Raw genomic sequence first — 124983 nt, forward strand, 5'->3', positions numbered from 1 at the left:
TGTCCACTTTGGGGTGGTGCCTGCATATCATGCAGAACCCTCTGTAAACTAGGCCCTAGTCTTCTCTTCCTCTGTCAACTGATCATAGGGAACTCCCCATGAGGCCACTGGTGCAGGCTTGGGGAGAGAAGGCAAGGTGGCAGGAGTGGGGACCATGGGCATATGAGCCACTTCCTTATGTAACTTACTTGTGCCTTCAGGGGGCTTGAGCCTGATCACATATATACCACTTCCATTTGATGATGGAATGCTGCTGTGCACACCCAACTTTATGGCTAGGTGCATCAGAAAGCACCCAGTTCATGATAGGAAGTTCAGGTCGCATGGTGACTTGATGACCCATAGCAAACGTTCAGTTTCTACCAAAGCCCAGTAACATGCCAAGAGTTGTCTCTCAAAGCAAAAGTAGTTATCTGCAGAAGATGGCAGGGCCTTGCTCCAAAATCCTAGAGGCCTCTATTATGATTCACCTACAGGGGCCTGCCCAAGGCTCCAAACAGCATTTTTATCTGCCACTGACACCTCAAGCACCATTGGATCTGCTGGGTCATACGGCCCAAGTGGCAGAGCAGTTTGTACAGCAGCCTGGACCTGTTGCAGAGCTTTCTCCTGTTCTGGACCCCACTCAGGAAGTATAATACACACCAAGAGAATTACATAATCTTATTAATTCACATCAACAGAAACTTGGGATATATGGAAATGGATCTTAAAGGTGTGGGGATCAGGGTGGAAGGAGTATAAAATTGGATCAGATTAAATTTATTGATATGAGTTCAGTAAACAGAGATTCCAGAGTCAATGTTAGTTTGAGGGGCTTGGTAGGAACGGCTTTAACCATTCACTTGGTTGGCTGACCTGTGGATCAAAGTATGGCCTACATGACGTGAAATTGAAATGCCAGAACTTCCATGATATCATGTAAAGCAGGAGTAGGTAAACTTTTTTTTTATAAAGGACCAGATAGCAAATAATTTAGGCTTTAGGGTGAAGAGGCAAAATTGAGGATATTATATAGGTATTCATATGGCAGGTGTATTAGTCAGAGTTCTATAGAGGGACAGAACTAATAGGATAGATATATATAAAGGGGAGTTTATTCAGTGGAATATAGAAACCTATTAGCTAGGCCAGGCATGGTGGCTCACACCTACATGATCACAAGGTCCCCACAATAGGCCATCTGCAAGCTGAGGAGCAAGGAAGCCAGTCTGAGTCCCAAAGCTGAAGAACTTGGAATCCGATGTTTGAGGGCAGGAAGCATCCAGTGTGGGAGAAAGATATAGGCTGCGAGGCTAAGCCAGTCTAGCCTTTTCATGTTTATATCCTGGCCACACTGGCAGCTGTAGATGGCACCCACCAAGACTGAAGGTGGATCTGCCTTTCCCAGTCCACTGACTCAAATGTTAATCTCCTTTGACAACACCCTCACAGACACACCCGGGAACAATACTTTGCATCCTTTAATCCAATCAAGTTGACATTCGGTATTAGCCATCACAACAGGACAGAAATTTCTTGCTTCACCACTCCTGGTTTGCTTGGGATGGGCAATTTTGCGTTCATTTGCCAGTTCAACATAGACATTCCTAGGAGGAAGAGTTGCTGACTCAAGGGGTAAGGGCCTGGCAGTAGGAAGGGCATGCATGCAGCTACCCCATCAGTTTTACTCTGCCCTAGTGACACCCAGGTTCCTGCCTCTCAGAAAGCCTGGTCTTGTGACCCAGGGGACTTTGCTGGAGGTAAGGCGACTTGCTGAGTCACTAGCTCCTGGACTGAGATGCTACAGCTCAGTTCCCGGCAATTATCAACAGTTGAGTCCCCAAGATGCAGGTGGTGATCAGCAGGCCCTAGGCAGCAGCCACTGGCCAGGGAAGCAGACGCAGAGCGGAAGAGGGAACAGAGGCAGAGGGAAACACAATTCTGTCGGGCTCTAGGAGCCTCCACTAGATGGTGGTAGAAATGGATTTGCCCCATCCACTTTAGTTTGCAGGTGTTCATAAGCTCCCAGATAAGTTCTGCACATTAGCAGGAGTGGTTAAGAGTTTGTATCTGGAGTCAGATGGGCTAGATTTAAATCCTGGCTCTGACATCTACTAGCTTTGTGATTTTCACAAGCTGATGATTCTCTCCAAGACTCAGTTTTCTTCTCACATATAGAACGATCTTAAAGGTGTCTATCCCATAAAATTGCTGGGGAAATTAAGCCATATAAAACATGGTGCCTTGCACATGGTAGGCACCAGTGTAAGGTCCCAGTGTAAGGTAGTCATTATTATTATTAGCTTTGATATGTGGGACATATTTAAAAAGTGGTTAAGAGTTTGCTGTTTTAGGGAACTCTAGATGTTGACATGCAATAAGGAATGGGATAAGATAATTAAGTAACAAAAAATAGGTTAAGATGGACCTTTATCCAAATCATCTTATATTATTACTGATAATAAGGGGATAATAGTTGAAACAATTTAAAAGATGTTTCACAGAGATTCCTCAGAGGAGCTAAGAACCAAAACATCAACAATGGAATATAGAAACCTATTAGCTAGGCCGGGCATGGTGGCTCACACCTGTAATCCCAGCACTTTGGGAGGCTGAGGCAGGCGGATCACTTGAGGTCAGAAGTTTGAGACCAACCTGGCCAACATGGTGAAACCCCGTCTCTACCAAAAAATACAAAAATTAACCAGGCATGATGGTGTGTGCCTGTAGTCTCAGCTACTCAGGGAGGCTGAGATGCGAGGATTGCTTGAACCTGGGAGCGGAGGTTGCAGTGAACCAAGGTCTCACCACTGCACTTCAGCCTGGGTGACAGAGTGAGATCCTGTCTCAAACAAACAAACAAACAAACCTATCAGCTAAAAATCCCATTGACATTTACAACTGCCAAGTAAAGAAATATAAGGCCTGGTCAACATAACGCTCTGCTTGGAATTACATCCCATTACCAGAAAAGTCTAAATTACTAATGGTAACACATTAGATGACAGGAACAAAACCTGAGGCTTTCTCTCTCTTCCTGCACTAAGTCCCCCACCACTGGACAGACTCCATTGACCTGGGCCAGGCAGCCACACAAGTGTCTGGAAGGCCCACAGAGCACAGAACACAGGGACGGAAGCCAGAACTTGACTAAGCCTCAACCCCAAACTAGACTGAACCCACTGATGTGTGGGATCACAAACCCAACCCTAGCAAGCAAGCCTCCTTTGTCTCTTACTTGGAGGGGGGATATGATGTGAGATATAATTTGGAAAACTGAGGTTTGCTTCTTTTAAAGCCCTAAGGCTTAAAAATAAACTTAAATCAAGGAATGTCTTGCCTATTCTCCTGCCATCTTAAGTATACCATAAGAAACCCAGCACTTTGGGAGGCTGAGGCGGGCAGATCACCTGAGATCAGAAGTTCGAGACCAGCCTGGCCAACATGGTGAAACCCTGTCACTACTAAAAATACCAAAAATTAGCCAGGCGTAGTAGCGAGCACCTGTAATCCCAGCTACTCAGGAGACTGAGACAGGAGAATCGCTTGAACCGGGCAGGCAGAGGTTGCAGTGAGCTGAGATCGCGCCACTGCACTCCAGCCTGGGCAACAAGAACGAAATTCCATCTCAAATTAAAACAAAACAAAACAAAACAAAAAAACCAAGAAGAAGAAAAGAGAAAAGAAAAGAAAAGAAAAGAAAAGAAAACAAACCTATTCAGCTCCTTTTTGATGTGGATGCATCATCACTTTGAATGTCCATGCCATAAATACAGCAGGCGAGAATGTAAGCCTATTTTCCCTGAAACTAAATGGCTCCAAAATACCATTTGTTCAGACATTCTTTCCTTTGTTTTTGCATACCATTTTACTGTTTCCTCCTTTGCTGATATGCACCAGTTAATATTTTCTGCTTCTTTTAAGCAAACTGGCCAATATCCGTGACTTTTACCCCATCATGTGGCCATATTTCAATAAAATCATGACATCCTATTTATGCCTTTTCATTGTAGATTATTTTCAGGACCACAACAGACCCTGCATCCTGATGCAGAAGGGAAGTTTGATTCCAGTCGCACCCCCATAATCACAGCAGTGTGACAAGTGTTTCAGCTGTTCAGTATTTGCCTTTTTGTTTGGCAAGGTTTGACACAAAAGGGTATTTGGGGTTCTTAAATGTCATTTTTGACTGAGTTGAAATTACATTGTTCCCTACATTCGTTTTCTATTGCTGCTGTAAAAAACTCACACTAAACTTACAGACTTAAAACAACACAAATTTATTATCTTACAGTTTTAGAGGTCAGAAGTCCAAAACAGGTCTCATTGAGCTAAAATCAAAGTGTGGGCAGGGCTGTGTTCCCTCTGGAGGCTCTAGGAAAGAATCCATCTGCTTATCTTTTGCAGCTTCTGGAGGCGCCCACATTTCTTGGCCTGTGGCCCCTTTCCAGCTTCAAAGTCAGCAATGACCAGTCAAGTCTTCCTCCCATCACATCGCTCCGACACTCACTCTTCTGCCTCCTTCTTCCTCATTTAAGGCCCTTGTGATTGCACTGACCTCACCTGGATGACCCAGGCTATGCTCCCCCTTTTAAGGTGAGCTGTCTAGCAACCTAGTTTCATCTCCAGCCTTCATTCCCGTTTGTCATATGAGTTAACATATTCACAGGTTCTTGGGATTAGGACTCAAACATATTTGGGGGACTACTATGCAGCCTACCATAGTCCCCTTTTTATGATAAGCATCTTTTTTTTTTTTTTGAGAGTCTCGGCTCTGTCGCCCAGGCTAGAGTGCAGTGGCGGATCTCACGACTCACTGCAAGCTCCGCCTCCCGGATTTACGCCATTCTCCTGCCTCAGCCTCCCGAGTAGCTGGGACTATAGGCGCCCGCCACCTCGCCCGGCTAGTTTTTTGTATTTTTTAGTAGAGACGGGGTTTCACTGTGTTAGCCAGGATGGTCTCAATCTCCTGACCTCGTGATCCGCCCGTCTTGGCCTCCCAAAGTGCTGGGATTACAGGCTTGAGCCACCGCGCCCAGCCTATGATAAGCATCTTAAAGTGTATTTTAAAAAAAAACAAAACTAGAAAATACTGTGAAGCAGGCCAGGCATGGTGGGTCATGCCTGTAATCCAGGACTCGGGGAGGCCAAGGCAGGAAGATCACTTGAACCCAGGGGTTCAAGACCATCCTGGGCAACATAGGGAGGCCTTGTCTCTACAAATAATTTTCTTTTTAAAGGAAGTGAAGCAAAGTGGAAGGGAACAGTAATTTGACCTGTGTTAGAGCCCAGCTGCACTCATTCTGTGAAATAGTTTTGATTTCCATGAGGTGTATTTGCCAGCCATCTTTCAGAATGAACTTTATAACAATGAGATACCTGTAAACCATTATACAGTAATTTGCTATTTTTATCAGAATGGTGCAGGTTAGGAAACCAGATCGCTTATTTCGAAGTTGTATCAAAAATTCACATAATAGGCCGGGCGCGGTGGCTCAAGCCTGTAATCCCAGCACTTTGGGAGGCCGAGACGGGCGGATCACGAGGTCGGGAGATCGAGACCATCCTGGCTAACACGGTGAAACCCCGTCTCTACTAAAAAAATACAAAAAACTAGCCGGGCGAGGTGGCGGGTGCCTGTAGTCCCAGCTACTCGGGAGGCTGAGGCAGGAGAATGGCGTGAACCCGGGAGGCGGAGCTTGCAGTGAGCTGAGATCCGGCCACTGCACTCCAGCCTGGGCGACAGAGCGAGACTCCGTCTCAAAAAAAAAAAAAAAAAATTCACATAACAAATATTTACATGATGCTCACCAAGTGTCAGGAACTGTCCTAAGAGTTTTGTGTATCATTCCAGTCCTCTCAGAACCTTCAGAGTAAAGGTTTGCTAAGCTCCTTTTATAGATAAGGAAACCAAGGCTTGGACGGCTGCTGCTGCTGCTAATTAGTGTGGTTTTCCTTTAAAGAATCAACAATCAAGGCAAAATAATTTTTTTTAAAAACCCTCTTAGTTATCCCATTTAAATGAAGACCATAAGTCATAATATAACTGAAACACGACTTGAGAGAGTTTGCAATTACATAACCCGGTAAAGTTCGGGGAGCTGTCCCATTGGCAAAAACTATTGGTTGCTTGTCCAACAGCCCATCCTCACTCTCACCTGGCACTTCCCTCCCGGCCACTGGTGGTGTTCTCCTCCTCCTCCCAGGCGCCATGTTCTGATGCTCCTCAAGGGAAGCAGAGGGTGGTTCTTGATTGACTTGAGCCTATCACAGCTATCTCATTCCTGGATTTCTGAGTGATTGTTTGGACAAAGACTTGAATGTGAGTGGAGCAAATAAGATATGAGGGAAGTCTGCAAGAGGGTTTTGGGGAAGAGTTTCCTCACTTTCAAAAGGGAACATGATAGGCACAGTTCCTATAAGTATGTGATGCTGCAGCCATCTTACAACCAAGAGCCAATCACTGAACATGGCAGAGCAGAAAGATCGGGAGAACCAAGGTCCTTGATAGTATCACTGAACTTCTGAGCTAAGCCCAGGACTACCTTTACTCCCAGACTTCTTGTAATGAGAGACAGTAAAAATTCTTATCTTAAGCCAACCTGCAATGGGTTTTCTATTTCTCATGGTAAAAATGATCCTAACTGATACATTATTCAACTTGCCAAAACAAAGTTGTCTCTCAAGCGTAATTCTGAAAATTTTCTGACACAGAACAAAATGTTCTAGAACCAATCATTACTCAGAAAATCGGTCTGTTCTGATACCTGATGCTTCAAAATTAGTTAATACCTAGATCCCAGCAAATTTATTTCAAGTTTAAAAGACTGAAAGCATTCATCATTTGGAGGGAGATGCAGGACTGGATACCCTGTATCCAATGTGGCATCGGCCAATTCTTCCTTCAAACCCAAAGTCCCTGAGGATAGGACAAATGAAAGAGAAAGTGATAGCCGGAACTAAGGTGGAGGGAAGGCACAGAACAGCTCTGCTAAGTGAGGCTGAGGAGGACACTGCATGTTAAAACACTAAACAGAGCCTCTGAAGGGCTTTGTTCATTTTATGTATTCTTTTGCCTACTCAAAGATCACTTTATTATAAAATATTGAATACAAAGAGAAAAAAGAGTTGAGATCTGAGTGCTTATACTAACTCTTCTTTTAAAACCAACAGGGAACAATATTGCTGACAAAAAGAATAGGTTAGCTTAATTTAAAAGTGTATCAATGAGGCGGGGCACGGTGGCTCAGGCCTGTAATCCCAGCACTTTGGGAGGCTGAGGCAGGTGGATCACCTGAGGTCAGGAGTTGGAGACCAGCCTGACCAATATAATGAAACCCTGTCTCTACTGAAAATACAAAAATTAGCCAGATGTGGTGGTGGGCACCTGTAGTCCCAGCTACTCAGGAGGCTAAGACAGGAGAATTGCTTAAACCCGGGAGGTGGAGGTTGCAGTGAGCCGAAATCACACCACTGCACTCCAGACTGGGCGACAGAGTAAGACTCCATCTCAAAAAAAAAAAAAAAGTATATTAGTGAAATGATCCATCCAAAGGAATTCTATAAAGCCCCAAAGTAACAATGTGGGTCTTTACATATTAATATGGAAAAACATGCAAGATATATTAAGTGAAATAAAAGTTGCAGAAGTATCTATAATGTAGGGGCAATAAATGGTTCAGGTTTTCTAGGGACTAACAAGGTTCCTGGGATATGGGACTCTCAGTTTTGAGACCTGAAAAGCCCCATGCAAACAGGGACAAACTGATCAACCTAGACAATGACATTTCACTTCTATAATGGTGACAAATATAGTCTATCAATTAAGATTTTTTTCAGGTGCAAAACACAGAAAACCATGGCTTATTTAACTTAAACAATGAGGATGTTTGCCATCATGCCCTTATAGAAGTCCACATTCAACATGTCAGCTTGGTTCTCTGGCTCACTCCCTCATAGATACAGATGGCTGTCATGGTTCTAAGTGTCCAGTTCAAATAAGGTGACATCCAGCAGAGGAAGAAAGGTCAGAATTGCATTGTGGGCCCTCTGTTAAACCAGCCTTTGGCATAGGAATTAGCTTGGATTTCCTGAACAAGATGGGGTTGTTTCGAAAAGAACAAAGGTAGGTGTTATATAGACAGCCAACAATGTCCTTTATGTATACATTTTTACATATCACATATATATGCATTGAAAAATTCTGCAAGAATATAAATAATGTTAGTAATTACTATGAGAAGGAACTTGTGCTAGTTGAGACATAAATGTTTGTGATTTTTTTTTTACAATAAGCTTGTATTATCTTGGTAAGTAACAGGCATTATTTTTTACATTTAAAAATGAAGCCAACTGGGCATGGTGGCTCATGCCTATAATCCCAGCACTTTGGGAAGCTGAGGCAGGAGGATTGTGTGAGGCCAGGAGTTCAAGACCAGCCTGGGCAATATAGCAAGACCCCTGTCTTACAAAAAAAAATTTTTTTTTTTTTAATTAGCCAGGCATTGTGCTGGTTGCTTATAGCCCTAGCTACTTGGGAGGCTGAGGTTGGGGGAGAGATTGCTTGAGCCCAGGTTCAAGGCTGCAGTGAGCTATGATCTCACCACTGCACTCCAGCCTGGCCTGTGCACAGTAAGATACTTTCTCCTAAAAAAAAAAAAAAAAAAAAAAAAAAACTATCATTTAGAATTGAGTGCAGGAAAGAGGATTAATTTCACTCCAGATGTGGATGAGTGTAGATAGATAGAATAAAAACTGACGGTGGCAGGAAGAGGCCTCCATCTGTAAACCTAAGTCAGTACTGAGGTAAACAAAAACACTCCAAGATGTCATTTTTGTTCTCAGGTCAAATCACACACTGTTGAAACCATATGAGAATGCCAAAACAGTGAAGCGGATACTAAAAAGATTCAGGTGAACAAATTATCATTTTTGTTTTCAGAAGAGTTATCCAGAAAATGTACAATTTTTTACTACTTATCCATTTGGAATTTGGAAATGAAAATTAGTAGCCCTAAGTAGGATACAACAGGTTTGGTACCGAGATATATAAATAGGTTTTTCTTTTCTTTTCTTTTCTTTTCTTTTTTTTTTTTTTTTTTTCTTTTTTTTTTTTTTTTTTTGCCCTGCCAGACTGGCTGGAGTGCAGTGACGCAATCTCAGCTCACTGTGACCTCTGTCTCCTGGGATCAAGTGATTCTCCTGCCTCAGACTCCTGAGTAGCTGGGTCTATAGGCGTGCACCACCACGCCTGGCTAATTTTTGTATTTTTAGTAGAGACGGGGTTTCACCATGTTGGCCAGGCATCTCAAACTCCTCACCTCAAGTGATCCACCTGCCTTGGCCTCCCAAAGTTCTGGGATTACAGGCATTGAGCCACTGCATACAGCCTATAAATAGATTTTAAAATTTAAAGTTAAATTAGATTTTTAAATTTAAGAGACTTATTTAAAGAAATCTTTAAGTAAGTTTTGGGGGGTTTTTTTTGTTTTTTTTGTTTTTTTTTCTGAGACGGAGTCTTGCTCTGTCGCCCAGGCTGGAGTGCAGTGGTGCAATCTCGGCTCACTGCAAGCTGCGCCTCCTGGGTTCACGCCATTCTCCTGCCTCAGCCTGCCAAGTAGGTGAGACTACAGACGCCCGCTCACCAAGCCCAGCTAATTTTTTTTTAGTTTTTAGTAGAGACGGGGTTTCACCGTGTTAGCCAGGATGGTCTCAACCTCCTGAGCTCGTGATCCACCCGCCTCAGCCTCCCAAAGTGCTGGGATTACAGGCTTGAGCCACCGCGCCCGGCCAGTTTTGGGTTTTCTTAATATAAAATACAGCTGTCATTTGGAATAAGTTATTTCTGTGACTTAGGCTGGAGTTTCCTAATCTGTACTCTGAAGAAATTTAATACATGTTCCATGAAAATAACAGATGCCAATGCTAGTTTTTCCTACCAAAATTTATTCTAGAAAAGCACATATATGAAAAATATTGTTATTTTAATTACGTAGTAGTCTGCCTTTACCAGAAAGAGCTGGAACAATCCCTGCAGGACGTTTGCTCTGTACTCCAAGGAAGGAGCAGTGTTTACCAAATGCCTTGTAAGCTGACGGCGGCCGGCCCTGAGAGACACCTACACAGCATTCACTCTCTCTGCCTTCCTTTACAATAGAACCACGATTTTGTTCAAGGCGCCCATGGGACCAGCTACAGGACTTGTTTTTTCTCAGCTCCTTTGCAGCTAGTAGTGGTCACGTAACAGCATTTAGGTCAGTGAGATGTAGGGGGACATCTACCAAGTTGGCTTTCAGAGAAATGTTGTTTTTCTGGTGGATAAGAAGGCACGTTTCGCCTCTTACCCTTGTCCTCCTTCCTCCTGCCTGAGATGCAGACTTGACACTTGGATGTGCAGTAGACAACTAGTGACCATGAGGACAAAAGCCACATGTTAAGGATAGTCACCCAGGGATCCAGATGAAGCTGGGGTCATTGATGACATCATAGAGTTACTGCATCTGCCCTGGATTGCTCACCTCCAAATTTTTTATCATAGGAAAACAAACACCCCTATTTAGGTAAACCATTGGTGTCAGATCCCTGTTACATGCAGCCAAATGCAATTCTAATGTATATGTACCTTGTCACATAATTTTAGCATCTGTTTTAATATCTGTGATACTGAGCAATGCATGTTGAACACTAAACAAATATATGGCACTAACTTGCTCTCCTTAGATCTATGGCTAAAATAAGAAAGCTTTAAATGAAAAGAAGGGTCTTCAGGTGCTAGATGACATTTGAACCAAATGCAAATACAGAATACTTTAAAGTGGAGATGAGCAGTTGAGCTTGAACTTTCTAAAAGGAAAAAAAAAAATCTAGTTGTAAATTGCCCAAAATGAAACAATGAACAGCATTCGAAGTAGCCTAATTTAAGAGGGCACAAATATCACACAGCATACAGCTCGCATCCTTGGTCCCTTGGCTGCAGTGTATCTGGGCAAAGTGGACTTTTCCCAACACACTGCACTGAAAGCATAGATCCAAAGCTGTGCCTCATACACCTCTTGGTCACAATGATGCTGTTTCCAACATGGAGATAAGTGATTTCTAAAAGAAAATATTCAAGAAATATATAAAAGACACAAAGTAGATTAAAAACTCATTTTAAAAGTTTTATAAGAACATGTGAAATAGCAGATGTTCTGATTGAACTTTTTTCCTTAAGGAAATTTATCTAGGTGGCCCTTTTCCTGGCCTTCTTTAATACAAGTTTGCATTATAGCATATGCATATCTGCTGTTCTGTCAATATTGTATTATTTTTAATGTATTCTATGGTCAAGATTAAGTAAGTTTGGGAAACATCATTCTAAACTGATAGAACTCTAGTCTAGACCTAAAAAGAAATTTAAAAACCATAGTCGAAGAATAGGTAGCAGCGTGTCCAAGGAAATCTGATAATTTTTTTTTAATTTTAATTTTTTGGGGCCCTGTGCTTCCCTCCCCTCCCCTCCCCTCCCTTTCCTTTACCTTTCCTTTCCTTCCGTTTCCTTCTAATAGTCTCACTCTGTCACCCAGGCTGTAGTACAGTGGCTTGATCGTGGCTCACTGCAGCCTCAAACTTCTGGGCTCAAGCCATCTTCCCACCTCGACCTACTGAGTAGCTGGGACTATAGGCATGTGCCACCATGCCTGGCTAATTTTTTATTTGTGTAGAGATGAGGTCTCCCTAAGTTGCCCAGGCTGGTCTCAAACTCCTGGGGTGAAACAATCCTCCCACCTCAGCCTCCTAAAGTGCTGGGATTACAGGTGTAAGCCACCACATCCAATCCATGTTAACATTTATAAGGAGACTCTGCTCTTTCTCACTTTTATTTGGCTTTATGTTGTACTTTTTTTTTCATAAAAAAAATCAGATTTTGAAAGTAGGTCATGTCCATGGGAGAAAAATTCAAATAATATAGAAGTATCAAAAGCCCTTCCTTGCTGGACTCTAAATACTGTGAGAGCAAGCATGTGCCTTTCATTCTCCTCAATCTCTCCAGCCCCTAACCCTGCACACAGTAGGGGCTCAAAGTGGCAGCTCCCCACCCGCACCCCTTTCCGCTTCCTGGAGACAACCTGGGTTAACAGGCTAAGGTGTATTGCAGACCTGTGTTATGCAAAGTTTTAAAAATAAACATTTTAATTTTAGATTCGTCTTAGACTTACATAAAATTTATGGCAATAATACAAAGAGCTCTCACATTCCCACACCCACGTTTCCCTATTATTAACATCTTATGTTAGTATGGTACATTTGTCACAATTAATGAACCAATACATTATTATTATTAACTAAAGTCCACACTTTATTCAGACTCCCTTAGTTTTTGCCTAATGTCCTTTTCTGTTCTAGGATCCCCTCCAGGAAGCCGCGCTACATTCGCCATCGTGTCTTCTTAGGCTCCTCTTGGCTGTGACAGTTTCTCAGACTTCCCTTGCTTTTGATGGCCCTGAGAGTTTTGAGGAGTGCTGGTCGTATATTTTGTAGGACGTCCCTCTTTGGGGATTTGTCTGCTGTTTTTCTCATGAATAGACAGGGTGATGGGTTTTGAGGAGAAAAACCGCAGAAGGAAAGTGCCATTCTCATCACATCATTATCATGGTACATATTATCAACATGGTGTCACTGTTGATGCTGATCTTGCCTCCTATGCAGATTTCGCCATTCCTCATTCCTCCTGAATGAAGTCCTTTGCCTTTCATATCAAGGTGGGGATCTTGTTCCAGTTCTGACAGTCAGTCTCCCTAGTTAGCTTGGACACAGGCAGCCTAAACACGGGGATGACTCAAAAGAAAGACATGTGACCTTCACACTGGCCCTGGGCATGGGAGGAGGGTGTGGGGTGGAGAAGAGTCAGGATGACCCGCCCACTTCTGCCACTTGCCAAACTCACAATGGATGCTTGCCAAGGGCCAAGATTGGCTGCCAAGCAGGGACGAATGCCCATTCCTTTTCCTGTTAACTAGCAATGACCTTTCATAGTGCCACTTGGATTTTTATTCCATCTCATCTACACGTGCCTTCTTGCAGATGGTGACTTACTCCCCTGCACTCAGCAACAGCAGCAAGAATCCAGGAAAGCTGCACCAGAGTACAAGAGAAAGGAAAAAAGAAAACAAGAATTTGATCTGAAAAATTCACCAGAAAATGCCTAACCTTCCCCCGTGACACAGCAAGGTTTTGCTTGGATTCTTCTTTGTATTATTCAAACATATAGTAAACAAGAATTCAAATTCTTTTTCCTTAGATGGAAGTAGAGCTTGGAGTGTGTTTTTCTTTATTCTGACACATTAACTAGTTAAAGTAACAAACTAAACCATGCACAACAATAACAAATTTTGTTATATAATTGTTGTTTCAGTTAATGTTCATGAAGCATTTTATAATGTATCAGGAACTGTGCTAATTATTTTGTGCACAACATTCATTTGGTTCTCAGCAACACTATGATGTCGTTACCTCCATTTTACAGAATATAAAGTGAGGCAGAGAAAGGTTAAGTAACTTGCCCAAGATCACAAGGCTCCTAAGTGGCAAAAAAGAGATATACACACGTCAGACTTCCCACTTCACACTGCAGAGCCATTCGAAAAACTGCCATGCCATACTGCTACACCATTCAATAAACCTGTACATCAGACTGATGTATCATTCAACAAACCACAACACCATTCTGCTGCACCATTCAACAAACTTGGCCATACCGCTAAGCCATTCAAAAAACCCCTATATCATACTGCTGTACCATTCGGCAAACCTCTGCACCATACTGTTACATCATTCAACAAAACACTAAACCATACTGCTATGCCAATCACACTACTCCATACTGCTGTCTCATTCAGCAAACCACTACTCTATACTGCCACACCATTCAAAAAACAACTTCACCACTGCTCCACTGTTCAACAGACTTCTATATCATACAGCAGTGTCTACAATGCCCCAGCAAATTGCAAGGTGCTGAGGATAGGAGGGTAAGTGAAACAGCGTCCGGGCAAAAAGGATCTCATTGTTGGTTCAGTTATCCCCAGAAGGGCCAGGGATCCAGAAGTTCTGGCACAACCATGAGCAGACTCAGGGGTGTGGGAGAGTTGGCTGTCTAGAGGAGTCTTCAAGTCAGGATAAAGAACTTCAGCATGTGTTGACTTTGAGACCAAAGGAAATGGCACAGAACATGACCACAATCCGAAATAACCAGTGATATTTAAAGTGTCTAGTAATGAGTTTGGTTCCAACCAATCAGAAAAGACATCCATCCACCAGGATGAAGGACCAGACAATCTTTCAGTGACAGCTATGGACAACGGGGAGGGGCTGAACATTAGTCCTGAGGCAGCCCCCAGAGATGAAGCAGTCAGTGCCCGAGAGGCCTGCATCACCACAGGATTACCTAGGTGCCTTCCCCAGCCCATCATGAGGAGGATGGTTGGGTGGGTTTTCAGCACCCATGGAGTGCTATTGTGTATGGAGAATGCTAGATGTTACTAATGTTTTCATTAATATCAAATTATTGTAAATCTATAAACCTAATTCCTCCCTCCCTCCCTCCCTTCCTTCCTTTCTTTCCCGTTCCCCTCTCCTCCCCTCCCCTTCCCTTCCCTGCCCTCCCCTTCCCTCTCCTCCCCTCCCCTTCCCTCCCCTTCTGACATGGTCTCACTCTGCCACCCAGATTGTAGTGCAGTGGCTTGATCGTGACTCACTGCTGCCTCAAACTCCTGGGCTCAAGCCATCTTCCCCCTGCACTCTAGCCTGGGTGACAGAGCAAGACTGTCTCAAATAAACAAAGAAACAAACAAACAAAACAACCCAAAAGCAAAGAGCTCTTGCTCCTTTTAGTAGAAAATAGAGCCTGAAATCTAATTGCTATTGGGATCCATACCAGATTCTGCCCTATGAGTACAGGTAGAGGCAACATCACTACCGCACCACTTTGCTGACAAAGAAATGTGTATTTTTAAGAGGTTTCTTTGGTCAGTGTCCAGTCAGGAAAACAGAAATCACACTAGGAATTTCCAACAGAAGAGATATAATATAGGTAATTGATTACAATGGTGTTAGGGTATTGGGGGAAAAAAGCAAAAAGAGAATGCTGAGGCAAACCAGAGATTAATTACCGAAGGGAGAAGCTACCACCTCTAGGACTGGGGAGCAAAAGGGCAGTGGTGGTGTTACTAGAAACCAGGACTTCAGAGGACAGGCTCTGCAGGGCTGATGTTCGGACACCTCTCCATACATCTGGTGCTCAGTTTTCCAACGAAGGGTGAAGCTTAGTGTGATCTTGGGCTGCTGAGGAAGGAGTGTGTATAGATTGTTTTGTTTATTCATTCATCTGTCAGCAGACACCTGGATTGCCTCCACTTTTTGGCTATTGTGACTAATGCTGCTATGAACATGTGTGTACATTTCTCTTCTCTTTTATAATCTTTATATAGCTTTTTAACCCCCATTCTACAAGAGTAGTTCTGCGCTATGGGAGACCTAGCATCTTCTTTCATCCTAAAATGAAGTACTTAAGTAAAACAGCCTACCAACCACATAATTTGAAGAAAATCAATATAATAAAATTTGTTTCATCATCAGTGCCCAGGAATGATCATAGAGGGCAATTTAACAAAAGAGCCAGGCCAGGCGTGGTGGCTCATGCTTGTAATCCCATCACTTTGGGAGGCTGAGGCAGGTGGATCACCTGAGGTCAGGAGTTCAAGACCAGCCTGACCAACATGACGAAGCTCCGTCTCTACTAAAAAAATATAAAAATTAGCCGGGTATGGTGGTGAGTGCCTGTAATCCCAGCTACTTGGGAGGCTGAAGCAGGAGAATTGCTTGAACCAGGGAGGCAGAGGTTGCAGTGAGCCAAGATCGTGCCACTGCACTCCAGCCTGAGCGAGACTCTGTCTCAAAAAACAAACAAATAAACAAAAACAGAGCCAGATGCTCCACATTGCACATGGCGGCCACTGTCACAAATGCAGACTGTCCCGGAAGCACTGCATTGGTGACTCATACACCACAAGTAGTGATGCTTTCTGGCATGATTTCCTAAAATAGGTAACTAACACTTAATAAAGTTTCAAACAAAGCATTTTTCAATATGCACAGCAATTGCAATCTTAGAAATTCAGTGCATATTCATATTAAGCAAGAAATATTTGATGTTTCTATATAAAACAGAATCAGATTATTGTCTCGGATAATTTTCAACAGATTATTTCCCTTGTGGATTTCATATAGGACATTGGAAACCCGCGAAGGACACAGAAAGATTTGCTGTGCAGGATGGTCCACTGCATTGCAGGACATCTAACATCCCTGGCCTTCAAACGTTATGACAGCTAAGAGACTCCCCCAGACACTTCCAAAATGTCCTTTAGGAGGCAGTACTGCTCATATTAAGAATCTTCTACAGTAAGTAGTCTCTGCCTATATCAGTTGTCTTCCCATAATAATGCAGTGCAACTGTGGCAGCCATGAGAAAGACCCTGCAGACTAATTAGCCTAATTCACCAATTAGTGTGCTCTGAAATCCACTGCAATCTTTGTGTCAAGGCCATGCCTCCCACAAGCAGCTCCCAGCCAATGGCTGAATGCAGTGGGGATTCAGCTGTTCCTAGGAGGCTCAAAACTCCTCTGACAGCTGGCTTTCACTTGAGGTTCCCCAATAGCTTTGCTACACCTTCCTGCTATTGCAGGACAGTCTAGGACATTTCCATTCAACCTTCCTTCCCTGTTTCCTTCACCCAGGGTCAGACTTGCATTGCCTTCTGACAGCATTCCTAGCCCACAGCTCCCTCTCTATTTTCTTACATAAGAAAGTGCCTAATAAAATCCCTTGTACATTTTATTCTATCTTTTTTTTTTTTTTTTTTTTTTTTGGGAGAGACAAGGTCTCCCTGTGTTGCCCAGGCTGGTCTCGAACTCCTGAGCTCAAGTGATCCTCCAGCCTCAGCCCATCAAAGTGCTGAAATTATAGGCAGGCATGAACCACTGCACCCAGCTGGCATCTGCTTCTTGGAGAACTTGGACCAATACAATTAAAAAAAACAACAAAAAACCATGAAACCTCTGTGGCATATAATAAGTGTCTCTTGCTCATGTTTCAGGAGGTGGGGTGGGGGGCAGGAACTAGACAGCTCTCCTGATCCTGGCTGGGCTTGCTCCCATATCCGCGGGCTAACTGGTTGGTCATTGGTCTGGAATGACCTCTACTATGATAGCTGGAGGACTCAGTCATGCTCCAGGTGACTCTCATCCTCTATCAGGCTAGTCCAGGCTTGGTCTTATGGCAGTGGCACAGGCACAAGAGAAAAGGTCAATGTGTAAGCCCATTTCAAATCTCTGCTTGTCTCAGTCAGCCATATCCACTGGCCAAAGGGAAGCATATAACTGAGCCCAGATTCAGAATTGGAGGGCCCTGAAAAGCAACATGACAAAGGGTCAGGACACAGGGAGAGGTGAAAAATGGGACTATTTTCATAATCTATCACAATATCCACGCATTTGTCTTACAAGTGAAGCACTCTTCTTTCTCAATTTTTAAAAAATTGTAACTGTCCTTACAACTTTCTATAATCACATCATTGTAGAGTCACTTGATAGAGAGGAAGTCTAAACCACTGTGTATTTACCAAAAGACTCAGAATTATTCACATGAGGCTCTCTAAGCAGGAAAAGACTTCCTCTTAGCATTGCACTTAGTTGGAAGGACTTGATTGGCAGGCTTTAAAGACCTAGCTCTAGATCTTATTTTGTTCTTTTCTAAAGCTGACCTCTGTTAATTCAATGCCCTTAAAAATTCTTCTTGATTGAATAATACAGTGGGGAAGGGATTGGCTTGTTGAAATGCAGGTTCCAAGGCCCTGCTCCAGGCTCAGGAATATGCATTTTATCAGCTGCTCTAGTAATTCTTACTCCCCAGTTTTGTATTCATTCTATGAGCCTTGCAGAGTGATTTATTCTTAGTAGGAAACTACATAAACATCTGGTTGTGTTGTTGAATTAAATCCCTAGCCTTAGAACTGCCACCCACAAAACCCAGACACCAACCTAACTGGTGTTCCCATCTTCTAACTTGTCTTCTTTGGTGCTCTTATTTCACCAGACCCTTCCACAAAGAAAGTGTCAGTTATTATATCTTTAGCTAGTCTCTAAAACCATAGAGACAGACACCTTACTTCAGTTTCATTCTGACTTTTACTCCCATTCTGACCAAATTCCTTTTTTAGTATTGACTCAAATTGTTTATCTGAGTCTGCGCCTGACCTTTTGGTTCTAGGGTCATTTCTATGGCCCCTTTTTTCTCTCTCTCTCTCTTTTTTTTTTTTTGGTTGGTAGGGATTATACTGAGGGGAGCCTAGAAAAAGGATTACTGATTACAAAGTCATCAGTACTTTGATGCCAGTATGCCACTGTATACTAAGTTGTTCACCACAGGAGAAAAAGAATTTATTTATTACTTTGGATTTTTTCTTTGCTTGCTCTGTTTGCTAAGTACTCAGATCTATTTGGATAGCAAATATTCTTTTAAAAAAATCACATTGTACTTCCTACAAAGTTGTGTTTTGCTGATATGGAAAGAACCAAACTGGCATTTAACCTTTTTAATATAATTGTTACTTAAACTCTCTGGTATCTCTTAGGAAAAGTAAAAAGTACTCCAGAATCCAAATTTGCCTGTGATGAAGGATACAATTTTCTTTTTTCAGTCCATTCATGGCAGAAAAATAACTCCTGCTTTATGATTTTAATGATGTTCCTGATGACTCTAGTGAAATAGTGTGAAAAATATGTAATGGTCATCAGATGTGAGGATAGAGCTGAGACAACCTTTTTGCTAGCAGAAGCCGGTGTGTGAGTACAATACACTATTTGTGGATACATAAGTATATTGGGAGTGGCAGTCACTTTGACAAGAAAGGAATAAAACTATTGTTATCACTCTGTAAGTAAAAAATCTATAGCCATTCTTTAATGAGGGAAATTGAGTCTCCTTCATGATGGATGATGCAGTCATGGTTTTAAGAACATGACTAAACCATGCCAAAAGAACTTTCTTTTCTTTTATAAATTGTATGTATTTATGGTGTAAGACATGATGTTTTGATATATGTATACATTGTGGAATGGCTAAACTATTTAACACATACATTGCTGCAAAGACTTATTTTTTGCGGTGAGAACTCTTTAAAACTGCTCTCTTAGCAACTTTCAAGTATACAATATATTGTTACTATCTACAGTCACCATCATGTACAATAGATCTCATGAACTTATTCCTCCTATCTAATTGAAATTTTATTTCCTTTGACCAACATATCTCCAATCCCCCCAATCACCAGCCTCTAGTAACTACCTTTCTACTTTCTGTTTCAATGAGTTCTACTTTGTACAATAAATTCCACGTACGAATTAGATTATATGGTTTGTCTTTCTGTGCCTGCCTTAACAAAATATCCTTCAGATTGATCCATGTGGTTGTAAATGGCAGGATTTCTTTCTTTTAAAGGCTGAATAGTATTCCATTGTGTTTATGTACCACATTTTCTTTATCCATTCATCCTGTGATAGACAGTTAGGTTGTTTCCATATCTCAGCTATTGTGAATAGTGCAGCAACGAACACGGGAGTGCAGATATCTCTTCAACATACTGATTTCATATTCTTTGGATATACATCCAGGGATTGCTGTTTTCATTTCTAAGTTTTTGCGGAACTTCCACACTGTTGTCCATAATGGCTATACTAATTTACATTTCCACCAACAGTGTGCAAGTGTTCTCCTTTCTCCACATCCTCTCCAACATTTGTTATCTTTCTTCTTTTTGTTAATGGCCACTCTGATAGGTGTCAGGTGATATCTCATTGTGGTTTTAATTTGCATTTCCCTGATAATTAGTGATGCTGAACATTTTTTATATACTTATTGGCCATTTGTATGCTTTCTTTGGAGATATGTCTATTCAAGTCCTTTGCCCATTTTTTAACCGGGTTATTTGTTTTCTTTCTGTTGAATTGTTTGAGTTCCTCATATATTTTGGATATTAACCCCTTCCTTATCAGATGTCTGGTTTGCAAATATACTCTCCCACTCTGTTGGTTGTCTCTTCTGTTGATTGTTTGCTCTGCAGAGCTTTTTAGTGTGACATAATCCCATTTGTCTGTTTTTCCTTTTGTTGCCTGTGCTTCGGGGTCGTATTTTTAAAAAATCATTTCCCATACCAATGCCATGATGCTTTTCTCATATTTCTCATATTTTCTTCTAGTAGTTTAACAGTTTCAGGTCTTAAATTTAAGTTTTTCATCCATTTTGAGTTGATTTTTGTATATGGTGTGAGATGAGGGTTTTATCCAGTTTTCCCAGCACCATTTATTGAGAGACTGTACAAAGCAAATTTCTAATAGAGTTGTCTAAAGAGACACCAGAGCTAGGGCAAGTAGTGACTTATGTGTGCTGCTCTGGCCCACAAAACATGAGTATTTAAGCAGGAATGTTACTGTGGATTGAAGATGGCTGCAAATTCTTGGTTATTCCCACCATTAAGTGGTGGGGTCTAATTCTCCTCCTTTGAATTTGGGCTGGCCTTAATGATTTGCTTGACTGACAGAATGAGAAAGAAGTAATGTTCTGGGACTTCTGAGGCTAGGTCAGAAGAAGTCTTGCAGCTTCTACCTACGTTTCTTAGACACTCACTTTGGGGGAAGTCAATCACTACATAAGAGATTTGACTTCACCAAGATTGCCATACTGTGAGGAAACCCAAGCTACCCACACTGAGAGAACAAGAGATGGCCAGCTAGCCTCAGCAGATCCAAACCCACTAGCCAAGGTGCCAGTCGCGTGAATGAATGAGACATCTTGGACATTCCAGACTCAATAGTTGCAATGTGGGAAAGAACTGATGATCCTAATAGATAGCCACAACCTAGGCCACAAGCAAACGACCCCAAGTGAGCTGTCCCAGCCATCTCTAGCCATTAAGCCACCCCAGCTTGGGATTTCAGTCATTGTGAAACAGAAATGAGACCTCCTGTTATGCCCCATCTGAATTTCTGGCCTATAAAATCATGAGCATAAAAAATTGGTGGCTGTTTTATGCCACTTCTTTTTGAGTGGTTGTTGTTTTATGCCAGCGTGGTTTAGGCTGGTTTGTTATGCAGCAATAGATAACTGGAACAGATGCTGAAGTTATCATTTATACTCAGTTATTGCTAAAATAATGCAGTATAACACATGACTCCGGAACTCAGTGGGTTTCAATAAGCTTTTATTTTTCTCACACATGGGTCTGTGGGTTGACTGGGGTGTTCTTCTTTAGGCTGTGAGGCAGTTGGGTTTGGTCAGGGCTGCTGGCTAAATTCAGGCACACTCCTGTCTTTGTTCTGGTGCCAGGCTGAAGGGGCAGCATCTACCCAAGGCATGCTGGGTCACATGTATGCAGGAGTCCACACGCATTTGTGTGAAAACATTTTGATGCCTCTGCTTGCAGCAGATCCACTTAGTCCACTAGCCAAGGAGCTAAATGGCAAAGCTCAAAGGCAATGGGGAATGCAAACTCTTATCTAAGTGGGAGAGACAAGGGAAGAAATTTTGGCTGAACAATACGTCAGCCTATCATGGGATCAGATGATGGTAGTAGTAATGCTGTCAGGCTGGATCACTTGTAAGGCGTTGCTATAATTCAGTACTTATGCATCTAGAAACCAGGGAAAACACATATAAGTACTGTGGGGGAAAGGGTCTAACACAGGAATCAACTTTGTTTTTTTGTTTTTTGTACAAAATACCTACAAACATGAGGCATGTAACATTATCAAAAGACCAAAAAATGCAAAAGGAGAGGAAGAAAGAGGGAAAAAGGTGGCACAAAGTGAAACCCTTTCATAGAGAGATATAATAATACCACCAAATGTTGCTGAGGCCAGAAGAGGACACCTATTTCTTGGTTTGCCTCACAAGTAGGCAGAGTGGCTACAGGGCAGTCCTCTGGAGATAAAATGCCCCAAGAGACCAACTCTTTCCTAAGGAGAGTTTTTGCTAATTCAATGACAGATATATGTGGCATAGTATAAGGCACCCCCAAACAGTGCTCTCACACTCCGCACCACACGATAGTTCAGGGAGTTCCCCACTCCTAGTTGAGGGTTAACTGACTATTATTGCAGCTTTGGAGTGCACAGGTACAGCACAAAAAGCTGCAGGCAGCAAGCAGAGTTGGTGCAAAGGGAATTCAGAAAGGCTATGGGAGGAATGTGGTATCTGAACTGGGACTGGATGGAGAGGCAAAACAATGTGGAAGCAGCACACAGTGCCACTTTTGCAGGAGGCATAGAGGGCACAAGGCTAGAGAGCAGGCTGAGGCGAGATCATGGCAGGCCTCGAATGCCAGGATGAGGAACACATTCTTAATTCAGTGGGAGCCACTGAAAGCTTTTGAACAAGAAGTGATATGAAGGAGTTGTCCTCCAATATCATTTTTCTGTGTTTCTTTAGTAACAGAAACTCCAATTTTTTAACTGGTTGCATGCCTGTGTAAAACAAAAATTACATTCCCTAACTTTTCTTGCAACAAGGTATGGTCATTTGACTCAATTCTTATCGATGAAATACAAGAGAAATAATGTGTGTGACTTTCAGGAAGTGTTTTTAAAGGGAGAAGGCATGCACTCATTTCTCCTTTTTTTCTGCTGGGTGAAAGCTGAACTTTATCCTAACATGTATGTTACTCATTAGGAAGATTAGCCTGGGGCAAGGCAAAATAAGGATGGTTGGAACAAGAGGAGCATTGGAGGTGGGAAGACTAATTAGGAGAACATTTCAATAGCCCTGATAAGAAGTGAGGAAATAAGGGCCTGGGGCTGGAGAGCCTGAGGCAGGAGAATGGCGTGAACCCGGGTGGTGGAGCTTGCAGTGAGCCCAGATCGCACCACTGCATTCCAGCTTGGGCGGCAGAGCGAGACTCCGTCTCAAAAAATAAAAAATAAAAAAAATAAAAAGAAGTGAGGAAATAAGAACTGAGCCAGGGTGGTAGCAGTGGGAATAGATGGGATGGGCAGATGTGATAAATATTGTGAAAGGAGTCTCTGTGGGACTTGGCAATTGATTAGATGAGAGAAGGCGCCACAGAGGGAAGAATCAAAGTTCACTTTGAAGTTTCACACAGAGGTGACTGGGTCGTCAATTATGTTTTAACAGAAAGGATGAGCAGACTTGAGAAAGGCAACCATGAGTCTAGTTTTCAACATTTCGAGTTGGGATGACTGCTGGATATTCAGGTGGAGATGTAAAACAGGCAGCTGGAGACTCATTTCTGATGCATTTGAGAGTCTTTTGCATAAACGTGGTAGTCAAAACAAAGGGAAGGGCTGATTGGCAAAACACAGTGTGTGTCTGCAGGAATTACTCTTTCTTCAGTGCACATAGAGAAATGAACTGCATTCTGGAAAGCCAGATACAAATATATGCAGCTCTTCATCTGACATTCCCTCCTCCCCGCCACCACACACACACACACACACACACACACACACACACACACACACAAAATCCCTACAAGTTCTAGCCAATAGCTGGCTGGCTCCAAGCAATAAAATACTGTCTCAAAATTTGGACAGCTCCTTAAAGTTCCTTATGAAGGCATTTTGATTTGCACAAATATGTCACGACATGTTTTAAGATGACTCCTTTTTAGCAAGAAATCTATAGTAAATTGCCTTCCTCCTTAATTGAGGTTAGCCACAATTAAGTCTTCCCTTGCCTGGCACAGTGGGTGGTGCCAGCTACCAAGGAGGATCCCATAAGCCCAGGAATTGGAAAACCAGCCTAGGCAACACAGCGAGACCTTGTCCCAGAAAAAGAAAGGAAAGAAAGGAAAGAAAGGGAAGAAAGGGAAGGAAGGAAGGACGGAAGGAAGGAAGGAAGGAAGAAAAATAAAAAGACTTCACTCACGGAAGTCTTTAAAGAACAATTCACAAGCAGAATAAGAAAATATAAAAATACAATAACTGTGACACAGTAAAAAGACTCAGCAGAAGTTTCCCTTGTAACTCGCGTGGCCAAAGCAGATATCAAATAAAAGACGAAATAAACAGGAAATCCATAGAACATGAACAATGAGGAACCACTCAGGATGGCCAAACCGCCGTCTGGCTGTTTTCGCGCCAGGACTCAGGCCTGGTAATGGAAGAGGTTAAAATCCAGTGGCTTGTGTTTCAGCTTGGGTTACGTGGCAGAAACCAACTGGAAGAGGTGGCGTGAGAGCTCTGTTTCTTCTAGAAGAGTTTTGCGTCTTAAACGCCCATACTGCAGACAGCTGCCAGGCGGGCAACCCAGCCCCAGGCCACACGCCCAGGAGCGCCCCAGTGCGCGGGGTGGCGCGGCCCAGGCGCGCTGGGTTTGGTGGCACCTCGAGCCCCCTTTCTGTCGCGGTACGGCTGCGTTACAGCCCTAATGAACACGTGCGAAGGCTCCCCTCATTCATCCATCCTCCGGTCAATCCTTTGTCTCAGAGCCAGGCCTTGCTGGACACCATGGCGTACTTTACCGCACGAGCCCCTGAGGACCCCTGGAAGAAGGGATTTCCGCAGGAGGGGACGCGGCGGCAGGACTGCCCTGGGCCCCCCCACCGCGCGCGGCCCCCTGGCGGGAGAGGCCGCGAGCTCTGGAGAGGAGCGCGGGCGGCGCGGAGGCGAAAGCACCACCTGGGAGGGAGAAATCCTCCCCTCCCCTCCCACAGTCCTCAGGAGGAGGAACGCCGCTGCGTTCCAAGTTCTCCCGGGCCCTCTAGGCCCCGAGGACTCAGATCCCGGCCGCGGGAGAGGGCCCGGCAGGTGCCAACGAGCCCGGGCGGGCCTTCAGCCCGCACTTCCCCGCGGTCGCCCGGAGCCGGCCTCTGTTAGCCGGGTGAGGAGGCGGCTTTTGGCGCCAGGATTGCCCGGCGCCGCCCGCGCCCCCGGGTGGAGCCTACTGCCCGGCCGCCCCCCGCGGCACCCCCGACCCGGGTGGGGACCAGAGGCTCCCGGCGGCGGCTCCCGGGCTGTGATTGGCCAGCGCCGCAGGGGGCGGGACGGCGGGCGTGAAGTGGGCGGGCTGGGGCCGCTCACGCTCCCGCTCCCGCTCACGCTCCCTCCTCCTTCCCTGTCTGCGTCCTCGCTTGCCGCTCCCGCTTGCATCATCTCCAGCCGGCCGCTGCACCGGGGAGGCTGGGCGCGGCGCGATCCTCTCCGTCCGCGGCTCCAACCCACACTCCGCGCTTCTCCTCGCCTTTCTCGCACCTGTTCCTGCGCCAGGCCGGGAGACCCCCGGGGCGGCTTCCCAGAACCTGCGAAGCACAGCTGGCCGACCTCACCATCGCCGACTCACCATTCATTGGGAGCCCCGTCTTTTGCCAGAGCCCACGTCCCCTGCCACCTCTAGCTCGGAGCGGCGTGCAGCGCCATGGAGAAGAGCAACGAGACCAACGGCTACCTTGACAGCGCCCAGGCGGGGCCTGCGGCCGGGCCCGGAGCTCCGGGGACCGCGGCGGGACGCGCGCGGCGTTGCGCGGGCTTCCTGCGGCGCCAAGCGCTGGTGCTGCTCACCGTGTCCGGGGTGCTGGCGGGCGCGGGCCTGGGCGCGGCGTTGCGCGGGCTCAGCCTGAGCCGCACGCAGGTCACCTACCTGGCTTTCCCCGGCGAGATGCTGCTCCGCATGCTGCGCATGATCATCCTGCCGCTGGTGGTCTGCAGCCTGGTGTCGGGCGCCGCCTCCCTCGATGCCAGCTCCCTCGGGCGTCTGGGCGGCATCGCTGTCGCCTACTTTGGCCTCACCACGCTCAGTGCCTCGGCGCTCGCCGTGGCCTTGGCGTTCATCATCAAACCGGGATCCGGTGCGCAGACCCTTCAGTCCAGCGACTTGGGGCTGGAGGACTCGGGGCCTCCTCCTGTCCCCAAAGAGACGGTGGACTCTTTCCTCGACCTGGCCAGGTAACACTCTCCACCTCGCCCAGGGCCCAGTGGGAGACGCCAGCTCTCGGATGCCCTCCGGTTCATACACACATATGCACATACACTCCTAAGAGTTAATTCTTAGTTGGCTGCTGGTGGCGTTTAACGTTTTAAAAATATCAAAATGACGTCTGGAGTCTTTGCGTGCTGACCACACCTTTGCAAACAGCTGGGGCGCACCGCACAATCGAAAGAGCAGGGCCGCATCTTTGAGCAAGAACCAGTCCCCTCCGTTAAGTGGGCGTGTGTTAGGGAAGAGCCCCACCTGTTCTTTACTCATACTCTCGCGCTGCTCTCCCCGGTAAAAATGTTCCGACCACGCCCCAGTGGCTTCCCCTCATTTTCTCCCACATGGTGCCTAAAAGCTTCTGGGAGCATTGGTTAAGTTTTGCCTGTTGGGTCATCCGGCTTGCAATCTTTGGCCTTCTCTGTTACAGTCCTTGGCTGCGAAGGAAGCTGACAATTTTCTGCAGTTATCAGTGGACCCACAGATAGTAGGACTGAGGTTAGTTGAGTGAGGCGTATTGCCCAGAAATATGCCTCTCCTGAGGGCTTGGGGCTTGGGACAGGTTGCTGTCCACCGCAGTAAAGACCACTGCAGAGTGTTGTGTTTCAAAGGCCTTTCTTTGTGCCAAAGTGTGAGTTCTAGAGGGGAGGGAGAGAAGCATCTTCACTTAGCTTTGCCTGCTTTTTGTAATTCTTAGAAGTTGCATTTTGTCCTTTGAGATGATGTAGTATCCTTTCTGTGACTTATCCAAAACCTTGGTCTCTCCTGGTTTCTCCATTAGCCCGAAGTTCACAAATGGGAAAACTGCAGCCTGGAGGCATTTACTGATCTAACCAGGTTCAGTTGAGTGAGGAATCCAGCTGGCTCCCTCTCCAGGTTTCTGATGATTTTGGATTCTGAGCCTTGGAGTTATTAATATATTTTGTCTTGAGTTATTGAGGCAAAGCTCCTCATTGCTGAGGTTGTGAAAAACAGCAAACCCTGGGCAAAGTGACTTGCCTTTCCACTGTTTCCATTTCTCCTTCTGGAAAATGTGATGGCTGTCTGCACTTAAGAGAGAGATTGTTCATTTAAATCAACAACAAAAATTTAGGACATCTGTATTAAAAAAAGAAAGAAAGAAGACAAAAAAACACTCTCATGAGGGAGACCAACAGTTCTTGACAAAAGGGCAGATAGTGGTGGCCTCTTAGGACTTTAAGTGGATCACAGCTTTTTTTTCTTTTTAGAGTCTGGATCTTGCTCTGTTGCCCAGACTGGAGTGCAGTGTTGGGATCCTAGCTCACTGCATCCCCGAACTCCTAGGCTTCAGCGATCCTCCTGCCGCAGTCTCCAGAGTAGCTGAGATTACAGGTGCACACCACCACACCCAGCTAGTTTAGAGATGGGGTTTCACTATGCTGCCCAGGCTGGTCTAGATCACAGCCTTTGTTCTGTGACTGGCGGCTTGATATTGCAGTCCAGACACTTTAAGTTTGGGAACTAACTTTTAGGTGAGTGCTGAAAGGAAGTCTCCTGAGGTTGAGAGCACCTTTAGCTTATTACCTGCAGGATGTCGGTCAGCTCTCTCAGGGAGGGAAGGCAATTCTGGGGTTAAAGGATTATTCTTTGCAGGGATCTGTGACCCAGGGAGGGAGAATGGATGTTCAGCCCTGCCCTGCTAGTGGTCCCGCACTGGGAGCCTCAATAGGATCTTTTATCTCCAGAAGAGGGGGCAGTGGTGGTAGGGGGGTACCTCATTACCTCCAGCTCCAGAAGGGACTTCTTGTTTCCTGATCATCGTTTTCTAGTTTTAGACCCAAGCCCCTTCAGCTCCTGCTTCTGACATGAATGGTGTACCCAGCATCATAGCTTAGTAGTGTGGGTGCAACTTTTCAATGACTTGGGCCGCACCTGCTTGGAGGGCTAAGAGAGGCTTTGTTGTGGCTTGTTGGGGATAGGTAGTGTTTCACAATTCTTCCAACAGCCAACTGCATCTAATCCAGCAGCTCACGCATAAAGGTAGGACAGGTGGTATATCCTATTTTGCGACTGAGGAAACTGAGACAGAGATTAAGCGATTTGCTCAAGGTCATGGAGTGGCTTACAAAGAAGAGATTAGAAGGACTGTGGGTCTCCTACCCCACAGTGCAGGATTCTCTCTATTTCTCCTAATCCCTCTTCCTCCAAGTCAACATGCCTTAGTAATGTCACCTGCCTAGTCTAGTGCGGCTATCTCGGAAATGCTTTCTCTGGGTCCAGAGAGGAACCTGGTAGGCATATGACTGGGTCAAGACAAATGCCCCTTTCCTCCAGCCAGCATGGAGGCTGAGCTCCTCGGGCGAAGGAAAGTATGTGTGCACCTGCTGAGGTTTGGTCTTAGGCTGAGCAGCTTGTGAAAGGAAACTAAGTCCCAAGCCACCCGGAAATGCTTCCTGAGTCTGGAGAGTCTCTGATGTCAAATCTTAAAAATTGCTTCCTTCAAGGAAACCTCATGGATGTGGATTTCATGTGACTCTGGGCATCTTCTTTGGAAATGCAGTGCCCATTCCTTTCTTCCTAGGGGCACATGAATGAAATGAGACTCTGCCAGTAAACACCTCAGTTATCCAGCAGGCCCTCTCCAGGTAGCTGCTCAGAACTTAAACACCTGGAAGAGTGGGAAAGGCCTCTGATGAGTCAGCATAGCTGCTGCCAAGGCTTTGTGCTAAAGTCCATACCCTTTCCTGATGGTAAAGTGCCCCAAAATTCCCCAGGGTCTCTCTGTCATGATTTCTAATTTGGTTTTTAAAGCTGGAACTACAAGTCAGAAAGAGATGAAGCTAGTAGGTGTTCATTACATGTGTATACATATCTTAAATTCAGGAATGTCATTACTGGATGGTTTGGATCTCCCAGCAACAGCCAAGTCAGGATTATAAAGAACAAATGAATAGAGAATGGGAGAGAAGGCCGCTGAAAGCACTGAGAAGGGATGGCCAACAGTAGCTGGCAGGTGGAAGAATCATAGTCTCTTCCTGAGCAGCCCGGAGTTCTGTGCCTGGGAATCCAGAAGAAAGTAGGACTTTTCAGAACCAAGTGTGTGACTCTGGTGCCTCCTGTGGCTTTCATCCAAAATGCAGCCAGGTTAAGCACCCAAAGAGACAGAAACAGGAAACTAGCCACAGGAACTCTGGTCCCTAACAATGCTTACTGGTTGTGGGATATGTCCATAACTTTTCCATTCCTTGGTTTCCTCATCTTTATCATGGGAATCATGACAGGCCTGCCCGCAGGATTGTTCTGAGGGTTGCCTAAGCCAGGTCGCAGAGTCGAAGCCCGTGGCCTTCTGTTAGAATAGTGCTGGCCCAATACACCTGTGCTCTTGTTATAACTAGAGTGATTGGGTTTTCCAGTTCACCTGAGCTAATGGGATGGCCAGTCTCTTTCCTGGAAATAAAGGAGCTGATGGAAGAAAAGGAATGTTTAGGGGAACTCAAGATGACTGCATGGAAGCTAATGAAGCCTTTTTTTTTTTTTTTGAGGTGTGGAGTCTCGGCTTCACGCCCAGGTTGGAGTGCAGTGGCCGGATCTCAGCTCACTGCAAGCTCCGCCTCCCCGGTTCAGGCTATTCTCTCTGCCTCCCAGCCTCCCGGCTAGAATACAGGCTCACCTCGGGCCTGTTAGTTTTTATTTTTAGTAGAGACGGGGTTTCACCTGTTAGCCAGGATAGTTTCACCCCTGACTCCTGATCCTCCTGCCTCGCCTCCCAAAGAGCTGGATTACAGGCTTGTTTCACCGACCCGTGCCCCCTAATGTAGTTTGTATTGGGAACTACATGGCATCTGGAGTAGAAGTAACAGGCACCACTATGTTTAATTCACCATCAATAGGATCACTATGGAAAATTTGGAAAGTGGAGAAAGTCAAACAAAGTCATGGAAGAGCTCTCTGAAATGGGACAGTCCTTTATCCCACTGATATCCCAAGTTTCTTTCTTTCCCCTGCTCACATGCTTATGATCTCCAGTTCACCTCTGCTGTAAATTGAAGGGATTGAGGCAACTGGTTTCTAACATTCCTTTGGGCTCTAAAGTTTGTAGTTTTCGAATGGAGAACCAGGGCGTAACTGCCAAGGAGGCAGGTAGGGACAGAGCCTAGGCCCAGGGCTCTGGTCTGTGCTGGCAGCCAGAAGAATGGCCGAGGGCCACCATCTTGCAGTAGCATAGTAGGCTGTGGTCGTGTATATAGTAAATACGATTAGGATTTTATCTGTTGCCCAGTTTTCTAGGGTTTTTTTTCTCCGCTCGTGCTAATTTTCTTAATAGCAAACCATGCTCTGAGCCTTTCCCTTCACAGAGGGAGGTGTGCTGGACTTACATCCTTCTCAAGGATGGGTGTGAATAGGTATGGTGCTTCTCAAGCTGCAAAGAACACATTTCTTGAATAGGTGCAAAAAAAAAAAAAAACTATCAGAGACTGAGATTTAATATTAGCCCCCTGTGCTTGCCTTGGCAGCACATATACTAAAACTGGAACAATACAGAGAAGACAAGCATGGCCTCTGTGCAAGGATGACACACAACGAGATGTTCCAACGTGAAGCATTCCATATTTTTTTAATTAAAAAAATGGTAATATTAGCCAGCAAAGTTGAGGAGTGAGTTGTGAACAATTTCTTTTCATTATTGACTGTGGTGGGTTGTTGTAACTATGCCCATGTCTCTCTCTTCTATAGGCAAGATGAAGACTTAGCACATCTAACAAGGATCCAAATTAACTGAGTATGTGAGAGTCAGGGGGCGGGTATAGTGTGGATGCCATAATGTAAAATGTATTTCTTATGGTAGGTCAAAATTAAAAACATGTGTGAAACCTCTAAGATCTACTACTTAAATCTAGAGGCCCAAGTCAGTCCAAACTAGGAGATAATGAATGAACAAGCTTTTCCAGCGCTATCTAGTGACGAAAGGAAAATAATAGCAGCTTGTAATTTTTTTAAAAGAAAGATTTTAACTCTTGACCATTTCTTTTACCACCCAGGAGGACACCTGAATAGTTTAGAGACAGAAAAAAGCATCAGTCTAGGGAGGTGGGTAGTGCTGAAGAGCAGACACTAAAGCCAAACACCTGGATTTGAAGCCCAGCTCGATGACGTACTTGCTGTACATGCACAAGTTGTTTGTCCTCTCTGTGCCTGAGTGTCCTTATCTGTAAAATGAGGCTAATGAGATCTACTATCTAGAATGGTTGTGAGGATTAAATGAGTTAATATATGAGTGCTTTGCTAATATTCTAGTGTGTCCCAGCTTCTCAGGAACAGCTGAGGGCTATTTGATACTGAGCATGAGTGCCGCTCTTAATCTAATTTCCCCCAAAAGTTCCCCACTCCAGGGGTTCAGCCCTACCCTTTCCAGCTGGAATCTAAAACTGGATGGAGGCCTTAAAGAGAGGATAGATTCACACCCCCATCATCAGAGTGCAAGTCCACCAGTCCCAGCCCTTCCTCAGCTCAGCCTTGTAGGGGGTACCAAGATCTGAAGGGGCACATCCCTGTTAGCTGGCTCTGTAACAATAAATACTAGGGATAATAAATATTCATCAGGTGTACATACTGTGCCATATCCTGTTCTGAAGAGTCTTTGAAATTTTAATAGATTTGGTAAAGAATTTTTGAACTTAAATAAAAGGAAATAATTCTGGAACAAAATATGCCCAAGCAAAAGTAAATTGTTTTGCATTCTTTTCATATAGAACAGAGAAATGTATACCACCCTTGACAATAGGATCAGAAGAACAAACAGTATCAGATGTTACAGAAAGAATGTCTTTGAAGTTTTTCACTGTGTGAATTGCATGGGTCTACATAGCACCTCCCACCGTGGTTCTACACTGGCCAGTTCAACCTCATTTCATACTAGTTTTTCTGTTTGTTTTAAGTAATGTATTCAAAGATAGCACTGGAAAAGCTTGTTCATTCATTATCTCATAGTTTAGACTGACTTGGGCCTCTAGATTTTAGATTTAAGTAGTGTATCTTAGAGGTTTCACACATGTTTTTAATTTTGACCTACCATAAGAAATACATTTTATATTATGGCATCCACACTATATCCTCCCCCCAACTCTCACATACTCAAACCAAAACACAGGCTCCACTAAACAATATTTTAAGTGTGATACATGCTGATATTTTTGTCTAATGTATTTCATCTTTTATAAAATACTGGTTAAAGCCAATACATTGTTTTAATGGTCTACTGATATTTGAGAAACTTTGGCCTAATACATATGTAATTCAAGTAGATCTCTCAGGATCAAACAATGGAAAAAGGAAATATTTGCAAACTTGAATAAGATGAGGAGCTCAGTGCTTAGAAGCATCCTAAACCCAGTGAAAGTGGGTGATGTGCGGAGGTGAACACAGGATGACCATTTGGTCCTCCTGACTTCTGGACTCTGGATTTCAGTACTGTACATCTGGGCTATCTAATACAATAGACACTAGCCACATGTGGCTACTTAAAATTACGTCAAGTGTAAATAAAACTTAAAAATCAGTGCCTTGGTAGCACTGGCCACATTTCAAGTGCTCTATAGCCGCAAGGCTGCCATATTGGACTGCACAAATGCAGACATTTCAGTTGGATGGTGCTGGCCTAGATGGAGCAGAAATGGGAGATGCTCAGTGACTGGGCATTGGTGTCTCTATGTGCTAAATGAGGGGATAGAACTGGATCACCTCTAAAATCCCTTCCAGCTCCATGTCTCTGATTTCAAAAGCCCATGAAGCTACTGTGTGAATGTGAGGAGTTGGGAAAGTGCCTGAAGACAGAGCTCTGGGAAGAAAAATTGTTTGCGGGAGAGGCAACTGATCCTGGATTAGAAGAGAGCTCAAGAGTAAGAACCAGAGTTTACTGCAGCATCCATGTCTGAAAGCCAAAGGAGAGAGGGAAAGCAGAGGACAGAGAAACATGTTGCTTTACTCTGGCAGCCTCGTCTCCTTGCCCTTGGTGACAGCAGGAGGGCACTGCTCCTGCTCCTGGTCTGTGGCAAGCAGATGATGAAAGTGAAGGAAGATGCTTTCTATCGTGCTTCAGCTCACTGCCACCAGAAGAGTCCTTCCCAGAGACTGTTATCTGAGAAATGAGCTGTATAATCTAAAAAAAAAGTTCAGCCCACCCATTGAATGTATGTATTTTTTAGTTGGAAAATCTCTATCAGTTATTACCATATTTTTATGTTAAGTTTTTAAACAGTTTCAAGGTATGATTTATATACAATAAATGCACTCACTTTAAATGTACAGTTCCATGAGTTTTAACAAATGGATAACTCATGTGACCACCACCACTATCAAGATACTGAACTTTTCCATCACCTATAACTCTTCTCAGCAATCCCCATTCTCCACCCCTGGCCTCGGGCAACTGACCTGCTTTTTATCACTATAAATTAGTTTGGCTTTTTCTAGAGTTTTATATCAACAGAATTATTCAGTATGTACTCTTCTTTATCAGTCTTGTTTTGCTCAGCACAGAGTTGCTGAGATTATCCATGTTGTTGCGTATATCACTTGGATTCCTTTTATTGCCAAGTGGTATTTCGTTGTATGGATATTTCATAATCTGTGTATCCCTTCATCTGTTGATGGACATTTGGGTTTTTGACTATTATGAATAATGCTGTTATGCATACAGGTCCTTTTTGCAGGCATATGTTTTTATATTTCTTGGGTAAATATCTAGCAGTGGGCCAGGCATGGTGGCTCGCGCCTGTAATCCTAGCACTTTGGGAGGCCAAGGCGGGCAGATCACTTCAGGTCAGGAGTTTGAGACCAGCCTGGTCAACATGGTGAAACCCTGTCTGCATTAAAAATACAAAAATTCACTGGGCGCAGTGGCTCATGCCTGTAATCCCAGCACTTTGGGAGGCCAAGGAGGGCAGATCACGAGATTAGGAGATCGAGACCATCCTGGCTAACACAGTGAAACCCTATCTCTACTAAAAATACAAAAACAAAATTAGCCAGGCATGGTGGTGGGCGCCTTTAGTCCCAGCTACTCAGGAGGCTGAGGCACGAGAATGGTGTGAACCCGGGAGGCAGAGCTTGCAGTGAGCCAAGATCACGCCACTGCACTCCAGCCTGGGAAACAGAGCGAGACTCCATCTCAGAAAAAAAAAAAAAAGATTAGCCAGGCGTGGTGGTGCACACCTGTAGTCCCAACTACTCGGGAGGCTGAGGCCAGAGAATCATTTGAACCCGGGAGGCAGAGGCTGCAGTGAGCTGAGATCTGCCACTGCACTCCAGCCTGGGCAACAGAGTGAGACTCTGTTTCCAAAAAATAAAAAGCAAAAAAAAAAAACTAGGAATGGAATTGGTGAGTCCTATGATAAGTGTCTGTTTAACTTTATCAGAAACTGTCAAAACACATCACATTCTTCTGAGGAACTTGATTTTTGGGGGATAGAAGTTGCTCTTTTGCTTCTGGACCCCTCTGTTCCCATTGGATTTTGTAGACTAGATACTGTAGACAGTCTGAAAACAGGTGGGTGTGCTAGTGGCTGTTAAGTGTAGATGTTCTGGGTTAAGGACAGGGCCCGTTCTGGGTAAGACGGTACTGGGTTATTGCTTGTAAGAAGAGATTGGGCAGGACAGATAGACGGAATTAAACAAACAATGTTGTGCTCTTTAGAAGAGAATGCATTTCAAGGCTGTGGGAAAGGCTGTGCTTGCACCAATTGAGGAAACAGCTAATCCCTGAATGATGTGAGGTATTTGCCGGGGAAATTGTTTCCCATGAGGAAAGTGGAGGGCTTCTAACCCAACTCTTTTCTGAACTTCCTGGTCCTCATGGAGAGAGAACCTTAGAGCAGCTCAGTCTGTCAACAACTGAGGATTGTTGTGTGGTGGATACAGAACAGAGAGACGTTGGCACAGGGCCCCTTGCTGCTTCTGACTAGGGCAGAAAATGGAAATGAGATGCCAAACGTAGCCCCCAAGACTGAAATATGTAAGAAAGTTGCTTTGTAATGGAAATAATAACAAATGTAAGTTGTTATTCATCTATACTCTGAAAACTAGCCAATATAAGTTGCCAGTCTGTTTCTACTTTTTAAAAAGTAAATCTAGCTGTGATAAGAATCAAACTTCTGGTCACAGTTTTGCAACAACTTAATTCAGCTAAAGATTAATTTTTTCTGCTTAAATGCAAGCATGTACTCTGGTATTCTCTAAATATACTAAAAGCAATTCAGGTTCTGTGGACAAGTTTGGGAAATGCTGTGTTGCAGGCTATATATGCTGGCCGTCCTGCGAGAGCACCCTAAGCGTTCTAATGCAGTGATTTTTGCATCTTATTAACTTTATTGGCTGCTTTATTGCTGCATAACAAACTACTACACATTTAACAGCTTAAACAGCTTAAAATCTCACATATTTACTATCCTACAGTTTCTCTGGGGTCAGGAATCTTGGCACAGTTTAGTTGGGTCCTCTGCTTCAGAGTCTCTTACAAGGCTGCAATTAAGGTGTTGGTCAGGGCTAGGTTCTTATCCACAGGTCCACCTGGGCAGAGATTCACCTCTGTGGTCATGTTGTTGTTGGCAGAATTCAGTTCCTTGAAGTTTGGACTGGGAGCCTCATTTGGCTCTTGGCTGCAGACCACCTGCAGTTTCTAGTCTCATGGGCCTTTCCAACATAGCAGCTTGCTTCATCAAAGCATGCAAGCAGAAGACAATAAGAAGAGTCAGCTAGCACAATGGAAGCTACAACCTTATGTAACCAAATCATGGATGGGACATCCCATCACCTTTGCTGCATTTGTTCATTAGAAGCAAGTCATAGGTCCACCCACACTAAAGGGATTACCCAAAGGTGTGAATACCAGGAGGCCATCTTAGACTCTGCCTGCCACAGCTGGGTTGCAGCCAGACCTGCCTACCTCTGAAACCCAATGCACTGCAAATAGTTACCTGGAGATCCGGGTGAGCAACCCAGCTTCTTATAGAAGTAAGAATTAGTGGATAAGTTTGACACAAATTGTTAAGAATGATCCAGAGTCTTTTGCTCTTCTAGACTTACTCTTCTTGCAGGAAGTGAGAACAAATGGACTGTCAGCTGGAATAGAATTTCTTGTATATCAAGACCAGCATCCTACACAGAGCCCTCAGTAAAACTATTTGCATGAACAGATTTTGGGCTCCATCAGGTCGACTGCCCTCCTTTTATAACAAATGTTTATAATATCCTTAATTCTAAGATGAAATCCATAAATAAAATGTCCCTGCCCACATAATTTCAAAATATGAATATGATGTAACTGTAATATACAAAACAAAAGGAAAATAATTATAATAAAACAATGTGTTTCAATATATGCATGCTCTAAGATAAAGTGGTTGAATGCTTGCTCCTGAACGCAGAATCATTGCTAATAAGATAATTCTAAATGCAGACTGTTACTTGACACTGGGTGTGAAATTAAGGACTCAGATTCTACAATTTGCCCTGGTGGTGTGATTTTCCAGGAAGACGAATAACATTTGGAAACATTCTGAACAAAACAAAACAAAAATCATCCCATAATTTGCAAGTCATTACATTTCTGGAAAATTCAGTGTATGTTCAAATTGTGAAAAAAGGAACCTTGTTTTGGAATTAGTTTAGTCTTCAGTAATTATAGATAAGGTTCTTATCTACAGGTATGTCATGAAGGACATGGGAAGGCCTTGAGACAATTCATTATACAGGACTCTACTGCACTGAACAGGACAAATGTGTGGGACCTGGCATTTGTCCCCACACACTCCCCCCAATTCAGGAATGCCTCAATTTTGTAACAACAAAAACGCCCTTGGATTTCACTAGTGGGCAGCACCACTCGACACTGCACACCACTGCAATGGTACCTAACCTCTAGGTGAGAGGAAAGCAATGCAGTTATAGACTTGGTTGCACACAGTTAAGCTCAGATATCAAGGAGTACCATGAGAGAGACGAAAACGAAAATCAGTGGCTTCAAAGTATCTACTGTGGCCCAGCACCTCAGGCACAGTTAGGGTGCTTAAATCAAGCAAAAGATGCAGTGTCAGCTGGGGGTGGAGAGAGAACACCGTGTTAGGGTTTTAGAAGTGGACATCTCAAAGCAGATACTTTGTACACTGAATTTTAAGAATACTGATGAAGCCAGGTACCATGGCTCATGCCTGTAGTCCCAACACTTTGGGGAGGATCACTTGAGCCCAAAAGTTCAAGTCTGCAGTGAGCTGCAATCACACCACTGCACTCCAGCCTGGGCAACAGGGACCTCATCTCTAAAAAGTTGTTTTAAAAGAATACTGACAGAATGCTTTCTTTTCCAACAGAAACCTGTTTCCCTCAAATCTTGTGGTTGCAGCTTTCCGTACGGTAAGGCTTGATACTTTGCTAAAAATATGAAACCTTGTTGGAAGAAATATATAAATTACTGCTATGGAGTTAGGTAAGGTAGAACAGGGAGAGACAGTGGTGTTAACAAAACTTGGTAAGATTGGCCTAAACTTTAATAAATGGGTACCTAGAGTTAAAAAACAACAACAACAAAATAAATAAAGAAAGACTGAACAAACAAAACTTTCCAAAATGTCCCACTGGTTCCAAAATTTTTTTACATCACCTAAGAAATACCCTCAAATCACATTTTGGGGATGTCTTAAGTATTATAGACTTAAAAAAAAATACACTTTTATCTTTTTTTCTGATTATAAAGATAATATGTGCTCATTGCAAAAAAAATTAAAATACAAAGAAGTGTAAGAAAACAAAAATTGGCCGGGTGCGGTGGCTCAAGCCTGTAATCCCAGCACTTTGGGAGGCCGAGATGGGCGGATCACAGGTCAGAGATCGAGACCATCCTGGCTACCAATGCAAAACCCTCGCCTCCTACTAAAATACAAAAACTAGCCGGGCGAGGTATGGGCGCTTCTGTAGTCCCAGCTACTCGAGGCTGAGGCAGGAGAATGGCGTGAACCGAGGCAGAGCGCAGTGAGCTGAGATCCGCCACTGCACCCAGCCTGGGCACAGAGCCAGACTCCGCCTCAAAAAAAAAAAAAAAAAAAAAAAAAAGAAAACAAAAATTATCCACAGACACTGTCTAGAGCTACCCATTCTTTTGGTATACCTCTTTCAGATGTGATGACTCCCCATACACATACATTTTAAAAATAAGCATACCGTCTGGGTGTGGTGGCTCATGCCTGTAATCCCAGCACTTTGGGAGGCCAAGGCGGGCAGATCACTTGAGGTCAGCAGTTCGAGACCAGCCTGGCCAACGTGGTGAAACACCATCTCCATGAAAGACACAAAAATCAGCCAGGTGTGGTGGCATGCGCCTGTAATCTCAGCCACCCAGGAAGCTGAGACAGGAGAATTGCTTGAACCTGGGAGGTGGAGGTTGCAGTGAGCTGAGATCACACCACTGTACTCCAGCCTGGGCAACAGCTAAACGATGCCATCTTGCCTCACGTCCCTGGCTTTCAAGAGTGGAGGCTCAAACCAGATTAGAAACAGAGTGAGACTCTATCTCTAAATCAATTAATTAATTAATTAATTAAAAGCATACATAGTATATACACACACTACACGTGTCGCTTCATAGCCTGCTGTTTTTCTAAGGCAGTATATTGTGAATATTTTCTCATGTCGGTAGCTACCCTTCTGCATGACGCCATGGCTGTAGAGTATTCCGCTGTAAGAGCATAACATAATTCTCCTCTACTGGTCCCCCACTGATGGATGCTCAGGTTGTTTCTGGTTTTCCCCTATTTTTTGGCAATGCTGCAAGTAACATCCCTTTGACCATTCTTTATACAGAGAAGGAATATAAAGGCCTAGATTATATGGTCTAATCTTACAAGCAAACACTTTTCTGTTTCGACTTAAACCTCTCATTTTTGTTTTGTTTTGTTTTTTGATCTGCATATAAGCACAGGAGTGACTTGTATATATAATGTGAGGTAGGAAAAAAATATAGGTGTATGGGACTTTTTTTTAGTACCTGTCACAGAGGAGGTGGGTGGGTTTGTGTGAACACCTCTGCCTTTCTGTAACACTGATAAAGCTGAGAGAAACCAGAGCCCAGCAAAAGCAGGCAGAAAGCAGGCCTTTGAGTTTATACTTCCTAATTGCCTCCTCCTGACAGTTCAGGGATCAGGTGCCCTTCAAAGGAGCCGGGAAGGACTGTCCTAACAGATTCCACTTGTTAGTACATACTGCCACAGGGAGACACCTATGTGCACCATGCAGAAGCATGTGAAATCAACCAGGGGACCAAAGCTAGAGAGACACCTCACTTCTGTTAACTGAGTCCCCCTGAAGACTCAGCTAAACGATGCCATCTTGCCTCACGTCCCTGACTTTCAAGAGTGGAGGCTCAAACCAGATTAGAAACAGACAGTAGAAGCAGTCATGCTCAAATACATTCTAGAACAAAGTGGGGCGTAAATAAATGAATGAAAATAAAATGATACAATGAAAAATGAACTTTGGCATTATGGAGTTAATGCCAAGGTTATTCAAATAATATGACATATAAGGCTAAGGAAATATCAAACTATCAGCATAAAATTGTGCAGCCTTTCTTCTCCAAACCATTGCCCAAAGAACATAAGCAAATTCTCCCTGTTTCCGTGGGACACTAAGCAACCCAGAGATGTCTTGAAGTATCTGCTGGCTTGGTCCTAATGTAGCTTTTGTACAGTTCTCAGAGGCTCTTGTCAGGCCAGCCAAGTAAGGAATGCCCAGGACACTCAGTGTGATTAGTGACAGAAGTAGCGAGAGCACAGCAGTGCCCTTGGTTCCTCTAGGTCAGTCTTCACCTGTGCACTAACAGTGGATTTTTTTTTTCCTCTTGATCACAGTATGCAACCGATTATAAAGTCGTGACCCACAACAGCAGCTCTGGAAATGTAACCCATGAAAAGGTAAAGCTTTTTATAAGGTCACTTGTAAAAATATGTCTAAAGCAAATCTTATTTCTTAATTGAAGGAGCATACAGGATGTGTCTTTTTCCCAGCTGGGCTGAAAACTTTGGGGTTTGAATGGGCTATTTGGAGCAAACAGGTTAGGTTTGCTCCTTTGGTTATTTACCAACACGGCCAAACACCGTGTTGCTCTCAAAGCACTGCAATCCTCAGAGGATCCGTAAAACATTTTGTTTGTTGATTTATTCATTGTTTGTTTGTTTGAAACAGGGTCTCGCTCTGTTGCCCAGGCTGGAGTGCAGTGGTGTGATCATGGCTCACTGCACTGAACTCCTGGCCTCAACTCATTCTTCTGCCTCAGCCTCCCGAGTAGCTGGGACTACAGGCGTGTGCCACCATGCTCAGCTAATTTTTTTTTTTTTTAATGTTTTGTAGAGATGCAGTTTCACCATGTTGTCAAGTCTGGCCTTGAACTCTCCTGGCTTCACATAATCCTCCCACCTTTGCCTCCCAAAGTGCTGGGATTGTAAGTGTGAGCCTGTGCCTGGCCCCAGAAAACATTTTATAAAACCTTTTCTACCATCTGGAAATGTAATTAATGAGTGATTTAAACTACCCCTACACCTATTACATTTTTTAAAAATCAACATAATATAAGGCAGAAATAAAAATAATTTCTAATAAAATGATCCATATTTTACCATGTAAATATACAACTATACTAGAAGACATAATGAAGTTTTCAGATGCTTGCATTACTTAGAATAAATAAATTGAGATTTAAAAGCAGTGAGATAGAAGTCAACTCAATATTGTTGGCACATTTTTTGCTATTTTTCCACATATTTTGAAATACATGCTAAATAAATATTTTTGTATATGTATACAGAATTACCCCAAAAGCAACAGCTACAAGTGCAGACCAACATTATGTCTCACACTAGTGACTTGGATATTATTCTAAAATGGCAAATAACACTTGTTGAAGTTCAGAACAAAATGAATTCTTCCTTCAGTTTACATCCACTTGATATTCTTGGAAAATCCAGTGAATACTAAAACTATGCAGAAAAAATATTTGTGGGTAAAATGGAGTTAATTCTAGCTCTGTGTATTTTTTTTTTTTTTTTTTTTGAGACAGAGTCTCGCTCTGTTGGCTGGAGTGCAGTGGCGCGATCTCAGCTCACTGCAGGCTCCGCCTCCCGGGTTTACGCCATTCTCCTGCCTCAGCCTCCCGAGCAGCTGGGACTACAGGCGCCTGCCACCTCGCCCGGCTAGTTTTTTGTATTTTTTAGTAGAGACGGGCTTTCACCGTGTTAGCCAGGATGGTCTCGATATCCTGACCTCGTGATCAGCCTCCCAAAGTGGCTCAGTGCATTTTAAACAGCTTTTTCTCCCTATATGACTGACTGATAGGATGCTCTGAGGCCTGGGGGATGTAGGAAAGTCTGCATTTTGTTGCCTGAACATTTCAGAACAGTTGGCATTCTTAGTACCCTGCCTACTATTTCCCACTAAGACACCACAATCATTATGACAACCAAAGTGCCCACACACATTCCAAAAGTCCCCTAGTGAATGATATCCCCCTGTTCATAAATGTGCATCCAATCAGTGGTTCTTGATTTTAAAAAATGGAGGTCACTTCCCTCTGTCTGGCCAGAGGACGTGGCTGGAAGTCCAGCTGGGCCCGTTCTGACAGGCCCTGGATTCCACAGCTGGGCTCATTGGGATGTGGGTATCAGCTAGGCCTGCTTTCCAGATAAGTGGCTCACTTCTGCATGCCACCTTCTTGGCACAGACACTTTCCGACGTTATTTCATTTGAGCCTTAGGACAACCTGATCAGGTAGGATTTCATATCCCCACTACAAATTACTTGAAATTATGGTCTTCCAAGGTTGATCAAGGCCATTTTGGCCAGTTTTTAAAAAAAAAAAAAAAACTAATTATTGGCCGAGTGCAGTGCCTTATGCCTATAATCCCAGCACTTTGGGAGGCCAAGAAAGGAGGACTGCTTGAGCCCAGGAGTTCATGACCAGTCTGGGCAACATAGTGAGACCCCATCTCTACAAAAACTAAAAAATAAATAAAAATTAGCCAGGCATGGTGGCACATGTCCATAGTCTCAGCTACTTGGGAGGCCAAGGTAGGAGGATCACTTGACCCTGGGAGGTCGATGCTGCAGTCAGTCACGATTGTGCCACTACACTCCAGCCTGGGCAACAGAGCAAAACCATGTCTAAATAAATAAATAGAAAGAAACTAAGAGTGATAAGTAAATGCTAGAACACTAATTGTCTCTGCAATAACTTTAAGTTTTGGCAAATATGGCTGCTGTGACTTCTCCAGTGGAAATGCTGGTTACCTGTGAGCATCCACCTCAGCTGACATACACTTGCCTCCACTGTAAATTTCACCCAGGCATTTAAGGAGTCAGGCTTTAAGAAAGAGGCTGGGTGCACTTCGGGAGGCCAAGGCAGGCAGATCACCTGAAGTCAGGAGTTCCAGACCAGCCTGGCCAACATGGTGAAACCCCATCTCTACTAAGAATATAAAAATTAGCCAGGCATGGTGGTGGGCACCTGTAATCTCAGCTACTTGGGAGGCTGAGGCAGGAGAATCATTTGAACCCAGGAGGCAGAGTTTGCAGTGAGCTGAGATCGTGCCACTGTACTCCAGCCTGGGCGACAGAGCAAGACTCCGTCTCAAAAAAATAAATAAAAGAAAAAAAGAACGAAAGAAGGAGGAGCAGTGTGTCCTCGCTGGTTCCAGGCTTTCCTAAACCCTGTGGCAAGAACACTGTATAAAGGCATAGCAGGTGTGGGCCTTGTCCCCAAGGATGGGATGTTGGTGACAGAATGAAAAGTCAAGGACCTAGCTAGGCATGGTGACTCACGCTTGTAATGTCAATGACTCAGAAGGCTGAGATGGGAGGATTGCATGAAGCCAGAAATTTGAGACCAGCTTGGGCAACATAGTGGGACCCCGTATCTAAAAATATATATTTTCTATACTAGCCAGGTATGGTGGTGTGAGCCTGTAGTACCAGCTACTTGGGAGGCTGAAGTAGGAGGATCCCTTGAGCCAAGGAGTTTAAGATTACTATACTCTAGACAGCAACAGAGGGAGACTTTGTCTCTAAAAAGAACTAAATCAATCAAGGACCCAGAGGCTCAAGGACACTTGGAAGGGTGCCTCTGACCCGTGGCTCTATCTTCCCTGCCCACTTTGATCCCATGTAATAACTTGCCACAGACACACTCCTCCTAGGCTTTAGTTGAATCATTAATTCATTAAACAGTGATTTACTGGCAACAGCCAGGTGCCCTTCCCAGGTGCTGGACTCCGGTAGTGCTCAATACAATCAAAACCCTGCTCTTACAAAGCTCATGTTCTAGTGGAGGGAATCATGTAATAAATAAGTATATGTCAGCCAGTGATAGGCACCAAGAAGAACATTAAAGCAGGGCAAATAGACAGGAAGAGTGTGTGTGTGTGTGTGTGTGTGTGTGTGTGTGTGTGTGTGTGTGTGGTGATGGGTACTATTTTAGCAGAGTGGTCAGGGAGGTCTTCTGATCGGGTGAGGGAGGAGCTATGGGGTAGATGTGGGGGAAGAGTGATGTAGGCAGCAGGAACAGAATCTGCAAAGGTGCACCAGCGAGACTGCCCGGGATGCAACTCTGGTTGTTTGTAGTCCCCTCGCCCCACCCAATGCTAAGTTTGCCCAGGTGTGTTACAGCCAGCATACCTTGCTCCAAACCCACCTGCCACCAGTCTCCTCTACAGAAAGGGAGTCATTTCATTGGAAAAATTATTGTAATTGTCCTCAAATCTGAGAGTTGGTTCGAAATCTGGAACTGCCTGACCTCAAATGCCACAACTTAGAATTGCAGACCTGCTAAAACCAGCTCTCTTTTTTAATTGTTAAAACAATTTTCTTACTGATGTAAGAAATTAAATAATAAACGTGCATAGTTTGGGAGTACATGTGATAATGTAATACATTCATATAATTTGTAAAGGTCAAATCAGCGTACTTGTGATGTCCATCACCTTAAACATTTGTCCTTTCTTTGTGATAGAAATATTATAATTATTCTAGCTATTTTGAAATGTACAGTAAATTATTGTAAAATATAGTCACCCTACTGAACTATCAAACACTAGGTCTATTTCTTCTATCGACCTGTACATTTGTATCCATTAATCAACTTCTCTTTGTCCCCTTTCCCCCCTACCCTTCCTGGCCTCTAGTAACCACCAATCTACTCTTTGTCTTCATGAGATCCACATTTTTAGCTCCCACATATGAGAACATGTGATATTAAAACCAACTTTCAAATAATAATTGAATTCTCTGGTTTCATTGAATCTTGACCAATTCCAATTAGGACTTGGGACATTATCAAAAAGCGTGAGTTGACAGCCCCAAGGTCAACACCAGGTGTTAGCCATCCAGCTCATAGAATCCTAGTAGGTCAGTAGCAGAACCAGCACTAAATTCCCCAAATCGTCTCTCTCCCCCAGCTTTCAGCTGTACCCACTGCACCCAGCTTCAATAAATCAAGTCCCAGGAGACAGTAGTGATATTCAGAAGTCTTGGCCAGGTGCAGTGGCTCACACCTGTAATAATAACACTTTGGGAGACTGAGTTGGGAGAATCACTTGAACCCAGAAGTTCGAGACTGGTTTGGGCAATACAGGGAGATCCCATCTCTACAAAATCAATAAATAAACCTAGCCTGGCATGGTGGCGCATGCCGTGGTTCCAGCTACTCAGGAGGCTGAGGGAAGAGGATTGCTTAGACCCTGGAGATCAAGGCTGCAGTGAGCCGCGTTTGTGCCACCGCACTTCAGCCTGGATGACCCTGTCTCCAAAAAAATAAATAAAAACAGTCGTCTTATTGTCTGTGGAATTAAAATAACATTTTAAGAGGAAGACACTCCAGATAGTGAGCCTAGAATGATCTCCAAGATATTCCATTAATATAATAATAGTTATTGTTGGTTTTCATTTGCCAGACACAGCCTAAGTACTTTACATACATTAACGTATTTATTCTTCATAGCAGTTTTACATATTAGCTACTGTTACTATCTCCGTTTTATAAATGAGGAACTGAGTCACGAAGAGGTTAAGTAATTTACCTAGGTTAAGTAACTTACCTAGACTCCCACAACTAGGAAGTAGTGAAAGTCAGGCTCCAAAGCCAGTGCTCCCTAATTACTATTACTGCTGCTCCTCTATAAGTGATATCTATCAACATAAACAAAAGCGCCCTATACGGTGAACATTGTCCTCACAATGAAAAGTTGGAAGAAAGGCTGGGCGTGGTGACTCACACCTGTAAACCCAGCACTTTGGAAGGCTGAGGCAGGCAGATCACCTGAGGTCGGGAGTTCGAGACCAGCCTGACCAACATGGAGAAACCCCTTCTCTACTAAAAATACAAAATTAGCTGGGCGTGGTGGCGCATGCCTGTAATCCCAGCTACGGGGGAGGCTGAGGCAGGAGAATCGCTTGAACCCAGGAGGTGGAGGTTGTGGTGAGTCGAGATCGCCCCATTGCACTCCAGCCTGGGAAACAAGACCAAAACTCTGTCAAAAAAGAAAGAAAGAAAGAAAAGTTGGAAGAAAATGAAAAGCTACCCCATCACAATTTTTATGATATATATGAATCCATGGCTTTTGGTACATTTCATGTGAATCACACCAGCCACCTAGGTGTCTCCAGTTATGGAAATTAGAAAAGTATTTAGAAAGAAATTTGTAATGATTTTGAGTACCCATCATTTGCCAGACACTTGGGCTAGGGCCCAGCCTTTGCGCTCAAGCTATAAGAGCTAGGGAACACCAACGATTATTTCATAACGTGTGTTGGTGGGATAAAATGTTTGTCTAATATATGCTTGCAGTAAGGAGATTCAGCATTGCCTGAAAAAATTAAGAATACAGTATGTCTATGCATTTTAAGTCAGTGATTTAGGAAAGAGTATCCTGAAAAAGTTCATGTTGATCATGAAAACCTTCTGTGAAGTTTATCGGTTATGAGGTCACTGTAAGAGCCTCACAACAAAACTCTGGACATTTAGGAGTCAAAGTTACAGTCACTGATTTGTTATCTGAAGGAATTTTTTTTTGCGGGGGCGCCAGTGTCTCGCTCTGTCGCCCAGGCTGGAGTACAATGGCATGATCTCAGCTCACTGCAACCTCTGCCTCCTGGGTTCAAGTGATTCTCCTGCCTCAGCCTCCCAAGTAGCTGGGATTACAGGCACCTGCCACCATGCCCAGCCAATTTTTGTGTTTTTAGCAGAGACAGGGTTTCACCATGTTGGCCAGGCTGGTCTCAAACTCCTGACTTCCGGTGATCCACTGGCCTTGGCCTCCCCAAGTGCTGGGATTACAGGTGTGAGCCGCCGTGCCCAGCCTGAAGGAACTTTTGACTAACCAGCTCTTCTTTCAAAAGCAGCCCTGTGAGGTGGCTGTCCAACCCCTACTTGAATATATCCCCATGACAGGGAGCCCACTACCTTCCACTTTAACCTGTGCCATTTTTGAGCAGCTTTCAGAGTTAACAGCTAGATGAAATTTTTGCTTCTTGGCTTTCTGTGTCCTCAGACTACATCTCCCCTTAAGTTTCCTACCCCTTTATTTGCAGAGTTGCTAACAGTTAAATAAAATATGAGCCTTTTCTCATTCTGGGCACAGTGTTTCAGTCTGGTGGGGACACCAAGCAAATACATCTTTAATTCTCACTCATCTGTTGTAAACTTGTTCTATCCTCTTTGATCCTGCAGATCCCCATAGGCACTGAGATCGAAGGGATGAACATTTTAGGATTGGTCCTGTTTGCTCTGGTGTTAGGAGTGGCCTTAAAGAAACTAGGCTCCGAAGGAGAAGACCTCATCCGTTTCTTCAATTCCCTCAATGAGGCGACGATGGTGCTGGTGTCCTGGATTATGTGGTGAGTGCTGCCCTGCCGTCTACTCTCTCTCTCCTTCCTCCTGCCATCCAGAGAAGAGTCCACCTTGCTGTTCTAGGTGCCTATGTGGGGCCACCTGGCACAATGCTGTGTATGTGGTTGATGCACCACAGGCCAGGTTTGGTACAGAGGATGATAGAAGTGGAGACAGTTTCTCCTCTTGTCCAGGACCTCAGAGAGCCAGGCATGCACCACAGTTACCAGTCATTTCCTCAGTGTCCACACTGACCCCTTGGTGTTTCCATCACCGGGATCTGTTTATAGGTTCCTACCACCAGCCAGTTCATGTGGGTTGCCCATGTCATCTTGTGGGGCAGTGAATTCCATTAGTTTGCTATCTGTTGCGTGAAATAAGGTTCACTTATCTGAAAATGATAGACTTCAAGCTTCAAAGGGACCCTTTACTATGGTAGTTCACAGCATGGAGGACGAGGACAAGTCCATCTTCACCCCATGCATATATAAGTTGGAATGCTCTTCTTTTATGCAGGCTTTTTTTTGAAACAGAGTTTTGCTGTTGTTGCCCAGGCTGGAGTGCAGTGGCACGATCTCGGCTCCCTGCAACCTCCTCCTTCTGGGTTCAGGCGATTCTCCTGCCTCAGCCTCCCGAAAAGCTGGGATTACAGGCATCTGCCACCACACCCAGCTAATTTTTTTTATTTTTAGTAGAGACAGGGTTTCACCACGTTGGCCAAGCTGGTCTCAAACTCCTGACCTCAGGTGATCCACCCGCCTTGGCCTCCCAAAGTGCTGGGATTACAGGTGTGAGCCACTGCGCCTGGCCCTTTTATGTAGGCTTTTAATTTGTAAGTGTTTTTTTGTGTGATATCAATGAAAGCATGATTGTTAAGTAACAATTCTTAGATTGATTCTTGGCTAAAAGGTAAAAATTTGACCAGCTCCCTCAAAGTAACTTCTCAGAAATCACACCAATTCCAGTATCAATCTCTCATAAGCTTTATCCTGCTGTTTTACCCAAACTAGACCTCTGTGGCTTCTACTTAATTTTTTTTTTTTTTTTTTTTTTTTTTTTTGAGACAGAGCCTCTCTCTGTTGCCTAGACTGGAGTGCAGTGATGTGATCTCGGTTCACTGCAACCTCTGCCTCCTGGGTTCAAGTGATTCTCCTGCCTCAGCCTCCCAAGTAGCTGGGATTACAGGCACCCGCCACCAAGCCCGGCTAATTTTTGTATTTTTGGTAGAGACAGGGTTTCACCATGTTGGCCAGGCTGGTCTCTAACTCCTGACCTCAGGCGATCTGCCTGCCTTGGCCTCCCAAAGTGCTGGGATTACAGGCGTGAGCCACTGCACCCAGCTGCTTCTACTTAATTGTTAAGAACTAGTTTCTCCTTCCATGCACAAAGCATTTTCCTTATTTTCAACCCTTAAAGATCCCAGAACTTCTCTCTGTCAGATAGTGCTGGGTGACAGCTGGACTGATTTTAGGAGAAGTTTGAAATGGAATGGGAGGCTACGTTTAGACCCCCTACCAGTGATGTTTCTCTTGTTCAATCTGAAAATTCCAGAGCCTGACTCTATCATTGCCAATGCCATTTTATGTGATTGTTGTTCTAGGGAGAGAACTGACATTTTCAGAAAAGAAAATGTGTTTAGATGTCAAGTTCTTTTCTTGGCTTTTTTTAAGTCTAAAATATTAATATTTTCCAAAGTTTAGACTAAAAAAAAAGAAATTGGGGCAGGCGCAGTGGCTCATGCCTGTAATCCCAGCACTTTGGGAGGCCAAGGCCGGAGTATTGCTTGATCTCAGGAGTTCAAGACCAGCCTGGGCAACAAAGTGAGGCCCTATCTCTACAAAATATAAACAACTAAATTAAAAGTAAAAATAGAAACTGTATTAGTCCGTTCTCACACTGCTATAAAGAAATACCTGAAACTGGGTAATTTATAAAGAAGAGAGGTTTAATTGGCTCACAGTTCCACAGGCTATACAGAAAGTATGGCCGGGGAGGCCTCAGGAAACTTACAAGCATGGCAGAAGGTGAAGGGGAAGCAGGCAGGTCTTCACATGGCCAGAGCAGGAGGAAGAAAGACAGGGGGACGTCGAGGGATTACAATTCGATATCAGATTTGGGTGAGGACACAAATCCAAACCATATCACTGATACTCCTATGTTAGGACATTTGCTTTTTGTTTTGTTTTGTTTGTTTTTGAGATGGAGTTTCACTCTTGTTGCCCAGGCTGCAGTGCAATGGCACAATCTCAGCTCACCGCAACCTCCACCTCCCAGGTTCAAGCAATTCTCCTGCCTCAGCCTCCCAAGTAACTGGGATTATAGGCATGTGCCACCACGCCTGGCTAATGTTGTATTTTTAGTAGACACAGGATTTCTCCATGTTGGTCAGGCTGGTCTCAAACTCCCGACCTCAGGTGATCTGCCCACCTCAGCCTCCCAAAGTGCTAGGATTACAGGCGTGAGCCACCGCACCCGGCCGGACATTTGCTTTGAATCTGGAAACCAATTTAGTCTTTCCTTCAATTTGATGTACCAGTCACATAAGCAGGTATTCAGTAAGGCAGATCCTGCTGAATGTCTAACTGCAGCAAGAGAGCGAGAGACCTGTTGCTCAGAAATGTATATTACACAGAATTGAAGTTTAAAATGCCTTAACTAGTTAAGGGATCTCAACCAAGTGTGGGAGACATTGTCAGTATTACCACTTTCTTCATGAAGTCTTTCCTTTACTAATTACCCACTCCAAAACCCTAGTACCTGTCTACCCTACACTATTCACAGAAATAACTTTCAGATGTATTAAATCCAGAGTCAGCCAACTTTGCAAGCCACATGTTCTCTATTGCAACTACCCAACTCTGCCACTGTAGGAGAGAAGTACCTATTCACAATTCGTAAATGAAAGAGCATGACTATGTTCCAATAAAACTTTATTTACAAAAACTCACACTGCTAACTCCTGGATTAAACTAACCAGGGAGGAAGGAAGAAAAGAACGAAAGAAAGAGAGGAGTCTTCTGAAAATATTAGAAGAAAATATAGAGGCAGGAAAAGTCTTCCTAAACAAGATATAAAAAGTAAAAGCCATAAAAAGCTGCTAAACTTAACCACATCAAAATATAAAAAGTCTGCATGCAAAAGATAATTCAAACAAAGTTAAAAGTCAAGACATTCATTTCTAAAAACTGATATATATATTTGCATACTGTATATATAGAAAAAAAGAGTTCTGATTACTGAAAAAGAAAAATCACTGAATGAACTATCAGAAAATGGACAAAGTATATGAAATATCAGAAAATGGACAAAGTATGTGAAACCTGATGACCAGTAAACGTTTTAAGGGATGCTCAACCTCATTAGAAACAGGGAAATGAAAATTTGGTTTTATCGGGCATTGATAACAGTGAGGGTGAGGTTTCTCAACCATGACACTATTGACATTTTGGGCTGATCAGTCTTTGTGGGAGGCTGTCTCGTGACTGTAGGATGTTTAGCACCACCCTGGCCCCCACCTGCTTGATGCCACTAGCACCATGCCCCGAAAGTTGTGACAACCAAACTGTCTTCCAAACAAAATCATCCCTGCATAAGAACCACTGTTGCAGAGGAAAGATTATTCTGGACTGCTGGTGGGAATGTGATATGGAATAACCACTTTGGAGAACAATAGGGCAGTATCTACTGAAATTTAAAATGTACACATCCCATAACTCAGCAGTTCACTTCTTAGCATCTCTACCTAGAGAACAAAGGCATGTGGGCACCATGAAGCATGTTTGCAGTGTTGTTTGTAATGACAAACCTGGGAACAACTTAAACGTCCACCAACAGGATGATGATGAAGTAACCTATGGTATTTCCATTCTGAAGACAATATTTAAAGACAATGAGGTAAAGGTGGAAACAACCCAAGTGTCCATTAGTGGATGAATGGACAAACAAAGTGAGATATAGACATACAATAGAATATTATTCAGCCTTAGAAAGGAGTACAATTCTAACTCATGCTCCAATGTGGATGAAGTCCGAAGACATCATACTAAGTGGAATAACCCAGACACAAAAGGACAAATACTGTATGATTCTACCTTTGTGTACCTAGAATAGTCAAATTCAGAGAGATAGGAAGTAGAATGGTGATTCTCAGGAGCTGAGAGGAGGGGAAAATAGGCCATTATGTTTAATGATTTCAAAGTTTGGGATGATGGAAAAGTTCTGGATTTGGATAGTGATGATAGTTGCACAAGAATGTGAATGAGCTTCATGCCACTGAACTCTACACTTAAAAATGGTTAAGATGGTAAATTTTATGTTATGTATATTTTACCACAATAAAAAATGAATGGGGTAGATTTCCATGTATTGATATGAAGAGATTTCAAAGATATAATATAGGGTGAAAAAGAAATAAACACACAGATTTAAATACATACCTATGTATCTAATTGCATAGGAGGTAGGAGTGGTTATTTGAGGTGGGTCCTGATTGAGGATGGTACTTAAAGAGGATTTTGGTGTCATCTATGTTTTAATTTTTTTGAAAGGAGAATGTATTCATGTATTACTATCGGTTTTTTAATTAATAATTACTGCTTAGAATATCTCTAGAAAGAAAACTCAAGAAACCAGTGACATTGTCTCCAGGGAGGGGAAATCTGGGTGCTTGGGAGACAGATGAGACGGAGATTTCACTCTATTCACTCTTTTGTATCCCTTGAAATTTGAACTATGTGAAATTATTACCTACACAATTAAAATTTACAAATAAAGTCAGCAGTTAGAAAGTTCTTCCTGAATTTATATTAATTCAAAACAACTGACTTTTGTTCTTTGTAGCTCCCACAGTCCATTCCTTCCCATCCTGCCTTTAAAAAACTCTCACGCTCCAGGCGTGTTCCCAGAGTGTCATTGTTAATGACTTTTTCCCACGGAATCATGTTGTCTAAGCCACAAAGACTTTAAAACTTCACAGAAGTCCTAGCTTTGGCTCAATTTTGTATCACAGCCACTCTGTGAAATAGGTGTTAGTCTTTTGTGTTTCTAAGTTCTCAGAACAAGCCTGAGCAAAGCCAAAAGTCAGGCTCACAATCCTGGAGGCTTTGATCTCGATTTCCTTGCCTTTCCTCCTGGGAATCCCTGTGACTGGTAGCATCCTACTGTATCCAAGGAGAAAGACGTCTGGGTTCTGGTCCTGACTCCGTTACCCTTGGTAAGTGGTCATCCTCATTTTACCCAGTCTCACGGCCTGTAAAATGGGGATGGTATAACCCCGACCATTTCGGTTCCTCGGGGTTATCCCAGGGAGAGATGAAGATGGCCTGGTTGAAAGTCCCTGCTTCTGCATCAGGAAGGGCCTGCATCTCTCACCCCGGCCTTATCCCCTACTGATGAGTACCCTGTGCTTGTGCCCTAGGTACGTACCTGTGGGCATCATGTTCCTTGTTGGAAGCAAGATTGTGGAAATGAAAGACATCATCGTGCTGGTGACCAGCCTGGGGAAATACATCTTCGCATCTATATTGGGCCATGTTATTCACGGAGGAATTGTTCTGCCACTTATTTATTTTGTTTTCACACGAAAAAACCCATTCAGATTCCTCCTGGGCCTCCTCGCCCCATTTGCGACAGCATTTGCTACCTGCTCCAGGTGAGTGGGTTTTGGGTCTTTTCACTGCTCTGAGCCATATCAACATGGAAGCAGGTGAGCCCAGTGGTAGATGCACAGCCAGTGTCTTGATATACTTCAATTCCTGGAAAACTCTAAATCGGTCGTCTGTTATTTATTTATTTATTTTCTTTTTTAAGAGACAATATCTTCCCATGATTGCCCAGGCTGGTCTCAAACTCCTGGGCTCAAGTGATCCTCTCACCTCGGCCTCCCGGGTAGCTGGGATTACAGGCATGCACAGTCACACCGAGCCTCACGTGATTTCTTAAAATGACCAGCCCCACAGCTTTTCTGTATTCCCCTGGGGTGGGTTTTTGTTTCATTTACTATTCTACTGAAGTGACCTCATTCTCTTCTCCCTCTTATGCCTTAGAGGTCAGCAGATCATTAGTTAGCCCAGCTGCCGGTCCCTCACCCTAATTAGGAAGACCTTTGCCTCAGTAAAAGAAGGCAGCCCACCTAACTCAAAATGCATTGCAGGAAAGTTTCTAGAATGGTTCCTGCCCAATTCTCCCTTTCTGGATGTATGAATTAGAAAACGAGTCTTGAGGCACTGTGGTGAGGGATGCATGCTCAGCCCTCTAGGAGACCACAATAGTGTGGGATTATCTAATTTAGCACAAGAGATGCATCCTGTCATTCACTGGAAAACCTTCAAAAAAAACCCCCCTGGGTTTTCTACATATGTAAAAATTTTCAAAGGATGGCAGCACGTCGTTTCATACACACATTTAGTTTTGCCTCTACTGCTCATTTCCTCCCAATCTGGATGGCTATTTATATAACAAGGAAGTGGGAGTAAAAAAAAAAAAAAAAAAAAATTAGGGAAGGAAGTTCCTCTGGCCTAGACAAAAAACCTCTTTCTCAGCTGCACCAACTAACCTCTGCAGAGCCTGCAGAGCCAGCTAGAGGGAGCAGGTGCTGTTCTTATGGTTATCTACTTAGTTATTCTTTCCAAACTCGCCGAGCCATTTCTGGTTTTTGGCCTAAAAGAAAAAAAAAATGATAGTTTACCATTTACTTTTGGGAGGGGAGCACTCAAGAGAGGAGGTGCACATGTAAATAGTTGTTTGTTCTCTTGGGAACATTTTACACCAGGAAGCAATATGCACTTAAGAAACTTGGAACACGTGAATCCAAGGAAATAATAGAACAGGTAAATGAAGGCAGTCATATTTTAAGTATTTCGGGAGTTGCCAAAGCCTCGTGTTGTGACAGAAGTTTTAAAGTGATTCTGTTTTTTCCCTTATTTCATGAGAAGAAAGCCAGAAACGAAGATGGTGCTAATTGTTCTGTTCTGGGGCCTGAGACAAGACACATGTTAGCCTGCCTGGGACTGTTGTCATGTCTGGTGGTTTGTTTTTCCCATTTCTAGCTCAGCGACCCTTCCCTCGATGATGAAGTGCATTGAAGAGAACAATGGTGTGGACAAGAGGATCAGCCGGTTTATTCTCCCCATCGGGGCCACCGTCAACATGGACGGAGCAGCCATCTTCCAGTGTGTGGCCGCGGTGTTCATTGCGCAACTCAACAACGTAGAGCTCAACGCAGGACAGATTTTCACCATTCTGTAAGCTCCTCATTCTTTCCCTGGTCCAAAACTGAAGGTTTTTCTTGTGATTTCCTTTGAAAAACCAATCTCACCACGACTTGGTGTCTCGCTAGTAAAATGAGGACAGTGGGGATTCGTTACTTGAAGAGCGTATGTTGACTCTTAAGGGCATAGCCAGCAGCGCCTATGGAGGGATGGTTTTTAGTTTCCAGTCACATTGCAGCTGCATGGTCTGCATTTCTCTGTGTCCACTCCATGCTCTATGTTAATGGCTGGCCCTGCTCTGCTGTCCCTTAGAGTGACCGCCACAGCATCCAGTGTTGGAGCAGCAGGTGTGCCAGCTGGAGGGGTCCTCACCATTGCCATTATCCTGGAGGCCATTGGGCTGCCTACTCATGACCTGTCTCTGATCCTGGCTGTGGACTGGATTGTGTAAGTAACAAGTCCCAAGAACACCAAAACGAGTCTGCACTGAGTTCCCTGGGAGCTTGACACTGCTGGGCCTGGGGCATGCAGAGAAACTTCAGATACACTCCAGCCTTCTGAAGGAGCCTGCAGTGGAGCTGGCACAGCAAGATTTAGAGCTAGGAAAAATTAAACAATATGAGAGTCACATGCCCGTGAACATCCAGGAATGACCATGAGATGTCATTACCAAGAACTTGCTTATAGCATCCAGTAAAGTAGGGGTCCACAGCTGAGGCCCTCAGTACAGGCCCAGGGGACACGAGGGTCTACGGAGTTGTTGACTGCATAGGAGTAATAAGTCGATGGAGCAGTGATCCTTTGGGAATGATTGTCCCTGGCCAGGAAAATTCCAAGGAGCTATTTCTGTGAGGGGAGAGAGGATGAACCATGCCGATGTGAGTGACCTGGGCTCGGGCTCGGGCTCAGCAGAGGAGGAGGCAGGGACGAAGGTGTGATCCAGACCACATCTCTGGGGCCGCTGTGAAGACACAAAACAGTTTCTGTGCATGGATTCTTTGAGTCACGTGATACCTTTTGCAGGCATGAACAATATCTGTTTTATAGGGAAGGCTGGCTGAGGTACTAAAGTTGAGACAGAAGAGCCTGTGGGTAAGAAAAAGAGCCCTGGAGCCCAGGTGCCTGGATTGAAATCCCAGCTTTGCTATCTATAGTTGTGTAATGTCCACTGTGTATGCTTTGGTCTGCTCATCTGTAAAATGGGAATGATCATAGCAGCCACACCAGGGTTGTGGGGAAGATTGAGCGAGTTAGCACAGGAACGGCACACAGAATAATGAGCATGTGGTAAAACATTCAATTCATGTCAGCAAGGAGAGACACTGCAGAGGTTCGTCACAGGCAGGGCCTGGCACTGGGCTCGTGGACTGGCCTGCTGTAGGGGGGAATGGTAGTTCTTCCAACTTGAAGGAGCTTCTCAGGGCAATGAGAGTGAAATCTGCAAAAGAGACCTGCACTGCCCAGACACCTCATCAGAGGGAACTTTGTGCCTGAGCTGGCCAGCTGGACAGGACCAGAGCTGACAGAAGCCCCCTCTCCTTCCTCACCCAGCCACCTCCTGTGCATGGAGAAGAGGCATCCAAGAGGTGCTTGGCCAGGAACAGGGAAATAGGGCACCAGGCCAGCTGCCCAGCAGAGACCTGAAGTCACACAGCCCGCCAGCCACCCCATCCCCTCTGACTCTGCAGACAGCAGGACCACACTCTGCGGGGAGTCAGCTCCCCAGTGCCCTCAGGGAAGATCACATTTTCCCCTCTCTTCAAAATGTGCACAATACTTCCTCTGAGCTCCAGGGACAGGGGAATGGTATTAGCTAATCTATAGCACAACAAGCTAGCTTCTGAAAAGGACAGTGATATTTTCTCTGAGGTAGTATTTATATTTGCCGATGGGAGCGGAACACATATGAAGATTAACATCCACAGTAAAGCAGCGTTGACATGAGAAAAAGAAGGGAAGCTCCCACAGTGTATTATTCAGTGGAAGAAAAGCTAGACACATAACTGTATCTACACTATTATCCCAATATGTTTGTTTATTTGTTTACTTATTAGAGACACGGTCTTACTGTGTAGTCCAGGCTGAGTGCGATGGTGTCATCATAGCTCACTGAAGCTTTGAACTCCTGGACTCAAGCAATCCCCCCACCTCAGCCTCCTGAGTAGCTAGGATTACAGGCACACACTACCATGCCCAGCTAATTTGTTTATTTTTTGTAGAGACAGGATCTCACTATGTTGCCCAGGCTGGTCTCAAACTCCTGGCCTTAAACAGTCCTCCCACCTCAGCCTCCCAAATTGCTGGGATTACAGGCATGAGCCACTGTATCTGGCTTATGTGTGATTTTTAATGATGGTATCTAATACATATAAAATACATGTATAGAAAGGTGACCGGAAGGAAATAGATTAAAATGTGCACACAGATTCACTCAGTTGTGGACTAGGGGTGAGTGGCTTGTTTGCTTCTTTATGCTCTTTTTTATTCTTTCTATAAAAATAAAAAGTGTTTAAAGAAAATCAGTTTAGAACAAGGTAAAGCCTATGCCTTAGAAGCATGCTCTCCAGGAAGCAACAGGGCCGCTCACAATCATGACTTTCCCTCGGCATCCAGGCTGCCTGTGACAGGACCCGATCCCCCAGCAGTAGATGTAATAGCTGCCTCTTCTTTTCCCGCCAGGGACCGGACCACCACGGTGGTGAATGTGGAAGGGGATGCCCTGGGTGCGGGCATTCTCCACCACCTGAATCAGAAGGCCACGAAGAAAGGCGAGCAGGAACTGACTGAGGTGAAAGTGGAAGCCATCCCCAACTGCAAGTCTGAGGAGGAGACATCGCCCCTGGTGACACACCAGAACCCCGCTGGCCCCGTGGCCAATGCCCCAGAACTGGAATCCAAGGAGTCGGTTCTGTGATGGGGCTGGGCTTTGGGCTTGCCTGCCAGCAGTGATGTCCCACCCTGTTCACCCAGCCGCCAGTCATGGACATAGGGCACTGCCCTTGCCAACTTTTACTCTCCCAAGCAATGCTTTGGCCCAGTTGCTGGCCTGAGGCTTACCTCTCGGCACTGGCATTGGGCTCCCCAGCCGGAACTGGTTACCAAGGACAAGGACACTCTGACATTCGGCTTGATCCACGTCCAGGTGCAACTGTGTGTACACCAGGGATCTGTTTGGAAACAACCCCTTGAGCTGCCAGGCTCAAGAAATCATGGACTCACAGGGTCCTGTGGTTATGCCTGGGAAAAATGTAGATGTATTTCACTGTCCCCGGTCAGCTCTGCATCAGATGTTTTCTGAGCAAACCAAGGGAGTTTATGGTCATCTGTTGCATTGCCTCGAGTTGTAGTCATTGAAAAAATGCTCAAATTCTTAGCCATGGCTGGACTTTGCTGAGCTGGGACTCAGGTGTTTAAAGAGTCTGTGCTATAGCGAGGTGTGGGTAGCTTCTGATCCCTGGGTTCTGGGAGACTGCAGGTGCTCCACAATGTCAAGTTAGAAATACTCCAGGTGGGTGTCAGCACTGTGGGCGTCTCTGGTCCACAGCCTTAGGTAAACAACTTAGATTCTGAGGTCAAAGGGAAAAGGAGAGGGGGCGAAGAGGGGCACAGCTTTCTCTAATCTAATGAGGACAGGACAGGTTTCACACACAATTGTCCCAGTTCTCATCCCAGCCCTGGGGCACTTTTCTGCTTCCTTCTGGAGGCCTGGGCCTCTGACAACACTGTAGCTTTTTCTCCATTCACTCTGATTTGGCAACAGGCCAGAGAGGGGCCTCCTTCACTGGGGAGGTGTGATGTAGTCATCACATTCAGGATGCTTGTTGATTTCTCATCTATTATTTGAATTCAACTGGACACTCTGTAAAATGCTGCACTGCATAGTACACCACCACCCCAGAGAAAACCATGTACTAATTGGAGTGGGGTACCCCCATTTGCAGGTTCCCAGGTCCCCTGGCTTTGGCTGACTTCAAAATATAGATCCCTTTCTTGCCAGTACATCCAAGTTTAAAATTATCAGCAAAATGGTCCATGTTTTTCCAATTATCTGCTGACGCGGTTCTAAGCTAAGTGAGGGGGAAGATCTGAGAGCCTGCTGTTTGTGGCTGTTGACGCATAGTCGTGATGTAACAGGTCCTGGGGCCTCACTTTACCCCATTTGTAAAATGGGGCTAATGTCACCTGCCTCTTACCTACCTCAGAGGGATTTGGTGAGGCAAACTGTTAATCTGTGAAGACGACCATTTCACGTCTTAGATATCAAGTGCTAACCCAGTATGCTCTTCTTTTTTATGTAAGGGACAGCTTTCTCCGTGGAGTCCTTCTGCTGGTCAGGATAGCGTTTCTGAGCAGGGCTTTGTTCTCTATGTGCGTTAGGACTTTTATCATGCCCTCATTCTATGTGTAGTTACTTGATAGCATCAGACACAGCCTCTTCCTAATGTCCTTCAAGTTTTCATGAACTAGCGACCCCACCTTCCACCACGGTTCTGGGCACCTGATTTTTGCTGTGAACCCCAGACCCAGGCACTGTTTCTGCCACCCTGTAACAGGCCATTAACGCTCCCCAGTGTTCAGCCTCCTTCATTCCCTTGTTTTCCCTGTTGCTATGTGTCACCTGGGCCCTACAGCAGGGGCACACGCTTATGGATGTGTGTACCATTGAGATGAGAATGGGCAGATGGAATGGAGACCATCGAGCCACACCCCCTTCTTAAAATTGGGGACATGAGCCTGAGCAGAAGGGGTGAAGAAGAGCCATGGGACACAGAGTTGACCCAGCCAGGGGGAAAACCCAGCTCTCTTTAAACCAGCTAAGCCATTCCAGTCTCCTGTGAAGCCAGGAGGGACCAGGAACCATGCAGAGGAAACTGGAAACTTTTCTCCGCTGGGTAGAGCATGTTGCTGATACTCTTCTGTTTTCAAGGGAAACAATCACATTGTTTGATTCCAAATGGCAAATGAACACTCACTATTTTTCAGGCTTCAGTAAATCTTTTTTCTTCTTTCATATATATATATACACACACACACATATATCTATACACACATATGTGTGTTATGTGTATGTGTTGTATATATGTGTATGTGTATATATAGTTTTAGCTCCAAGCCAAGCAAGTTTGTGTTTGGATAGAGGTGAACTTAACTATTAACTACAAGTTGAACGTCTTTGGTATCTTGATTTTCCCATTTCTAAAGATGAATTTCACAAAGCCATAAAGCGTGAAATTAGAGCTGGACTTAAGACTCACTGGCTGACCATCCTGTGTCGTGGCCTGGCCCTGCAGTAAGAAGCGTGTCTCAGTCTGGAGAAGGGTGCTTTCGAGGAGTGTGCAGGTGGCCCTTCCCCTTGGAGGCGAGAAGAGAGAATGTGCCTTGTATCGTCCTGGTTTTCAGTCCACAGAGTCGGTAGACCAAGGGTTACCTGACTGGGGAAAATCTCACATCTCCTTGTCCGAAAATGTTTCCCCTGCTGTTCTCTTTCTAACATGTTGTCATAAATCTGTTCAGATACTGTTTATCTGACTGTTTTGTATGTGTGACAATTGCCTTAAAACATAGCACAGTCCTCAGAAATGAATACAGTGTTTCCACCGGAATCTGTAGTTCCTTTATTCCCTTCTCGTGTGTTGAAGCGGCACTTGCTGATGGAGGAGCTGTTGCTCTTCTAGGAGATGGGCTTTGGGTGACTAAAGGGATTTGTTTTCCTTGCTCCTTTCATCAGGCACAAGCCCCTGAGGCAGGGCAGGCATGCTCAGGGGGCAGCGCTACTGCTGGAGCTGCTGTCGCTGATCCTTCTGCGGCCACCAGATTGCAACTGGGAAGTGTCAAGCTGCTCAGGGGCTTCCCAGACCACACCAGCAGGGCTCTTGCAAAAAGTGTGTGGTTTTGCTACATACTTCCATAAAGTTATGTCTTGTCAGAACAACTAGGTCAACAAGCCTTAACTGAGCATCTGCCATAAGGCAAGCATCAAGTAGGAACAACAAGAAGAATTTGTCCCAGGCCCTAGGATTCTGGGAAAGTCCTTGAAAGACAGCAGTTGCCCATGCCTCTACTATGGCACCACCACACCTAGCCCATGCTTTTATATAATCTTGTTTTCAATGACACCACATTCCAGCAACATTAGGGAATCTAGACACCTCTTATAATAGGATTATCCTGCAAACAGAGTGGAAGCCTCTGAAGAAACAGATCCCCTCTCTGACCTGAACATTTCCAGCTCTTCATATAATACAGGAACCAGTTTTCATTTCTGGGCAAGCCCCAAAGGATGAGGAGTTCACACCAATCAGGGGCCTGATGGGGCCTGTTAGGAGTAACAATTTGGATTCTTACCCTGAAGTGTGGTTGCCTTGATTCTCTGTTGTGGAGAGTGTTTGGAGGTTGGGATTAGTACCTGGTGAGTCAGTTTTCTGATGTAACCAAACCAAGATGAGCAAATCTACACTCTCAAACCATCTCTTCCCTGGGGATCAGAAGGAGTGCTGATCTGATGAGCCACTTGAACCTGCTCACAGGAACTGTAAATCGTGTCTGAATAGCACAGACAATGTAGCAGGCAGGACCACAGGCTGTCTGGGTTCCACTCCCAGCTCTGCTGTTTGCTTGCTGCACGACCCTGGGCATGATAACCTCTCCATGCCACAGTCTCATATTTAAAATGGGGAGACCGAGTGCAGTGGCTCACACCTGTCATCCCAGCACTTTGGGAGGCCAAGGCAGGAGGACTGATTGAGGCCAAGAGTTTGAGACCAGCCTGGGAAGCAAAACAAGACCCTGTCACTATAAAAATTTTAAAAATTAGCTGCATGCCTATAGTCCCAGCTACTCCACAGGTTGGGGTAGGAGGATCACTTGAACCTGGAGGTCAAAGCTGCAGCGAGCCCATGATCATGCCACTGCAGTCTAGACTGGGTGACAGAGTGAGAGTCTGTTTCAAAAAATACATATTCTTTTTAAAAAGTGTTTTCTTAAAAAAAGAAGAGCCTTAGCTGGGCACATTGGCTCACATCTATAATCCCAGCACTTTGGGAGGCCGAGGTGGGAGGATCACTTGAGGTCAAGAGTTTGAGAGCAGCCTGGCCAACATGATTAAACCCCATCTTTACTAAAAATACAAACATTTAGCCGGGTGGGGTGGCGCGTGCCTGTAATCCCAGCTACTTGGGAGGAGAATCGCTGGAACCCGGGAGGCAGAGGTCTCAAAAAAAAAAAAAAGCCTTTTACCCAAACATGTGTAACTGATGAAGCTCAACATTGTAAGTTAAAGTGTGGTCTGGATCTAGGAAACTGATTCTGTTTACATTGGTGGGGCTGCCTCAGCATGCAGTTCCACCACCATTCATCTATTCTGTGCGAATGGAGCTTGCAGGAGTTGTGCAGTAGGTAGCCTTCATGGCTATAATGTGACAGCCCTGAACTGTGCGGGTGAGTTGCAGTTAAAAGCTTTGACTCTCAACTCAAACATAAAGCACGTTGAATCTGTCTTCCCTATAAATTGTTTCCCTTTTAATAGTTATGGCTAATCAGTTTCAAAGCAATAGGGCTGCAGTCTAGAGGAACTTCCTTAATCAGCTTCATTAGTCATGATTTTTCCATTTGTGGTGTTCCTCTAACAAAGCATCTGTGTTTGTGGCTACGTGCTTTGTAGTATTAATGAACCCTTTCTCTCTCTAGTCCTCAGAGCACCCTGGGTTGGCTAGCTGGATTGCTCACAGACCTTCCTCACCTCCAACCAAGCACCTTTAAGAGGACCAATCTCGTGACAAAAGCATGGCCCTGAGATCTTGTGAGTGGTAGCCCACTCCATTCAGTCCTTCCAGAAACGCAGTACAACAATGGTCAGGCCTGAAAGAGCCCAGATGCCAAAAAGCACAGTGTTATAAACCCAACAAACTGATGTACAGGGGAGAAGTCAGTTTCGTAGTTTCCTTCAGGTGCGGGGAGAGGGGCCTGTGAAGTGCTAGGAATGCTCTATTTCTTGATCTGGATGGATGTTTGCTTTGTGATAATTCATTAGGTTATACACTTATGTGGTTTGTTTATCTTTTTGGGGATGGAGTCTTGCTCTCTCACCCAGGCTGGTGTACAAAGGTGCCACCTCGGTTCAATGCAACCTCCGCCTCTCGGGTTCAAGTAATTCTCCCTGCTCAGCCTCCCAAGGAGCTGGGATTACAGGCTTGCTCCACCACACTCGGCTAATTTTTTGTATTTTTTTAGTATAGACGGGGTTTCACCATGTTGGCCAGGGCTGGTCTTGAACTCCTAACCTCAAGTGATCTGCCTGCCTCGGCCTCCCAAAGTGCTAGGATTACAGGCCATTTATGTTTAATAAGTGTACGCTTTTACTTTTCACAAAGTGAGAAGAAAACACCAGGGGTGTAGGAGGTGGGTGGTAATTAGGGCCCAATGGAAGACCCGGTAGCGGTTACCAGTCACTTTGGATGACCATGTTTTTTCTCAGCTGTCCTGTGACCCATCAGAAATCCCCTCAGCTAACTGCACCTTGGTCATCTAGAGCAATGGTCGGCAAACTATGGCTCACAGGCCAAAGCCAGCCCATTGCCTGTTTCTGTATGGCCCATGGGCAGTGCCCCAGCATATGAGCAGCATGAGCCACAGAGGCCAAGCCTGGGTGTTTCCCTCCACCCCTGTCAGGGCCGACTTGCCCATAAGGCACAGGACTCACAGGGCCTGAGGCCCACAATGCTTTTAGGGGTCCACAAAATTTTCTTTATTATTATTTTTTTTTTCTGAAACAAGGTGTCGCTCTGTCGCCCAGGCTTGAGTGCAGTAGCATGATCACAGCTCACTGTAGCCTCCACCTTCTGGGCTTAAGCGATTGTCCCGCCTCAGCCTCCCAAAGTGCTGGGATTACAGGCGTGAGCCACTGCTCCAGCCCCACAAAAATATTTTCATTTACTTTTAAATCAGAAAAATGTCCCCAGGATATTGGGATGATGTGAACAGGTGGCTTGACGCTCATAGCAGGGACGCATGGGTGATTTTCCTATTATCAATTTTTGGTCTGCAACAAAATGAGGTACTGAAACTCTGGCAAGTCTTTGCTGAGCCCTAGGATAAGCTGGGCTTGTAGGGCTCCCCAGGGGAGCAGCCCCCATTAGCAGAACCTACCCCCACCCCCCACGCCCCTACACACAGAGAAAGTGGGCATAGCAGGGCCTCTTCCTCAATAAAGTGCTAGCTGAGGAGACACTTGTCCAGGAATCCCTGATCTCACCCATTTCCACTTCACTAAAGCACACTGAAAAGCATTAGCCTGATACATACAAGATACCTGATGTATACATATCCATGGAGATTTAAGAAAGAAAGCAACCATCAACTGCTAAAATACTTCCCTGGAAGCTCGACCCTTCTATCAAAACCCAAATCCAGTCTGTCCCTAAGAGTGAGAGTCAAGGACAAGAGCACACCCATTTTTAGTAAATCTATGGTCTGCTGGGAACATGAGTCATTGCCCCTGGGTACCCAGCACCACTTTATAAATATAGAAGATAGTATGAAGTGACAAATGGATGGAGAAGTTTAAAAATCTTTAGAGGACTGAATCGTTATCATTCCTTATTTCTAATGTTTTGTAGTGTTTTCCTTCAGACAAAATTCCCTGTGTTCCCCAGCAGGCCGCATGATGGGAACAGGACCATGAGAGAGTGAGCCAGCTGTGCTCCGGGGCTGACTCGGTAGTAGCCGTGTGTCCTTGGGCCGGCCACTTCCCCTTCCTGGCCTCATTTTCCTCATCTGTGAACTGCGGGGTTGGACTAGATGGTCCCTGAGTTCTAAGTCTTTTCTGCTCCACTGCCTATAGAACGTTAAGGAAAATTGAAAAGGAAGACTTTCCAAGAGGGACAGCAGAACAGGAATAACAGTCCACCATGGTATTTTTCTTGCCTGTGGTTCCCAACCTGGATGCATATTAGACTACTCTGGGAACCCTGAAAAATCCCATGCCCAGGCCATACCCCAAAGCAAATAATCAAAATTTCTGGGGGTGAGACCCAAGCACCAGTGTTTTCAAAGCTGCCCAGGGGTTTCAGCCAAGGCTGAGAACTACCAGGTCAGCAGCAGTGTGGGCAGCCTAGGAATTCTGCATTTAACAAGCTCCTGGCAAATACTTGGGCATGTGGTGTTTGAGAATCACAGACCTAGTACCCTCAGCATCTGTGGGCACCCAGGTTCATGGTCTTTTCTGGAAAACTCCATTCTAGGTAATTCCCCAAAAGCCTCTAACTACAGTGGCCATGGATGACCTCATTTGAGGGGAAATCTGCTCTTGTTTATACCCTGTTGGCCAAGGAGGTGATCTTTCCACAAACAAAACTGAAATGCAGGGCCAGGCATGGTGGCTGATGCCTGTAATCCCAGCACTTTGGGAGGCTGAGGCAGGTGGATCACCTGAGGTCAGAAGTTCAAGACCAGCCTGACCAACATGGTGAAACCCCGTCTCTACAAAAAACACAAAAATTAGCCGGGTGTGGTGGTGCACACCTATAGTCCCAGCTACTCAGGAGGCTGAGACAGGAGAATTGCTTGAACCCAGGAGGCGGAGGTTGCAGTGAGCCAAGATCACACCACTGTACTCCAGCCTGGGCAATAGAACGAGACACTGTCTCAGGAAATAAATAAATAAATACATAAATACATAAATAAAAGTCCTCTACTGGTGTCTTGCAATACAATGTCTCAAAAGCAAAAAACAAAAAAAACTGCAGTGCAATTTCACACTCTGATTGTTGTAACATGGACAATTACAGAATCATCATTTCCATGTTTCACCTTGCTGCTACCTGTGGTTCCATTAAGAATCAAGAATTCTTTTTTTTTTTTTTTTTTTTTTTTGAGATGGAGTCTCGCTCTGTTGCCCAGGCTGGAGTGCAGTGGTTCAATCTCGGTTCACTGTAACCTTCACTTCCCAGGTTCAAGCGATTCTCTTGCCTCAGCCTCCTGAGTAGCTGGGACAACAGGCGTGCACCACCATGCCCAGCTAATTTTTCTATTTTTAGTAGAGACAAGATTTCACCATATTGGCCAGGCTGGTCTCAAACTCCTGACCTCATGATACTCCTGCCTTGGCCTCCCAAAGTACAGGGATTACAGGCATGAGCCACCAAGCCTGGCCAAGAATCAAGAATTCTTTAAGGAGAGACAGTATTTGAATGGGAAGCTGGCCTCCAGCCACAAATGTTACTTACTACAAAAACCTACGAGGTTATCTGAAAGCCTCAGACAATGCCTGTGGAGAGAGGAAGAAAAGCCACATTCACAAGGATAAATAGGGCAGAGTAGAAACCCTATCCACTGGTTCTCAATGTTGAAGGCTCATTAGATTCACTCACGCTAAAAAAAAAAAAAAAAAAAAAAAACACCAGCACTCCACCCACAAAGATTCTGATTAGACTGGTTTGGGTTTGTGCCTGAATACTGGGATTTTCTTTTCTTTTCAAATTTTTATAAAGGGGAAAGTGGCCTGGTATGGTGGCTCACTCCTGTAATCCCAGCACTTTGGGAGGCCAAGGCAGTAGAAGCACTTGAGCCCAGGCATTCAAAACTAGCCTGGGTAACATAGTGAGACTCTGTCGCTACAAAAAATTTTTTAAATTAGCCAGGTGTGGTAGCACATGCCTGTGGTCTCAGCTACTCGGGAGGCTGAGGTGGGATGATCATTTGAATCCAGGAGGTTAAGGCTGCAGTGACCGATATTCATGCTGCTGCACTTCAGCCTAGGAAACAGAGTGAGACCTTGCCTTTAAAAAAAAAAAAAAAAAAAAAAAAAAAAGCCAATACACCACTAGAGTCAGTAAGGTGGGTGGAACCCTGGGGTCCTCCAAACTTCCCTGGCCTTCTCCCCACTTTCTTCTTTATTTTTGTTTTTCTGCCATATATTGGCATTTTTAAAAAAAGAGCCCAGGTCGGGTGCAGTGGCTCACGCCTGTAATCCCAGCACTTTGAGGCTGAGGCGGGCGGATCATCTGAGGTCAGGAGTTCAAGACCAGCCTGGCCAACATGGTGAAGCCTCATCTCTACTAAAGATACAAAAAAAAAAATTAGCCAGGCATGGTGGCACGTGCCTGTAATCCCAGCTACTCGGGAGGCTGAGGTAGGAGAATCGCTTGAACCCTGGAGGCGGAGGTTGCAGTGAGCCGAGATTGCGCCATTGCACTCCAGCCTGGGCAACAGAGAGACTCCGTCTCCAAATAAATAAATAAATAAATAAATAAATAAATAAATATTTTTTAAGAGAGCCTAGGCAATTCTATAATAACACACAACCAAGGCTGCAAACCCTGGACTGGCTGCTTCACGTCCTTTTCTTAGCACAGGTGCTTTCTCTTCCTAGTTAGTGCTATTTACATGAATTATCTCCAGGTGACTTTCAACTTCCCTAAATTCAAACTTCCTGCCATCTGCTCTTTTGCACAATAAAAGTACATATACCACATTGAGTATTGTTCTGTGTAAAGCTGATGGTGCTGTTCACATCAGAAATTGCAGCACTGAAGAACAAAGTTCACGCAGATGTTTACAACATGCATCACCTACAGTGAGTATTCTTGCATGCTTTTGGCCCGTGCAAGCTCTCATGGCACTCTGTACTATAAGCTCCGGGTTGGTGTGCACTTCTGTTTTGTTCCTGCATTTGAAGCCATGCAAATTGACACATTTTCTTCCCCATGGCATTTGTTTGCTCTTGCTACCAGCTGTCAAAACCCAAGCAAGTGGCAATGCTAGAGGTGCCACAAAAGTGCGAAGGAAGTGTCAGGCTGGATGTCAAAATGAACACCTTGGAAAAGTGGATGATGGAACAGACAGTAAAAATCAGCTAAACATCAGAGTAAATGGAGGAAGAGGTCAAAACTGTGAACAGGAACTAGAAGAAAGTGTAGCAGAAGAAGACCTGTCACAAACCTCAAGAGATTTGGAGAAAATGATGTCAAAACACATCTTCCTCAAGCCCATGCTGAGTATCTCCGATCTGGTTACAGTACTTTCTTGGTTAGTGTTCCAAGTACAGACAACAAAGCAGAAAAGCATTGACTACAGGGAAGAATTAAGGAATGTACAGAATTTCTGGGAGGGATAGGGAAACAGGTGGGTGGCTAGTAGCCGGGAACAATGCAGTTAAGAGTTCTGAGTTTCTGCGGCAGCTGCTTGCCCACACCTGTGACATTAGGAACCGGGCAGTGAAGCCTCCCTCAGAGCTACCCCAATCAGATCTCCCAGCAAGCTCTACCCCACACAGCCCATGCCCACCTTCCCAGCTGCAACTTCTGAGTTTCACACAGGTGCTCTGCTCGGCAGACCTGCGAGGAAGTCTGAAAAAGCAGTTTGTGGTTTTCAGTCTGTGTAGCTCAGGAAGGTACACCTGATGGGAATTAGCTGGGCTTTGGGTAGCCAACCTGCAGGGTCTGGAACTGCTTCTGTTTGCAGGACGCATCCCCCTATTCCAGACAAGGTCTGGATTCCCCTAAGTGCCTATTACATGACAAAGGCAGGCTTTGTGAATGAATGAATACGTCAAACTCTCTCATGGTGCTGCTGCCTACCAGCCAGTGGGTCTGTTTCTGTGCTGCCACCAACTTTGTTGAGCAATATTTGTCTTACAGCTATTTTTAGTGTTTTATTGCACTGCCTTTGTTATTTTATTCCACCCCTCCTTCTCCTCTCTCTCTCTCTCAAATGAGTGGAAAACAGAGAAGTGAAATTAACAACGATATTTGTGATAAGAAGTGTAGGTCTAATACATTTTATGAAACTGAAATAATTAAAATTACCAGTAGTATCTGAAGCAGCCTATCTATATCCTCAATGAGACCTCAGTGGGGAAAAAGATCTACTGCCTCTTCACCTGTAAATAACATGAGAAACTGCTAAGACTGTGTTATCGACGAATGTGGCTAGTGGGCAAAGTGCCATTTGGAATTTTATAGTCGTCATTATTTTCTGGGAGTGGAACCTCCCTTATAATGTGGAAGGCTATTTTCAACTTGTGCATTTTTTTACTTGGATGGCTTTTCCAGACTCTGTTAACGCTTGGAATTGGGTTTCAGTCTACAGAGAAAGAGAAGCAGGTGGACAGGTGTAGAGGGGAGGAGAGGGAGGACTGTGGGTAGCAGATCAGGCCTATTCCCCTGCACTCACCACTTTGTCTGTCACTGCCAGCCCACTTCCCCCTTTTCAGATACCAACACCAGGCCAGGGGTAACAGCCCAGGAAGGTGGCATCCACAGCCCTCAGCCCTCTGTCCTTGTCACTCACTCCTACCAGTCCTCAGCCGTCTTATCTATCTGGGCGTGAGATGAAGGGCAGCTGGAAGCTGGAGGAAAGGTTCTCTCCTCTCCACCACAGTGACAAGAGTTTTGGAGGAGCTTCCGGGTGAGGTTTAGGGGGAGTCCCTCCTGTGCAGAGCACCATGGGCCACAAAAGAGTGGATGTTTGTCCTGTGTGTGGGTCCTTCCTGGGGGCTAAAATGAAATCTTTCATTTTCTGATATCATGTCATCTCCGACTTACAAACCTACTTTCCTGTGCCATTTCTATCTAAGACAACAGTCACTTCTAACAGAGGCAGTCCTACATCACTGAGGAAACCACCACCATATCCCACGCATGAAAGGGCTGGCCTGTTGTGAATAACAAACTGGTGGCCTTAGAGCTACATTTAAAGACAGACAGAGAGAGAGAGAGAGAAACAGAGAGAGAGAGAGAGAGAGAGAGAGCGCCTGGGCACAGTGGCTCACGCCTGTAATCCCAGCACTTTGGGAGGCTGAGGGGGGGCAGATCACTTGAGGTCAGGAGTTCAAAACCAGCCTGGCCAACATGGCAAACCCCGTCTCTACTAAAAATACCAAAAAAAAAAAAAAAAAAAAAAATTAGCCAGTCATGGTGGTGTACGCCTGTAATCCCAGCAACTTGGGAGGCCGAGACACAAGAATCGCTTAAACCCGGGAGGAGGAGGTTGCAGCGAGGCCGAGATCGCACCACTGCACTCCAGCCTGAGCAACAGAGTGAGACTCTGCCTCAAACAAAAAAAAAGAAAAGAAAAAGAAAAAGGAAAAAAAAGAGAGAGAGAGAAATGGCTTGGAAATTCTCCAAATAACAAAAGGTGTTTTAATGGGGTGGGAGTGGGGGCTATGGACTAATTATTGGAGCTAGGGGGCCACCCTGTGGCTAAGTATCAAAAAATGAAGTCCAGAATTTTTCCGCCCAAACGCATCTGCAATTAATCTTTTCACCCAGAGAGGCAGAAAGGAACACCAGGCCAAAATCTGCCAAATTTCTCCTCAGAATGGCCAGTTGGCCTTCCAGGCTAGAATCATTAAGCCAAAGTGTATGCCTGGACCAGCATCACCTAGAAACCTGTTAGAAATGTAAATTTTTCTGGAGGTAAGGCCCAGCCATCTGAGTTTCAACAAGCCCTGCAGATGATTCTGATACTAGGTAAAGTCTGAGAACCACAGGTTTACACTAGTTGGTAAAAAAGCATCTCTCTGGGTGGGGCTAGCATATAGCTGGTACTAACTGTAATTGATTATAATTATTATAAAATTCATTCATTCAGCAACCATTGTATTCCATTCATACAAGAAATATTTATTTATTTATTTAATTTTTTTTTTTTTTTTGAGACAGAGTTTTGCTCTTGTCACCTAGGCTAGAGTGCAATGGTGCGATCTTGGCTCACTGCAACCTCTGCCTCCCGAGTTCAAGCGATTCTCCTGCCTCAGCCTCCCGAGTAGCTGGGATTACAGGCACCAGCCACCATGCCCAGCCAATTTTTGTATTTTTAATAGAGACGGGGTTTCACCACCTTGACCAGGCTGGTCTCGAACTCCTAACCTCAGGTGATCCACCTGCTTCAACCTCCCAAAATGCTGGGATTACAGGCATGAGCCACCACATCCAGCCAAGAAATATTTCTTGTGTGTTTAAAGAGCAGAAAGAAGGCTTATGTGACGGGTAGAGTGGCTGAGGGGAGCATGCAGGAATAAGTCCTGAGAGGTAGCAAGGGCCAGAGGGCATGATGAGGACTTGGGTATCACAAGAGCCACTGGAAGATACTGAGCAGGAAGAGACGTGATGAGGCTGTCTTCCTATAAACAGTTGCTCCAGCTACTGGATACAGAACAGTGATGGAAGCAGGAGATCAGATAAGAGGCTAATAAAAAGAGAGTGATGACTTGGATTGGGGCGTAGCAGTGGAAGTATGGAGATGGCTGGATTCTGGATGGATTTTGAAGGTAGAGCTAACAGGATTTACAGATGGACAAGATGTGAGATGAGGCCCAGAGGAACCCAGGATGACTCTAAGGTTTTGTGCCTGAGCAAAACTCTATTTAGTGAGAAATAATTAACTGCCTACTAAGGATGCACTTAAGATATATCTCATAGTTCAACTTCAGTAGTTTTTGTAACATAGTTAAAATGTGTAAGAAAGACCAATAAAATTAAGATTATGGGTCAATTTTGCTTCCACCCAATTTATCTGTTTCTGTGTTTTAGTTTAAATATGTTGCCTTCTTTTATAAAAATGTGCTTGTATTTCAGCAAGTAGCTTTGAATTTCATAGACAATCCCTTTTTTTTTTTTTTTTTTTTTGAATAGAGTCTTGCTGTCACCCAGGCTGGAGTACAGTGGCGCAGTCTCGGCTCACTGCAACCTCTGCCTCCCAGATTCAAGCAATTCTCCTACCTCAGCCTCCCAAGTAGCTGGGATTACAGGTGTGCACCACCATGCCTGGCTAGATTTTGTACTTTTAGTAGAGACGGGGTTTGCCATCGTTGGCCAGGCTGCTCTAAAACTCCTGACCTCAGGTGATGCACTCACGCCTCTCACCTCGGCCTCCCAAAGTGCTAGGATTACAGGTGTGGGCCACTGTGCCTGGCCTCGACAATACTTTTATGTCCTGGTATACTACAGTGAAGGTAGGGGTTATACTTAAGATAATCAAGTGCTACTGTCTTTTAAATTGATATATAATAGTTGTACATGTATGGGGGGTACATAGTCTTCATTATAGAAGTAGAAATAGGTCTTCCTTATCAATTTGCTACTTTTATTCTTCCTGTGGTACAAATAAGCAGCAATTATGTGTGCCTTCAAAGACACATTTTCATGTATAATAGAGCCATACACCCCGCTTAATTCAGCAGCCAAGATTCCTGACAACCTCAACCATTTGGAACTCAGGTATGAATTCTCAAACTACACTCAGGAGCTTAAGGAATGTGTCTAAAATTAAGGTTAATGAGTTAACAAGCTTAATTATTTTGTTTCCTCTGGCAAACTTCCAGTCTCCCTGGGTTTAACTCAATTGAAGAAACGGTTATTGAGTGCCTACTTGTACAGGCACCCTGTTAAGCTGTGAGACGGGTACAGGGAGAGCTGAGAACAGATCACAATTCCATGGGAAGGGAGGAAGCAGACATGCTGACCGCAGCAAAATGGGAGGAAACAGAATGATTGCCAGCTAGAAAAGAATAAAAGCCTCTAAGCTCTCGAATTAGCACTAATAACACCAGAAAATTAAATAGCCCCCAAGGCTGGAGTCCAGCCACGACAGTGCCTGGGGTTTCATAATAATGACTGAGTCGTAAAATTAAAAGAACAGAAAAAGCTAAGATGTTACTAACTCAATTTCCTACGGCACAGAATGATATAAGATATTTTAGGAAAAAAGTCTAATCAAAACAATTAGAATTTAGTTTCAAGGGGTCATTTTAAATTGTCTGAATAATTAATTAAATCCAGACTATCCTTTTTTTTTTTCTTTTTGAGACAAAGCCTCGCTCTTGTCCCCCAGTCTGGAGTACAATGGTGCAATCTTGGCTCACTGAAACCTCTGCCTCCTGGGTTCAAGCGATTCTCCTGCCTCAGCCTCCTGAGTAGCTGGGATTACAGGTGCACACCACTACGCCCAGCTAATTTTTTGTATTTTAAGTAGAGACAGGGTTTTACCATGTTGGCCAGGCTGGTCTCGAACTCCTGACCTCAGGTGATGCACCTGCCTCAGCCTCCCAAAGTGCTGGGATTACAGGCATGAGCCACAGCGCCTGGCCCAGACGATCTCATTTTTGTAGGAATTAATAGGATAGGCGGGGCGTGGTGGCTCATGACTGTAATCCCAGCACTTTGGGAGATCGAGGCGGGCGGATCAGGAGGTCAGGAGATCAAGACCATCTCGGCCAACAATGTGAAACCCTGCCTCTTCTAAAAAAAATACAAAAAATTAGCCGGTGTGGTGGCGCACTCCTGTAATCCCAGCTACTTGGGAAGCTGAGGCAGGGGAATCGCTTGAACCCAGGAGGAGAAGGTTGCAGTGAGCTGAGATCACACCACTACACTTTAGCCTGGCGACACAGCAAGACTCCATCTCAAAAAAAAAGAAAAAAGAAAAAAGGAATAGGATGTTACTATAAAGGAAGAATTTGAAAATGGAATCTTGACTGACCAAATAGTCTAGCCTTTGGATGTTTTTACATTAATGGGCTGCCTTGGAGATGAGGGTTTGGGAATAGAGGGAATAATTGCTAGCTTTAACTTTATTTTATTTGCTCCCTAGAATTTTTTCTTCCTTTTTAAAAATCTTTATTAGAGAAATTTAAAAATGTAAAAGTAAGCAAATAGCATAAAGAACATTTTGTACAGTATTCATCACCCACTACTGAATCCCACTTCATCTAAACCCATCCAAATCCTCCTCCTGCATTATTTTGCAGCAAATCCTAGATATCATATAATTTTATCCATAAATATTTCACTGTGTATCTCTTAACAGTCAAGGGGTCTTTCTTTAAAATCCTCAAAATTCCATTATCCTAACCAAAAACATCAATGGTGATTATTTAATATAATCAAATATCTACTCCAAGTTCAAATTCCCAATTGCTTTATAAAGTTATACTTTTTTTTTTTAAGAGACAAGGTCTCACTATGTTGCCCAGGTTGGTCTCCAACTCTTGGGTTCAAGTGATCCTCCTGTCTCAGCCTCCCAAGTAGCTGGGATTACAGATGCATGCCACCGCACTCAGCTAAAGTGATAACTTTTAAAGAGTTTATTTGAATTAGGATCTGCAACTGATTGATGTTATCTCTTAGTCTGTACGTTCCCCCAACCCCATTCAAAATTTTTTCATTGAAATTAATTTTTTGAGTCCAGCAGGACATTTGGCCTGGAGAGTTTCCCACGATCTGGTTTTGGCTGATTACAACTCTGTGGTGGCATCATTGAATGTGTTCCTCTGTCCTCCCCTTTGAGTTCCTATAAATTGGTTGTTGGAAAGAGAGGCTCATTTAGATTCAGGTTCCATGTTTTTGCAAGACTACTTCATGGGCAGTGATGTGCACTAGCAGAAGGCTCCTCATGTCTGTTTGTCTCTTTTTTTTTTTTTTTTTATGACGACAACAATTCATGCATGATAGCTAGAGCCTTTACTACATTAAGGGTTGTCAAATGATGAGAGACTAATTCCACAGGTCCTTATATAGCAAGCTCCTTATCCTTAAAAGAGAAAACACCCTTCATCTTCTATTTTGTTCCCCAGTGGTACAGTTCACACAGAAGAATAAGATAAACGCTTGAATTTTTTATTTACCAGTATTCAGAATGAGTTACTTTCCTAGCATCCTCCAACAGAAAAAAACACATTTCTTTTTAGCAATATTATTAACTCATAGCTTTAAATATATTTGATGTGTTTTAATCTCTTGCAGTTTTTATCCATGTTGATGTTGAAATCACCCCATCTTCGGTCAGTCAGGTCAGCTCCCGAATCCTTTTAGCATGACCTCAGTTTACATTGAAAGCTTCAGAGTGCTTTGGTATGACAAGTTCTTCCAGGTTCACCTCAGATGTTTCCTGCCCAAGACCTGGACCCAGTGATTTCTCCAAATAGTCCTGGTTCCTTTTAGTGGGAAATGGTCATGTGAGACCACAGTCTAGAGGCTAGGGGTGCTCATTATTACAGGGTTGGTCACTGTTTCTAGGTCTTTTCCATGGACAATGTCAAGAAATACATTCTGAATTCATACTGATGGTTCCTATTCAAAATCGGGACAATTTCAGCTTTGTTACAGGTGTAAAAAAAAAAGTTAATAATAATAATATTAAAATCAGGATAACAGCATTTTTACTTAACCCCTTCTGTCTTACATCTACATGCCCTTTCTCCCACACTGAGAATTCTGGTATTCATTGACTCTGAGAATGACAGAATTATAAGGTCACACATTGTACTGCTTTATCATATCACAATAAATACTCAACAATCACTGAGTAACAATTCTGAGTAACAATTCTGCTGGCAAAAATATGATTCCTATAAACAGCTTGATACATCATTATTGTTTTAAAATATGTATGTGTGTTTATATCTTTTAAAAATATAGTTGCATATTCTATATACTTTTTTCTACCTTGTTTTTCGTGGGTTTTTTTTGAGACAAGGTCTCACTCTGTTGTCCAGGCTGGAGTACAATGGCGTGATCATGGCTCACTGCAGCCTCAACCTCCTAAGCTCAAGGGATCCTCCCACCTTAGCCTCCCTAGTAGCTGGGACCACAGGTGCCTGGCTAATTTTTTGATTTTTTAGAGATGGGGGGTCTCACTTTGTTTCCCAGGCTGGTCTCAAACTCCTGGGCTCAAGCAATCTTTGCCTCAGCCTCCAAGGGTGCTGGGATTACAGGGGTGAACAACTGCAACTGGCCCTACTTTGCTTTTTTCACTTCACACTGTATCTTGAAGATCACTCCTTGGTAGTATTTAGAGATCGTTTTCATGCTTGGTTTACCATGTGCCATGCACTGTGCTAAGTGGTTGTATTAGGCCATTCTTGCATTCCTATAAAAACCTGAAAGACTGGGTAATTTATAAAGAAAAGAGGTTTCGGCTGGGCACGGTGGCTCACACCTGTAATCCCAGCACTTTGGGAGTTCGAGGCGGGTGGATCACGAGGTCAGGAGATCGAGACCATCCTGGCCAACATGGTGAAACCCTGTCTCTACAAAAATTAGCTGGACGTGGTGGTATGTGCCTGTAATCCCAGTTACTTGGGAGGCTGAGGCAGGAGAATCGCTTGAACCAGGGCAGTGAGCCAAGATCATGCCACAGCACTTCAGCCTGGCAACAGAGTAAGACTCAGTCTCAAAAAAAAAAAAAAAAAAAAAAGAGGTTTAATTGGCTTACAGTGCTGCAGCCTGTACGGGAAGCATGGCCCCAGTATCTGCTCTGGAGAGGCCTCAGGAAGGTTTTACTAATGGTGGACGGTGAAGCAGAGCAGGCACTTCACATGACGAAAGCAGGAGCAAGGTGGGTGGGGTGGGGAGAGGTGCCACGCACTTTTAAATGACCAGATCTTGCAAGGACTCACTATCATGAAGACAGCACCAAGCCATGAGGGATCCGCCCCCATGATCCACACACTTCCCACCAGGCCCCGCCTACACCATTGGGGATTACATTTCAACATGAGATTTGAGTGGAGACAAATATCCAAGCTGTATCAGTGGTTTATACAGATTATCCCATTTAATCCTCAGAATGATCCAGTGAGGTTGGCACTGTTATAATTGCCATTTCATAAATGAAATTTGAGTTTCACTTGAAACTCAACATGTAACTCAATTTCATTTGAAACACGAGAAATTGAAAGTTAAGTAATTTGTCCAAGGTCATCAAGCTGAGAAGCAGTGAATAATCTTTAGCGAATAATCTTTTTCTTTTTTTTTTTTTTTTTTTTTTTTTTTTTTTGAGATGGAGTCTTACTCTGTCACCCAGGCTGCAGTGCAGTGTTGCAATCTTGGCTCACTGCATCCTCTGCCTCCCGGGTTCAAGTGATTCTCCTGCCTCAGCCTCCCGAGTAGCTGGGATTATAGGTACTCACCATCACACCTGGCTAATTTTTTTGTATTTTTAGTAGAGACAGGGTTTCACCATGTTGGCCAGGCTGGTCTCAAACTCCTGACCTCAAGTGATCCTCCCGCCTCAGCCTCCCAAAGTGCTAGGATTACAGGTATAAGCCACCATGCCCAGCCCAATGAATAATCTTTTAAGACAGATGGAGAAAACTGATAAATTTTATATATTCATTATTCATATATATATATCTATATCTATAGTTAGCATAGAAGCAGATAAATAATTTACACCAGTAAACTAGTAGACATCAGTATCCCAGAATATTCACAGCCCTGTCTGGTTCATAAAAAAGGATTTGTGGAGAAATTTCCAAGGATGCAGAGGGCTTATCAAGTAGGCAAAAAACTTAAATACACATAAAGTAACTTTAATACCAAATTTTTTTTTTTTTTTTTTTTTTGAGATGGAGTCTCTGTCACCCAGGCTGGAGTGCAGTGGTACGATCTCTGCTCACTCTAACCTCCTGGGTTCAAGTGATTCTCCTGCTTCAGCCTCCCAAGTAGCTGGGATTACAGGCACGTGCCACCACGCCCAGCTAATTTTTGTATTTGTAGTAGAGGTGGGGTTTTACCATGTTGGCCAGGCTGGTTTCGACCTCCTAACCTCAAATGATCCACCCGCCTCAGCCTCCCAAAATGCTGGGATTACAAGCAAGAGCCACAGTACCCAGCCTTGAAAACCATTTTTAAAAGCTATCTAATACGTGGGAGGAGAAAACTGTATAGATTAACAATATAAATGATGAGATAACTTGGAATAAATGAGAAATCAAAGCAGGCATATCACAAAACTCATTTTGGGGCTATAAATTCTTTGGGCACAGAACCATACTCCATCTTTGCCCATTTGTTGCTGTTCTTTCTTTTATGTGTATGGTGTTTTATAGCAGAATCTCTTTCTGCTTGCCATCTACTGCGGCTGGTCCCTACCCTGGGGTGGGTGGAACAGGTTCTAGAGAAAGGGAAATGACTGGGGGGCTGGGATGGCACCCCAGAAGGCATCTGCCCCAGGCCTTATAATTCTCTGGATTCTAGTTATTCACATGCTTCTTTTCTCCTTTCTTGTAGGCCGCTAACAAGTTTAGGCAGGTCCTAGCACACTCATCCCTGTGTGCTCCCCCAACCTCAGCCTAGCTAATGAACCAGGTAAGCGTTTGACTCAAAGGAAGCCAATTAAACTCCTGTTGGAATTTGCCTTTTGGACTCAGAGATGCTGGGTGGCTTCTGGCCGCTGACCTCCTGATTGCCATCCCTCCCCCATCACCACAACTCAATAATCAAACCAGCAACTGAGGAGTTACTCTACACTCTTCTCCTTTACCTCCCAACCACCCCGTTTTAGCCGCTAGTCATCACGCTGATTCCACCTGTAAAATACAGCTCGATTTGTTTGGTTTTCTCCGTCTCCACAGCTGGCACTCTTTCCACATCTCTGCTATCTGTCACCTAGACAACACAGCACCTTCCAAATGAGTGCCCCTATTTCCAGAGTGACCTTAAAACAGAAATCAGATGTTCATCCCTGCTGAATATCCTTCAGGGACTGCTCTCAGAACCCAGCTGGAATCCAAACACTGGTCCAGGAAGCCCCGCCTGCCTCTCCTGCCTCATCCAGGTGGCTCTACCCTTTGCCCCCCTCGCTTAGCCACCGTGGCCTCATCTAAGTGCCTCCACATTTAGTATCTATTCATTCTCTAGCCAGTGTACCTCAGAATGCCTGGAATTCGGCCGGGCACGGTGGCCCATTCCTGTAATTCCAGCACTTTGTGAGGCCAAGGCGGGTGGATCACTTGAGGTCAGGAGTTCGAGACCAGCCTGGCCAACATGGTGAACCCCCGACTCTACCAAAAATACAAAAATTAACTGGCCATAGTGGTGTGTGCCTGTAATCCCAGCCACTCTGGAGGCCAAGGTAGGAGAATTGCTTGAACCCGGAGGTGGAGGTTGCAGTGAACCAAGACTGTGCCACTGCACTCCAGCCTGGGCAACACAGCAAGACAAATAAAAAGAATGCCTGGAATTCCTGTCCTTTCCCATCACTTGTCTCTTTCTCATCTTTCCAGCCTTAGCTTAAATGTCACCTCCTCAGGGGAGCCTTCCCGGTCACATGATCTGAAATAGGTCATCCATGTTTTTCTTCCCTCAGCACCTCACATTTGTTTCCTTTCTAGTACTTAACGTAATAGATCATTATTCTTTATTTATGTATTTAATTGTCACCCTACAGTGGGTGCAGTGGCTCATGCCTGTAATCCCAGTATTTTGGGAGGCTGAGGCGGAAGGATCACTTGTGTCCAGGAGTTCAAGACCAGCCTGGGCAACATAGTGAGACCCCGTCTCTATAAAAAAAAATAAAAATTAGCCAAGTGTCGTCGTGCAGACCTGTAGTCCCAGCTACTCGGGAGGCTAAGGTGGGAGGATCTCTTGGGCCTGGGAGGTCGAGGCTAAAGTGAGCTGAGATGGTGCCACTGAACTTCAGCTTGGGTGACAGAGTAAGACCCTGTCTGAAAAAAAAAAAAAAAGTTAAATTAAATAACTGTTTCCCCAACTACACTATAATCTCCATCTTGGGAACTACACCATCTTGTTGGCCATCATGTTGTATCGTCTTGGGGGAACAAAGACAAGCTTCAAAGAAGGAGATGGCACTTAGAAAGAATGTGCTGAATTTTCTCCTCCTTCCATTTAGCACTGCTGCATCTTTGATTCTGTTCTGGGAGAACAACGCTTTGTCTATTTCAGTCATGGGGTTTGACTTGAAATGACCCAACCTTCGCACCAGGAAAGTCTCTTATTAGTTTAGGCAGATTACAACTGAGGCCAAAAATAATCAAGATGTTTGCTGGGGCCAGGGACAGTGGCTCACGCCTGTAATCCCAGCACTTTGGGAGGCAGAGGCGGGCAGATTACTTGAGGTCAGGAGTTCAAAACCAGCCTGGCCAACATGGTGAAACCCCATCTCTACGAATAATAGAAAAAAATTAGCCAGGCATGGTGGCATGCACCCGTAATCCCAGCTACTCAGGAGACTGAGGCAGGAGAATGGCTTGAACCTGGAGGGGGAGGTTGCAGAGAGCTGAGATCGCGCCACTACACTCCAGCCTGGATGACAGAGCAAGGCTCCGTCTCGAAAAATAAAAATAAAAAAGAATTAAAAATATGTTTGCCAGGCAAGAAGTTCACTCTCTCTCTTTCCTGTTAAAATGGCCAAAAGAGAACCTCTTTCTCCCACCTTTCTCCCACTGAGCAGTGTAGTGTGAAGATGTGTGATTGGGGATTGCTATATCAGTCAAGATCCCAGCAGGAAGCAGATGGCACACTCAAACTGGACAATTTGAGGAGCAATTAGTAAGTGGACTGTTGGTGGTGCACACCCGTAATCCCAGCTACTTAGGAGGCTGAGGCGGGAGAATCTCTTCAACCCAGGAGTTCAAGGCCACAGTGAGATATGATCTCCAGCCTGGGTGACAGAGTGAGACCCTATCTCTATTTTTTTTAAAAAACCAGGGACTGTTTGCAAAAGTGTGAGCATGTGTAGTGAAAACTTAAGGAATAATGAAGTATCTTAGGGCCATTACCACCCTACGCCTACAGAGGGTGGTTGCCGGAACACAGAGATATAGAGAGAGATGGAGACTGTCACCTCATAGATGAGGGATGAAGGCAGCCTGTGCTGTGCACCACGGAGGACAGAGACTTAATTAATACCCCAGCCATCCATGGAGCCCATGCTGGTGGTCCTCACTGGCCAAAACCAAGTGGAAGACAGAAGGCAAGGAAGCCCATGAATCTAAGCTAGATCATCCTCCAAGGGCACTGAGCAGGGGAGGAGAAGAATAGAGATGTGAAGAGGCAGAAGGAAGATACGGAGCACACCTACCTGCTAGGGGAGGACTGAAAGAGTCACTGGGGGTTCTGAACGCAAGCCAACACGGCAAAAGGTAGAAGAGGAAAATGGAGTAAAACCAAGTCACCTGCGGTGCTGTCCAAGCTGCGGAACAGACGTCACCTGAAGCTAACTAAATACCTCGGTATTTCTCAGTATAGGAGCCAAGAGTTTCCCTCTATTGTCTGGGTGTTACTTGAAACATAAAGAGCCCTCACAGATGTAACGAGTTCTTCGAGTATGACTGAGGTTTCAGTAAGCAGAAATGGAGAAATAACTTTCCAGAAACAGGGAACAGAATAAGCAAAGGCCAAGGTGAAAATGAGGGGCATGTTTGGGGATCCGTGAGTAGGCAGTTGACTGGAGCCTATGGGCCAAGTAGAAAAGTATTAGGAGAAGATTCCAGAAAGGTAAGTGGGGTCTCATAGACTGGAAGTCCTAGAACTGCCAGGTCAAGGAGTTGGGAGCTCATGCAACTGGTAATGGAGAACCACCAAAAGGTGAACTGTTGTGATTGTAATTATTTTGTTCACGGTTTCTTTGGGGTCCTGGGAGTGTGTGGTGGCTGGTATGTGTAATTGTGATTAACTTTATATCATGAAAAGTCAGTCACCAAAAGGCAGAAGAGGCTAGATGGGACTCACCCGTAGAACTGGACGGAGGGTTCTGCGACTGCCACCGAATCTGCTCCAGGATCCTGCCGCGTCCCCTTGCACCCAGAGTAAACCATTTCCACTTACTACGGACTCCACCTTGTGGTCATGCTTGAGAACTGCACCACTGCCTCCGCGGCTCTACCCACAAGGGCAACAGGATCACCACCCTCTTTCCTTGTCCCTCTCATACCTTTAGGTCTCTTAAAAAAATGAAAGCAACAGTGTACAGAAAGAAGTATAAAGGAGAAATTATTTCAAAATTAAAATTTAAAGCAAAATTAAAATAAAAAACAAAAGTATACGAAGATAAAGTCTATTTTGTGAGATTTCATGCATCTTAAACAAATGGGTCTCAAACCAAATATATTCTTTAACCCTCTGTACATCCTCTTCTATTAGTGTTATCTGTTTTCATTAATTTCTTCAAAGCCCCAATGGGCCAGGCGGTTAAAGACATTTTCACACTTATGGCCGGGCACTGTGGGAGGCCAAGGGGGGAGGATCGCTTGAGGCCAGGAGTTGGAGACCAGCATGGCCAATATGGTGAAACCCCGTCTCTACTAAAAATTCAGAAAACATCTGGGCGTGGCGGTGCATTCCTGTAGTGCCAGCTACTTGAGAGGCTGAGGCAGGGGAATCACTTGAATCCGGGAGGTGGAGGCTGCAGTGAGCCGAAATCATGCTACTGCACTCCAGCCTAGGCGACAGAATGAGACTGTCTCAAAAAAAAAAAAAAAAAAAAAAAAGTCACATTTAATCCTTACGGTAGTTTGGTAGGCATAAATGCTACTATCCTCATTTCACAAATAAGGAAATCTAGGCATATGGGCTCAGAGAGTTTTAACAACCTGCCCAAGGCCACACAGCTGATTAGTTGGGACAGTTGGAATTTGAATTTGGTCAGTTACCTCCAAAACACAGGCATTTCCCACCAAACCACATTGCCTCTTAGTTGATAGGATTTTCATCTACTCGATTTTCAACTGGAAATTAGTAAGGAGATCTTGATTGTTGCCTCTCCCTCACTTCTTCACCCATATGCAGATATGGGTTATTGATAGCACCTCCTGAATGATACGGGATGTTGTCCCTTTCTCTCTCCCCATGCCATAATCTCAGATAATCTCAGTCTGGCCCTTCCTCGCATTTTATACGAAATATTGCAATTGCTTCCTACGAGGTTTCCAGTGTTTCCCCCATCCCACCCTACTGAAGAGAGGGTTCTAGTTTTAAAATCCAAATCTGAAGAGCCTCAATCCATTTAGGCCATACATGTGGCATTTAAGCCACATGTATCAAGATGCTTAAAAATGTCTATATCCTTTCAATCAGTAATCCTACTTCTGTGAATCTATCTTTTAAAAAAATTCCTGTGTATAAAAAAGTTATATGTACAAAGATAGTCAGGCAGTATTATTGATGTAGTATACCTCTTCCTTACAAAATTTTTAAATTTCCTTTATGAGGCTGGGAATGGTGGCTCCCATCTGTAATCCCAGGGCTGTGGGAGGCCAAGGAGGGAGGATTGCTTGAGGCCAGGAGTCTAAGATCAGCCTGGGCAACATAATAAGAACCCATATTTACAACAAAAAATTTTATGTAGTCCCAGCTACTCGGGAGGCTGAGCCAGGAGAATGGCGGGAACCCAGGAGGCGGAGCTTGCAGTGAGCAGAGATCCGGCCACTGCACTCCAGCCTGGGTGACAGAGCGAGACTCCGTCTCAAAAAAAAAAAAAAAAAAAATTTTAATTAAACTATAACAGCCAGGCATGGTGGCATGCACCTGTAGTCCTAAGCTAAGGCAGGAGGATCATTTGAGCCCAGGAATTTGAAGCTGCAGTGAGCTATCATCATGACACTGCACTCCAGCCTGGGATAGAGCAAGACCCCCTCTCTAAACAAAACAAATAATAAGGCTGGGCGTGGTGGTTCACGCCTGTAATCCCAGCACTTTGGGAGGCCGAGGCGGGTGGATCACGAGGTCAGGAGATTAAGACCATCCTGACTAACATGGTGAAACCCTGTCTCTACTAAAAACACAAAAAATTAGCCGGGCATGGTGGCAGGTACCTGTAGTCCCAGCTACTCAGGAGGCTGAGGCAGGAGAACGTCATGAACCCAGGAGGCGGAGCTTGCAGTGAGTGGAGATCACGCCACTGCACTCCAGCCTGGAAAACAGAGCAAGACTCCATCTCAAAAAAAAAAAAAGAATTAGCCGGGCATGGTAGCGCGCACCTGTAATCCCAGCTACTCAGGAGGCTGATGCAGGAGAATTGCTTGAACCCAGGAGTGGGAGGCTGAAGTGAGCAGAGATCGCGCCACTGCACTCCAGCCTAGGCAACAGAGTAAGACTCTGTCTCAAAAAAAAAAAAAAAAAAAAAAAAAGGAGGGGAAAGAAAAACAAATAATAATAATAATAATAATAAATTTAAACCAACTTAATTTCTACTCCAAACCCAATAGGATTTTCTACTTCAGGCCATCCTTCAAGGTCCTAGGAAGACCCTCTAGTTATAGATCATTACTGGTCACTGCCAAGGCCACCAGGGCCCAATTTATCTGGTTCCCTCAGTTCTAACAGCCCACTAGCTTTCACGCCACCCTTGGGACACATGGATATTTGGTGAGGCTGGGAGCCCTGTAACTGTTCCTCTCTGAGGTCTGGCCACTTCCCTGGGTGTTGTCAGAGGGCAGGGCACAAGTCCCAGCTGTTGCAGGACCCTGGACCCCTCCCCTGGCTTGGAGCAATCTTTTACCCTGGGGGAAATCCACCACTGTCTGCTCAGGTTTCCCTCAGAGCCACTTCCTGTCTCCTCTCCCTCCAGTACGCTGTACACTCAGACACTTCAGGGGGCTTAGGCTTTTGAAAACAAAGCCAGGAAAGGAAGTGTTTTGCAGGCAATTTCTGCCTTCATCCTGCCAGCCCCTGAGGAAAGTAAAACAAAGCCTGCCTGAGGAGGAAAAGCGGGGAAATACAAGGGGAAATTCCACATTTGTAGCTCAAAAAGTTATCCTACCTCAAGATGCTTAACGATGAGACAATGTCATAAGATGTAAATGTTGGACATGAAGTCTGTGGGTTGTACATAGATGTTGATGCAGCCTGAACCATACAGTTGGCAAAACTAATTCACTTCACCTACTCATTCCAGATGCAAATTTCCAAAGTTCTGGTGAAAATGGTTGAAGGAATAGTGTTACAGCAACTGCCCTTGGCTTTTCCAGCTTTACATTCTCTTCCATACCTATGGAAATCTCTTCCCTGTCTGTAGCTTTAAGCATTACATCTATATGATCGACCATCCCATCTTCATCTCCATCCATGACTTCCTAACTTGAGCTCCATGTCTCCAACAAAACAAAAGGCAGGGCGGGGTGTGGTGGCTCATGCCTGTAATCCCAGCACTTTGGGAGGCCACGGTGGGCAGATCACAAGGTCCGGAGATCGAGACCATCCTGGCTAACACAGTGAAATACAGTCTCTACTAAAAATACAAAAAATTAGCTGGGTGTGGTGGTGCTAGCCTGTAGTCTCAGCTACTCAGGAGGCTGAGGCAGGAGAATCACTTGAACCCTGTAGACAGAGGTTGCAGTGAGCCGAGATCGTGCCACTGCTCTCCAGCCTCGGCGACAGAGCAAGACTCCATCTCAAAACATTAAAAATTTAAAAAAAAAAAAAAGACAAAAGGCAGCACCACCTGGGAATCTCACTTTCACTTTCATGCCCCAAATCAACTCATTGTCTTTACCCCAAGTCAGCTTCCTCTACACATGTCTCATTCCATTAATGAAACAGAAGGGTAAGGTCTCAGCAAAGTTCTTTCCTCTACAGTGCTGTTAGAAACGCTTGTTCCCTGGTGCCACGAAGAAATAGCACTAAAACATAAATTTAATTTTCTCAGCAAGGCAATTTTTACTTCTATAGAAGGGTGCAACTAGCAAATGGAGTAATGGCAAGAGCACACCTGGCCAGGGAAGGGGAAGGAGTTCTTATTCCTGAGGCAGGTAGCCCCTACTGCTGTGTTGTTCCCCTATTGGCTAGGGTTGGACCACACAGTCTAAGCTAATTCCAACTGGCTATTTTAAAGAGAGCAGGGGTATGAGCCAGAGTAGCAGGGTGAGTAGTGTGGCAGGAAAGACGGTTAGGAACAGGTAACTGAAGGTGACTTAGGTCAGAGCAGGTGACCAGGGGTGACTCAGGTCAAAGCAGGTGACTGGGAGGAGTCAGGATGGAGCAGGTGACCAGGGGAACAGATGTGAACTACTGATTAGGACTGGTGGGAAAGTTGTTTACTGAAACCAGAAGCAAAGGGGTGAAGAGCACCAGGAAGTTAAACTTTAAAATGGAGAATCAAAGAATAAGAGAGCTGAACATACTGACATACTGATTCTTTGAAGAGAAACTTGGGGTTCACTATATTTAACAATCCCCCATCTTGAAATTTTACAGTTCTTTCTCTTCAAACTTCCTTAACATGTCTTGGCTTAGTTGTTCTGCTTGATTCTCTAAAAGAAAAAGCTTCTCTGAATAAGGTAGAGGAGAATTAAGGGAGGTTTTAGTAAGTGCTGCCTCTGTGAGTCTGTACACCAGCCCATGGATGCATGGTATGACACAACACCCAACAAGGAAGCGTACACTGGCCAAGCGTGGTGGCTCACGCCTGTAATCCCAGCACTTTGGGAGGCCGAGGTGGGCAGATCACGAGGTCAGGAGATCGAGAGCATCCTGGCTAACACGGTGAAACCCCGTCTCTACTAAAAATACAAAAAATTAGCCGGGCGTGGTGGTGGGCGCCTGTAGTCCCAGCCACTCGGGAGGCTGAGGCAGGAGAATGGTGTGAACCTGGGAAGTGGAGTTTGCAGTAAGCCGAGATCGCGCCACTACACTCCAGCCTGGGAGACAGCAAAAACTCCAGAAAAAAAAAAAAAAGAAAGAAAGAAAGAAAGAAAGCATATAGCTACTATGGCTGCAAGAGAAGTAAGAATTGAGGCTATGATTCCTTTCCATTTACCAAACCATTTTTCTAGCCACCTTGTAAAGGGGTCATTTACCCCTGGGTTTTTGGCTAACTCACTGGACAGAGAAGTTAGACCTTGCAATGCCTTTGTTATACTTCCATCAGGGGTGATGTTGTTTGGGATGAAGGTACAACCTTGAGTTTTAATCATGATGCAAACTCCTCCTCTTTCTGCTAATATCATGTCTAAGCCTATTCTATTTTCCCAAGCCATCTGGCTAGTAGCCCCTAACTGCTCAGCTATTCCTTTAACAGCATCTCTAATGTAGTTAATAAACCACTGTTGATTGTAATAAATGTAATTTATCTAATCTATGTTCTAATTAATCGTCACCCATCAAAATATTGACTTAAATCCTGCAGCTATTTGATCTTGGGCTTTAAATTCATCTGGTACTCCTCATGGAGCTCTAATAGCGTTTATATAAACATGGGGGTCAAAGGACCCATGTGAGGCACTTCTTTTTTTTAAACGCTTTTCTTTCTTTTTTTCTCTGTGTTGACAGAATGCTAGGGTAAAAGGGATGACCAATTGGACTAGGGCACAAGTGCTGCTCTAATTACTTGGCAGAGCACAGTACCCAGCAATAGTCCCATGCAATACCACCACACATCTGCTTGGAGATGAACCAGGGCAGACTGATTGGTAAGCTCTTCAAAAGGCTTGGTTTCACTGCACCCTGTTAAGTCTTCAAGGAATGCTAACTCTCCCCTGCTCCCACCCCGCCACCCGCCCCTCGGCAGTGAAAGGCACAAGGTGAAGGTGAAGTTAACATCAGGGGCCGCATGGCCCTCGGGGGCTGACCCACAGGGCTCTTAACCTCAGGGAACAGCAGTGAAAGAGTCTTGCATGACTCATCGCCCCAGGCTGTGGGGTTCTGGAAGAAGAGAGATACCGTACAGTTCATGCTCGGTCCACGAGAAGACCACCCAACTGGAAAGGGGACAATCTGGGTCTCTGGTCTGCCTGTCGCACAAGCCTAACGTCGCTTTGTTTAGTGTGTGAACAGAATATTTAATCCATTCCAGCCAAGCATTTGCGTCCTGATACCGTTTCAATTGCTATAGTTTGTTTTAAATATTTAACCTCTACAACAACTACTTTGGTTTTATCATTGGGTAGATAACATGAAAAGGTTTGGTTAGCAGAGAAGTTAGGAGAGGGAGAAGGGGGTGCAGGAGGTGGCAAGGCAATGAACAGCATTTCAAAGCATCCTGAGACTTCTGCTCCTATGCTATGGAACTCTGGGGAGCAGAGATGGTAATCTGTCTCAATTACATTGGTCTACCTGACAATGGGCAGGGGTAACTCCTTTAGTCAAATGAATATATGGTTTTAAGAAACTGCAAGTACTAGTTGGGGCAGCCCATCCTTGTTCTTTAATATTTTATACAGTATTGGACCGACTTTGGCAGAGAAGATCTGCTCTAGGAGGACAAGATTTCCAGTTTACACTGGAATCTTCGTCAAGCTCTTCTCAAATTAATTTATCCCAGTTAACAGATTTTTAGTCTGAAAAGAGCTAGGAAGGATAAAGCTACTTTTCTGAAGTGGAGAGTTGCCTCTGACTTGGCAAGTCTCCACAGGGTATAACAAGGCAAGCATCAAATGTAATAGTTTGAGGCGAAATCGACTTGGTTACATTAATAACTAGGTGGTCAGCAATACAGTGAGAAAAGAGGAAGGAGTAATCAAATAGATAAAAGAGAGTTAAATTTTTCTCAGCTTTAGTTTGGTAGGGTTTTCCCCCGGGACCATGGCCCATGACTCTGGAGGGAGTGGCACTTTCCTGACTGGTGTGATGGCTCCATTCTTTTTCTGCTGCCCAGATTGCAGTTTCAGTAGTTAGGAGCACTAGGTAAGGTCCTTCCCAGGCCGGTTCGAGTTTTTACTTCTCTCCAACTCGAGTGCTATTTCTTTGCAGCATTGGGGAACAAGCATTTCTAACACTGCCCCCTTATAAAAGCCTCAAAATGCTTGTACAAGTCCATGACTTAGGGGTAGGGGCTCCTTTGTGGAAGTTGCTCTGTTTGTTACCACCCTGCAGGCAAATAAATGGATTGGATGGAGACTGGTCCCAAGGGCATCTAAGCTATTGGTCAATCCAGACCTTCTGAAGTAGCCTGGAGTGAAAATCCAGATCAACAAGAACACCCTCTGTTAAACAGTGACCAGCCAAGCCATCAGATCATCTCTCTTGGGGCTTTAAAGAGACACAGACAGAGGGAGTTGTTACTGGCAGGAGAGTAAAAACGGAAACAGAAAGAGGTAGTAGCTGAGCTACCCTAGTGAGCCTCCAAGCATGTAAACTAGATCATCAGGAACTCTGCTGATATGATTCTCTCCTACAGCAGGGGAGCACTCTGGGCAGTTGGGAGTAGAGGAGTAGAAGAAAGTATAGCAGATGTTTCTTTTCTTTTCACTTTCTCCTCCCTCTTTTCCTTCTTTTTCTTTTCTTATCCATCCCCGCCCCTTTTTGTTTTTTTTTTTTTTTCCATCTACTCAGTGTCTGAATACTTCCCTATTTGAGAGACAGGGCCACAATTCTCACTATGGAAGCTGTGAGGGTCAGGTACTTTCTGACCTCACACCTTGGAAGCTGGAGCTTGGGTACATGATCCTGCTAGTGAACCAGAGACTCAGGGTCAGTTGAGAAATAACTTACTGCTGCAGCATCAAATGTTAGCCTGACAGCATGTAGTATGCAGTGGCTATGGTGCCAACAGCAGTGTGTTCACCTGTCAGCACATAAAACTGCAGATCTACAGAAAAGTTGAAAGATTACAATGGATATACCCTTTACCTAGTGAATTAGTTATCTGTTGCTGCAAAACAAATTACTCTAAAACATAGCTTCATGGGAAGAAACATTTATCACACCACAGTTGCCATGGGTCAGGAGTGCAGGCACTGCTTACCTGGCTCCTCTGGCTTGGGGTCTGTCACAAGGCTACAAATAAAAGTGTCAAATGGGCTGCAGTCTCACATGAAGGCTTCACTGGGGAAGGACCTGCTTCAAAGCTCATTCATATGGTTGTCAGCAGGTTTCAGTTCCTCACAGGCTGTTGGACTGAGGGTCTCAGTTCTTCACTGGCTGTTTTCTGGAGGCCTCCCTCAGTTGCTCACATGTGAGCCTCTTCCCCATGAGGCAGCTTACAACATGGCAGCCCATTTCCATCTGAGCAATTGAAGGAGAGAGAATTCAATTTTGGAAGGAACCTCCCACATGCTATTTGCTAGAAGCCAGTCTCTAAATCCAGCCCCTACTCAAGGGAAAGGGATTACACAAGGTGTGAATTCCAGGAGGGAAGGTCAGAATTCACCGAGTGCCACCTTAGAGTCTGTCAACCACAGATTCATCAATTACTAACATTTTATCACATTTGCATGTGCTCCCCTTTAGATAGATAGCTACAAATACAGATACACAGTTTTGTTTGTTAAACAACCAAAATTAAGTTAAAGATTGATATGGTTTGGCTGCGTCCCCACTCAAATCTCATCTTGAATTCCCACATGTTGTGGGAAGAACCTGGTGGGAGGTAATTGAATCATGGGGGCAGGTTTTTCCCATGCTGTTATTGTGGTAGTGAATACGTCTCACAAGATCTGATGTTTTTAAAGAGGGGAGTTTCCCTGCACAAGTTCTCTCCTCTTGTCTGCCGCCATGTGAGACATGCCTTTCACCTTTCACCATGATCGTGAGGCCTCCCCAGCCATGTGGAACTGTAAGTCCATTAAACTTCTTTCTTTTGTAAATTGCCCAATCTTAGGTATGTCTTTATCAGCAGTGTGAAAACAGACTAATATAAAGACATTATAACAGTTCCCCTCTAATTACTTCAGCATGTATCTCCTAAGAATAAAAACATTTTTCTACGTAACCACAATGCCATCACCTCCCCCCAAATTTAACAATTGTGCTACATCATCATCTAATATCAGCCCAAATTCAACTCTCTCCAATTATTCCCCAAATACCTTTTATAGCTCTTTTTTTCCTGCTCCAGTACCCACTCAAGTTTCCTGTATTGTTTTTGATTATTGTCTATTTAGTCTCTTTTAATCTAGAACCATTCTTTCCAATACATTTATTTCTGGGTATTGTTTCTCATACTGTTGACATTTTTTAAGAGTTCAGGCCAACTGTTTTGTATAACTGTTGCCCACACAACAGGTGGGCTAGGTCACTTGGTAAGTGACAACCCAATGGCCACAACCAAGCAGGATTTAACAAGGGGATTTTATTACTTACAACTAGTAAAGAGAACAATGGGTATAGATAGCTCCCAAAGCAATGCCTTCCTGAGCTCCGGGCTGTGTCAGATTTTATAAGCATAGGGTAATGAGGCATGATCTGACTGGATCTTGCAATGAGGTAATGCCAAGAGGCATGATCTCACTGGATCCTGCTAAGGAGTGATGCCAGAGCTCAATCTGATTGCATCATAGATCCAGCCATGCAGTGTCAGCTTCCTAAATCAGTCCCTGCCCCTCTGAGCACTTAGGTTCCGCCCTGTGGCTACACACTTGGTTAATCTGGGCCTGCTCAGGTTACATGACCTGAGGCTCCATTAGCAACTGAAAAACAACTCATAACTTTGTTACATAAAAGTTGAACCAAATTGGTCTGGTGCAGCTACATAATATCCCATATTCTGGAGATGATTACTTCCTAATGGTGTTCATCTTATACCAGTATCTACTGTATTTCCTGTAAGCAGGAAGTTAGGTTAAATATTTTTGGAAAGAATTCTACTTAGGAGGCACATATCTAGTAGTCCCATTATTGGTGATGTTTGATCACTTGGTTATGGTGGTAACTGCTCAGTCTTTCCATCATAAATGCATAATTTCCCTTTTGTAATTAGTAAATAATCAGTGGGGCAATACTTGGGAGTCTGTGTGAATACCTTGTTCCCAGAAACTTTTTTCCCAATAGTTTTAGCATCCATTAGTAATCCTTATCTTGGTTAATTATTACATTTGAGTTTCCAAAAGGGTAATTGTCTAATCTAACATTCCTCTTACATCTATCACTCTGTAAAGACGAGCTTTTCTTTTTCTCTCCCTGTTTTCTTATGTTTTGTTTGAGATTGACTATGGACCATGATTTTCAAAAAATTATTATATTATAACCAATTATAATTATAGATTACAAATATTTATTTTACATTCACATTTAATACATTATATATTTATATATGTTAAACATTACATAGTACTATATATTAATACTTATTAATAGATTATATAAACATTTTAAATATAATCATATATTAACCATATATACTTAACTATATACCTACTAATTATATTGAAGTTAATTATACATTTCAGTATATAATTATCTTAAATATAAATACAATTATACTTAAAATATAATTAAATAATAATTAACATTAATTTTTATTTGCAGATTGTCCCAAATTTGGCCAATGAAAAAGTCCTTCAAGGCCGGATGTGGTAGCTCATGCCTGTAATCCCAGCATTTTGGGAGGCTGAGGCAGGTGGATCACTTGAGGTCAGGAGTTTGAGACCAGCCTGGTCAACATGGTAAAACCCTGTCTCTACTGAAAGAAAAAAAAAAAATTAGCCGGGTGTGGGGGCAAGCACCTATAATTCAGCAGGCTGAGGCAGGAGAATCACTTGAACCAGGGAGGCAGAGGTTGCAGTCAGGTGAGATCGTACCACTGCACTCCAGCCTGGGAGAAAGAGTAAGACTCTGTCTCAAAAAAAAGAAAAGAAAAGAAAAAAAAAAAAAGAAAAAGTCCTTCAAGTTGACTCCTATATCTTTTTTTTAAAAAAACAGCTTTATTGAGATATAACTTCCCTACTATACAGTTCACCCATTTACAGTACACAGTTCCATGGTTTTAGTTTATTCACAGAGTTGTGCAAGCATCATCACAGTCAAGTTTAGAACCATCAAATTTAGTTCATTACCCCTAAAAGAAACTGTTACCCATTAGTGGTCACTTCCCATTCCCCTGAATTCCTGGAGCCCTAGGTAACTGCTAATCTACCATCTTCATAGATTTGCCTATTCTGGATGTGTCACACGAATGGAATCATCTATGTGGTCTTCTGTGACTGGCTTCTTTCACTTGGCATGTTTTCATGGTTCACCCACATTGTATAGCAAGTTTGTCTACATTCTGTAGCATTGATTTTACTGCCGGATAACATTCCATATTATGGATATCCTGTATTTTACTTACCCATTCATCAGTTAATGGGTATTTGGGTTGTTTTCACTTTTTGGCTCTTGTGAATAATGCTGCAATAACCAATCATGTACAAGTTTTTGTATGAACATATGTTTTAATTTATCTTGGATATGTACATAGGAGTGGAACTGCTGGGTCATATGGTAACTTTGTTTAATTTCTGAGAAACTTCCAGACTGCTTTCCAAAGTGGCTGTATTATTTGACATACTTTTTTTTTTTCCTTTCTTTTGAGACAAGGTCTCGCCCTGTTGCTCAGGCTGGAGTGCAGTGGTACAATCACAGCTCACTGCAACCTTGACCTACTGGGCCCCAGCGATCCTACCACGTTAGCCTGGCAGAGTTGGAATTACAGGTATGAGCCACTGTGCCCAGCCTCCATTTGACAGTCTTACCAGCCAAGTATGAGTTCCAATTTCTCCACATCCTCATCAACACGTTGTTACATTTTTTATAGCCATCCTAGTGGCTATAATTGTGGTTTTGATTTGCAGTTCACTGAGGCTAATGATACTGAGTCAGTTTTTCTCCAGGTACCTTTGGTCCCAAAAATTCATGTTTTATTTTATATCCAGAAAACTATCTCCAGTTACAGCTTTGTTTCATTGTCATGTTTCTCTTCTTTGGAGACTTCAGTGATGCATATGTTAACTTCTGTCTATCTTCTCTTTTTTTCTGATATTTTTCCTTCTTTTTCAAATTTGTTTTGAGTTCTCTTGGCTGTTTTAAATTTATGAATGTTCTTTCTTGAATTTTTAGGCTAACCTATTTTCCCGTGGACACAATGTAATTTAGTTTCCATATCTCAAGATTATTTTGGCTTTTTCTTCTACTTCTTTCCTGAATTTAGTCAGTTCTCATTTTATAGCTTTCTGCTTTGTGTCCACTTCTATTTTGAGTTTTTTAATGTCTGATTTTTGGTATTCTTTATAGCTGCAGCTGCTTACTAAATGATATTTACTTCATATGAAAAGTATTATGTTAGTTTTCCTCTGCTTTTTGGCTGTTGGATGGAGTTGTGGTTGGTGGGAAGAATTTTCATTAGTTGAAACTTTTTTTATTTTGTTCTTATAGTTACTTTATACGGATGTTGGTAGCTCTTCTGTTTAGCTCAAAATAACTTGCATCTGACCAGGTGTGGTGGCTCACACCTGTAATCCCAGCAATTTGGGAGACCAAGGCAGGTGGATCACCTGAGGTCAGGAGTCTCAAGACCAGCCTTACCAACATGATGAAACCGTCTCTTCTAAAAACACAAAAATTAGCCAGGCATGGTGGTGGGTGCCTGTAATCCCAGCTACTCGGGAGGATGAGGCAGGAGAATCCCCTGAACCTGGGAGGTGGAGGTTGCAGTAGGCCAAGATCGTGCTACTGCACTCCAGCCCCAGCTGGGTGACAGAGTGAGACACTATCTCAAAAAAACAAAACAACCTTTCAGTATCACTGGGGAAAGGGTTTGTCAAACTCCAAGGCAATTTTCAGTGAGAATGACGCTGAGTTTCAGATTTCATGGCAATAGGAATGATGTCAGACTTCACATTCCCCGTGAAGAACCAGACAGCTAGAGCGTCACTACGTATTTTTAAAAGATGACTGAGGATGGAGACAAGTGAGTTGGCAGACAGTGGCAACCTCTGGAAGACGGAATCTTCTCTGTTGGTTCCCAGGCTGCTGTTCCGAAAGTCTCAAAACAAGCGACTGGCCTCTCCTGCATTCCCACCGGCTGCACCTTGCTCCTGCCCAGCATGGAATCTGGCTCCCGGCCACCAAGCAAGAAGCCACCAGCTGGCCAAAATTTTTAATTAAAAAAAAAAAAAAAATTAGTTCAAGTGCCTGCTGGGAGACAAAACTCTGAACCAATGACCAATAGTTTCTTCCACAGCAGAATATCATTGCTGGAAACAACGGGTGTGGCACTTCTCAAATCATACCTGATGATTCTCAAATCATACCTGATGATTTATCTTTGCTTTTCCTCAAACCAGCTGGTTTAGATATTTTAGTACAATGCTTTCACCAGAACTACAATAATGGTTCCTATTAACTGGAAACTGAAATTGATGTGGTCTCCTCATGCCACAGGTCACATGCTGTTTGGTGACTGATCTCGACGCTTAGGAGGAAGTGGGGTTGCTGTCACGCCACGGAGGCAAGAGGAGCAATACTAGAACCCAGGAGGTCTCCTGAGGCACCTCATCACTCTCATGCCAGGGCACAAGTTGATGGCAACATACTGTACCACCTACAGACAAACTACAACCTACCTACAGACAACCTCCTCAAGAACAAAAACTTGCTTAACCCAACCAGGCAAAGAATCCTGGCCAGCTGAGGGGTTGTGTGAAGGAAAGAGGGACCTGGAATAGGTAGCAGAGAAGGAAAATTGTAAATGACAATAAAGCTTCATTACCAGTTACAAAAATGAGGATTATAACCTCTAACGGTATTTCCCTTCTTGCTGTATTATATATAAATGGAGAGTTTTTAGCTATTGTCCTTTTCTTTCATTTCCTTTCTCTTCACAATTGTATCTAAAGTCTATCAGTGATGCTTAACTTTACAATTTAGTTTACGCATTGCAACGATGGGATGGGATGATGAAGAAACTGAAAGGAAGAATGGAACATCACTTAACAGAAGTTGGACTTGGGCCAAATACAATAAACGAGGAGATTTTGAGATGCCCTGCTTTGGGGAAGGGATAAGTAAATTCTGTTGTAGGAGAGATCCTCGCATTTTGTTGGATGGCAGCATTTTCATTTACCTTTGAAAGCACCTCTGTGAACGCTGGGCAGCCTGAGAGACGGCCTATAGCGGAGCAACTTTTGGCAACCCAGCGTCTCATTCTTCTCATTTGAGGGGAGGCCCCCACACACTGAGTCTTGCTATGAGGCTAGGCCTCCCTGACTAGAAGCCACAGGAGAAACCAGAACTCTATTTGCCTATTAGCAATTGGAACACAGGCACATAACCTAGACTAGGCCTAGTAAATGGTCCTTCCCAAAACTTGAATCTTGAGTGAGAAGAGTTGAAAAATAATTCATGTCACCACCAAAGGAGCTGGCATGCACCCTAATCAAAGTACCAAAGCAGGATGGCTTAGCTGGTTCCTAACATTTCCAGACCTGGTTCTCCAGCATTGCTGGTGCAAGGAGTATAACTACAGACAGCTCCAGGCCTATTTTTCCCATGCTCAGAAACACCAGAGGAAAGAGCCTCTTTCTCCCACCCTCATTCTCTAAAATCCCTGACAAGGGCTCAGATCATCTTAGGTTTGGTCATGTGCACATCCCTGGGGAAATCTGAGAACAAGAGGAGGGAGACTATAGTTGGCCAAGCCTGGGCCCCACACCTCCCCTTCTCCACACCCATCCTGCCTCGAGAGGCCAGAGAAGTGTGGTGCTAAAGAACCATCTGATCCAGGGGACTGCAGACAATTCCCCAAAGGAAAGTTTTCCCATCGGGCAAAAACAAAAGCTGCTCACAACACAAAATTACAGAACGTCAGAACCAAAAAGAACCTTGGGAATCCTTCATCCTATCCCCTCTCTTATAGATTGGGAAACCATAAGGATATGTATGCCTGTTTGGACTTTGTACAGTTCTCTGTTCAGCAGAGGTGACGTGGCTGTGGGATTAGGTGACTCCACTGGAGGTGTTCTGTGTATAGAAAAGATCTAGGGTCACAAACACCAATCCCTTCGGGTAGACAGCAAATGTGTGAAGGCTGGCGGTTACTTAATGGACCAGTGGTGTTGGTGGGATTCAAATTCTTATTAAAAAAACAAAAGCAAACAAACAAAGAAAACCTATGTGATGCCCAAATAAAACCATCTGTGGGCTAGATGCTGCTGTTGTCAAAAGTTTGTGACCCGTGGGTTAGACAAAACCTCTGAGCTGTCCTGACAGGTCTGGGAAAACCAAACAAGTCCTTGTCTCCTAAACTACCTGGGACACAAGAGCTCTGCAGGAAAAAATTTGTACCCTGCACCGAGCTGGGGTTGACATTTACAGACACCTGTTTTATGAATTGAGGAGATATTCAGCAGAAGCCAGATTGTTGAAAGTGCTGCTGAGAGAAAACCATCAGAAGGGAGGACCCCTTCCCCACGCCAGCTAGGTGGTAGTTCCTCTATGCCTCCGGATTCTGCTGAGCAGTAAAAGCTAAAGGGCAGTGTCATTAAGCTCCTAGGGGACGGGATAGAGTGGCTCACGCCTGTAATTCCAGCACTCTGGGAGGCTGAGGCGGGAGGACAGTCTGAGTCCAGTTCAAGCCCAGCCTTGGCAACACAGCAAGATCCCATCTCTGCAAAATAGACAGATAGTTAGTTAGAGATATATGAAAGCTCCTAGGTCTCATGCTGGCAGGGGACAGAGTGTGCACCCTGGCCTCCCACAAGCTGCCTCCCACTTCCCTCTGACTCCATCACCAATTTCCCATCAGAGCAGGCAGCTCGGAGTCGCTAAGCAGCTCCCAGTTCATTTTCCACACCCTTCCCATTCTCTGCGAGCCAGAGCTCCACCTCCCCGCGAAGCTGGCCTCAACCACCCGGCCTGGGGAGCTCCCCTCGGCACTGGCTCCCCGCCTCGCCCCACAGCACCTGTTCGGGCCTCGGTCGCGCCGCCGGGTCTCGCAGATGCGAATGTAAACAGAAACACAGCGAAAGGAGGTGGGACCACCTCGTGGCGGCGGCGCGTAGAAACATCAGTACGTCCAGAGCAAAATGAACGAAAGTACGCATGACTCCTGGCGCGACCTTCACGCGGGAAAGCGCGTCCCCCGGCACCCACCCCTAAGCGCCCCAGAATGACCCGCCCTTGCACAACCCGGCTCTCAGGCGAAGCTGAGGTCGGAGCTGCAAAAACGAGGGACGACAGCCTCTGAAGAAGTCCCGGCTTCCCATAGGCCAAGACGAAGTAGGGGGCGGGCTCATCTTGCAGGAGCGTCCACGTATTGGTCGAGACCCGGACTGAGGGTTGAGATTGGCTGCGCGACACTGCCGCACGCTCTCCCGCGGAGGGAGAAGGGGCGGGAAGAAGGGTGTGGTCACCGCGTCCGAAGGGCGTGGTTGGCGCTCGGTCCCGCCCTGCGCGTTTTGGGCTGCGGTTGGAGGGCCGCGGGTGCAGTCAGGGCCCCCCAGCTTGGGGCCACCGCATGGGGCTGCTGAGGCCGTTCCGGACTTGCGAAGCGTTCGCGGTGCGGTAGGTAGGCAGCGTCCCGCGCCCTGGTGCTGGGGTCCGGGGTCCCCGCGGCACTGGGGGCGGTGGCCGGGGCTGGATCCGCGCGCGCAGCCCGGCCCCCTCCGCCCCTTCCCTTCGGTGCCTGCGGGGCCCTTGCGGTGCGGGCCGTCTGGCCTCGCGTCCCCGCCGGCAAGGGCACAAAGGCTCCCTGGGGGCGGGGGCGCCTCGTGCCTTCGCCTCCATTTTGCGGGCGGAACGGCGTGTGTTGTGGCGGCCGAGGGGTCGGGGCCGAGGCGGTCGGCTGGGCTTGGGAGTGCCCGGGCGCGGCGAGGGAGCGCGCGAGTCCGCGCATCTGGTGGCGGAGCAGCTGCGCTGCTGGTCGGCCTGGGCCCCGGGGGAGGTCACTTTCCCTCAGGCCTCTGTCGAGCGTGGGCTGTTTACCCAGATACCCAGTCGGGACTAGTGCAGCGCGGGCCTTTCCCCCTCGAAAGATGGAGACCAGTGATGTCTTCTTATCGCCGTGGATGCTGCAGCGCCCAGATGCGGAGCGAAAAAATCTAGATGTCTCGTTTTTTTTTGCCTCGGAGGGCTACCCTTTCTAACTGTCATCACTAGAACAGTTCTCAGCAGCCTGGGGACGAATGTCCAAAACCTGTTCCAGCCCTTGATGATTAGTAGTTTGGGTTTAGTGTATTGTTTGTAACAAAAATGAGCGGAAACCTGCCAGGGCAGATCGGACCTCACTGGGAATTCATCAGGACCACGAAGGGAGGTAGCATTTGTAAATAATCTAACAGTCCTCACATCTAGGGTACGGAGAATGTTGTGTTAAAGTGCGTGACAAAGGGTGTTGGGTCAGTTTGCTTTGGGTTTAGTTGAAAGATCTAGAAGTCACCACTTTTTACTTTGTTCACTCCATTCCCCTTTCCCACCCTCTGTTGAGTCAATTCTGTCCCACTTAGAAAACAAAACAACAGCAACAAAAAAAACAAGGAATTCAGTTTAAGCTCTTTTGCAAAGCTTTCGAAGGCACTTACTCACCCTGCGACTGATAACTCCTCCCTGTTCAGGGCTACCTTCTCCGACCTCTATTTTTACACATCACACTGTATTGCGGTTTCCCCAGCCCCTAGCACAATGCTTGGAACATAAAAGGCACTCAATGATGGAAGGAAGCCAAAAGGAAACAAAATCAGCATGGTAGCCCAAAGGTGACACAACAGAAATATTTATTTAACTTCTTGAGCCAGTTATTCTTACAGGTTAGGAAGGCAGCTAAGCTCAGGCTTTCTAAGTCAGACTTTAGCTCTGCCATGTTACTAACTCTGATTAAGTTTGTTTGTTTGTTTGTTTGTTTGTTTGTTTGTTTTAATGGTGATGGGGTTCTTGCCATGTTGTCCAGGCTGGTCTTGAACTCCTAGGCTCAAGCAATCCTCCTGCCTCTGCCTCCCAGAGTGCTGAGATTACAGACATGTCATTAAGTTATTTAACTTCTCTGTGTCTTGGTTTCCTCATCCTGAAAACGGGAATAGTAATAGTACCTATGTGGTGGGTTATGAGGATTAAATAAGATATTAATGTAAAGTGCCTACCATAGTTCCTGGCACAAAGAAAATGATCTGTAGCTGTTAGCTGTTAGCAGTTGTTAGGAGAAAAATAAATGGATACTTGAATACACTCACTAATATGAAATATCTGTATAGTACTTGACCTTTCAGGATCTCTCTGCTTTTTGGTCCTTATCCGATCCCTTTTTTTGAGACAGGGTCTGACTCCATCACCCAGGCTGGAGTGCAGTGGCATGATCTCAACTCACTGTGACCTCAGCCTCCTGGAGTCAAGAGTCCCTCTCACCTCAGCCTCCCAAGTAGCTGGGATCACAGGTGCACATCACCACGCCCAGCTAATTTTCTATTTTGTTGTAGAGATGATGTCTCTCTATATTGCCCAGGCTGGTTTGAACTCCTGGGCTCAAGCGATTACAGGCATGAGCCACGGTGCCTGGCCCGTTATCTGATGGCGGATTTTTTTCTTTTTTTGAGAGGGAGTTTCACTCCTCTTGGCCAGGCTGGAGTGCAGTGGCAGAATCTCAGTTCACTGCAACCTCCTCCTCCCGAGTTCGAGCAGTTCTCCTGCCTCAGCCTGCCAAGTAGCTGGGGTTACAGGCGCCCACCACCACGTCCCGCTAATTTTTGTATTTTTTGTAGAGACAGGGTTTCGCCATGTTGACCAGCCTGGTCTTGAACCCCTGACCTCAGGTGATCCGCCCACCTCAGCCGCCCAAAGTGCTGGAATTACAGGCATGAGCCACCGTGCCCAACCTGATGGCTGATTTTTAAACATCTCTTTAGCCTTTGCTGATTCTCTTTCCACAGTGAAAGTATTCCATAGAATATTATCTGTTTATGTGTCTGCAGTCTCACCACCAGCTAAAGATTGATTCGGTGCCAAATAGCAGTTTGGCCAAGAGTTACAGTTGTACCTGATACACTCTTAATGGGGTCTGGTACCTGAAATGGTCATGTAAAATCACAGGAGCTACATAGACTGGGGCCTCGTGTGGCTGACAGAAAATCTTTACATGGTTGATCCATCCAGATAGAAGCAGAGTTTATGGAGGTGGACTCTCCTTATAACTTAAATTTGTTCTCATGAAGAAACTACTGTCTTTAATGTTGTTCACAAACATTGTGAAAAGCCCAAGAAGTGTTCCTGTTGGCTTTAGACCTGTCTGCCAGCTAGGGGTGTCAGATACAACCCTTGGGGGACACTGCGTCACTTCCAGGTTTTCCTGTACCACTTTCTGGTTACAGGAAACAGGTTAAGTTGCACATTTCCTTGTAGCTGTAAGCTCCCTTGGCATACCAGTTTATCTTAAATTATTTCCAGTTTCCAGAACAAACACCTTTCCCCTTCTCACCTGTAACTGGCACAGGAGAATTTCAGGTCTGTGATTCTGTTTTTAACATAGCCACCGTGAATCTCAAATTCTTTCTAGGGAATATTATTATTTCTGAGGACTCCCTTCCAGCTGTGGTATTCTATAATTAGCCATTAAAAACCTGCCACAAGGTGTAAGCCTTTTCTAATGTCCTTTTGCAGAGGCCTTGAAGACAAGGACCGTAAATTTTCTTGTGTGTAACTGGCATATAGGCACCCAAGGAATGGTTGTAAAGCTATTTTAGTTGTTCCTTCTCAGGGTGCTGAAACAGCCTTACTTACCAACCCAGTGCTTCTGAAACATTGTGCTTACCAAGTTATCTGGAGATACTGCTAAACTGCAGGTTCTCATTCCAAGGTTCTGGGGTAGGACCTGAGAATCTGCATTCCCTACAAGCTCTGAGGTAATGCAGATGCTGCTGGTGCTGGATCACACTTTGATAGTGAAGTACTAACCCGAGTATCTACATTTGCTTTGTAGAAGTATTGGGTAAATGGGTTTTATTTTCTTATGGTATTGGAATAAAATCTTGGCTTTAGGAGCTTTTTTCTATTTTTTGTTTTAACAATTTATCTTGTTCAAAAAAAAAACTATTCGAGGAATTGTTCCAAGATACTTTGATATAACAAGATTTTTAATAAAAGCAATTGAGGCACATGGAGTGAAAAAAAAAAAATAGGAGAAAGTCAAGGGAGAGATTAGCACAAAAAGGCAAGTACCTCTCTGTCCTATGCATTTTACTCAAGTGAGATTGTGTATTTGGCCCTGAGCTTTGTAGCAGCCAAAGCAGAGGGAAATTTTTTTTTATCAGTTTTGCCAGTACTTACAAAGTGAAAATGTCTGCTGAGTGGAGACAGCTGTTTCTGTTATTGAGGCCAGAGAATTCTCCCATGGGTTCTCCAAAGAGAATGCTATGGTACAGTGAGTGGCATTCTAAATAGTATCTCTTGAGAGAATCGGTAAGATTCTTCTCAGTCTTCATACATGTAGCCTGATGACCTCACAAAAAAAGTGTCAGGGCCGGGCACCGTGGCCCATGCCTGTTATCCCAGCACTTTGGGAGGCCAAGGAGGGAGGATGGCTTGAGTTCAGGAGTTTGAGACCAGCCTGGGCAGCATAGCGAGGCCTTGTCTCTTACAAAAATAATAAGTGGAAAAATAAAAACTGTCAGTATAGTAAAAGCTATGGTCTATGGAAATGCACCCATGTGGTCCAGGTACAGCCTCTTCTGACAGTGATTTTTCTTATAAGGAAGGTGTTTTTCTGCTTTGCTCTTTGGTGGGAAAAAAAGGTGCAGTTGATTGACATATTCAAACCTCGGCATCCTTGTACATTGAGCTTTGTTACACACAGACACTCTGCTGACTGCTGAGGAGGCCAGAGAACTTGGAGTTGAGGGGAGGAGTAACTGGGACTCAGTCAAGCTCCTTGTAGATGTGACTTACATTTCTTTAAAGGCTATCTAGGCTGGGCGCAGTGGCTCACGCCTGTAATCCCAACATTTTGGGAGGCCGAGGCAGGAGGATCACATGAGGTCAGGAGTTCGAGACCAGCCTGGCCAACATGGTGAAACCCTGTCTCTACTAAAAATACAAAAATTAGCCAGGCGTGGTGGTGGGTGCCTGTAATCCCAACTACTCAGGAGACTGAGGCAGGAGAATTGCTTGAACCTAGGAGGTAGAGGGTCCAGTGAGATAGCGCCACTGCACTCTAGCCTGGGCAACAAAGCAAGACTCCATCGCATATTTAAAAAAAAAAAAAAAAAAAGCCATCTGAAGACTTTGCCCTGTAAGTGAGAAGACTGGCCTTGCTGGGAGGCTGTCTGGTGGCCCTGGTCAGTCAGCCGACAGATAAGTGAGTGAGAAGGTGAGGGAACAGACAGCCAAGCAGCCTGGCCCACAGCCCTCCCTACCACATTGATCTAGAGGGACCCACTGGCTCCTCCTAGGCCCTTGGGAGACTCCTTCTGTTCTTTTGACTCTAAGCAAAACTTCCAGAAGCAGCCCTGGGAAGAAAAGAACGGGCTCGTGGTGCCTGAGGATCCTGGGGATGGCCTCGGCCCATGGCCAAGCCACAGCACACACAGTTTACCCTCTGTAGCTTTGAGTCTTTTCTTCATTTTCACTTTACTTTGGTTTTATCTGCAGAGAAGGGGTACAAAGTGCTCAGAGTGACCTACCTCATAGTGGAAGACAAGGCTGGTATGGGGGACTATGGGGCTCCAGGGGGACTTCTCGGCAGGGCAGGAGCAGGTGGAAATGGCAGTTGCTCTTTGCTGCTGGCCTCCCAGTCTCAGACCTCTAGCCACAGTTTTTCTGGCACCCACACCACCCTGAAGCAGGCCTCAGTCACCTCTTGTGACTGGCCCCTTTGTTGGCTTCCGCTACGTGTCTTTACCTCCTTTTCTGCTGCCTCCCACGCCACTTGGCCTCTGCCTTTAAGCTCCTTTATTCCATAAATCTAGTTCCCCTGGAGTTCTTCCAGCAACCTCTGCTGGGTCCTGCCTTCTGTTTCCTTGTGGACAGTTTCATGTTATTGGAGAAAGAGCAGCATGGAAAGCCTCTTTGTCTAGTTCTGTGGGCAGGTTCTGCCACTGTGTGTTCATAGCAATTATCAATTATACCTGTGGCCTCCTGTGAAAACAAGTGTCGAGGTTTTGACCCTGAACTCATAGGGCTTGCTCAGTCTGACAACACCTGGCCTCTGTAGCTGGCACAGGTGACTGTGCGCTCAGGTACAGAGACAAGCCCTTGCCAGGACAGAGCTCCCAGGGCAAAGTTGGTATAAATTAGATTGTTCTAAAAGGAGCTCACGACTTAAAGAGTTCTGGCCATGCGTGGTAGCTCCCGCCTGTAATCCCAACACTGTGGGAGGCCGAGGCCGGCGGGTCATTTGAGGTGAGGAGTTCAAGACTAGCCTGGCCAACATGGTGAAACCCCGTATCTACTAAAAATAGAAAAATTAGCAGGGCATGGTGGCATGTGCCTGTAGTCCCAGCTGCTTGGGAGGCTAAGCCAGGAGAATTGCTTGAACCCACGAGGCAGAGGTTGCAGTGAGCCAAGGTCTCACTGCTGCACTCCAGCCTAGGCGACAGAGTGAGAGTCCATCTACAAAAAAAAAAGAGGCCAGGCATGGTGGCTCATATCTGTAAACCCAGCACCTTGGGAGGCCTAGGCGGGTGGATTGCCTGAGCTCAGGAGTTCGAGACGAGCCCTGGCAACATGTCGAAACCCTGTCCGTACTAAAGATACAAAAAATGAGCCAGGCATGGTGGTGCATGCCTGTAATCCCAGCGATTCAGGAGGCTGAGGCACGAGAATCCCTTGAACCTGGGAGGCAGAGGTTGCAGTAAGCTGCAGTTGTGCCACTGCACTACAGCCTGGGCGACAGAGCGAGACTCTATCTCAAAAAAAAAAAAAAAAAAGTCCTGCGGGAGGTCTTTTTTTGTTCAAAGGAGGATTGCTCTCTAGTTGATCATCTGTTTGAGGGGTTTAGTCAAGAGCAAGAGCAGAGCCTCGCCCCTCCCACAGTTCCCAGTCCTCCTCTCTCCATCCTGGACAGAAGTGAGTGGGAGGAAGCCCGGCAGCTGTGACAGGAGTGTCCTAGGGTGATGCAGCATATACCAAGAAGGGTCAGATGTCCAGGCTTAGAGTTTGTGTTACCACATGCATGATTTGTGGGCGTATTTTTACTGTAGGGTGAGAGTAAGCCAAGCCTACATCACTCCTAATTATATCTGGTGGATCATACAGCCTCTTCAGGTTCTGGAAACTAGAATTTTAATAGCGAAGTCCAGATGGTCCCTAGAATATCCTGAAGCTTATGTGCCTTGTCTCTTGGTTTGGACAAAGGACAAGGCAGTTCTGGTGTGTACAGACCTTTCTCAGAGGAGAGGGTTGAGTTCATTGTGCTCTGATGCCTCCTGTCATTCAGTCCAACCTCCTGGCACTTTCTTCATTTGGGAGGAGACTGGGGCCTGTGCCCCATCATGGAGCTACTAGCCTCCAGAACACTATAAAATGTGTGATCCGAGAACAGGAGGCCCCACATTAGGAGATTGTTTAAAGCTGATGACCTGGGAGACATTGTGGGTCCAACACAACAAGTGCTGTTCACCAGTCTGAGAAGGATAAGCTGTCTCTTATTAAAAGTTCCAAACCGAATCTGTCCCCTCCATCCCTACCCCAGAGGGTTAGAAGTAATGCTATGTAAAATCTTGAATCTATGGAAATGAAGATCAGACCTTGCAGTGTTAACGGATGGCCACCTGGCAGGTGCAGACAGAGTTGAGTCCTAGGAATCCAAAACTTGTGCATTTATCATAGCCTGGGCCAGTGTTTTCTTCAGCATGATTGCTGTTTTAAAAGTGGTTTGTCTTCAGTCATTAATTCAGGAAGTTTTCCCCGATTATATTTATCCCAACTGATTTCTCCCTTTCGTTGCATTTTGGTAACATTTCATAGACAGTTTTGAATGCATTGTAGATTGGTTTTCATTTTCTTTCACACGTGTCTGTCTTGGTTCTCATAATAAACTTGTATAGTACAGGGGGAAAAGCATGATTTGTCAGGCAGATTAATAAAATTAGGAAGGGACTGTTTATCCAGTCTGAGAGAGTAACTACCTTCATTCCGTCGTTATAGACGCACCATTTCCATGAGCATCATTGAATTTCAGACCTTCTTACCTGGTTGCTGAAGGGGCTTTGGCCACACCACTAACCTAGTTTAGGTTTGTGTGTATCCTTGTAAGTTACTTAGGGATGCCAAATGAATAGTTTGTAATAGCTCACCACTCCCCATCTCTCCAGGATAAATAGATACCTCCTTTTTTTTGAATAATGAGGTCCAGACAAGATAAATAAAAATTACATCATCAAAACAAAGGGATAATTTGTTTGCACCCCTCCTTTGCCGCACCATCATCTTATTCCAGCACCCTATCTCAAGACCGCACCCTTTAGTGAGGGGTGTGGGGATCTCTGGCCATTGAGAGAGTTTTTAGAAACGGAGCAAGAAGTAGCATTTGGGAATTATGGGCTATACCCGGCCTTCACCCTGTTTTTTCCAGCTCAAGGGCTCAGCGTGTTCCCCTAGTTGTGAAAACACACCTTGCCTGTAAACATCTTCATGTGCAGTTTCTTAAAGAGCCACCAGGTGAGGATGTGGCTCCATAAGATCTCTGTCGCAGCAAGACTTGTCACTCTTCTCATTGTCCCTCCACCAGTCTTCTCCCTCTTCTGCTTTGTGGCTTAACTGTTTGATCACTTATTCCCCACTTGGTTCATAAACAGCTTGGGCTCTGGAGTTGGGCAGTCCTGGACTTGTCTTGCTCAGATCCTTCATTTCCCCATCTGTGACATGAGGATTAAAGACCCTGGCTCCCGTGGGAACTGGCCCTCACATGTGCTGGTGGAGTGTAGAGTGATACCACTCAGCAGAGGGCCACTAGGCAGTGTGTGCCAAAAGCATGCCCGTGGGCACCCCTCGCCTCAGCAGCTCTACTTCTGCAATTTGTGCTGAGGATGTGCCAGCACATATGTGTGTGCATAGTGACTCATCGTAGCATTGTTTGGACTAGCAAAAAGGACTAGAAATAACCCAGATGTCCACTAATAAGGGACTGGTGAAATAAACTAATGCGTCCTTGCACCAGAATACAGCACTGGGCAGTAATGAAAAGGAAAGAGGAAGCTCTCTGTGTACAATAAGTCCTCACTTGATGTCATCAGTAGGTTTTTGGAAACCGTGACTCTGCCACTTGAAAGGACATATGAAGAAACCAATTTTACCATAGTCTAATTGATATCAATAAGAGTTAAGCTCCTATGGCATATTTCTGGTTATGAAAGCATCATCAAACTTCTAAATAAACTGTAAAACACTTCTAAATTAAATATTGAAATAAATGTGAGCTGTACATACATTTATGAAAGATGAATAAAAACAAGTAAGATGAGCCAGGCGTGGTGGCTCATGCCTGTAATCCCTGCACTTTGGGAGGCCAACTAGGGCGGATCATTTGAGGTCAGAAGTTCCTGATCAGCCTGGCCATCATGGTGAAACCCCATCTCTACTAAAAATACAAAAATTAGTCAGGCATGGTGGTGAGTGTCTGTAGTCCCAGCTACTCAGAAGGCTGAGGCAGGAGAATGGCTTGAAGCCAGGGGACAGAGGTTGCAGTGAGCCAAGATCGCGCCACTGCACTTCAGCCTGGGTGACGAACCGAGACTTCATCTTAAAAAAAAAAAACAAGGTTATGATTTACCTGCTTACTCAAATGGGTTCAAGGTCGCAGGTGGCTGGAGCCTGTCCCAGCAGCTGAGGGTGTAAGGAGGGAACCAGTCATGGGCAGGACATCATCCCATGGCAGGGCGCACTCACTCATATACCACCAACTCAGACCAGGACCATGTAGTCAGCCCCATTCACCTAAGTATATATTTTTGGGATGTGGAAGGAAACCTGAGTATCCAGATAAACTGGATATCATCCAAGCAGACATGGGGAGAATGTGTACACTCCATATAGACAATGACCTCAGCCAGGAATCAGGGTTTCTTCTCATCAGTGATACAATGAGAAGACATTGGACCGACTGGGCAGTGTGGCTCATGCCTGTAATCCCAGCACTTTGGGAGGCTGAGGCGGGTAGATCACAAGGTCAGAAGTTCAAGACCAGCCTGGCCAAGATGGTGAAACCCCTTCTCTATTAAAAATACAAATATTGGCCAGGTGCAGTGGCTCACCCCTGTAATCCCAGCACTTTAGGAGACTGAGGCAGGTGGATCACAAGGTCAGAAGTTCAAGACCAGCCTGGCCAAGATGGTGAAACCCCATCTCTACTAAAAATAGAAAAATTAGCCAGGTGTGGTGGCAGGCGCCTGTAATCCCAGCTACTCGGGAGGCTGAGGCAAAATAGAAAAATTAGCCAGGTGTGGTGGCAGGCGCCTGTAATCCCAGCTACTCGGGAGGCTGAGGCAAGAGAATTGCTTGAACCCAGGAGGCAGAGGTTGCAGTGAGCCGAGATTGCACCACTGCACACCAGCCTGGGAGACAGAGCGAGACTCGAGGTCTCAAAAAAAAGACATTGGACCAAGTGATGTTACTGAAGGACCTGCTGTATTGCTTAGGAATGATCCCCTAGACGTTTTTTGTAGAGAAAAGCAAAGCAACGTTCTGAATAGTATGACCCAGACAGTTTGTTTGCTACTTTTATATTTTAAAAAAGTGAGGGAAGGATAAGCCTGGTGCAGTGGCTCATGCTTGTAATCCCAGCACTTTGGGAGGTGGGTGGATATCCTGAGGTCAGAAGTTCAAGACCAGCCTGGCTAACATGGTGAAACCCTGTCTCTGCTAAAAATACAAAAAAAATTAGCCAGGTGTGGTGGCACACGCCTGTAGTCCCAGCTACCGGGAGGCTGAGGTAGGAGAATCGCTTGAATCCGGGAGGTGGAGGTTGCAGTGAGCCGAGATCACGCCACTGAACTCTAGCCTGGGTGACAGAGCAAGACTCAGTCTCCAGGAAAAAAAAAAAGGGAGGGAAGGTTGAAATAGTATTTGCATCAGGAAACAAGAGTCATACACAAAACTAGTGAGGCTGGTTCCCTGTTTTTGTGGGAGTATCTAGTAGTAAATATTTTGTTTGATTTATATTTAAAAATGGGCTGCTTTTTCTCCTGTTTGGCTCCTTTGTCCTTCCTTGTAAGGTGGCCTGTTACACTGATTCTGTTGATGCCTCCCCATGACACTAATGACAATAGCCAACACTTAGTGTCCATACCATGCCAGGCACTGTCATAGATGCTCTGCCTGCCCTGGCTCATTTTAGCAAAGGAATGGGGGACAAGGGCGGAGAGAGACTTATATCTATTGTGCATTTTACATTTAAGCTGTATATTACCACTCAAAAATAATTGTTTTTCTGATTAGTTCCTGCCCCACCTGGTGGTTGTGGGAATTAGACGAGAGTCCATGCGAAGGGCATGCTCTCCTCCATGGTCACCTCTGAATCAGGCTGGAGCCTGGCATTCTCCATCAGGCAGGGTAAGGAAGGGGCCTCTTGGATCCCAGTGCGATGAGGCCTCAGTGTGTGCAGTGCCCATCTAGGTGGTATTTCCCAGTGTGCGAGCTGAGTAGGATGAGCCCGCAGCCACAGCCACTCCCGCCTTTGCAGGCTGTCCACCAGCATCTCCTCTTACCATCTCTTTGCTTCCTGTCTGAGGAAACAAGGCCATTTCTGCCCACACTTAAGCTTTGAGATTGACCCAGTGCACTCCAGGTAGCTGCCGACATCCTGGGCATTCACGGTTCCGTCACCTCCCCTTCCATGTCCTCCCAGCGTTAGTCTTCCTCCTGTTGGCCTTTTGGCCCCCTGCCCCATCCCGCCAGGGCTCCCAGCACCAGCTCTTGCTGGCATGCTTAGGCTGAGGGTGGTGTCCCTCTGTTGTTCCTGAACCTCTTTGTATTGGAATGGTCCTGTTTGCAGATTCAGCTCCCAAATCATCATCCTTCCCTGAGTGCTCTGCCTATGCTCCCTCGCCTACCTGCCTGCCGCCTGGCTCTCACTCTCATGTGCATACATGCCGTGTTACACTTACCCTACCACTGTTAGCCACCAGCTTTCCACAGCTTCCCTCCGTCATCAGGTGCAGCATAACCCAGGCCAGCCTGAGGAGAGTTGCTGATCTTTCTCTTTGGTCACTGGCCATCCTTGGAACAAGAAGCCCTTACCTGTTCCACAGCCTGGATGTGGTTTCTGTGCTTTGAGAGGGTTGCAGCCTGGGCAACATGGTGAAACCCCATCTCTACAAAAAATGCAAAAATTAGCCAGGCGTGGTGACCTGTGCCTTTAGTCCCAGCTACTCAGGAGGCTGAGGTGGGAGGATCATCTGAGCCCAGGGAGGTTGAGGCTGCAGTGAGCTGAGATCACACCACTGCACTCTAGCCTGGGTAACAGAGTAAGACCCTGTCTCGAAAAAAAGAAAAAAGGGTCCTGCCTCCTCTGCCAGGCAGAGCCAAGCATCTTGGGGGCATTCTTCCAGTGCCCAGCTGAGGCCTGGGCATGGCCTGACTAGCTGTTCTCTAGGATAGAACAGTCAGAGCCAGGCTTGAGTTGCTTGCTGAGGGGACCGTTAGGACAACAGAACCACTGTGGGCCTGTGCACAGGAAGGGTCCCACCAGGACTCTTTTCCAGTGGGGTTGGGCTAAAAGGGCAAAAAGGTGACTTAGGCAGGACCCCAGCCTTGATTGGACTTTGGACCTGTGTTGACCCTCCTGGGTGTCTGCTGGTGGGGATGGCACCATCCACTATGAAAGCAGAGGGGAAAATGGTGTGCTTCTGTGTCCCCTTTGGAAAGGTCTGGGGCCAGGGAAAAGCCGGAACTCGGTGCTCCTCTGAGGAAGTAGTCATCATTTGTATCCTTTTTCCTTTGGCCAAAAATATGTTTGCCTTAATTGTTAAAAAAACAAGGCTTCCTGAACACAGATGCAGAAGATTTATATTTTTCTCTCCCCTCCCCTGTTTTGTAGGAAGCTGAAGTCTTCAGCAGAACCCTGACCTAGGTAGGGAGTCTCAATGGCCCTGGGTGAAGAAAAGGCAGAAGCGGAAGCATCTGAAGACACAAAGGCCCAGTCTTATGGGAGAGGGAACTGCGGGGAGCGGGAACTGGACCCCCCAGGGCCTGTGAGTGGGGAGCAGCCCCCACACCTGGACGCTGAGGGAGGGCTCATCTCCCCTGTATGGGGGGCAGAAGGGATACCTGCCCCTGCTTGCTGGATTGGGACTGACCCTGGCGGCCTCTCTAGAGCCCACCAGCCACAGGCCAGTGATGCCAGCAGAGAGCCTGTAGCTGAGAGGTCTGAGCCTGCACTCGGTGGCCTGCCTCCTACCACCATGGGGTCTGGAGACCTTCTGCTCTCTGGGGAAAGCCAGGTAGGTACTAAGGCAAGACTGTAGGTGGACCCGTTGCTGTCCTTTGGGAGTTTGTTCTAGGATTTCCTCACCATCTCGCATCCTTTCCTGGCCACTGTGCAGGGTGGGGAATTAGAGGGGCCTGAGTATGATGATTTCTGTTTTGTGGGTTCAGCTGGAGAGCTGGGCCTCAGGACCAGCCAGGGGGGACTGTCCACGGTATCTCCTGTTCCTCAAGAGTGACTGGTGACTTTTTGAGGACCAGGGATTGTATGGCCAAGAGGCTGTGGCCCAGAGGTGTAGGCCAGGGGAATTCTGGCAAGGGGAGCCCTGTACTGTTTCTGACTTGGTGATCTAAAGGCTTTAGGGGTACCCTGAAGAGACTTGGGAAAGGTGTGTCCAGGGCTTTGGGTTCCTGGGGCCTCTGAACTAAATCCTCTTCAGACCCAAGGGACATGTCAGAACCTTGGAGCCATGTAGTAGGCAGCACTGTCCCTGGTGAAGGAGAATTCTTTGGGCTTCTCTGACTGCCAGGCAGCTTCTCCTAGTGGGAGTCACATGGGGCAGGGAATCCTACAGGTTCTGTGACTGCAGGCAAATCACCAGATCTTTTAGGCCCTCAGCATCATTGGGAGGTGACCTGAATGATCTGTTCTGCCCAGCTCTTACATTCTTTTCTGTTCTGCTTGCCAAGGCCTTTCCTGGGAATGGCTTTGATCTTCTCGGTGTCATTGTAGGCTTGGCTGCTGCACGGTCCCCTTGTGGAGCTGCATCCTGTGAGGAGGTTCTGAGAGGGACTGGGAGAGAACAGAGGCTGGGCCCCACCTGCCTGGGAGCAAGGGGCGGTGGGAGGCTCTGGCACCTGTGAGTCAGAGATTCAGCGAGGCAGGAAGCGAATAATAAACAGACACAGAAATGGCCTTTCACGAGGATGAGTCTGGTGCATATTGTTAGAATTCCTGTTGTTTGTTAAGCTCTTATCATGTGCTTTGCACACATGGGTGTATTTAATCCTTACCTTCTGAGGAGCTGGTGCCATGAGGGGAGGAGAGTGAGGCTCGAAGTCACACATTTGGAAGGTGGCAAAGTCAGGGGCTGGCCTCAGGTTTGTCTAGCTCCAAAACCCATGTTTGGAGCAACGCTGTGCTGTCCTGCTTCCCTCGGGGTTGAGTTCTTCATCAAGCAGATAAAAATCCAGTGAAGAAGCAGAGATGAACCAGTCATTCTGCTAGTGTTCGGTTACCACTGGCTTGTGAACTGAGCAGGATGGGGCCTGGGGCGACCTCCTGGGTTTGGACGTGTCCTATTAGCGACAGAATGACTGAGGGTTTCGTCTGCCAGGAGATGCTTCTCAGAGGTACGGGACTGTATTCCAGCTTCAGCATGACAGAGCTGTCCGAGTTCTGCTCACTCACACCCTGGATACCGGTGGAGGAAGAACCTTGGAGGGGACTGGAGATGGGAGTCAAGTCACCTTGCTTCCCAGGCAGGCAGGGTCTCAGTGCTCCTGCTGGCAGTGCACACTGCCTGGTTCTTGCCTCAGGCAGCAGACTTTTCATTTTAAGATCTTTCCTAAATACTGTCTAGACCCGCAAGGAAACTCCTGGGTTGTCATCTAAGAAAGAAATTGGGTTTGATTTTCACCCAAGTGCTTTTTGTCCCTTTGATCATTGCAGGTGGAGAAGACCAAGCTTTCTGCCTCCGAGGAGCTCCCTCAGACTTTGAGCCTTCCCAGAACAACTGTTTGCTCAGGACATGATGCTGATACCGAAGATGATCCATCCCTAGTGGATTTGCCCCAGGCACTGGACCTCAGCCAGCAGCCTCACAGCTCAGGTCTCTCTTGCCTGTCGCAGTGGAAGTCCGTGCTGAGTCCAGGTTCCGCAGCTCCTCAGCCTTCCGTCTGCAGCGTCTCTGCTTCCTCCACAGGCAGCAGTCTCCAGGGTCACCAAGAGAAGGCGGAGCCTCGTGGTGGTCCTCTGGCCAAGGTCTCCTCCTCCCTGGAGCTGGTCGTCCCCCAGGAACCCTCCTCTGTGGTGGGGCTAGGACCTCGGCCCCAGTGGTCACCACAGCCTGTGTTCTCTGGGGGTGATGCTTCTGGGCTAGGCAGGAGACGCCTGTCCTTCCAGGCTGAATATTGGGCCTGTGTGCTGCCAGATTCCCTGCCTCCATCACCCGACCGCCACTCCCCTCTCTGGAACCCAAATAAAGAGTATGAAGATCTGCTTGACTATACTTACCCACTGAGGCCCAGGCCTCAGCTTCCAAAGCACCTTGATAGCCGTGTGCCGGCCGACCCTGTCCCGCAGGACTCGGGGGTAGACCTGGATAGCTTCTCTGTCTCTCCGGCAAGCACCCTCAAATCACCTACTAATGTCTCCCCCAACTGCCCAACAGCAGAGGCCACTGCCCTTCCATTTTCTGGGCCCAGAGAGCCAAGCCTTAAGCAGTGGCCCTCTGGAGTACCCCAGAAACAGGGTGGCATGGGCTTGGCATCTTGGAGCCAACTTGCATCTACTCCCAGAGCCCCAGGCAGTAGGGATGCTCCTTGGGAGCGCAGAGAGCCAGCCCTGAGGGGCGCGAAGGACCGGCTGGCTGCAGGCAAGCACCTTGATATGGGCTCTCCTCAGCTAAGGACACAGGACAGAGGGTGGCCCTTGTCCAGTCCAGAGAGGGAGAAGAGGACCAGCCAGAGTGCCCGGCGCCCTACCTGCACAGAGTCTAGGTGGAAATCAGAAGAGGAAGTGGAAAGTGACGACGAGTATCTTGCCCTGCCCGCTCGGCTGACACAGGTTTCTAGCCTGGTTTCGTATCTAGGATCCATTTCTACCTTGGTTACCCTGCCCACTGGGGATATTAAAGGGCAGAGCCCCCTGGAAGTGTCAGACAGTGATGGGCCAGCTTCCCTCCCTTCAAGCTCCAGCCAAAGCCAGCTGCCTCCTGGAGCTGCCCTCCGAGGATCTGGGGATCCTGAGGGCCAGAACCCCTGTTTCCTGCGCTCCTTCGTCCGTGCCCAGGACTCCGCAGGGGAAGGCAGTCTGGGGAGCAGCCAGGCCCTCGGGGTCTCCTCTGGACTGCTGAAAACACGCTCCTCCTTGCCAGCTAGGTTGGACCGGTGGCCATTCTCAGACCTAGATGCTGAAGGGCAGCTTCCCAGGAAAGGAGGAGAACAGGGAAAAGAATCACTGGTGCAATGTGTGAAGGTAACGACACTCAACATTAGGAGGCTTTGTGTACAGGTGTCTTGTCTCTTCCCCCAATCCACTAACATCACAATAAAACATGTTCATGTTGACCAGGCACTTTTTATGTGCCAGGCATTGTGCTGTACCTTATCTTATACAATCCTCACAACTTTTACCAGGTAAGCACTGTTCTCATTTTACCTTTTGGAGAAAAGAGCAGAGAGAGGTTAGGTAACCTGCCCACTTATAATTAGCAAGGGCTTGAGCCAGGAATCAGACCCAGGTAGACTGTTTGTAGAGGCTGAGCTCTTACTACCCTTGGCTACTTCGTAGCTCAGAGGTATTCTGAACAAAAAGGGTTCTGTGCATAGGGGCCTTTAGGAAACACCGGGCTAAACAAAAGTAAGTGGCTTTCTTGACTGCAGGACTTCTCAGAGCTTCATTTGCCAAAGTGGTGTAAGTGCAAAGTTAGGGGCATTGGATGTACTGTTTTCTAGACTTTGTGGCCACTGGACCGTCTTTTGTGGACCAACTATCTTAATATCTGGAGGTATAAGGAACACTGCGTGGAACAGGGTTATTGGTGTCAGGCATCTGAATTTGAAACATGGCATGGATGTCTTTGGAATGTCAGCTCAGTCTCTCTGAGTTTGCTTGTTTGTAAAATGTGGAGCCCTGCCTTCTTGGGATGTTGTGTGCATTAAATAATTCATGTTGAGGGCTTCGGTGCATTCCCAGACCCGTGTTGAAGGTTCGGGAATGTGCCTGTCCAGGAACATGTCCTAGCGCTTGAGAAGGACTTTCACCTTCCAGGGAGGTGACGTGATTATTTTGTGAGGTAGGTAGGACATGTTATCATGGACCGTTCTTTACCGATAAAAGATTGAGATGCCATGAGGTGAAGTTGTTCTTGGGTATAGCTTCAGGTTAGTCATGATTTTAGTCATTTATTTTGCATTCACTTTTCCAGAGAAACATGGACGTATCTGGCTCCAAGATGCTGATTCTAGTTAGTAATGGTGCTGATCCAATAATTGGTTTCCATGGCAGGCACACCTTTTCTGGGCTGCTCCATTCCCACCTGCAAGGCTGGGTTTTCTCATCCTGTCATTTTTGGTGTCACACCAGGCTGTGGTTTTCATTGCTCTGGCAGAGGGAGGTCTAGAGTCGTGGAGTGGGGACAGGTGAGCAAGGAGAAGAGAGGAGACTAAAGGTGCAGTCTGTCTCCATGTCCTCCTGATATTTTTAGCCTTTTGATAACATGAATGGCTGTTCGATCAGTAACACCATATGTCCTTTTATTTGTCTCTGCAGACATTTTGCTGTCAACTGGAAGAGCTGATCCACTGGCTGTATAATGTTGCAGATGTTACTGACCACGGGACTGCAGCCAGGTCCAATCTTACAAGTCTCAAGTCTTCTCTGCAACTTTACCGGGTAATATACGGTCCTGGCTCTGGCTTATTCCCTCATAAGAGTGGTGACTAAATTACTCGATTACAAAGTAAAATCTCAAATAACCAATGTCTGGTATGTTATAGCTCAGTTGACTATTATACCTGAAATCTAATTAGAGCTTCACATTCTTAAAGCGGAACGCTTTGTAAAATACATGAATTATTTCCCAGGCCAAATAGAGCTTGAAGGTACAATATATTTATCTCAAATCAAAAATGCTTTAGGTATTAGGCTGGCAGGTGCAGTGGGACAAGTCTCTTATCCCAGCTACTCTGGAAGCTGAGGCAGGAAGATTGCTTGGGCCCAGGAGTTCAAGTACAGCCTGAGCAACATAGCAAGACCCGCCCCCCCATCTCAAAAAAGTTTTTTCTTAATTAAAAGTAAAAACAAAAATACTTTAGGGTGATTTGCAATATAATTTTCCAAATGTCTCAGGGATTATAAGGACAGACTTGCACTATTATGACGCCTCTAGTTATGTGTGGCTATTGAAGTGAAGTTAAAGACTCCGATTTTTTGGCCGGGCGCGGTGGCTCAAGCCTGTAATCCCAGCACTTTGGGAGGCCGAGATGGGCGGATCACGAGGTCAGGAGATCGAGACCATCCTGGCTAACACGGTGAAACCCCGTCTCTACTAAAAATACAAAAAACTAGCCGGGCGAGGTGGCAGGCGCCTGTAGTCCCAGCTACTCGGGAGGCTGAGGCAGGAGAATGGCGTGAACGCGGGAGGCGGAGCTTGCAGTGAGCTGAGATCCGGCCACTGTACTCCAGCCTGGGCGGCAGAGCAAGACTCCGTCTCAAAAAAAAAAAAAAAAAAAAGACTCCGATTTTTTTATTTGCACTAGCCACATTCTGTGTGCTCAACCATCACATTTGTCCAGTGGCTACCACGTTAAACAGTGCAGATATAGAATACTTCCATCATCACATAAAGTCCTATTGGACTGCACCGCTATTTAAAGATCTGAGCTGAAATTGTACTGACTCCAGAATCTACAATAGGGCATTTTGATGGTATTTAAACAGAAATCTAGGCCAGGCACCTTGGCTTACACTGTTAATCCCAGCACTTTGGGATGCTGAGGCTGGAGGATCACTTGAGCCCGGGAGTTCCAGACCAGCCTGGGCAATATAGTGAGACCTCGTCTCTACCAAAAAAAACAAAAAACATAAAAAAATTAGCTGAGTGTGGTGGCATGCACTAGCAGGAGGATCACTGGAACCCTGCAGGCAGAGGCTGCAGTGAGCCAAGACCACACCACTGCACTGCAGCTTGGGCCACAGACTGAGACCGTCTCAAAAAACAAACAAAAACTCTGACTTCAGTTTGTGTGCGTGTGTATGTATTTGGGTTTGGTTTTAGTTTTCTTGTTTCTTTATCATTAAGATTTTGTTATTTTGAAAATACTAATGTGGATTTTTGTTAACTTGGTCCTAGATTTAGGATGACTGCATCCCAGTTTGTGCCTGTTGTTCTGGCATAATAATAGGTCCCCTTTCAGTCTCAGAAGTGTCCTGAATTGGAGGATAAATTATATAGTTGTCATCCCTAAATCTAACGTTAACCTTGGCTGAACATCCTGCCTTCTAGCATATGTGGTTGGCTGCACCTTTCTAATCTCTTCATGAAGCAGCAGAGGGATGTCCATGGTCTGAGCCTGAGGCTAGTCTGGAAGGAGTTTTCTAAAACAATTCTTTGAATTCCTACAACCTTATAACCTGACCATATCTTCAGCAGCAGAGGGCGCGATTTACATGTGCATGGGCCAGGGCTGAGCTGACTCTGGGCCTTCCTGGGACCGTACTCCAGCTAGAGGGAGGGAGCGGCTTTGTTTTCCAGCTTCGGGCCAACTAAAGTTTAGGGAGGAGCCTGGCTTGACCTGGGCAGGGTGGGCCAGCTGCTCCACCCTGGTGGGAATACTGTTTCCTGCAGCGTGGACAGGTTGCTTTGAGTTCCTCACTTTGAGGAACTCCACAATGAGTTCCTCTCCACACTGCAGGAAATAGCATTCCCACTAGGGTGGAGTGAGCTTGACGAAGGAGAGAAAGGCTGGCTTCAGGGGAGTCAGACTCCACGTGCAGACTCCACATGCATGCACACAGCTGTGCAGGGCCCAGGACCAGTACCACTACAGGGAGAGGAAGCTGCCTTGGTAGACCTAGGTTAGTGGCCTTTCCTGGCTTGTCAGAGCAGGGGCAAACAGAATAATTCCATCCCTCCATCTTATCCCTCCTCCCAGCCTTCTGTCCCTCAGCTTCCAAGCTAGACAGAAACAACCAGCTGGCTTTGTAGGTAGAGCTGAGATTTGAGCTGGGAGTCACTCCTGCAGGTCAGTGAGGCATAGGCCTCTTGTGTTACCCATACAGCTGTCACAAAGGGGGACTGTATTGCCAGCCCCTTCCCCGCACAGAATTGTGCATGGCTCATGCGTATGTATGTGCTACCTTGACTCCTGCTTGGATTAAGACCTAGTATAAGCGAGCGTGTGTGTGTGTGTGTGTGTGTGTGTGTGTGTTCACATATTTTAACTGTGACTCATTTTCTCATATACTTGTATTTCGTCTTAACACGGGGGTTGCAGCAGCACATAAACCACACTAGCAGAGAATAAAATAATAAGTATAGGTATCAGGGTAAAGGAAAACTAAAGACAGTAAAATAGTAAATCCAAGGGTAAAACTATCACTTCAAAATGGTAAAACACCAAGTTCTGGCTGGGCACGGTGGCTCATACCTGTAATCTCAGTACTTTGGGAGACTGAGGCAGGTGGATTGCTTGAGTTCAGGGGTTTGAGACCAGCCTGGGCAAAATAGTGAGACCCTGTCTCTATTTCTGTTAAAAATTTAAAAATTTATAAAAATCAGTCAGCAGGTTCTACACCCTGTACTAAAGGTGGTCATGGATTTGACTTTACTTTTTTTTTTCTCTTTTTTTTTTTGAGACAGAGTCTCTCCCTTATTGCCCAGGCTGGAGTGCAATGGCATGATCTCGGCTCACCGCACCTCCAGGTTCAAGCGATTCTCCTGCCTCAGCCTCCCGAGTAGCTGGGATTATAGGCATGCACCACCACACCCGGCTAATTTTTGTATTTTTAGTAGAGACGAGGTTTCTCCATGTTGGTCAGGGTGGTCTCGAACTCCTGACCTCAGGTGATCCGCCCGCCTTGGCCTCCCAGAGTGCTGGGATTACAGGTGTGAGCCACTGCACCTGGCCGACTTTACACTTCTTAACTGCTAAAGGAACATCAAGAACACCAGCTTGGTAGCCAAGAGGGGAAATCAAATGAGTTGCTTGGGAAACTCACAGCTTCCCAGATGTTGAGGTAGTTACCCTTGTGGTCTGCATAGAGCGAGAACATGGAGGGAGGACCAGAGGTAGAGACAGTGGCTCTCTGCGGTCAGTTTAATGGCAGATCTCTTGTGGTCCATTAGAATGGAATAAATTCTGAGACTCCCATAGCCCTGAATTAAAAGAGATACCCCATGAGGTGAGGGCGTTGGAAGAAGACCCTAACTCCAAGCTGTGAGCCAGCCTCTGTCAGGGAAGACGCTTCTGAAGTCAAACTAAACAGGAAAAACTACTGACTCTATTTACCTGGGTTCAAAGAAGCTGAAGTTAAACTGTTGCACTGTTACTTGGGGAATTCTGCAGACCTAGTGGGGTGACTCTTCCACATTAGAGGGGAATAAGGCTACCCTGCATGCTGTGCTTTTCAAATAACTTTTACAAAACAATAGTAACGATGCTTCTTCCTTTTCTTCTTCTGGTACGCCTTAAGCAATTTAAGAAAGATATCGATGAACATCAGTCTCTGACGGAGAGTGTCTTACAGAAGGGGGAGATTCTTCTTCAGTGCCTGTTGGAGAACACCCCAGGTGAGATGCTTAAGGTTTTGGATTTAGCCAGAGCTTAATCCTTGTCAGCAGCAGGCCAAGGGACCGCACTATCCCTGGTAAGGAGCCGGTACCGCAAGAGCCCCTGCCCACACCCAACTGCCTGAGATGCCCCATGCCCCACCGTCTGCCAGCTCCACGCGTCACTGCCCATCACTGCCCCTGCACACCTGCTTAGAGGCAGTCATGGTCATAAAACCAAACTAATTAGAAATTAGGTATTGAGCCTGCAAGAATGACGCTGTCTTTTGCTTCTCTTTTTGTATTTTTCTGGTGGTAGTCTGGGTAGGAATCCTAGTTTTAATCCACCAGCCCTTAGTTTGTGGCCAGGGTATTCACTGGGTATCCCTCCGGTTCCCCACCTTACCTAGCCCAGGTTGAATTCCTCTCTGACTATCTGCTTTGTGTCCTACTTTGGGGAAATGTTTGTTTCAGAAAAGGATTGTATTGCTCAAAAGTATCTGAGGACAGTCTGTCTGTCCTCAGGGAACAGACTGAATAAAGAACTGATGAGAGGGGACAGGGCGGCAGTAGTGTGCAAACCAAGCTTTTTTTGTTTTGTTTTGTTTTGTTTTGTTTTGCTTTTGAGATGGAGTTTCGCTCTTGTTTCACAGGCTGGAGTGCACTGGTGCCATCTTGGCTCATGGCAACCTCCGCCTCCCGGATTCAAGTGATTCTCCTGCCTCGGCCTCCTGAGTAGCTGGAATTACAGGCATGCGCCACCACGCCCGGCACTTTGGGAGGCTGAGGTGGGCGGATCACCTGAGATCAGGAGTTCAAGACCAGCCTGACCAACATGGAGAAACCCCGTCTCTACTAAAAATACAAAATTAGCTGGGCGTGGTGGCACATGTCTGTAATCCCAGTTACTTGGGAGGCCGAGGAAGGTGAATCGCTTGAACCTGGGAGGTGGAGGTTACAGTGAGCCGAGATTGCGCCGCTGCACTCCAGCCTGGGCAACGAGCTAAACTCCTCTTCAAAAAAAAAAAAAAGTAGGCCTCTTAAAAGCTTCAGGTTTTTTGACCTTCACTTTAAAATCAATTTAATAATACTTTTCTGTGCTTAGTCCCACTTTGCTCTTCTCTCAAAGAGATCTAGAGGTTTTTTTTACTGGCTTTGGGATTTTCTTTGGTTTTCAGATATGTATCCAGACTCTTTCAGATTGACACATAGCCCTTCCCCATCCATCTGCTTGAAATAATCAGGAATGTGGCTCTTTCCCCCTTGAGACTTCAGTGTCTCTCTCCAGCGGGTGCAAAACTTTTCTTCCACCAGGAGCACGCTGTCAAAGTCCACAGAGCCAGCAGACAAACATGTTATTCCAGTCCTTCCCAACTTCTTTTATTTGGCCCCAACCAAACATTCTAACAGTCTAAATAAAAGTTCAAAAGTATCCGTGCGCGGTGGCTCACCCCTGTAATCTCAACACTTTGGGAGGCCAAAGTGGGCAGATCACCTGAGGTCAGGAGTTTGAGACCAGCCTGGCCAACATGGCGAAACCCCATCTCTACTAAAAGTACAAAAATTAGCCAGGCGTGGTGACGGGCACCTGTAATCCCAGCTACTCAGGAGGCTGAGGCAGGAGAATCGCTTAAACCCGGGAAGCAGAGGTTGCAGTGAGCTGAGATCATGTCACTGTATTCCAGCCTGGGTGACAAGAGTAAGACTCCATCTCAAAATAAATAAATAAATGAAAGTTAAAAAACAAAGGTCCCTGAACCAATAAAGGTTTCTGTGACATCGCACAAGAAGACTGGGCAAAGGTCTCATGAGACTGGAGGGGTTAGCCAGCTGCGGTGGCTCACGCCTGTAATCCCAGCACTTTGGGAGGCCAAGGTGGGTGGATCACCTGAGGTCAGGAGTTCGAGACCAGGCTGGCCAACATGACAAAACCCCGTCTCTACTAAAAATACAAAAAGTAGCCAGACGTGGTGGTGGACGCCAGTAATTCCAACTACTCAGGAAATGAGGCAAGAGAATCGCTTGAACCTGGGAGGCGGAGGTTGTAGTGAGCCGAGATCGCGCCACTGCACTCCAGCCTGGGTGACAGAGTAAGACTCCGTCTCAAAAAAAAAAAAAAAAAAAAGAAAAAAAAGAGGGGTAGAACCCAGCCCAGCCACCCTTACAGCCAAGCTTTACCGTGCGCTCTGACTGCAGTCCTCTGCCACACTTTGCCAACTCTTTTTGTGGACAGCACTTTGCCCTGATGACACCGCATCGATGTGGCTTCACTAGGCAAAGATCTTGATACAGCCAGCCTGTGTTCCTTCTCCTTCCACCCGTCCAGTCAGCAATGTCTGCAGATAGGCAGCTTCCCCTTTCCTTTCCTCTACTGACAGATGTTACAGCTGTGGCAGGAAACTAGGGAGAGTATTAGCACAGCTGATAAAGGCGCAGGAAACTAAGACAGCCTTTGTGCTTAACAAAAATAAATTTTTGAAAAGAGAAAAAAGCCTGCTGTGTGTGATGCACTCTGACCCTAGCCCATCCCTTCCTCACATGAACAATTCTGACACTGTGGGAATGAATCTTCCTTAGCCTGCTCTCAGGTCATTTTTTTGTTTTGTTTTGTTTTGTTTTGTTTTTGAGACAGAGTTTCACCCTTGTTCCCCAGTCTGGAGTACAATGGCACAATCTTGGCTCACTGCAACCTCTGCCTCCTGGGTTCAAGCGATTCTTCTGACTCAGCCTCCCGAGTAGCTGGGATTACAGGCATGCGCCACCACGCCTGGCTAATTTTGTATTTTTAGGAGAGACGGGGTTTTTCTATGTTGGTCAGGCTGGTCTCAAACTCCCGACCTCAGGCGATCCACCCACCTTGGCCTCCCAAAGTGTTGGGATTACAGGCATGAGCCACCACGCCTGGCCAGGTCATTTTCTTTTTCAGTCTATTCACTGGGGCCCTACAAAAAAGGGGTCTCAAGCACTCCCAAATCTATTACCAGACCACCCATGTGAAGTAACATTCCTCCCAGCCAATAGAAACTGATGGACCTGGTAGCAGGCGTAAGCATCTGAACCTTGGCATGTCGCTTTATTTCATTTAAGCCTTACGCCCAACAGGATCTGGATGTGCCCTTACCTCTAAAGTCAGGTAATACTAGCCATCAGAGAACCATGTCTCTGTGCCCGTCTGTAAATTATGCAATTTCAAAGTGAAGTCAGTGAATTCTTTTCTCAGCTTTTTTTTTTTTTTTTTTTTTTTTGAGATGGAGTCTCGCTCTGTCGCCCAGGCTGGAATGCAGTGGCCGGATCTCAGCTCACTGCAAGCTCCACCTCCCGGGTTTACGCCATTCTCCTGCCTCAGCCTCCCGCTTTTCTCAGCTTTAATCAGAAGTTAACAACATAGGTTCTCCAGTGCAACAGAAGTCCCTGGAGAATCCTTGTTGTAGGAATTATGTTGTAGGAATCCTTGTTGTAGGCCTTTAAAAAGGCCATTCAGAAACTACTGCCAGGTCCTACTTTGTGCAAAATACTACACCCTGTATGTTCTTTTGAAAATGCTAAGGACAACACTTGCGTGGGTTTTGTTTCTAGTTTAATTTCTTTGAACCTCATTGTTAGTTTTAGAGGATGTCCTTGGGAGGATCGCAAAGCAGTCTGGTGAGCTGGAGAGCCACGCAGATCGCCTGTATGACTCTATCTTGGCCTCTGTGGACACGCTTGCTGGCTGCACCCTTATCCCTGACAAAAAGCGCATGGCGGCAATGGAGCACCCATGTGAAGGGGTTTAACCTGGTGAGTAGAGGAACTCAAGAAGAAAATTTGCCCACCAACCCTGCTATAACAGTTGGCCACTACTTAGAAGCTTGTTAAGCCAAGAACTATTATTGAAACAAATGAGATACTGGAAGAAGAAAGCCAATGTTGCTAAAAAAGGAGTTGCTGGTTTTCCTATGGTAATGGTAGGCTCACTGTGGTACTTTCCATTACTGTTCACCCCTGCTGCCTGCTGAGGATGAGGGTGCCTCTGTGCTGCCATTTCTGTGGCACTTTCTTCACCGTCAACCCTGCCATCCCAAGACAAGAGCAGCAAAACTTAGCTATATACCTACTTTATTTCTGCACAGGTACACTTTTCCAGTATGGGGCCATGACCTGGCCGCCCCTGTTCTGCAGGATCTTCTCCCCAGCTCATTTGGTACTCCAAGCATCTCTGACAGCACCAAGTGCCCAGAGAAACCCAGGGTTACTCATAACTTTGCACCCACTCCCCTGCCCTGCACAAAGGGTCTCCATATATCTCCCATACCACTCCCTTCCAAGAAGGCTAGGGGGATGAAGGGGTTAAGACACCTTGGAGACTTAACAGGTAGTACAACTTTCTTTTGCTCCCTTGAGAAAGTCAAACAGAATGACAGAAAAGGAGCTAGGAGAGCACGGGTGGGTGTGTCCACCAGAGTTGCTACTGCCAGTGCTTTTCATAATTCTGCAATTGGACTGTACTTTCTCTGAAACATCCTCTCCTACAACAAAATGTGTGTGGTGTTTAACTCGTAGATTTTCTAGGTGAGCACTATAGATATGTTAAGAGCAGGGAGTCCCTGTATTTTTTAGCAGAGCAACTGTGAGAAGTCATCTTGATTCTAAAATGAACGCAGGGGACTGCTGTTGTCGTTTCTTCCTCTACAACATTATGCCTGTAACAAATGCTGCCTTTTCTCTTTCAGGCATTTTCTCAGGCAGAGATGCAACCTGTCGGCCAAACACTGGTTGGTGAGAAAAAAAACCTTCAAGAAGTCCTTGCCAGAGCCATTCAACACCGAAGTCAAGGGGGAAACCTTCAATACACTAGCTTTAAAATGCCTTTCTCCTCCCTGAATGGAGAGCTGAGTTACTATTTTCATTTACAATGAATCCTTCCAAACTAAGGTTTTCCTTTTGGTGCTTCTCCACAAAGAGTGTGTAGCTTTGCAATTTTTGATAAAATAAGACGTGTTGCCTTCCCCTCTATCCCATTAAAAAAGAGCAGATAAAGCTCAAACTATTCCACCTGGTAAGGTCATTTACCAAGGGCTGGTAGGAGGTTCCGAATACTCAATACTCTCAGGCATGCAAGAGGACCTAAGAGACTGAAAACAGTGAATGGTTGGCCAGAAACCTTGGGTCTTCTCATAAAAGGAAATTTGAGCTTGTCAATCCCTCTTTGAAGATTTAGGTAGAAGAGATTTTTAACCCTTTGTCTGCAAAAGAAAAAGGGTTAAATGAAGCACCTCTACAGATTACTTTGGGAGATTACGACACCTTTTGCCATCTTCAGGGCTTACGTCTTTACTTTCTTGGCTAACCAGTTTCTTAGAAGAAAATGTGTCAGGGACTTGGGGATCTGCAGTCGTGCTTTAGCATGGCTGTGGAGCTAATTATCAAGCTTAAAGGGTACCTTTGGGGGGACTCCTCCCTTCACTCCTAGTCTCCCTTGGAAGAGCAGTCCAGGCTCAGGGAAGGGAATGGATGGGATGACACAGTAAGTACGGAAACTGAAGCTGTCAATAGTGAAGGAAAAAGGGGAATTCCTTGTTGCTTTGGCATTGACACATAAGTACTTTGATAGAAGAAAAAAAAACACTATGGATCAACCATTCGAAGCATCAATTCTATAGTTTTTTGAAGCAAGATGATCGGTTATTGCTGGTAACTCAGATTCTACAGAAAAGCACTTTTAAAGTTCTGTTGGGCAATGAATGAACCTGGAAGGAGGAAATCACAGTAACAATGGAAACTAAAGTCCTATTATTAATGTGACTTTTCTGCTTCAGAATCTCTGAGACTTTATAGTCACTGGAAAATAGCCATTAAATTCTTTAAAGATTAGCTCTTCAACAGTAGCTACATATAAAATGCAGTATTTCAAGTGCCTGATGCTGCTGTGGTATGCTTTATCGTAATGCTTAAGGGCATGATCAAAATTAAAATGTCTTCTGAGTTTGCCATATTAATCTTAGTTCCATACACAGTGAGACTTTAAAAGAGAAAAATTACTCTAGCAAATAATTGTCAATTATAAACCTGTATGTAAAAATTCTTGAAAACCTAGAATTGGCTAAAAAGGTAGAGATGTCTGACGGCCTCTTAAATTGATATATTTTACCTTCTCTTAGATGTATATTTATAAGTAGGAACATGCCCTTCCATTGAGTATGTTACTGAATAGCCCTTAGGAAATTAAACCCATTTATTTACTAATATTTGACAGGCATGGAAGTGTATTAGCATAAAAATTGGAGATGAAAACCCTACAGAAACAAACTGGCCAATATTATACTAATTGAATGCAGAATGTGGCATTCTGTTCCCATTCAACCAATGATCAGCTTCAACTGACCAGAAGTTTCACAGAATGTTACACAATACCCTGTTTCCCAAGAAAGTGCTACCTTACCTAGAGATGATCTAAGATATTTTTGTTCATCCTCTGAATAAGGTGTGACTAAGCGGTGCTAACTCCCTGGACCTGGCTGTGAATGCTGCTGAAGAGTATCAACACAACTGTTAATTATACCGCCCTGCTTTAAGTTTAAGACTTCCCTTAAAACTCAAGCTGAAATTGTTTCAGCCTAGTAAGATGCTGCCAGCAGCATTTCTATGAGCAAAC

The 124983-nt window shown here is 45.3% G+C and overlaps 2 protein-coding genes, 1 long non-coding RNA gene and 1 pseudogene across 5 annotated transcripts; 3 read left to right on the forward strand and 1 right to left on the reverse strand.

Annotated features, from left to right (window-relative positions):
- The first annotated feature begins 24781 nt into the window (after positions 1 to 24781).
- SLC1A4 (solute carrier family 1 member 4) lies at positions 24782 to 59691 on the forward strand. The gene is made up of 8 exons (XM_003908733.5): positions 24782 to 25974; positions 37327 to 37369; positions 39859 to 39921; positions 46722 to 46888; positions 52297 to 52530; positions 53927 to 54121; positions 54401 to 54535; positions 56768 to 59691. Exons 1-8 carry the CDS (start codon positions 25448 to 25450, stop codon positions 57000 to 57002), a joined length of 1599 nt encoding a protein of 532 aa, XP_003908782.1. The 5' UTR covers positions 24782 to 25447; the 3' UTR covers positions 57003 to 59691.
- LOC116270375 lies at positions 30462 to 30578 on the forward strand (annotated as a pseudogene).
- A 13801-nt stretch (positions 59692 to 73492) lies between the features above and the next one.
- Positions 73493 to 81133, reverse strand: LOC103877008. Its single transcript, XR_002516687.2, has 2 exons — positions 80560 to 81133; positions 73493 to 74154 (listed from the first exon to the last, which is right to left on the reverse strand). It is a non-coding gene; the product is annotated as an uncharacterized LOC103877008 (long non-coding RNA).
- A 15741-nt stretch (positions 81134 to 96874) lies between these two features.
- Positions 96875 to 123940, forward strand: CEP68 (centrosomal protein 68). 3 transcript variants are annotated; one of them, XM_009184318.3, is made up of 7 exons: positions 96875 to 97024; positions 109472 to 109874; positions 111530 to 113056; positions 114353 to 114475; positions 118277 to 118373; positions 121956 to 122129; positions 123062 to 123940. In XM_009184318.3, the coding sequence occupies exons 2-6, from the start codon at positions 109518 to 109520 to the stop codon at positions 122123 to 122125; spliced, it is 2274 nt and encodes a 757-aa protein (XP_009182582.2). In that variant the 5' UTR covers positions 96875 to 97024; positions 109472 to 109517; the 3' UTR covers positions 122126 to 122129; positions 123062 to 123940. The 3 variants fall into 3 exon arrangements, with proteins under 3 accessions (XP_009182582.2, XP_003908783.2, XP_009182584.2); XM_003908734.4 differs by having other exon boundaries at positions 96881 to 97020; XM_009184320.4 differs by having other exon boundaries at positions 96912 to 97024; positions 109472 to 109625.
- Positions 123941 to 124983: the final 1043 nt, after the last annotated feature.

This window comes from Papio anubis, chromosome 14, assembly GCF_008728515.1.
Source record: "Papio anubis isolate 15944 chromosome 14, Panubis1.0, whole genome shotgun sequence".
Taxonomy (NCBI): domain Eukaryota; kingdom Metazoa; phylum Chordata; class Mammalia; order Primates; family Cercopithecidae; genus Papio; species Papio anubis.

Excerpts from the sequence above, each read along its gene's own strand:
- SLC1A4 (XM_003908733.5), top strand. The coding sequence starts at position 25,448 with ATGGAGAAGAGCAACGAGACCAACGGCTACCTTGACAGCGCCCAGGCG. Across the intron at positions 46,889-52,296 it reads CTGGTGTCCTGGATTATGTG|GTACGTACCTGTGGGCATCA; the intron begins GTGAGTGCTGCC and ends CTTGTGCCCTAG. Across the intron at positions 54,122-54,400 it reads GGACAGATTTTCACCATTCT|AGTGACCGCCACAGCATCCA; the intron begins GTAAGCTCCTCA and ends GCTGTCCCTTAG.
- CEP68 (XM_009184318.3), top strand. The coding sequence starts at position 109,518 with ATGGCCCTGGGTGAAGAAAAGGCAGAAGCGGAAGCATCTGAAGACACA. Across the intron at positions 113,057-114,352 it reads CACTGGTGCAATGTGTGAAG|ACATTTTGCTGTCAACTGGA; the intron begins GTAACGACACTC and ends TTGTCTCTGCAG. Across the intron at positions 114,476-118,276 it reads CTTCTCTGCAACTTTACCGG|CAATTTAAGAAAGATATCGA; the intron begins GTAATATACGGT and ends GTACGCCTTAAG.